The 144,179-nt window shown below is 34.3% G+C and overlaps 1 protein-coding gene across 9 annotated transcripts; it reads left to right on the top strand.

The window, feature by feature from the left end:
- Positions 1 to 39,304: 39,304 nt before the first annotated feature.
- TRIQK (triple QxxK/R motif containing) lies at positions 39,305 to 118,366 on the top strand. 9 transcript variants are annotated; one of them, XM_063668965.1, is made up of 7 exons: positions 39,338 to 39,458; positions 41,696 to 41,914; positions 47,763 to 47,921; positions 80,473 to 80,630; positions 85,135 to 85,213; positions 109,838 to 109,923; positions 115,157 to 118,366. In XM_063668965.1, exons 5-7 carry the CDS (start codon positions 85,153 to 85,155, stop codon positions 115,268 to 115,270), a joined length of 261 nt encoding a protein of 86 aa, XP_063525035.1. In that variant the 5' UTR covers positions 39,338 to 39,458; positions 41,696 to 41,914; positions 47,763 to 47,921; positions 80,473 to 80,630; positions 85,135 to 85,152; the 3' UTR covers positions 115,271 to 118,366. The 9 variants fall into 9 exon arrangements, with proteins under 9 accessions (XP_054355139.1, XP_054355141.1, XP_054355142.1 ...); XM_063668964.1 differs by having other exon boundaries at positions 85,132 to 85,213; XM_054499166.2 differs by lacking the exon at positions 41,696 to 41,914 and having other exon boundaries at positions 39,321 to 39,458.
- Positions 118,367 to 144,179: the final 25,813 nt, after the last annotated feature.

Genomic DNA, 144,179 nt, shown 5'->3' with positions numbered 1-144,179 from the left:
TAGAAACAAATAGGGATTTTTCCTGTTACCATTGTTTTCAGCCCACCCACAACATTGTCCATGCCTCTCCATGTTTTATTTTTATTGTTAACCCTTAAAAATATGTAACAGTGTATATATGACTTATTTTTCTGGGTTCTTATCTGTGTCATATCAATCTACAGAGTGTAACCTCTACAAGCAGAGAGGTTTTTGTTTTGTTCTCTGCTATTTCCTCCCAGCTTTGAACAGTGCCTGGCATAAGAATTAAGAAAGTAGAATTAAATAAATGAAGAATTAAGCAATTTATTCTGTATAATTTTGAGGTAATAACTAATGCAATAAGATAAGAAAATTGGGTTAGAAGGGATAAAATTACTTTTTAATCTTACTGAATACATATATCAAGAAAACCTAAGGTTTAAAATATAAAAATAAATAAAACTCCTAGAAATAATGAGCAATTTGGTAAGGAGTTAGATTCTTCCTCCCAGGAATTTAAATCTAGAGGGGAACTTAAATCTCCACAGAGTAAGAGGCAACTGTAATTGATTCATAGGCCCTTCCTCCTGAGATCCCTGGAGCTCCCCTAATTCATGTTTCTCAAGTATAAGAAATCAGCAGCAAATTTATGTTTCTCTGGCTTAAGTTAATCGAGGTCAGGTTTTGTCAATTGATATTAATACATTCTACCTGGTGCAATAGCTAAAACTTGTTTTTTATGCTTTTCATTAATTAATTTACTGATTTTTTAAAATTATACTTTAAGTTCTGGGATACATGTGTAGAACATTCAGGTTTGTTACACGGGTATACATGTGCCATGGTGGTTTGCTGCACCCATCAACCTGTCATCTACATTAGATATTTCTCCTAATGCTATCCCTCCCCTAGCACCCTACCCCCTGACAGGCCCCAGTGTATGATGTTCCCCTACCTGTGCATGTTTTCTCATTGTTCAACACCCACTTACGAGGGAGAACGTGCTGTGTTTCGTTTTGTGTTCTTGTGTTAATTTGCTGAGAATGATGGTTTCCAGGTTCATCCATGTCTCTGCAAAGGACATGAACATCCTTTTTTATGGTTGCGTAGTATTCCATGGTGTATATGTGCCACATTTTCTTTATCCAGTCTATCACTGATGGACATTTGGGTTGGTTCCAAGTCTTTGCTATTGTGAACAGTGCTGCAATAAACATACGTGTGCATGTGTCTTTATAGTAGAATGATTTGTAATCCTTTGGGTATATACCCAGTAATGGGATTGCTGGGTCAAATGGTATTTCTGGTTCTAGATCCTTGAGGAATCACCACACTGTCTTCCACAATGGTTGAACTAATTGACACTCCCATCGACAGTGTAAAACAGTTCCTATTTCTCCACATCCTCTCTAGCATCTGTTGTTTCCTTGCTTTTTAATGATTGCCATTCTAACTGGTGTGAGATGGTATCTCATTGTAGTTTTGATTTGCATTTCTCTAATAACCTGTGATGATGAGCATTTTTTTCATATGTTTGTTGGCCACATAAATTTCTTCTTTGGAGAAGCGTCTGTTCATATCCTTCACTCACTTTTTGATGGGGTTGTTTGTTTTTTTCTTGTGATTTTTGTTTAGCTATTTGTAGATTCTGGATATTATCCCTTTGTCAGATGGACAGATTGCAAAATTTTTCTCCCATTCTGTAAGTTGCCTGTTCTCTGATGATATCACTCTCATGATAGTTTATTTTGCTTTGCAGAAGCTCTTTAGTTTAATTAGATTCCACTTGTCAATTTTGGCTTCTGTTGCCCTTGCTTTTGGTGATTTAGTCATGAAGTCTTTGCCCATGCCTATGTCCTAAATGGTATTGCCTAGGTTTTCTTCTAGGGTTTTTATGGCTTTACATCTAACGTTTAAGTCTTTAATCCATCTTTAGTTAATATTTGTATAAAGTGTAAGGAAGGGGTCCAGTTTCAGTTTTCTGCATATGGCTAGCCAGTTTTCCCAACACCATTTATTAAATAGGGAATCCTTAATAAATGGTGCTGGGAAAACTGGCTAGCCATATGTAGAAAGCTGAAATTGGATCCCTTTCTTACATCTTATACAAAAATTAATTCAAGATGAATTAAAGACTTAAATGTTAGACCTAAAACCATAAAAACCCTAGAAGAAAACCTAGGCAATACCCTTCAGGACATAGGCATGGGCAAGGACTTCATGACTAAAACACCAAAAGCAATGGCAACAAAAGCCAAAATTGACAAATGCGATCTAATTAAACTAAAGAGCTTCTGCACAGCAAAAGAAACTACCATCAGAGTGAACAGGCAACCTACAGAATGGGAGAAAATTTTTACAATCTACCCATCTGACAAAGGGCTAACATCCAGAATCTACAAAGAACTTAAACAAATTTACAAGAAAAAATCAAACAACCCCATCAACAAGTGGGCAAAGGATATGAACAGACACTTCTTTTTTATTATTATTATACTTTAAGTTCTAGGGTACATGTGTACAACGTGCAGGTTTGTTACATATGTATACCTGTGCCATGTTGCTGTGTTGCACCCATTAACTCATCATTTACATTAGGTATATCTCCTAATGCTATCCCCGCACCCCCCAACCCCACAACAGGCCCCGGTGTATGATGTTCCCCTTCCTGTGTCCAAGTGTCCTCATTGTTCAATTCCCACCTATGAGTGAGAACATGCAGTGTTTGGTTTTCTGTCCTTGCAATAGTTTGCTCAGAATGATGGTTTCCAGCTTCATCCATGTCCCTACAAAGGACATGAACTCATCATTTTTTATGTCTGCATAGTATTCCATGGTGTATATGTGCCACATTTTCTTAATCCAATCTATCATTGATGGACATTTGGGTTGGTTTCAAGTCTTTGCTATTGTGAATAGTGCCGCAATAAACATATGTGGGCATGTGTCTTTATGGCAGCATGATTTGTAATCTTTTGGGTATCTGCCCAGTAATGGGATGGCAGGGTCAAATGGTATTTCTAGTTCTAGATCCTTGAGGAATCGCCACACTGTCTTCCACAATGGTTGAACTAGTTTACAGTTCCACCAACAATGTAAAAGCATTCCTATTTCTCCACATCCTCTCCAGCACCTGTTGTTTCCTGACTTTTTAATGATCGCCATTCTAACTGGTGTGAGATGGTATCTCATTGTGGTTTTGATTTGCATTTCTCTGATGGCCAGTGATGATGAGCATTTTCTCATGTGTCTGTTGGCTGCATAAATGTCTTCTTTTGAGAAGTATCTTTTCATATCCTTTGCCCACATTTTGATGGGGTTGTTTGTTTTTTTCTTGTAAATTTGTTTGTGTTTTTTGTAGAGTCTGGATATTCGCCCTTTGTCAGATGGGTAGATTGCAAAAATTTTCTCCCATTCTGTAGGTTGCCTGTTCACTCCGATGGTAGTTTCCTTTGCTGTGCAGAAGCTCTTTAGTTTAATCAGACCCCATTTGTCAATTTTGGCTTTTGTTACCATTGCTTTTGGTGTTTTAGACATGAAGTCCTTGCCCATGCCTATTGGCATGCCCTGAGTGGTATTGCCTAGATTTTCTTCTAGGGTTTTTATGGTTTTAGATCTAACATTTAAGTCTTCAATCCATCTTGAATTAATTTTTGTATAAGGTGTAAGGAAGGAATCCAGTTACAGCTTTCTACATATGGCTAGCCAGTTTTCCCAACACCATTTATTAAATAGGGAATCCTTTCCCCATTGCTTGTTTTTGTCAGGTTTGTGAAAGATCAGATGGTTGTAGATGTGTGGTATTATTTCTGAGGGTTCTTTTCTGTTCCATTGGGCTATATCTCTGTTTTGGTACCAGTGCCATGTTGTTTTGGTTACTGTAGCCTTGTAGTACAGTTTGAAGTCAGGTAGCGTGATGCCTCCAGCTTTGTTCTTTTGGCTTACTATTGTCTTGGCAATGCAGGCTCTTTTTTGGTTCCATATGAACTTTAAAGTAGTTTTTTCCAATTCTGTGAAGAAAGTCATTGGTAGCTTGATGGGGATGGCATTGAATCTATAAATTACCTTGGGCAGTATGGCCATTTTCATGATATTGGTTCTTCCTATCTGTGAGCATGCAATGTTCTTCCATTTGTTTGTGTCCTCTTTTATTTTGTTGAGCAGTGGTTTGTAGTTCTCTTTGAAGAGGTCCTTCACATCCCTTGTAAGTTGGATTCCTAGGTATTTTATTCTCTTTGAAGCAATTGTGAATGGGAGTTCACTCATGATTTGGCTCTCTTTTTGTCTGTTATTGGTGCATAAGAATGCTTGTGATTTTTGCACATTGATTTTGTATCCTGAGACTTTGCTGAAGTTGCTTATCAGCTTAAGGAGATTTTGGGCTGAGATGATGGGGTTTTCTAAATATGCAATCATATCATCTGCAAACAGGGACAATTTGACTTCCTTTTTTCCTAATTGAATACCCTTTATTTCTTTCTCCTGTCTGATTGCCCTGGCCAGAACTTCCAACACTATGTTGAATAGGAGTGGTGAGAGAGGGCATCCCTGTCTTGTGCCAGTTTTCAAAGGGAATGCTTCCAGTTTTTGCCCATTCAGTGGGTTTGTCATAAATTGCTCTTATTATTTTGCGATATGTCCCATCAATACCGAATTTATTGACAGTTTTTAGCATGAAGGGCTGTTGAATTTTGTCAAAGGCCTTTTCTGCATCTATTGAGATAATCATGTGGTTTTTGTCTTTGGTTCTGTTTATTGATGATGTTTATTGATTTGCTGGATGACGTTTATTGATTTGCATATGTCGAACCAGCCTTGCATCCCAGGGATGAAGCCCACTTGATCATGGTAGATAAGCTTTTTGATGTGCTGCTGGATTCGGTTTGCCACTACGTTATTGAGGATTTTTGCAGCGATGTTGATCAGGGATATTGGTCTAAAATTCTGTTTTTTTGTTGTGTCTCTGCCAGGATTTGGTATCAGGATGATGTCGGCCTCATAAAATGAGTTAGGGAGGATTCCCTCTTTTTCTATTGATTTGAATAGTTTCAGAAGGAATGGTACCAGTTCCTCCTTGTACCTCTGGTAGAATTTGGCTGTGAATCCATCTGGTCCTTGACTTTTTTTGGTTGGTAGGCTTTTAATTATTGCCTCAATTTCAGAGCCTGTTATTGGTCAATTCAGGGATTCAACTTCTTCCTGGTTTAGTCTTGGGAGGGTGTATGTGTCCAGGAATTTATCCATTTCTTCTAGGTTTTCTAGTTTATTTGTGTAGAGATGTTTATAGTATTCTCTGATGGTAGTTTGCATTTCTGTGGGATCAGTGGTGATATCCCCTTTATCATTTTTTATTCTGTCTATTTGATTCTTCTCTCTTTCTTCTTTATTAGTCTTGCTAGCAGTCTATCAATTTTGTTGTTCTTTTCAGAAAACCAGCTCCTGGATTCATTGATTTTTTTGAAGGGTTTTCTGTGTCTCTGTTTCCTTCAGTTCTGCTCTGATCTTAGTTATTTCTTGCCTTCTGCTAGCTTTTGAATGTGTTTGCTCTTGCTTCTCTAGTTCTTTTAATTGTGATGTTAGGTGTCAATTTTAGATCTTTCCTGCTTTCTCTTGTGGGCATTTAGTGCTATAAATTTCCCTCTACACACTGCTTTAAATGTGTCCCAGAGATTCTGGTATGTTGTGTCTTTGTTCTCATTGGTTTCAAAGAACATCTTTATTTCTGCCTTCATTTCGTTATGAACCCAGTAGTTATTCAGGAGCAGGTTGTTCAGTTTCCATGTAGTTGAGCTGTTTTGAGTGAGTTTCTTAATCCTGAGTTCTAGTTTGATTGCACTGTGGTCTGAGAGACAGTTTGTTATAATTTCTATTTTTTACATTTGCTGAGGAGTGCTTTACTTCCAACTATGTGATCAATTTAAGTGCGATGTGGTGCTGAGAAGAATGTACATTGTGTTGATTTGGGGTGGAGAGTTCTGTAGATGTAGAGGTCTGCTTGGTGCAGAGCTGAATTCAATTCCTGGATATCCTTGTTAACTTTCTCTCTCATTGATCTGTCTAATGTTGACAGTAGGGTGTTAAAGTCTCCGATTATTATTGTGTGGGAGTCTAAGTCTCTTTGTAAGTCTCTAAGGACTTGCTTTATGAATCTGGGTGCTCCTGTATTGGGTGCATATATATTTAGGATAGTTAGCTCTTCTTGTTGAATTGATCCCTTTACCATTATGTAATGGCCTTCTTTGTCTCTTTTGACCTTTGTTGGTTTAAAGTCTGTTTTTCAGAGACTAGGGTTGCAATCCCTGCCTTTTTTTGTTTTCCATTTGCTTGGTAGATCTTCCTCCACCCCTTTATTTTGAGCCTATGTGTGTCTCTGCATGTGAGATGGGTCTCCTGAATACAGCACACTGATGAGTCTTGACTCTTTATCCAATTTGCCAGTCTGCATCTTTTAATTGGAGCATTTAGCCCATTTACCTTTAAGGTTAATATAGTTATGTTTGAATTTGATCCTGTCATTATGATGTTAGCTGGTTATTTTGCTCATTAGTTGATGTAGTTTGTTCCTAGCATCGATGGTGAACAGACACTTCTCAAAAGAAGACATTTATGCAGCCAACAGACACATGAAAAAATGCTCATCATTACTGGCCATCAGAGAAATGAAAATCAAAACCACAGTGAGATACCATCTCACAGCAGTTAGAATGGTGATCATTGAAAAGTCAGGAAAGAGCAAGTGCTGGAGAGGATGCGGAACACTTTTACACTGTTGGTGGGATTGTAAACTAGTTCAACCATTGTGGAAGACAGTGTGGCGATTCTTCAAGGATCTAGAACTAGAAATACCATTTGACCCAGCCATCCCATTACTGGGCATATACCCAAAAGATTATAAATCATGCTGCCATAAAGACACATGCACACATATGTTTATTGTGGCACTATTCACAATAGCAAAGACTTGAAACCAACCCAAATGTCCATCAATGATAGATTGGATTAAGAAAATGTGGCACATATACACCATGGAATACTATGCAGCCATAAAAAATGATGAGTTCTTGTCCTTTGTAGGGACATGGATGAAGCTGGAAACCATCATTCTGAGCAAACTATCACAAGGACAGAAAACCAAACACTGCATGTTCTCACTCATAGGTGGGAATTGAACAATGAGAACAATTGGACACAGGGTGGGGGACATCACACACTGGGGCGTGTTTTGGGGTGGGGGGGATGGAGGAGGGATAGCATTAGGAGATATACCTAATGTAAATGATGAGTTAATGGGTGCAGCACACCAACATGGCACATGTATACATATGTAACAAACCTGCACATTGTGCACATGCACCCTAGAACTTAAAATGTAATAATAAAAAACAATAAAAATAAATAGGGAATTCTTTCCCCATTGCCTGTTTTTGCCAGGTTTCTCAAAGATCAGGTGGTTGTAGATGTGTGGTGTTATTTCAGAGGCCTCTGTTCTGTTCCATTGGTCTATATATCTGTTTTGCTACCATTACCATGCTGTTTTGGTTACTGTAGCCTTGTAGTATAGTTTGACATCAGGTAGTGTGATGCCTCTAGCTTCGTTCTTTTGGCTTAGGATTGTGTTGGCTATATAGGCTCTTTTTTGGTTCCATATAAACTTTACAGTAGTTTTCTCTAATTCTGTGAAGAAAGTCAATGCTAGCTTGATGGGAATAGCATTGAATTTATAAATTACTTTGGGCAGTATGGCCATTTTCACAATATCGATTCTTCCTATCCATGAGCTTGAAATGTTTTTCCATTTGTTTATGTCCTCTCTTATTTCCTTGAGCAGTGGTTTGTAGTTTTCTTTGAAGAGGTCCTTCACATCCCTTGTAAGTTGCATTCCTAGGTATTTTATTCTCTTTGTAGCAATTGCGAATGGGATTTCACTCATGATTTGGCTCTCTGTTTGTCTATCATTAGTGTATAGGAATGTGTGTGATTTTTGCACACTGATTTTGTATCCTGAGTCTTTGCTAAAGTTGCTTATCAGCTTAAGGAGAATGTGGGCTGAGACGATGGGGTTTTCTAAATATACAATCATGTCATCTGCAAACAGAGACAATTTGACTTCCTCTTTTCCCATTTGAATACCCTTTATTTCTTTCTCTTGCCTGATTGCCCTGGCCAGAACTTCCAATACTATGTTGAATAGGAGTGGTGAGAGAGGGCATACTTGTCTTGTATGTTTTCAAGGGGAATGCTGTCAGCTTTTGGCCATTCAGTATGATATTGTCTGTGGGTTTGTCATTAATAGCTCTTATTTTGAGACACGTTCCATCATTATCTACTTCATTGAGTTTTTAGCATGAAGGGGTGTTGACTTTTATTGAAGGTCTTTTCTGCATCTATTGAGATAATCATGTGATTTTTGTCGTTAGTTCTGTTTATGTGATGGATTGTTTATTGATTTGCATGTGTTGAATCAGCCTTGAACCCCAGGGATGAAGCCGACTTAGTCATGGTAGATAAGCTTTTTGATGTGCTTCTGGACTCAGTTTACCAGTATTTTACTGAGAATTTTCCCATCTATGTCCATCAGGGATATTGGCCTGAAATTTTCTTTTTTGTTGTTGTTGTATCTCTGCACGTTTTGGTATCAGGATGATGCGGGCCTCATAAAATGAATTAGGGAGGAGTTCCTTTTATTCTATTGTTTGGAATAGTTTCTGAAGGAATGGTACCAGCTCCTCTTTGTACCTCTGGTAGAATTCGGTTGTGAATCCATCTGATCCTGGGTTTTTTTTTTTTTTTTTGGTTGGTAGGCTATTAATTACTGCCTTAGTTTCAGAACTTGTTATTGATCTATTCAGGGATTTCACTTCTTCCTGGTTTAGTCTTGGGAGGGTGTATGTGTCCAGGAATTTATCCATTTCTTCTAGATTTTCTAGTTTATTTGTGTAGAGGTGTTTACAGTATTCTCTGATGGTAGTTTGTATTTCTGTGGGATCAGTGGTGATATCCCCTTTATCATTTTTTATTGTGTCTATTTGATTCTTCTCTTTCTTCTTTATTAGTCTGACTAGTGGTCTATCTATTTTGTTCATTTTTTTTCAAAAAATCATCTCCTGGATTTATTGATTTTTTAAGGGTTTTTTTTTGTCTCCTTCAGTTCTGCTCTGATATTAGTTATTTCTTGTCTTCTGCTAGCTTTTGAATTTGTTTGGTCTTTTAATTGTGATGTTAGAGTGTTGATTTTAGATCTTTCCTGCTTTCTCCTGTGGGCATTTACTGCTGTAAATTTCCCTCTGAACACTTCTTTAGCTGTGTCCTAGAGATTCTAGTATGTTGTGTCTTTGTTCTCATTGGTTTCAAATAACTTATTTATTTCTGCCTTAATTTTGTTTTTTACCCAGTAGTCATTCAGGAGCAGGTTATTCAGTTTCTATGTAGTTGTGCAGTTTCGAGTGAGTTTCTTAATCCTGAGTTCTAATTTGATTGCACTGTGGTCTGAGAGACTGTTTGTTATGATTTCTGTTCTTTCACATTTGCTGAGGAGTGTTTTACTTCTAATTATGTGGTCGGTTTTAGAATAAGTTTGATGTGGTGCTGAAAAGAATGTATATTCTGTTGATTTGGGGTGGAGAGTTTTGTAGATATCTATTAGATCTGCTTGGTCCAGATGTTCAAGTCCTGAATATCCTTGTTACTTTTCTGTCTCGTTGATCTGTTTAATATTCACAGGGGGGTGTTAGTCTCCCACTATTATTGTGTGGGAGTCTAAGTCTCTTTGTAGGTCTCTAACAACTTGCTTTATGAATCTGTGTCCTCCTGTATTGGGTATATATATTTAGGATAGTTGGCTCTTCTTGTTGCATTGATCCCTTTACCTTTATGTACTGTGGTTCTTTGTGTTTTTTGATCTTTGTTGGTTTAAAGTCTGTTTTATCAGAGACTAGGATTGCAATCCCTGCTTTTTTTTTTTTTTTTTTTTTTGCTATTTATTTGCGTGGTAAATATTCCTCTCTCCCTTTATTTTGAGCCTATGTGTGTCTTTGCATTTGAGATGCGTCTCCTGAATACAGCACACTGATGAGTCTTGACTCTTTATCCAATTTGCCAGTCTGTGTATTTTAATTGGGGTATTTAGCCTGTTTACATTTAAGGTTAATATTGTTATGTAAATTTGATCCTGCCCTTACAATGCAAGCTGGTTGTTTTGCCCATTAGTTGATGCAGATCCTTTGTAGTGTCAATGGTCTTTACAATTTGGTTTGTTTTTGCAGTGGCTGGTACCAGTTTTTCCTTTCTGTATTTAGTGCTTCCTTCAGGAGCTCTTGTAAGGAAGGCCTGGTGGTGACAAAATCTCTAAGCGTTTGTTGTCTGTAAAGGTTTTTATTTCTCCTTCCTTTAAGAAGCTTAGTTTGGCTGGACATGAAATTCTGGGTTGAAAATTCTTTTCTTTAACAACGTTGAATATTGGCCCCCACTCTCTTCTGGCTTGTAGGGTTTCCTGAAGAGGGATCCGCTGTTGATCTGATGGGCTTCCCTTTGTGGGTAACTCAACCTTTCTTTCTGGCTGCCCTTAACATTTTTTTCTTCATTTCAACCTTGGTGAATCTGATGATTATGTGTCTTGGGGTTGCTCTTCTCAAGTAGTATCTTTGTGGGTGTTCTCTGTGTTTCCTGAATTTGAATGTTGGCCTGTCTTGCTAGGTTAGAGAAGTTCTCCTGGATAATATCCGGAGGAGTGTTTTGCAACTTGGTTCCATTCTCCCCATCATTTTCAGGTACACCAATGAAATGTATGTTTGGTCTTTTCACATAGTCCCATATTTCTTGAAGGCTTTGTTTGTTCCTTTTCATTATTTTTTCTCTAATTTTGTCTTCATGCTTTATTTCATTAAGATGATTTTTAATCTCTGATATCCTTTCTTCCACTTGATCGATTCAGCTATTGATACTTGTGTATGCTTCAGGAAGTTCTCATGCTGTGTTTTTCAGCTCCATCAGGTCATTTATATTCTTCTCTAAACCGGTTATTCTAGTTAGCAATTCCTCTAACTTTTTTTCAAGGTTCTTAGCTTCCTTGCATTGGGTTAGAACATGCTTCTTTAGCTTGGAGGAGTTTGTTATTACCCACCTTATGAAGCCTACTTCTGTCAATTCATCAAACTCATTCTCTGTCCAGTTTTGTTCCCTTGCTGGTGAAGATTTGTGATCCTTTGGAGGAGAAGAGGTGTTCTGGTTTTTGGAATTTTCATCCTTTTTGCACTGTTTTATCCTTATTGTCTTGGTTTTATCCACCTTTGGTCTTCAATGTTGGTGACCTTTGGATGGGGTTTCTGTGTGGACGTCCTTTTTGTTGATGTTGATGATATTGCTTTCTGTTTGTTTGTTTTCTTTCTAGCAGTCAGGCTATTCTGCTACAGGTCTGCTGCAGTTTGCTGGAGGTCCCCTGCAGACCCTGTTTGCCTTCTTATCATCAGTGGAAGCTGCAGAACAGGAAAGATTGCTGCCTGTTCTTTCCTCTGGAAGTTTCTTCCCAGAGGGGCACAGCCAGATGCCAGCTGGAGCTCTCTTGTATGAGTGGTCTGTCGACCCCTGCTGGAAGGTGTCTCCCAGTCAGGAGGCATGGGGGTCAGGGACCCACTTGAAGAGGCAGTCTGTCCCTTAGCAGAGCTCAAGTGCTGTACTAGGAGATCCACTGCTCTCTTCAGAACTGGCAGGCAGGAACGTTTAAGTTTGCTGAAGTTGCTCTCACAGCCGCCCCCTCCCCCAGGTGCTCTGTCTCAGGGAGATGGGAGCTATATCTATAAGCCCCTGACTGGGGCTGCTGCCATTTATTCAGAGATGCCCTGCCTAGAAAGGAGGAATCTAGAGTGGCAGTCTGGCTACAGTGGCTTTGTGGAGCCGCGGTGGGCTCCGCCCAGTTGAACTTCCCAGTGGCTTTGTTTACACTGCAAGGGGAAAACTGCCTACTCAAGCCTTAGTAATGGTGGACCTCCCTCCCCCCACCAAGCCAGAGTGTTCCTCGTCAACTTCTGACTGCTGTGCTGGAAGTGAGAATTTCAAGCCAGTGGGTTTTAGCTTGCTGGGCTCCATGAGGGTGGGATCCACTGAACTAGACCACTTGGCTCCCTGGCTTCAGCCCCCTTTCCAGGGGAGTGAGTGGTTCTGTCTCGCTGTCATTCCAGATGCCACTGGGGTATGAAAAAAAAGCTCCTGCAGCTAGCTTGGTGTCTGCCCAAATGACCGCCCAGTTTTGTGCTTGAAATCCAGGGCCCTGGCCTAGGCACCCAAGGGAATCTCTTGGTCTGCGGGTTGCAATGACCATGGGAAAAGCATACTATCTGGGGCCGGAGTGCACCATCCTTCATGGCACAGTCCCTCAAGGATTTCCTTGGCTAGGGGAGGGAGTTCCCTGACCCTTTGCACTTCCCGGATGAAGCAACATCCCACGCTGCTTCAGCTTGCCCTCTGTGGGCTGAACCCACTGTCTAACCAGTTCCAACGAGATGAGCTGGGTACCTCAGTTGGAAATGCAGAAATCAGCTGCCTTCTGTGTTCATCTTGCTGGGAGGTGCAGACTGGAGCTGTTCCTATTCGGCCATCTTGCCAGTGACAACTACATGATCTTCTTTAATTTAAAAACCAGTAATATAGACACGTTTGGCAAGTGTAACCAAAAAAATACAAAGAAAGCACAAAAATAAAACATAGGAAATGAAAAAGGAGCATCACAGCAAAAATAGCATCCACATTAGTATCATAATTGACTGGAATTCTTAGAAAAGCAGATGTTCTGGTTAATTTAATTTTCTTATTAACTGACAAAAAGAAGCTCCCAACTCTTGAGAAAATCTTTATAACAAGCATTTCTTCATGTGTTGTTTTAATAACCAATGTGAAGGGCATAATATACTGTTTCTTTGGTGATTCCAGCTTTATATTTCCATCTTACCTCATTCTGACCATTACTGAATGTTGTTATAACAATATTCTATTTTTAATCTATGTTTTTATAAATTGCCTTTTTATGTTATTAAGTTATTGAAGTTTTAGTATTTTTTTAAATCACTTATTAGTAACTATTAAAGTAATTAATCTTTGTAGCAATCTTCTACTACTTGTTATTTGTCTTTTAATTCTCTGATTTTTTTTTTAAACAAATGAGGTTTCTGTAAAAAAATCTTTTATGTAGTCAAACACGTCAATACATTCTTTCATGATGTCTTCACCTACTTTTATGCTTAAATGCAGCAGTCCCAATCTTTTTGGCACCAGGGACCAGTTTTGTGGAAGATAATTTTTCCATGGACCGGGCTGAGGAATGGTTTCAGGATGATTCAAACACATTACATTTATTGTATACTTTATTTCTATTATTATTACATTGTAATATATAATGAAATAATTATGTTACTCACCATAATGTAGAATCAGTGGGAGCCCTGAGCTTGTTTTCCTGCAACTACTTGGTCCCACCTGGGGGTGATGGGAGACAGTGACAGATCATCAGGTATTAGATTCTCATAAGGAGTGTGCAACCTATATCCCTCACATGGGGGGTTTACAACACGTTCGAGCTCCTATGAAAATCTAATGCTGCAACTGATCTGACAGGAGGGCAGAGCCCAGGCAGTAATGCAAATGATAGGGAACAGCTGTAAATAGAGATGAAGCTTCACTCACTTGCACATTGCTCACCTCCTGCTGTGCAGCCTGCTTCCTAAAAGACCACGGACTGGTACTAGTCCATGGCCTGAGGGATGAGAACCCCTGCTTAAATGGTTTTGATTATTCAGGTATTCTGACGTATTTTATTCTAGCCCTAATTTCTTCTATGTTTTAGTGTTAACGTTTGATACACCAAAATTTATTTTGATTTTGGGAATGAGCTGTGGTTCTAAGTTGATTATTTTAAAATAAAACATATTTTATAGATTAACTCCTCCATTCCTGATATGTAGTATTATCTTTATCACATATTAAATTCTCATGTCTACAGGGTTTGTCAATGGCTATCTGATTTATCCATGTATTCTTGCATCTGTAACACACTAATTTTCTTATCTTTTCTTGTTCATTTACTTTTCTGAATAAAATTTAGAATAGTTTTTGTATACCTGCTATCAAAAATAAATAAATCACTGCCATGTTTTAGTTGGAATGAAACTAAAACAACAAAAAGGGAGGAAGGGGTGAACATTTTTATGATATGCCGTTCAATATATATTTATTATATAATATTTCAAGGTCTGAGAAGTTGAATAAGATATAATCCCTGATATCGAGAAACTTATGTTCAACAAAATTTGCTAATTGTTAAGAGAGATAAGTATCCTTTGATGTAATGAGATAACAAAACTGATATGTTGGCCAAACAAAGGATCTTGGAAATCTTCTGCAATCTTCTGAGTTGACCAATTTTTTAAGTAAAAATGTTATGCAAGTACGTGTTGATGATTAAGTAGAGCAGAGATAATTTCATATCAAATAATTTAGGAGATGAGTTGAATCACTGATCAAGTTGTAACACTTGAGAATGAAATCGAGTTTATGTTTTCTAGCATGAGAGTAGAAAATAAATTTAGCAAACTGATATAGTACCCTACCACATTTAAATGTCAGAAAAAGTGGCATAAAATGTAAACACACACATACATACACAAACATACATACTTTTCTTTCTTTATCCATCCTTTTTCGACGATAAATATTATGAGTTAACTTTTTGGGTATAATAATTTAAGAAAGTATAGGCCGGGTGCAGTGGCTCACGCCTGTAATCCCAGCACTTTGGGAGGTCGAGGCAGGTGGAGCACGAGATCAGGAGATCGAGACCATCCTGGCTAACATGGTGAAACCCCGTCTCTACTAAAAATACAAAAAAAAATTTAGCCGGGCGTGGTGGTGGGTGCCTGTAGTCCCAGCTACTCAGGAGGCTGAGGCAGGAGAATGGCGTGAACCTGGGAGGCAGAGCTTGCTTGCATTGAGCCCAAATCGCGCCACTGCCCTCCGGCCTGGGCGACAGAGCAAGACTCCGTCTCAAAAAAAAAAAAAAAAAAAAGAAAAGAAAGTATAAACAAGTATGAACTAAAAGTGAAAACGATGATTATGTCATCTAAAGATGATACAACCATGTACCCTATCTGCATCTGTATCTGTGTCTTTTGTATCTATATGTGTATTTCTATCTATCTCTTCATCAATATCAATATTGAGATCTTAGTAAATATTCTGTTTATTAGCTTGAATTTTTACTTGAGAAACTATCCCCATGTTTTCAAATATTCTTCAAAAACAAGATTTTAATACGTACATAGTATCCTAGAATATGAATGTATTGTGAAGGTCTTTGCATTAAAATTAGTATAAATAATTTTTCTAATAATTGTTTTGAGAAAATTATAATTTTCTTTATTTTGATGAATCATATATTCACCCACTATAATTTTGATTATTATTTACTATGCTAAGCAATTACTTCTAGTAATAGCTCACCAATAAACTAAGCTGCTTCTTAAGACTGCTGGTATTCAAAGACAATAATAGTATCCATTCATTCTATGTTTGTGCTAATTATGTAGGAGAAACCCAAATACTTATCATGTAAAACCAAATGACATACACACACATATAAGCCTATACATTAAATAACTCTCTGTAGAGTTCCCATTCTCTGGAGGAAATCTAGTTCTCCTTTTAGTTGGTTTTTAAGAAACTGATGAATAAATTCTTTGGAGAATCTAGAAAGCTTCTGACATCTGCTCATAATTTTAGATTTACAGAGCCATCTCTTGAAAGCATCAGTCACTGTACTACAAGGTAGAGGCAGAAGTGGACTTTCTGATAGAAAGTCACTGAAGTAAGCCAGTGGCTGATGCTTCAATGGCCTATGTGATGGCATTATTTTCTTGAAAAAGAAAACACTTTAATTAGTATTCCAGACTTGATTAGATTCAGGGATGGTGACTGTGTTATGTTAAATTATAAGAAATGAAAAATTCTGAAACACAATTCACATTTCAAAATTAAAATGAGAAATAAAACTTTATAGCTGACCATTTCATTTATTCCTCTTAGGAAAACATCTAGGGAAACAGGTCTATTACTTGGGTAGCTTGTCATATGTCATGTCCTGATTTATAATACTTTCAAGATATGATTTCATTTCTTTTATTTCTAGATTATTAGAGGAAAACCATCTTAACTATCATCCTTAGATGGCACCCAGCTATTTCCCTTTACAGATGTATACGTCTCTGCACATTCACCCTCAGCCTCCAATCTCTGTATTTGGGAATGAATCATTATAGAACATTGATTTTGCCTTCTTTAGCATGACTACAATGAAACAAATTTTATCCCTACTCTTTTATTCTGCATGTAGAAAATAAGAAAGTAGAACTAAATGGGAGATTTGGCCCCAAGAAAGTATTTCACTAAGAGTAACTGAAAAGACTTCTAGTCTTCACATGTTCTGTATTATAGAATTATTTAGAAAGTTGTGTGACTCTGGCACATGTATACATATGTGACTTACCTGCACGTTACGCACATGTACCATAGAGCCTAAAGTATAATAATAATAATAATAATAATAATAATAATAATAAAAAGAAAAAAAATTAGCAAACCAAATCTTGAAAAAAAAAAAAAAAAGAAAGTTGTGTGACTCACAGAACATGAGTTATAAAGGTGTATTCTCATTAAATCAGTGTAAAATTCTCATGGTAAATTAAGTTGTGATTATTAGTAGCTAAAGATCTGATGAAAAAGATATTCTTGTTTATTTCTATAAATACATTTGCTAATTGTACTAATTTCTGGGTTCAAATATTTTCCCCAAATGGTTGTATTTTGTCTGTAGAAGAAAAATCTTTAAAGTTAAAGGCTTTTATGTGAATTTCAGATAAAGCATATATCTATTTGTTAGTCACAAAACAATATGAAACAAGATAATATTGCATTAATGCTTGGCAAAATAATGTAGTGCCTTTCAAGAACTTGCAAAAAAAAGTTTCTTTAGTAGGTTATCCTGTATAATACATGTTAATATACATGAAGTTATACTCGATTCTGTCAGAGATATGTAAAATCATCTTAATAGATCCAAAATAATCACAGCCAAATGCTGCTATACATTCAAATCATTCAACTTGTGCCTCCCTGTGATTGAAGGCCACAAACACCTTTCTGGTAATTGACATTGCATGTAATTAATATATAGGGAGAAAATGTGCTAGTCAAATAGAGGAAAGTATCTGGTACCCTTAACAACTTTAATTAGTCGTTGTAAATTATTAAGTTCATGCTTTGGCTTTATACATCAGTGTTTATGAACTCTGGCAGTGTGTGACAATATTGGATTCTTATTAATTTTGGTAAACTGACACATCAAGCTTCCTGGCCTGTAAATATGAAGGGTTAGGATCCATCTATCATATCTGATCTTATTGACAAGATCCTGGGCACAAAATATATAATACAGTTTTTTAACAACAATTACATCGGCAACAAAAACTCATTTTACAAACATTTTACTAGCAAAAAGCATGCTTCGGTCAAATTTACCAGAGGTTTTATGACAACTTGACCTGGTAAAACCTTGAAGGATTTAAGACATGTCAGCTATGTACAAACAATAAGTATATGAGATTGTTTGACTTTGGCTTCTCACAGCAGATGGCAACTGAAAATACAGTGAAGCTAAATCTCCTCTGATGTCTCTACACTAAGCTGTCCCCCAATTTTTTGCACCAGGAATAGATATGTTCATTAATTTCACCTACACCATAGTATATGATGGTAGTTACTAGGAAATCAAAAAGTAGAAGAAGAAACAGCGGGTGGAATCCAGGAGCTAGGAGGAATGGAGTTCATGAGGAATGGAGAAGTTTTCATGGCCACTAACTAAATAATGAGCAATTATTTTACAGACATTCCCTCTCTTCTCTCTCTCTTTTGTGCATGTGCATGCGCGCACGCGCGAGCACACACACACACACACACACACACACACACACACAGAGATAATCTCACATATAAGCCAAAAAAACTATGTGTTCAAGAAATGGTCTTTAACTTTGAAGCACGATATGGTCATTCAAAATCAATCACAGTGTCATTTGACTTTGAAAGAAAGAAAACAAATGAAACAAAGGTATAATAGTATCAGATTTTAGTCTAGGAAAAAAATTAGGACAGTAAGTTTATTAGCTTTAGAAACATCAAAGGCTAAGATAAATTTTTCATTAAAATTGCAAGAATAAGGAATTTATTCTTAAATTTATCTCAGAAGTAACAAGTGCTGCATTATACATAACAGTTGAGTATTCTTTTTTGTAGTTTCCAGATATTATGGAATATAAAAACACACAAAATGTCTATACAGTCAAGATAACCTGTGGAAAAATAATGAAGACAGCGGAGGAAAAGGCAAAATGTCAAAGAAGAGAAGAGAGAGAAACAAAATAATCATTTTCCAGGCTACCTAAAATAATAACTTGGACTTTCATAAAACTGGCATGTCTTCTGCTTTACATGGAAATTATTTTATCTTAAGTTTCCATTTAGATAATTAAAAATAGGGTTATGAATGTTAAGTAAGTGATGATTTATTGCAAAGGAAATATATTTTGAAAGGTCGAAAAATGTCTGTAACAATAAAAGGCAAACTAAATGATTTTCTCTTTTAAATCCTTTGATGAATAGTTAGATTAAGTAAGACCTATATTATGCTTTCTTTTTTATACTCATATCTAAATAATGCTTATGACCAACTGAACTCACACTTTTCAGATCCCTGCCCAACTTGACCTCTAGAAACACTTTTTTTCCCCTTGACATAATCTGAATCTTTGCCTTTCAAATCCTTGGCTCATGTGTAATGGTAGGATCTGGTTCACTGTGATGACTTCATACTGTTTTTATATCATAACCTATTTGGACTCTGTCAGTATAAGAAAGTGTTAAATAAACATAGATTCCAGCTGTATAACACATGTGAAATTCAAATATATGCCTGACATTTAAGCAGCATTATTTGCACAGGGATGCTAATAGACTTGATGAAGACAGGGCAGAGTGGTAATGGAATGCCAAGTCAGTATTATAGTATATTTTCAACTATCTTTCATTAGCAAAAATAATGCCTCTTGCTTCCTAATTTATAAATACATTTTCATGTATTATATCAATTTAGCATTCCATTTCTGTGATTTAGACAAATAGATATTTTTCACGTAACCGAAACTTGGAGAGGCTGGAGTGACTTGACCAAATTTACAGAGTTAGGCATAGGAATACAGCACTGAACTAAAACCTGTTGAGCTGAACTGATTAGCAAATCCCAAACCATTCTCATGTTTATTTTTCAGTTTAAGCAATAATTGTATGTTTATTTTGAAGACCATAAGAAAAGAGTGTGAAAAAACTTAAGTGAGGAAATTGAAAAGTTCAGTGGACTCACACCCCTTATCCTGGCACCTGATCAAACCACATCTGTGGCAGAAACGACACTATGTGTTTACCAGTTTCTTTCCACCTTAAACACACAGATTACATCTGCAAGCCTCCCCTCTCCCAGTAAGTGAGAACATGTGACTGAGTTCTGGCAAATACAATATGAGAAATTCAGAAATTATACATACTATTTGTTTGTATGGTCCCTAAAAATACACCCATGTGATTCTTTATTCTTACATTCTTTTACTTCTTGCTTGCCAGATGTAATAAATTAACCCGCGATCTTCAAGACACTAGGAATAATGAAACCTCTAGGTTAAGGAAGACTGACTCCATGAATTACTGCATGGTGCAGAGGCTTCACTGCCTACTTGCATTCTACTAAGGAGTCAGCAGGAAATAAATCTTTACTATGCTAAACCACTGAAATTTGACTGTTGTTTCTTATAGCAGTTAATCTAGTTTGTGTATAAGAACAGTCACAAAATCTTTTGTTTTGACTTGAATTGAGATTTTTCTCTCCTCTGTCTGCCTCTGCCTTGTGTCTTCTGTGACATTATTTCTATTTCAGCAGTCTGACAAAACTAGTAGTGTCCCAGAGCATGGGTAGCAATCCTGCTGTCTCCTTAGTCCAGCACTTCTAGAGTAAATAAAAATAATTTAGAATCAGTTTTAATTTTTTGACATATACAATTTCTACCATGGCGTCATTGTATTTGTAATTTTTAAAACATTATCTTATTTGATTTTTACAGCAGCCATATGAACTGGATATTGTTATCCTAATTTCATAAATGAGAACATTAAGGCACAGATACATTAAATAATCTACCCAATGTGTCACTTATAGATTGGATAGACCCAGCATTTAAATTCAGTTGAGTAAGGACCCGACACTCTTCAAAATGGATTGCAGTGGGTTCCAGCTTTCTTTAAGCACCACCCTCCCTTACCTAGGAGGAGGAAGAAGTCTTAGTATCAGGTTACAACTTCATCCTACTTCTGGAGTTATAATGTGACCCTTTTTGGAATGCATAAAAGCAGAAGATGGTTGCATATGAAAAGAATATAATCTCTCACATTGATATTTGCAGCATCTGATTCTATGGGAACACTTAAAAGACCAATGTATTCTTAATCTATTCAACTATTTAACAATAGCAAAATATTTTCTGATTTTTGCATGACGTCTGGTCGATGTTCCAGGACAAGAAAATTGGAAAGCAATCAGTCATAACCTCTCCTTCATCCTGGACATTCCCTACCACTAAACAAGATAGAGTTAATTCAGTAAATGTCAGGTTACTGAAGAAATGTTGTCTTGTTCTGTACACATGCATTTTGTTGACTGACAAAATACTTTATTGAGTTTTCAGAGTACAGTTATATTTTAATATTCATAAGAAATACATAATACATAATCTTTATTTCTATTGAAATTCAAGGAATATACACTACTAAAATTAACAATAGGCTGTCTAGTTTTCTCTTCTTTAACTGAATCTCCAAATTATGTATTCCATAGAAAAATATCCAGGTGATGTAGTATTGAAAATTATGCAACTGCTAATTTACCAGATTTCAAATAAAAAATTGCCAAAAAGATGTCCAATTTACAAAACTGATAATTCTTTTTCAATAATTATTGATAATTTTAAATATTTATTTTTCTAAGGAAAAACAGAAAACCTTATGTAAACTTCTTTTTAGATATCTTGAAAATAAGGCTTTATTGAATTGTTCATAATATATAATAAAAGTTGTTATTTTCATATAAAAAAAATACCCTTGAGATGTCATAGTAAGCTGTAAGTCTAAAAATGCTACAATGGCACACTAGGTAAATGCTCCACCCTCTCTTTCTATTTCAATTTCCTGGAGTTGATAGTTAAAATATTTTTAAAATATACATGATTACACTCAAAAATGAGAAAGATATCTCTTTTTAGTATGGCAACTATGAGAAAATTTGGAAGACTCAATTCAGACTGCATTCGTTGGCAATAGAAAAGCTTATTCAAAGCAAAATGACACAGAAATATTGGAGTAATAAAAAAATGAAAACAAATAAGCCAGTAAATTGTTAAAAAGTATAGTAATGTTAATATTAGACCATTTAGAATTTACAGTAAACAGCCTTAAAGGGACAGAAATAGATATTTTATATTGACTTAATATAACGTAGGAATTTTAACAGTATATTGCAGTAATGGTTCTTTATGTACCAATCAACATAGTTACAAAATACATAAGGTGAAACTAAGGAATATAAAAAAGAAGGATAAATCCACAATCATAGTGAGAAACTTTAAAACTTACTATTAGAAACTATTGATTTCATGAGTTTGAAATAGAAATACATAATAAATAATGATATAAACCATTTGTGTAACACAAGGAGCTTGATCTAATAGATATACATAGAATTTTTTAGAAGTTTATTTTCAACAGAGGATTTAGCACAAAAGAGAGATCAAAAGAAATGAGAAACAAATGACCATGTACTAATAAACTACAAAGAGACCTCAAAAAAGCCACCGAAAACAGACCTCACGAACAGGCTTTATTCACTGAAGGTATTGCAAGAAAACAAGAAATTAATCACAAAAAATAGCTCTGCTTTAGGTTCCCTTCAAATCTATAAAACTACCAAGTAAAGTAAATAATAATTTATTAAGAAGAAAAGATACACTAATTATAAGCTATTTTCAAAGGATATTTATCAAAATGTATACTCCATGCTCATAATAGAATTCAGAGAAAAATTTATGCACCTAAAGGCATTATTATAAAATAATAAAGATAAAATTAAATTAAAGCATAGAACTTAGAAAAACCAGGAAGAAATTAATAAAAATGAAACATATATTAATAAAATGAAAATGAAACAGCAAAAATATTTCTAAAGTTATTTAACAGAAATCAAAAGCTAGCTTTTTAGAGATATTAATAATAAAAAAACTGGAAAATATGATTATGAAAAAAGGTAAAGGAGAAACGCATTATGAATTCCAAAATTGACAATGGAACTGAGTAACATTTAAAATATAAGAGAATGAGTAATTATATGCCATCAATTTTAAAACCTACATAAAACCTACATAAAATGTATACACTTCTAGGAAAGTATGCATTTCTAAGTCTGTTCATGTGATAGTAGAATAACTGAATTTAACATTTAACCCTAGAAGAAATTGAAGCAGTACCAGGTCCAGATACTTTTTACCCAGATAGTGAGTTCTGCCTACTCTTTACAAAATAAACAATTTCCCATCTTGTACAAAGATTTTCATAACAAAGAAAATGAGATGAAGCTACCTAACTCATTTTATGAAGCTAGTGTATTCAACAGGTACCAAAATGAACACACACGCGCGTGCATGCAGACACACACACACACACCCCAATATGCCAATTATAAAATAAATGCAAAAACATAAAGTATTAACAAGTCAAATTTGAGTAGCGTATTTTTAAAAGGAATAATTAAATAGCATTTCTCTGGAAAAAATAAATTCCCATATTAGAATACCTATTAATATCTATTAACAATGAAACATTGTTTGTTCATTTCAATGAGTAGTGACAAACATTTGCTGGAAATAAATACTCATTAGTAATAAAGACATTTAGTAAAAGAAGTCCAAAATAGAGTGTTCTTAACTCAATAAAGTACCAGAAATTTAAGTGAACATCAGATCTAATGGTGAAACATTATAAATCCTTCTAATTTGAGTTGATATTGAGATGAAGATACCCTCTATTGTTGCTATTCTTCAATATTATGCTAGAAGTCCAACTAATGAAATAATGAAAATAAAATGATATATACAGTTAAAGGGAAGAAGCAACTCTATCTTTCATATATAATTTCAAGACAGTCTGTCATTATTGCTACATGATTTCAAATTTTATGACAATCAGCAAACAAACTTTTAAAACAACTAAGAAATTAAAGTAAGTTGAATGGGAAAATACAAGATGAATATGCAAGCTTTTTCACAAATGAGGGACCATTAACAACCAATTAGAAAATATAGTAAAATGTAGTAGTTGCCATTAAGAAAACTACAAAACTATAATATTCAAGTAATAAACAGGAAGAAATACATGACCTGAACGTAGAAAATTGTGAAGCTTTAATAAGATATTAAAAAAAGTAAGTTCAAGAATAAGGACAACTGTTATTGCAAAAAAACATTTAAAAGTTAATAGCAAAGTCTTTGCAATACCCATCCATATACCACTAAGATTTTTTGTGGAACCTGAAACATTGATTCTAAAATATATATGAAAGTTGAGACTTCCATATCTGGTGATATACTTAGGCTTAAATGTTCAGATTGACCTCTGGCATTCTGGAATTCTTCACAGTGAAAACAACTAAAAACATTGGATATATACGAAAAAATTTGAAAGGATATTGCAAATTGCATCTTCCAGAGAGTGACAATGGTATCTTTCATCCTACAGATCTTCTATAACGTGATCTGACATTGCTGTGAGAATTCCAAAACATTCTGAGAGGTTAAACACAGGTCCTCCTGTCAACAGTTCCACCTAAATACAACTAAGCTTTCATCTTATCATAACCCAGGTAGCAGACAGTTATGCAGAAAAGCTTAAAGATGATTCCAACTGCCAGCCATTTAAGTCATTCCCCAGCATTTAGGGTGTCCCAGCTGAGACCCCAGATATTATGGAACAAATACTTTCTGCTGAATCCTGTCCAGATTCTTGACCCACAAGATTTTTGACATGAGAAAATTATTGTTGTTTTATACCACTGATTCATGGTGGTGTGTTATGCAATAAGTGTTCATTGGATCAGTTGTATTTCCACTAGTAGCAGGAACAGTAAACTTGTTTATGTCCTGAGGGTGTATGTCACAGCTGAAAACTTCAGTGATTTTCACAGCCTTCAGTGCTTTTCACAACCAGAGCTCACTCAAGTTGGAAAACACAGTAAGAATCTCTCAAACATTGAGTTGGAAACCTTAATATAAGGAGGAAGCAAAAATGCAAAAATAAATATGTTCATTCCTGTCATCAAAGGACTATGGTTGCCCTGACTCTGAGCAGAGAAAGGAAAAAAAATAATCCCTGAGAAGTGGTACCCATAAGCAAGTTTTCAAATGTTTGCAGTTCAAAACTTGAGGTCCATACACTTCAATTAAGTTTAAAGTGGACTTTATTCTTACTGCTGTCACATGCTTATAGTGGCAGTACAAATCCTCTGGTTACAAATGAAACATCCTCCTAGATCCCCCAAATTATGATAAATAATTTTCAAATACAAATTGAGCAGCTCAAAACTTCTGCTCCCAGCCATGATGAACTAACAGAAATTGGATTTAAACTTCAGCTGAAATCACTAAAAATTTGGACAACATCTATTAAACAATGGTTTTCAGGCACTGGGCATCAAGTATCATGGGACAAAAATCCCAAAGGGGGAGTAAACAAATGCATAAGGGCTATGAATGCCTGTGATTAGAGCCAAAGTTTCCAGGCCACAGCACATGGAGAGGAGACCCAGGTAAAGCCTGGTGGTATGTCTGAGTTAAGAAGATGTAGTTGGGAGTCTGGCAAAGTCAAAGCAGCTACAATTCACAGGGAAAGGTGTCAGACAGGAGACAACTACAGAGTAAGAGCTCTGGATAGATAGAATGCATTCCTCTCGAAAATTCAACTGAGTACTGATTGATGAATGAATATGAGGAAATAATCTGCATTTGAGAAATGAATCACCTGGAAAAGCAGAGAGAAAATTCCATAAGACTAACACATAGTCAGAAATAGTTTGTATTTATTCCAGCAAAAATGGAAATACAACATAGTTCCAAGAGCAATGGCTAGAACTAGGTCAATAGTAAGAAAAAATTCAGAGACTAAATGCCGCTCTGTTTCTGCCTAACAAAACTTAAATCTCAAAAGGATTACACTGTTTCTACATGACAATTGTACTTCAAAAGAAAGCTCAAGAATATTTGTAGGAACACACAAAAATATCCAGAACCCAACAAGGTAAAATTAAAAATGTCTAGCATTCAATAAAAAAAGTCCAGGTATGAAAACAAATAAGAAAATATGCTCCACATAATGAAAACAAAGTTCAATCAATAGTAATAGACTAAGAAGTAATATAGATAATATAGTTAGTAGAAAAGGATGATAAGCAGTTATAACTATCTTCCCAATGATCAGGAGGGTAGAGAAAAGGATAAGTATGTTAAGGAAAGATATAGATGGTATTAAAAAGTACCAATTTAAACTTCTAAATAGAGGGAAAAATGTCTGATTAAAAATGTACTAGATGGAATTAATATTGGAAATTATGAGTGAACTTGAATATATAGCTATGAAGCAAAAAAATCGATTTGAAATTATATACAGAGAGAAAAAAAGAGAAAAGTATGAACATACCAAGTAGCCTAATGCATATGTATTTGAAGTCCCTTTAAAGTAGTGAACATCATTAAAGTACTGAAATGAAAAATGTTGACTTAGAATTCTATACCCAGCAACAATATCATTCAAAAATAAATGAAACATAAAGACTTATTTAGACATACAAAAGGTGAAAGACTTCATTACCAGAAAGCACACTTCATACAAAATGCTCAAGAAAGTTTTTTAAGTAAAGAGAAAATAATACCAGATGGCAACATGGATCCACACAAACGAACAAAGAGCACTGGAAATGGTAAATATGTGGGTAAATATAAATTTTTTCACATTTTAAAAATCTCTTTAAGAGAATATTGAATTGTTACAGCAAAAATAATCACATGTATTGTTGGGTTTATAATATATAGAGAGATAAAATACATGACAATAGCACAAAGACTGTAGAAATGGAAATATACTGCATCAAGCTTCTTTAACTATATGTGAAATAACATAATATTTCTTAAAGATAGATGGTGGTAAGTTAAACAGTTATATTATAAGCCACAAAAAAACATTAAAAAGTTACAGCTATGAAGTCAGCAAAGGAAATTAAACGGAATCATAAAAGTATTCTATAATTCCAAAATAGAAAGCAAAAGAAAAGAGAACAAAGAAGGGATTGAACGTATAGAAAATAAACAGCAAGATGGTGCATTTAAACCGAATTATATCAGCAATCACAGTAACATAAATTGTCTAACACCTCAATTACAAGGCAGATGTTGTCAAATTAGATTTTAAAAAACAAGACTCAACTACATGTTGTCTACAAAAAAGAGAACACTTGAAAATATAAAGACACAAATTGGTTAAAAGACTGGAAAATAAAACCATGTTAACACTGACCAAAAGAAAGCTGACATGATTATATTAATATCACACAAAGTAGATTTCAGAGCAAAGAACATTACCAGGGATGAAAAATGTCATTTCATAACGACGAAGGAGTCAGTTAATCTTAGAGGACATAACATATGCACATAATGACAAAGCTTTAAAATACATGAAAACTGATAAAACTTCAAGGAGAAATGCACAAATTCATAATTATAGTAGGAGAGTTAAACACCTTTCTCAAGTAATTATTAAAACAAGTAGACATAATCAGTAGAGATATACAAAATCTGAACAACTCTATTAACCAACTAGAAATAACTGAAATTTATAGAATGCTATTGAAGTAAAGCAGAATGTGCATTCTTTTCAAGTGTACATGGAATATTTACCAAGAAAACCTATATAATAAAATAAGTTTCTATACATCTTAAGTAATGAAAGTCATAGAAAGTATATTCTCTAACCGCAACAGAATTAAATAGTAAATTACTGACAGGAAATTATCTGGATAATCTCCAAATATTTGGAAAGTAAATAACATATTCTAAGTAACCCATTAGTCATATCAGAAATCAAAATTAAATGAGAAGTTTTTTTTAAATAAATGAAAATTTAAAAATTTTAAAATTCATGGGATGAAGCTTAAGTATGGATTAGAGGGGAATTTATATCATTTATCTCCTATATTAGAAAAGACAGAAAATTCTCTAATCAATGGCTTCAATGTCTACCTAAAGTAACTAAAACAAGAAGAGCAAATTAAATCCAAAGTTAGCAGAAAAATGAAATAAAGATAAAAATAGAAATCAATGAAATAAGAATCTGAAAAACAGTAGAAAAAAATAAAAATAAAAGCTGGTTCTTTAAGAAAGGTAATAAAATTAAAGCTCTAGCCAAGGAGATCAGAAAAATAAGACAAACTGCCCCTACCAGAAATATGAGACGTGAGGTCACCACAATTCTCCAGAAATAAAAATGAATATAAGCAATATTATGAACAAGTTTATCTCAATAAATTTGCCAGTATATATAATGTGTTCAAATTCTTTGCAGTATACAAACTACTAATGGTCACTAAAGAAGTAGAGAGTTTGAATAGTCCCACATCTACTTTAAAAATTGTATTTGTATTAAAAATTATCCGACAAAAAATCTAGGCTTTGGTGGCTTCCTCAGAGATTTCTACACAAAAATTAAGAAAGTAACACTGGCAATTCACACAAATTCTTCTAGACAATGAAGAGAAGTGAATACTTTCAAACTCTTTCTATGAGGCCAGCATATCTCTGGGACCAAAATTAAATCCTGGCTCCTCCAGCCTGTGGAAACTGGGGAGGCCATGAGAGCAGGCCCCCTGGGGGCAATACACCTTAAGCAACCAGGTATCCTTGATTGTGGGAGTTCCTTGGAACATGAGCAGAAGGTGAGCATCCCTAAGAGCCAGGCCTGCCAGAAATAGGACAGTAGAGGCAGATTCAGAGGAGAATGGAACCCTGAAACCAAAGCTGTCTTTCAGTTCTCTCCTCAGCTTCTGTGGAAAAAAATAGCTAGTTATTTCTGTCTTCTTTCTCTTTTTGATTCAAATCCAATTCTTGGTCCCAGCAAGGCCCTGCAGAAGACATAAGGCTGAAACTGGTAAGGTGCCCATGGATTCCATGGAACCTCCACATCCATTTACAAATCCCTCTAGGAAGACTGGGCTAGTTGCTTTCTTCAGCCTCAGTATTATGGGTCAAGTGGGTGAATGAGTCAGGGCCACTGGCCAGCATCAAGGTTGGGCTCAGGAAAGCCTGGATTACAGCCTGCAATAGATGAGATTCCCGGATGTGATGGAGCTCCTTCAACTCTTCTACCTTATGGTTCAGTCTTTGAGATCTATATCTAGATACTATCAGTCAATTAAGAACCTCTCCTGAGAAGAACTTCAGCAACAACCAAGCTTGAGTCTCCATACACCATCTATAGAATAATGAATTTCTTGTTTCAGGACTTATAGTCAAGATATCTTCCCTAAAAAAGGAGGTCATAAATCGTGGTTATGTGTTGGTGTGGCCCTTTTGGAATGAGATGAGCTCATTGAAAAAGATTCAGACTGAAGAGCTTGGACTTCATTTTCTGTTAGATTGGTTTGAGGTGGGAGCTGTTGGATAAGGTACAAGGCTCACTCCGGAAGACTTTGTGCTGTCGTAGTTGGATGGTATAGAAGTTCTGGCCCTGCAGCTGGAAGCTGAGCCCATAGTCCAGGATGTCCAACAGCTGGTAGATGTAGAAGTGCTGTTTGTTACTGGGTGTGTCCTTGCTGTCAGGGAAGTGCGCCTGTTTCAGGCTTTCCTGGCCAAAGAGCTCCATTTCTCTGATGTGGCCTCCAGCTAACTGTTGACAAGATGACAACCACGTGGGTTGCTGCTGTTGATGGCACAGGGATACCAGCCTGAAATGTAACTTGATCTTCAAGCACTTGATGTGGAGCTATTGAGCAGATCAGGCAGAAGAAACGGGTTGTCTGCACAGGGCAGGTTTGCAGCCAACAGCATGATATGGAGGAAGCGGTTACCCAAAGCTAGTGATGTCACAAGGTAAATATACCAAAGTGGTACAGTTTCAGAAAAGGGGTCCCAGACTCACGTACAGTGGTGATCATTTCAACTCCTCCTTCAGTAAAGAACAGAGTACTATAGGGAACGAGAATGTACTAGACCGGAATGTACTGTGCAGCTCAAATTTGGTAGCATCCTTCTGAGCTATTCCTTCTCCTTCTCCCACTTTGCAACAAAAATGTTATCCTTACTAGTGTTTTCCTTACTCCCACTTTGCACCAAAAATTGTATCCTTACTAATCTTGACTCTGCAGAAGCTGGATCACCAAAGTCAACCTTTGTATATCTTCTAGTAGTGAAATGATATAAGCGCAAGCTGAATAATTTGTGCAGCCCAAGACAAAATGAAAGTGTATGGCCCATTGTTTAAAAAATAAAAAAATAAAAAAAGTAAAATGTGCCATCAAAGGCATAAGATAGAAAACGTTTTATTGCTTTCTTCCAAAGTCTCTCTCAAGTTATCATGGTGTTTTATACTTGCTATTTAACGCTGCTCTAAGTAGAGAAATTAAAATTTTTCATCATGTGTGATTGTTACTGTTCACCTTCATTTTGTGCAATTGCAGTTCTAAATGAAAATATAAGAACATTTACTGATATCCAGAATCACTGAAATTACGTAGTTCATATTTCATAGCTCATATATGCATATGTATATTGTTGTTACTGAACCAGTAGAAACTGCAAAAAATACCAGCTCAAAATTGTTCTTATTTCACTTCTTGATATGCACACATTCTACCAATACTCAATGGAAACGAATGACTTTGATAACAGGCTTACCTCACATTTGCTTTGAGTCTCGCTGAACTCTTACCTATGATGGGTCCATCAGAATTCTGTGCTCACGAGGCACCATTAACTCTATGTGCAAGTGAGATCACAAGAAATGGTAGAGAACTTACTGTGAATATCTCTTCTGCTCATGCACACGCTTCATTATCCCATTAGACTGAACTTACAAAAAATAAGTTCAAAGATAAAATTATTAAAAATTTCAGGACAGCAATAGTAGATCATTAAACAAACAGGGGAACCTTCTGACCATGGGTGCTGTGGGCCTGTACGGTTCTCATACCATGAAGCTGGCCCTGAGTGACAGGTCTTGAAACACAGTAAAGATCAGCTGGAAGTTGTGGCTTTTGTTAAGGGCTCAGCACTGCTTAGCCTTCTACTTAGTGGGATTGGCCTTATCCACTCTTCTACTCCACTTTCCTGTGTTCTTGGCCCGGGTATGAAAGATAGTGTTGCTACCCTCCTGGATGGGGCCATGCCAAATGGCATAATGCCAAAGCAAGTAGCAAGTTGGAGCTGGGGAGAAAACTGGGGGGTGGTGTGAAGAAGGAGCATAGGGCATTACTCTTAGAACATAATATTAAATGGATGCAACATTGATGATTCTCAGCATAACAATATAAATTGCTAACTCTAGAATAACCACAAATAAAATAATAAAACAAATATAGCTAAAGAACCATTAGAAGCACAAACTGGAAGTCTAAACATTTTTGACTAAAGCTAATAAAAAAAGGAAAGTATAAATGGAGGAGAAAAGTAAAAATGAAAAATAAAAAATACAAAGAAAAATGATACACTTATACCCTCCATATTAATAACTATATTACATGGAAATTGAATAAATATTTTTTATAACAAATCAAAGATTGTCAGACTGGAAAAAATGCAAATTCAACAATATGTTGTATACAAGAGATAGAGCTATAAAGGCATAGATAGCTTAAATGTAAAGGCACGGAAATGGATCTAGTAGAAACAATAGGCATAATACATCTAATCTAAGATTATTAACATCAGGCAAATATTCTTCATGACCAAGTATAACCAGAGATAAAAAGATCAACATTGCATAATGACAAAAGGGTTGATTCATCAAGAAATCATAATAATTCTAGATGTGTATGAGCCTAGTAACAGAACTTCAAAATATATAATGAAAAAATTAATATATAATGAAAGAAAATATAGTTTGAAGTTGGATACCGTGATGCCTCTAGCTCTGTTCTCTTTGTTTAGGATTGTCTTGGCTGTATGAGCTCTTTTTTGGTTCCATATAAACTTTACAGTCGTTTTCTCTAATTCTGTGAAGACTGTCAATGGTAGTTTAATAGGAATACCATTGAATTTATAAATTACTTTGGGCAATATGGCCATTTTCAGGATATTGATTTTTCCTATTCATGAGCATGGAGATTGTTTTTCCATTTGTTTGTGTCCTCTCTGATTTCCTTGAGCAGTGGTTTGTAGTTCTCTTTGAAAAGGTCCTTCACATCCCTTGTTAGCTGTATATCTAGGTATTTTATTCTCTTCGTAGCAATTGTGAATGGAAGTTCATTCATGATTTAGCTTTCTGCTTGTCTATTGTTGGTGTATAAAATTGCATGTGATTTTTGCACATTGATGTTGTATCCTGAGACTTTGCTGATATTGTTTAGCAGCTTAAGAAGCTTTTGGGCTGAGACAATGGGGTTTTCTAGCTACAGGATCATGTTGTCTGCAAACAGAGACAGTTTGACTTCTCTCTTCCTATTTGAATACCCTTTATTTTTTTCTTTTGCCTGATTGCCCAGGCCATATCTTCCAATACCATGCTGAACAGGAGTGGTGAGAGAGGGCATCCGTGTCTTGTTCCCTTGTGTGTGTAACTTTAAACTATACTACAAGGCTACAGTAACCAAAGAAGCATGGTGTTGGTACAAAAACAGACACATAGACCAATGGAACAGATAGAGAACTCAGAAATAAGACCACACATCTACAACCATCTGATTTTTGACAAACATGAAAAAAACAAGCAATGGGGAAAGGATTCCCTATTTAATAAACAGTGCTGGAAAAACTGACTAGCCGTATGCAGAAAACTGAAACTAGACCCCGACCTTATACCTTACACAAAAAATAATTCAAGATGCATTAAAGACTTAAATGTAAAACCCAAAACTATAAAAACCCTGGAAGAAAATCTAGGCAGTACCATTCAGGACATAGACATGGGCAAAGGTTTCATGACAAAACATCAAAAGCAATTGCAACAAAAGCAAAAATTGAAAAATGAGACCTAATTAAACTAAAGAGCTTCTGCATAGCAAAAGGAACTATCATGAGTGAAAAGACAGCCTACAGAATGGGAGACAATTTTTGCAGTCTGTCCATCTGACAAAGGTCTAATATCTAGAATCTACAGGGAACTTAAACAAATTTACAAGAGAAAAACAACCCCATTGAAAAGTGGGCAAAAGACATGAACAGGTACATCTTAAAAGAAGACATCTATGTGGCCAAGAAACATATGAAAAAAAGTTCAACATCACTGATCATTAGAGAAATGCAAATAAAAGCCATAATGAGATACCATCTCACACCAGTCAGAATGGCGATTATTAAAAAGTCAAGAAACAACAGATGCTGGTGAGGCTGTGGAGAAATAGGAACACTTTTACACTGTTGGTGGAAAGGAAAATTAGTTCAACCATTGTGGAAGACAGTGTGGCAATTCCTTAAAGACCTAGAAGCAGAACTACCATTCCACTCAGCAATCTCATTGCTTGGTATATACCCAAAGGAATACAAATCATTCTATTAAAGATACATGCATGCGCATGTTCATTGCAGCACTATGCACCATAGCAAAGACATAGAATCAACACAAATGCCCATCAATGATAGACTGGATAAAGAAAATGTGGTACATATACACCATGGAATACTATGCAGCCATAAAAAGGAATTAGATCATGTCCTTTGCAGGAACATGAATGGAGCTGGAAGCCATTACCCTCAGCAAACTAATGTAAGAACAGAAAACCAAACACCAAATATTCTCACTTATAAGTGGGAGCTGAACAATGAGAACACATGGACACAGGGAGGGGAACAACATACACAGGGACCTGCTAGGGGAGGATTCGGAGAGGGAGAGCATCAGGATAAATAAGTAATGCGTGCTGGGCTTAATATCTAAGGGATGGGTTGATAGGTGCAGCAAACCACCATGGCACATGTTTACCTGTGTAACAAACCCACACATCCTGCAAATGTATCCTGGAACCTAAAATTTAAAAAAATTAATTTTTTAAAAAAGAAAATATAAACAAATGCACAAGCATAGTTGGAGATTTAACACCTTTCTTTCAGTAAGTGATAGAACATGCTTAAAAATGTTGGTAAGGATCACTACGGCATATGTATACCTAAGTAACAAATCTGCACATTCTGCACGTGTATCCCAGAACTTAAAGTAAAATGAAAAAATAAAATAAATAAATAAATAAAATGTTTTTAAAAGCAAAAAAAAAAACTGTCATAAGATATAGACTATAATAGACATTTAGAGAATACTGCATTCCACAATTTCAGAATACACATTTTTTTTCCAAATACACTGAGAACAGTCATAAAGATAAACCATATGTTGGGTTATAATATATGTGTCAATAATTTTCAAAAATTTGAAATCTTACAATATACATTTTTCTAACTACAATGGGATTAAAAGTTAATAACCGTAAGATATTAGACAACTCTCAAATACTTGGAAACACAGAAACACAATTCTAAATATGTAACCGAAAAAGAGCCCGTATAGCCAAGAAAATCCTAAGCAAAAAGAACAAAGAGGGGCATCATGTTACCTGACTTCATTCTATAGTACAGTAACCAAAACAGCATGGTACTGGTACCAAAACAGATATATAGACCAGTGGAACAGAACAGAGGCCTCACAAATAACACCACACATCTATAACCATCTGATCTTTGACAAACCTGACAAAAACAAGCAATGGGGAAAGGATTCCCTATTTAATAAATGGTGTTGGGAAAACTGGCTAGCTATATGCAGAAAACTGAAACTGGACCCCTTCCTTACACCTTATACAAATATTAACTCAAGATGAATGAAAGACTTAAACATAAGACCTAAAAGCATAAAATCCCTAGAAGAAAACCTAGGCAATATCATTCGGGACATAAGCATGGGCAAAGACTTATAACTAAAATTCCAAAAGCAGTTGCAACAAAAGCCAAAATTGACAAATGGGATCTAATTAAACTGAAGAGCTCCAGTATAGCTAATGAAATTATCATCAGAGTAAACAGGCAACCTACAGAATGGGAGAAACCTTTTGCAATCTATCCATCTGACAAAGGGCTAATATCCATAATCTACAAGGAACTTAAACAAATTTACAAGAAAAAAACAAACAACCGCATCAAAAAGTAGGTGAAGGATATGAACAGACACTTTTCAAAAGAACACATTTATGTGGCCAATAAGCATATAAAAAAAGCTCATTATCACTGGTCATTACAGAAATGCAAATGAAAACCACAATGAGATACCATTTCATGCCAGCTAGAATGGTGATCATCAAAACGGCAGGAAACAACAGATGCTGGAGAGGATGTGGAGAAATAGGAATGCATTTACACTGTTGGTGGGAGTGTCAATTAGTTCAACCATTGTAGAAGACAGTGTGGTGATACCTCAAGGATCTAGAACCAGAAATGCCATTTGACCCAGGAATCCCATTACTGGGTATATGCCCAAAGGATTATAAATCATGCTCCAATAAAGACACATGCAAAGTATGTTTATTGCAGCACTATTCACAATAGCAAAGACTTGGAACCAACCCAAATGCCCATCAATAATAGACTGGATAAAGAAAATGTGGCACATATATACCATAGAATACTATGCAGCCATAAAAAAGGATGAGTTCATGTTCGTTGCAGGGACATGGATGAAGCTGGAAACCATCATTCTCAGCAAACTAACACAGGAACAGAAAACCAAACATCCCATGTTCTCCCTCATAATTGGGAGTTGGACAATTAGAACACATGGACACAGGGAGGGGAACATCACACAGAAGGTCCTGTCAGGGGTGGGGGGCTAGGGGAGGGATAGCATTAAGAGAAATACCTGATGTAGATGATGGGTTGATGGGTGCAGCAAACCACCATGGCATGTGTATACCTACGTAACAAATCTACATGTTCTGCACATGTATCCCAGAACTTAAAGTATAATTAAAAAAAAAAGAAAGAGAAATGGCTGGCAGTTACACATTTGAAATTATATCAATATATTTGCATATATGACTGACTCCATCTTTCTTCCACTTATGAAATAATTATCTACATAAGTTCTTATATCTGAAGAATATTTTGAGATAATATTTTTCTAGATTTCAGAGATAATCTTGAATTCAAATCTTCAAAAGGCAAACAAGCATTGAACTATGCATTTTATAATGTAGGTCCATTCTGTCTGAGGTAGGAGGCTGCACTAAACTCTGTAGGCGGTACTTCGAAACCAGACCAATCTGAGGACTAGCTAAAACAGTTTTAGGGCAGAAGCACCTCCCCATAAGACATGCACACCTGTGTGCCATGTGAGTTTACCATTGCCATAGCTACACCCAGAAGCTACTGCCCCTTTCCATGGCAATGAACCTACAACCTGGAAGTTATCACCCTCATCCTAGAAATTTCTGCATAAACTACCACTTAATTTGCATATAATTAAAAGTGGGTATACATATGAGTGCAGAACTGCCTCTGAGGTGCTACTCCGAGCACACTGCCAAGCTGTACCTCTACTACCGATGTATACTCTTAGTTTAATAAGAGTTGCTATCACCATCAGCTAGCCCTTGAATTCTTTCTTGGCAAAGCCAAGAACATGCCCAGCCTAAGCCTCAATTTTGAGCTTGCTTGTCCTGCATCCTTTCCATGGAGTTCATTCTACATAAGTGCTATGTAACTATAAATTCAAATAATATACAAGTCAGTGAAAATGTTTTTATGTTTTATTACTTTTCTGAGTTTTCGAAAGGAAATTTTTCTATAAGAAAAGCAAACCCATTTTCTGGTTTTTATTAAGTGGTTTAAAATATAGTACTATAAGTTAAAACCAAAACTTTCAAGCATAGACTTTGGGGATCACAGGGCTTCCTTAAATGAACTTACACAAGAAATCATTGCTTAAAGTGTTTTAATCAAAATTTGCCCTAACTGCCTCCCTGATATTGTCCTAGGATGATTGAAAGGAAATAACAATATGTGTGTTTGATCTATTAAGCAATCCAAACTACTCAGAGAGTTAGATTGGATTATTTTGTCTTACAATTTAGGGTTTAGGGCAAAGGACTGCTGAATAAGATTAAATAATATGTGTCATTCACTTTTAACAGAATCATAATTTTGTTAAGATATTTGAGCTTCATGTTTCTAAAACAAATTTTTGCAAATGATTCAAATAGATTTTTGTTTCAAATTTCAAGCGATATGCATATTCATCTAGGACAAAGGTTTTAGCACATACAATTATTAGATTCTAGTTTATATTTCAACTTGCTAGAAATGTAAGTCAATAATATATGTCTTTATATGGTAAAGAAATAAGCATATAACATACATCTGGAGGTTTTAATTTTACATTAAGCTATTTACTTCTTGTTCAGTTTCCCTAAGATATAACTATTTATTGTATAAATTATGTTTGTTCTTCATACATTCTTCTAATACACATTTGGGCCTATGGAAGGATTTCAAATTAAACATGTTCCAAGGTTTATAGTAGAACATGAGGTAAAAAATAAATAATTGAAGTTTGAATAGCATGAGACTCTTCTACTCCAAAATTTACAATATATCTCTTCTATCTACATATCATTTGTAAAAGAAATAGCTGGCACTACACACTTGAAATTATGTTCTACTTGGGGGTATTAATTAGAAATATTTAGGAGTTTAATTATTTTGAAAAACACTTGAAAGACAACTTTACAATAGTTAAATTCATATAGAGTAAGTTGGCTAGTGCCCATTTTATAGATTAGTAAACTGTTTGTAGAACAATTAGCTAGGACAAATTCATCTCATAAAAATATGTTCACAAAAGAAATGCATTGGTAGAGACTCATTATTTGCTGTTCCATTCTTACTTCGAAACAATACATACAGTTTTAAAATGTATTCCTATGCATATGTAGAACATATTTTCTACTGGATGTTTAATTAGACACCAAGGTGTAAAGTTCCAGAAATTTGAGTGCATGCTTCAAACATCTGGAGCTATACATATGGGGAGTATACAGCTGTGTTTGTTTCAATTATTACACATTTACATGCATATAATACATTTATTTAAATGTATAATATCTTACACATGTGAGAATATTCAAACAAATGCATTTGCTGTACATCTTTAAATATGTAATGAAAATGCACTCAAGTACATTCACTTTTATTTAAATCTTACAGCATTTATTTATATACTTATTAATATATAATCATAACTCTTTCTTTTTAGTCTAAAACCAATTTTTTTTTTTTTTGAGATGGAGTCCCACTCAGTCACCCAGGCTGGAGTGCAATGATGCAATCTCGGCTCACTGCAACCTCTGCCTCCCGGGCTCAAGCCATTCTCCTGCCTCAACCTCCTGAGTAGCAGGGATTACAGGTGCCCACCACCATGCCTGCCTAATTTTTGTATTTTTAGTAGAGACGGGTTTCACCATGTTGGCCAGGCTGGTCTGGAACTCCTGACCTCAGGCAATCTGTCCACCTCAGCCTCCCAAAGTGCTGGGATTACAGGCATGAACCACTACACCTGGCCAAACCAAATATTTTTAAAAGATTAAAGAAAATGGGGACTCTGAGTCATACAAATCAAGAAAGTTTTATAGAGAGTTATTCACATTTAGCGAGCTTTCAGAAGAATTTGGATATTCAGCAGGTCAAGAGTGTAAAATTATTTGTAATTGGAATGGGTTTCTTTTATTCCAACAATTGCATCACAGTATGATGAACATTTTAATTGAATCTCAAGGCATTTGTCCAGAGGTACTTTTTTTTTTCTTTTTTCTTACTACAACCGTATCAGACAAGATAAACCCTTCTGGGTTTTGGTTTAATATGGAAGGAAAAAGAGTTTCACTATTTTAAAGCCACACAGATAAGTAATCTGGTTAAGTGTATTAGTATAATCTCATTTAACTCTACCTTTATTTCTGGGAGAGGAACTGGAGACCAGAAAATGATTTAGGAGGACAGAAAATAAAATTACATTTTGGATTCAATTCCTGGCCATAATATCCTGTGAGATTTCAGAAAGCCTTCTGGTTAGTCTATTTATACTTGTCTCATTTTTTTTTTTTTTTTTGTATGCTACTTTCTTTCTCAAGGGCTTTTGGAAAAAGATATGATGGGGCTGGCCTAGAGGAAGGTGACTTTTATGTGAGCAAGAGAAAAATTAAATTGGAGGTTGCATAATTTTTTGAAGGAATTTTAGATTTAGTTTATCACAATATTAAAAAATGATGGCTGCAGGCACTTAGATTTGTTGAATGATTGAATAAATCTAGCCTTTCCTAGACTGTGTTTCATTGTCCATAGGCTGTGGATAATACTCTTAGTGGGTTTTGTAAGGATTACATGAGTATAATTTATAAAGCATTCAATATTAGTACTTTTCCAATAACTAATATCTTAATATTTCATTCCCATTTTGTAGATGTGAAAATTGAGTACCTGAACATAGGCTCCTAAATCCTAATTGTCGGTCATGTTTTTGCCATCTTTCCTAAATTTATTAATCTCTGGTTAATGTTAATATAAAACGATTTTTTTTCTTTTTTGCTGTTTGAATGGGCAATGAATTGATTGTTTACACAGACAGTGCACCCTTCCACTTAGGGATGCTCCTTAGGGATGATCTTGTGAATTGGGGAGTGTGTGTCTGTGAGATGGGAGGGTTCAATAATCAAAATAACATATTTTTCCGTTTTATATTTGCTAAACAAGTCACAGTCTTTATTTTTAATTTCTACAGTCACCTCGTGAGACAGGTGTCAGAACTCCGGAGTGGCATCAAAATGAGGGAAAGGCCTCAGGGCCAGCCCCTTTGCGTCCTGGACAGGCGTAGAGGCGGGAGAAAGGCCGACCAATCCGAGAGCAGGCTGAGGCCTGGTCCCGCCCCTGGGGGCAGAGCCCCGCCTCTTTTCCGCCTCACCCTTTGGGAGTAGGGGTGTGCGGCTGGCTCGTCCCGCCCCTGCCCCTGAGTGACAGGACCGTGGACAGCAACATTTCCCACAGGACACGAAGTTTGTCGGCCCTTGCCTTGGCAGAGCTGAGGTGTGTGTCCGGCGAGTGCGAGGGGATTGGGGAGACCCTGCCCGGGAAGCTCGGGGTCCGGGAATGAAAACGGGCGCATCTCCTTAGAGAGCCCTAAAGCATTTAGGAGACGATCGTTCCGTCCCTGGGAGCGGCACTTGGGCGGGCTGGGCGGAGGGAGGCTCTGCAAGAGAAACCCGGAGTCCGGGAAACCCAGTAGGTACGGTGATCACTGAAGGACCCGTTCCCGTTGAGCAGGGCGCTGGCTGCGGGGTGGGGGATGGAGGGTGCTGGATTCGGTGGGCGTGGCCATTGCGGTTGCTAAGGAACGCGCGGTTCCCGCCCTGCCAGCGTGTCTGGCGCCAGCCGCTGGGCCCTGGACACGTTAGTCCCGCCCACCTCCCAAGGTCTTCCACGCGGCTCGGGATTGGCTCCTTTGTGCTGTCCGATTACTCGCGGCCGCTTACTTCTCTGTGCAGCTCTCTGGGTTCTGCAGTTCCCTTTTGGGGCCCCCTTTCCCATGGTACTCCTCTTCACTCTTTCTCGTGCTTCCTCTTACTAATGAACGAGTATTTGCATACCAAAACATTTGCAGAGAAGAGATTCAGACGGGACTAGGTGGCTTTATTGGTGGTGGTGAGGTTGTGGGGTGGGGGTATTTTTCTTGGAGCTTGGTGTATTCCTGAATCCATCAGATGTTGGTGTCCGCGTGGATGACTAGGAAAAGGGGATTGGAGATTAGGTTTCTTCTATTTGGAGTTCTCTGCTGCTTGTTTGAGCTTAATAAGCCTCCTGAAGAAGTTGAAACAATTTATTGCTAGAGGAGCCCCAATGTATAATCTCCCTTTCATTCTCTACTGTGGAGAGGTGTGCTAAACCTGTAGAGCTCTCTAATGAACTATATGGATACCTGTGGCAAAGTCCTAGTTGTGGATTATAGTTTATTACCTATCCAGGTCCGTTTTGGACAAAGAAAAGCTGATTACTTTTAGTACATGTCACTGGAATATCATTACTTGATACTTAGAACTTTTTTTTTTATACTTAAGTGAATAATCTTTTATAACATTTTAATTTGTGGCTAAAAAGAATTGTGGTTGTTTTCACTGTGGCTCTTTTCCTGATTTCTATATTCATGTAGAAATCTGTAAATAGAGTTCATTATTTTCTTTGGTCTGATTCCCTATCTAGCTTTATCAATAAAAGTGGATATCAGTAGTAGATATAAAAAGTTGTTATTGGATAAGGAAAAACTTGAAGAGGTAAAGAGCTATTGCTTTTGTAAAATGCATAAATGTATATAGGAGTACCTGTTATTTCGTTAGTACTTGTAATTTTATTTGAACTGTTTGGTACTTGACTCTTTCTTTCTTTACTCAACTCTGTTCATTTCTGGTAGAGAAACAGGGATAAAGACAAATGGCTTAGAGAGAGCAAACTTTCCAGTCAAGTTAATTATCTATGTGGAAAAGGTTGAAGATTTTCCCTTTTTTTGAACAATATACTTGAGCATTATAATACATTGCCATCATTCACAGTGACTCAGTATAATATAGTACTGAATCTCTCTGGGCAGAGGAGGTATATCAGATTTTTTTTTCGGGATGGGAAGGTACAGTTTTAAAAAGAACCTCCCAGTTTCCGATTCTGCTTTGTCTGCGTTCCTAGGGAGTTCATTTTCTGCCTCCCCTCAACACCGTCCCCTTTATCGATAAATGGAAAACACTGGCTTATGTAGAAATTATCTGTACAGTTTTTTCAGTGCTAAAATATTCTGGATAAATTAACATTTGAAAATAAATCAAGTGAAACAAGACATCTCACAAAATCAAGGCAGAGGATATCAGTAGAAGACTCAGAGGCATACCTATGAATCTCTAAAAATAATTTTAAGCTAAGGAAGGAAGAACACTTCAGGGAGATATTTGCTGTCCAACACATTCAAGAATACATGGCTTCTATGGATAGGAGAACTTCGTGTAAAAATAACAGACAGTGATGAAGTGTCAGAGAGAAGATAGTAAGAGAAAACAAAATGATGAGAAACTGAAAATATGAGAGCCGTATCAGTTTTCTGTTCCTCTTATAACACATTACCCCACATTTAGTGACTTAAAACAACACAAATTTAGTATCTGACAGTTCCGTGGTTCAGAAGTCTGATATAGGTCACTTTGGGCTGAAATCAAGGTCGAGACAGGGCTGCATTCCTTTCTGGAGGCTCTAGGAGAGATGGTTGGTTTCCTTGTCTTTTGTAGTTTCTGGAGGCTGCCCACATTCCTTGGCTTATGGCCCCCTTCTTCCAACGTCAAAGCCAGCAACATTGCAGCAATCTGACTTATTTTGTTGTCACATCTCCTGACCACACCTGGAAGGGTTATCTACTTTTGAAGACACATCCAGATAATTCAGGACAGTCTCTCCATTTTGAGGTTCTTCATTGAATCATGTCTGCAAAGTCCCTTCTGCAATCTAAGGTAACATATTTGTAGGTTATGGGAATTAGGACTTGGACATTTTTGGATTGGGGGAACATTATCTTGCCTATCAAAAAAGCATTACAAAATCTATATTTGAGGCAGTAACAAATAGAATTGATGTCGTTGTACAAAGTTTAGTCAGTGTAGAGAATAGATTTGAGAGGTTATTTTAGTTAAAAAATTGGAAATCATAAAAGGATGATATATGGAGAATAAATAATAGAGTCCACTGTGTGGGTATTTGGAGTCTCTGAAAAAGAGACAAGAAGATAGATAGATAGATAGATAGATAGATAGATAGATAGATAGACAAATAGTTGTTCCTGAAGAAGAGAACAGAGCATTTGAAAGAAAAATAATTTTAAAAATAAATAGGAGAGAAAACTTTCCTGAGCTGAAAAAGACCTATGAAGGAAGAAAGGGCCTTTTTTATGTAAGGCATGACAACTTAAAGAGATACAAAAATCACAAAATTGTCAAATTATGATGATAAAGAAAATAAATGTTTTCCATATCAAGAAAGAAAAGAAAAAAGCATGTTATTAGGCTGGCCTCAGACTTCTTTTCTGTAGTACGAAATGCCAGAAAACAACAGAGCAACATGTTTATAGTTAAAAAACATTCCCAGGCAGTTTGTAATTCTTGTGTGATGGCAACAGAAAACCACTCTTACGTATACAGTCCGTCCTTGATTTACGATGGTTTGACTTATGGTTTTTCAACTTCATGATGGGTTTATTGGTATGTAACCCTATCATAAGTTGAAAAGCATCTGGACTTAAGATGGTTTGATTCACAATATTTCAATTTTACTATGGGTTTATTGGTGTATTAAATGCATTTTCCATTTAAGATATTTTTGACCCACGGTAAGTTGAGGAGCATCTGTATAAAGGAATCTAAACTACTTCATGTTTCCTTTTGAGGAAAAGACCCTAAGATACCAGCTTATTATGAGATAATGCAATATCAACACAAAAGCCATTTTGTGTGTGTGTGTGTGTGTGTGTGTGTGTATGCATGTATATAACTGATGGTATACCCCAGGCTTTAAATAATTTTGTTAAATATAGCTAAAAATTGACTGCTAATATAAAACATTGTTTGCATGAGAAGATATATACTACACAATTAATTCAATAAGAACGACCTAGATTTAAATAAAATTTTGTGAACTTCTGACTCATTTATGCCAGAGAGGAAACCTGATAATCCAAGAGTATGAATAGATTAAAAAGTATCCCCAAACCATTGATTAGCAAACTATGACCAGCAAGCCAGATCTGGCTCACCTTGTGTATCCTATGATCCGTGAACTTGTAATGGTTTGTACGTATTTCAAAGGTTGAAAAAAATCAAAAGGATAATGTGGACATGTGGAAATTATGTAAAATTCAAATGTAATTGTTTATAAAGTTTTATTAGAAAACAATCACACTAATTTGTTTACATGTTGTCTATGGCTGCTTTTACAGTACAATACAATACAGCAGAGTTGTATAATTGCCACAGAGGTGCACATGAGGCACTTTCATTGCCTTGCTCTGCATCTCAGCACACTAAAATCATAGTCACATTGTTATAATTTGATTTTCCCTCTTGACATCCAAAACCTATAATATTTGTATCTAGAAAGCAGAAGAAGTTTTCCAACTCCTGACCTGAATTGTAAGCCATAGTGTACTTTCCTTTTCAGTTCAAGGGACTCAGATTTATTCAATTTTTGCCCTTCAGTGTTCGACTTACCCCAGCGTCTCTTTGGTCTTATATGGGTTAAGGTTAACCTCAGGAATCTATTATTATTTGCATTTTATAATCTACATCTTCTCTTTTCCATCTCTATTCCATAAATGAAACAAAATTCATGTAAATATTTTACAGTTTTATTTCCAAAGATGAAAATCAGGTAATATCTCAATATTGTAATAAGAAATAATGGATACTATTATATGCCAAAATTCTAGATGTTTATAGAGATAAGTATGTACAATATTTAATAAGTGAGTTACATATCAATCAGATAACCAAAGATTTGTCCAGCAGGCATAGGTGAATTGTACAGAGAAAGTACGTAATTGATTGAAATGGGGTCTTGAAGGGTGCCTATGAATTCAAGTTAGACAAGGCTAGGGCTGAGCAACATTGAAATAAGTATAACAAGATTTGTAAAGCTATTAAGCTGTCAATGGGTTCTTGTGATTGGAAAATCAAAAGAAGTTTAGTGATTGGGGCCTAATCTAGAGAAAAGTGGCTAGAGTTGAGGCAGTATGAACCTGCTGGCAAAGGCTGAGGAAGCTCTTATATGACATGCAAAACTATCTGCATCTTGGAGGCAATGAGGATCCATTTCAGGTTTTCAAATGGAGAGCAACATGATCAAATTGGTATTTTGAAATGGTTCTGAAGCTTTTTCAAATACTGTACCACACTTTCTAAAATTCTTTAATTCTATGATTATACTTTCATGGAATAAAAGTTGTATTGAGGTATACATAGGTTTTCCTTTAAGGGGGAATATATAAACAATCCCCTAGTTACCCTAGGAACTTACGTGGTAGGTAAACTTATGTGAGCAGGCTGTTAAATAAATGTAAATAATTAAACATTTTTAGAATATTAAGAAGTTACTTATAAAGTAAAAATGTAATCTGTTCTGGCTTCTCCTGAGTAGATAGAACTGCTTAAAGACAAAACATAATGTATATGCTTGCATACTGCACCACTTTTATATATGGCTTATAAAAACTTTATGAAAGTTTGAGATGATAGAAGTTTAGTTATAGACCACTTGAATATATTTAGATTTTCTTTGCTTAGATATTTAAAACCAATGTTTAAATTAATGCTTTGCATTTCTTCTAATAAAATTAATATGTTTGTTTGGAATGCCTTTGTAAAATTTAACTGAAAACATATCCCCTTTGAACCTTGATTTAGATATATAATGAAAATAGTTACTCAGATGATATTGTCTCATATTTACGTAGACCTTTATATTTGACACATTTTCATAAAAATACTTCATTTCATTCTTACTTCACATATATATGTGTATATATGTGTATCTGTGTGTGTATGTATACATAAATATACATATATTTTATGTACATACATTAATTTTATGTATACATACATGCATATGTATATTTATATACATACTTACATAATGTATATATGCTTATGTATACATGTATGTATACGTAAAAAGGCTCTTACTCCATTTTACAGAGGTAGAGTCTGTAGTTCTGGTGAATGGTCTGAACATACTCTAATACATAGAGGAAAGAGAGTAAGCTCTATAATCAGATAGATTTGAGTTCTAATCTCTGCTCCTTTCCCTGTGAACTTTGCATGCTTGGGCAAGTCAGTTAATCATTAGGAAACTCAATTTCCTCAGTTGGGAAATTGTACCTGTCATACAGAAATGTTATGAAAATTTGTGATATGTGATGTGCTTACTGCAGTGTTTGCCACAGTAGTTGCCAGTCAACAAATGCATAGCTGCTATTATTACTAATATTAACAATCATCATTAATAAGGCTCCCAACACCCATCACTTGCATTTTCAAAATCCAAAAGTTCTTGAAAATTAAACTTTGTCAAGTTTTTTACAAACTTAATTGAGACAAAAAACAGACTTGAAATGACATGGGACTATTTAGGTAATTAATTGGCATAAGATTTTTCTATGAAGTATTAATGTGCCTCCCCCACATCCTTTGAGGAGTGGTAATTATGGTAGATGAGATTTATTACATTTTTATAATCTAAAATCATTCAAGACATATCTGGCCCAAACATTTTAGATAAGGACTGTAGAGTTGTATTTTTATGACACTTGTATTTTAATAACAGCTTTATTGAGCTATATTTCACAATCATAAAGTTTATCATTTTAAAGTGTATAACTCAGGAGTTTTTAGAATATTCCCAATATTGTGCAACTATCTAATTTCAGAATATTTTCATTATCTCAAATAGAAATTCTGTACCCATTATGTCAGTTCCCATCCCTTCTGCCTCTGCCCCCTTAAGCAACCACTAATCTATTTTCTTTCTCTATTGACCTTCTCATTCTGGACATTTCATATAAAGGGAACAATAGAAGTTATGTATTAAGTGGACTTTTGTGACTGACTTCTTTCACTTAGATACATGTTTACAAGTTCATCCATGTTGCAGCATTATCAATATTTCATTCTTTTTAATATTCCACCATATAGATATATACCACATTTATATACCTGTTCATCATGAGTTATTTCTACTTTTTGTCTGTTAGAATAATGCTGCTATGAACATTCGTATATAAGTTTCTGTGTGGAGATGTTTTCATTTTTCTTGGATATATACCTAAGAGTAAAATTGCTGGTCACGTGGTAACTCTGTGTTTGGATTTTTGAGGAGCTGCCAAACTTTTCAAAGTGTGGCTGTATCATTTTACATTTCTACCAGCAATGTATGAAGATTCCAATTTCTCCACATTCCTTATCTCCACTTGCATTTTTTTAAAATAGCCATCCTACTAGGAGTAAAATGGTATCTCATTGTGGTTTTTATTTGGATTTTCCTAATGACTAATGATGTTGAGCATCTTTTCATGTGCTTTTTGGCAATTTGTATGTCTTCTCTGGAAAATTGTTCAAATACTTTGCCCATTTAAAAATTGTATTATTTGATCTTTTATGTTGAGTTGTGAGAGTTCTTTATATATTCTGGATCTAAGACTTTTATTATATATATGGTGTGCAAGTATTTTCTTCTATTCTGTGGACTGTCTGCACTTTTTTGGTCATGTTCTTTAAAGCATAAAATTTTTATTTTAATGGAGTTCAATTTGTCTGTTTTTTATTTTGTTGCTTGTGCTTTTCGTGTTGTATCTAAGAGACTATTTTCAAACTCAAAGTAATAAAGTTTTATTCCTACGTTTTCCTTTAAATGTTTTATAGTTTTAGTCTTTGCATTTAGTTCTGTGTTTCATCTTGAATTAAATTTTGTGTTTGGTGTGAGGAAGGGTCCAACTGTATTATTTTGTAGCACCTTTGTTAAAAAGGATTATTCTTTCATATTATTACTCTTGACTTGTATTGTTAACACTATTTAAAAGTAACCCAAAAATTGCTATTTTTAATTATCTCATTAGAATTAGTAAAGTAAAGCTTGTGTTCCCAAATAGTTGGGGTTAAATTTTGAGTTGGTATTATTACTAGACCCCAGTTTCGAAATATTTAAATTTTATACTCTTATCCATATGAGAGCAATTGCAGTGTAAAACTGACATAAGTTCATTGCCTGGCATTTAATAGGTATTCGGTAAGTATTCACTGAACAAAAATGAATAAATCATGCATTACCTGCTTATTATTCCATGTTGTTTTTAAAATGTGCATTTAGAAAGTAACATACACTTAAACATTTATGACTGAATAAATATAATTGTTTTTAAAGTCAACCTTGTGCAAATTAAAATAACAGAAAATAATTTTATATCAGTATCTTACATTTATGCTTGACTTTAGAAAACAGTGGAAGCATCTCCTGCTACTTTTCAAATAATTGTTTAAGACACACTGGGTCACATAAATTTAAATAGATTCTTCTGTTACAGTACTTCTCAGAGACTTCATAATAATATGAAAATGTGCCTTGTTAAAATGGGGCATAATATGCAACATTTTCCAATTATATTTGGCATAGAAATGTATTCAGATTGAATAAATAACAGAGTTAGCAAACCAAGAAACACCTTTTGGAAATGATTTCCCTGTGATTTAAATTTGTGGACAATTAGGGAACTGGAGATCATCCATTTACTATTTCTATATACTTTGTTTTGAATTTCAGTAAGAAAAATCACCAAGAATATTATTTTTGGTATTTGGAATTGAATTTGCCAGGAATGCAAGCACTGCTACCTAACTAAAGACCTTGGCTTTGGAAACATCTTACCCCTTGGCAGCTCTCCAGAGTTTAGACTTGGCAGCATCAAAGACACAACTCAAGGTGTGTTTATTTGATTTAACATTTTGCAAAAGGTGTTTTGATTTGTGGTTTGTTTTCTTTCACTTTGTACTTATTGCTTTGGGTTGTTTTCTTCTGGCAATGAACCTGGGTTCCAAGCATAGGTTTTTCTTATGGAAGGCAGTATTACAATAAGGAAATGTTTTTACTTGTATTTATTTTGTGATATTTCAGCAAATCCAAATAAATGAAGTAACATTTATAAAGGTATACATTTATAACTGATTTATTTGTTAAATGTTTAGTATTATCAATTGTCTATTAAAGATTTGTTGCTACATTAAATGCTTGGTCTGTCTTGATGTTCAGTATATTATTATACTTTGGTATATTGCAATATTTTGGTAATTATTTATTGGTTTTAGTCACTGTTCCTGCATATTAAGTAATAAACAGATTAATATCATCATAAAATATCATTTACTCAGCAATATTTCTTAGTAAATTGATACATCCATTTTTCTCATGTATTGTGGAGAGAGGAAATATGACATAAGATGGAAGAATATGGGCCTGTGTTTATCTCTGACCTCATCGCTTACTGTTCTTTCCCACTCCTCACTCTACTCAAAGCCTTTGAATAGCTCTCCATTTTACTCAACATCAAATCTAAATAAAGCTTTTAAACTGTTCTAAATGTCTCTACAGTACTTGAACCTTTGTTACTTCTCTAATTTCATGTCTAACTCTGCTCATCGTCATTCTCTTGCCCTGGGCATACTGCCTCCCTTTTTGTTCTCTGAACATGCCAGGCATTTTCTCATCTCAGAATTTTTGCACTTGCTATTTTTTCTACTGAATTGCTCTTCATCCATATATAGCAATTGTATGACCAATTTCCTTACTTTTCTTTTGGTCGTTATTAAAAGTTCACCTTCTAAATAGAGTCTTACCTGATGACCATCCAAAGCTTTATATTCTTTCTTTGCTCTATAATTTTTATCACTCTCTATTAAACTATATGTTTACACTTATTTGTCTTGCTTATTATCATTATCCTTCATAAGAATATAAGGCATATGAAGGCAGGAATTTTGGTTTGCTCTGTTTTCACTCTATCTCTGGTAACCGGAGTGGCCCCTGGCCCTTGATGAGTGAATGTATGAATGATCAATGAATCCAGTAAATGTGTTTTAACTACTTACTATGAGCTAGGCATTAACAGTTCCTACCTTCAGGAGTATAGTTTAACAAAGGAAATGGATAATTCCAGCAGCCATTTTACCATAGTATTGTGTTATAATAAAAGTGTGAATAGAATGCTGTCATCACTTGGAGAAGTAGCATTTAAATCAGACTATGTTGTACTTATGAAAGGCTTCTGGGGAAAAGTAACCCTTTGTATCAGTCAGAGGAGCTCAGGTTATGCTGTAGAAACAAGCAAGCCCAAATTTCAATGTCTTAACACAACACACAGACTGCATATCCAAAATGAGTTGGTAGGATGGTTCTGGACCCAAGATATTGAAGATTTTATCCAAATATACTTTCATGATCACTGCAGCAGTGGGAAGGGAGTGTGGCTTGTTATGCAATGGCATTTAGAGTTTCGTTGGTCAAAGCAAATTGCTAAATTTTGAATGGGGAACTATGAAGTGCAGTATTGCTTTCTATCCAGAGGGAAAGGGGAATTGTAAGATTAATGAGTTGATTTAATGACTGTCATACCTTTGTACTGATTTGAAGGAGTGTAAGATGTCCAGACAAAAGATATTTAAAAGCATTTTCAGATGATACACCTAGGTATAGTTTTTTTTGACATTTATCCTTTTTGGTGTTCTTTGAGCTTCTTGGATTTATGGTTTGGTGTCTGACATTTATTCTCAGTCATTATTGTTTCAAATATTTCTTCTGTTCTTATCTCTTTTTCTTCATCTTCTGATATTCCCACTATGCATATGTTATACCTTTTAGAGTTGTACCACAATCTTTGGGTATTCTGTTCTCTCTCTCTCTCTGTGTGTGTGTGTGTGTGTGTGTGTGTGTGTGTGTGTGTGTGTTTTATCTTTGTTTTCTGGTTTTGGCGGTTTCTATTGATTTACCTCAAGCTTAGAGATCTTTCCTCAGCTAGTGTTCAATCTATGAATAAGCTCATCAAAGGCACTCTTCATTTCTGCTATTGTGATTTTGATCACCAGCATTTCTTTTGGTTCCTTCTTAAGATTTCCATCTCTTTGCTTACATTCTCCATCTGTTATTGCATGGTGTCTACTTTATCCATTAGAGCCCTTGGCATATTAATCATATTTATTTTAAGTTTCCAGTTTGATAATTTCAACATCCCTGCCATATCTGGTTCTGATGCTTGCGTATCTCTTCAGATTGTGTTTTTTTTTTCCCCTTTTAGTATGCCTTGTAATTTTTTCTTGATAGCCAGATACGATGTACTGGGTAAAAGGAACTGCTGTAAATAGGCCTCTAGCAACATGGTGGTAAAGTATGGAGCTATGTGGTACACTCTGTAGTCCTATTATTAGGTCTTAGTCATTTAGTGAGCATTGGCTTTTGGACTGTGAACTTCACATGTGTTTCTCAGTTTTTCCCCACCTTTAGTGAAGACGGGACGCCTGGAGTTGAGTATTTCTCTTCCTCCACATGGAAAGCTAGAGTCGGCTAGAGTTGGGGGTTTTCCTTTCCCCAGATCAGTTAGGCTCTGACAGTACCCAGGAAGTTAGCCTTGGATTAACTAGTTTCTCCTGAGGACAGATCTTGTTAAGAATGACAGAGTGCTTTAGTGTATTTCAAAATGGTTCCTTTTCCCCTCCCACTGGGATTTTTCTCAGGTATTTACTGTGAGAAGCTAGTCGAGCTCCTGGGGGTAAAACTCTCAGAGTGTGGGAGTCCTTCTCTGTCTTGATTCCCCTAGAGTTTTTCATGCAGACTTTTTCATCCTGAGCCTCTAGCAATTTGTCAATTACAGTTCAGGTTTTTACCACAGCACTGGTTCCTGTGATGCTTTCCTCTCACGGGTTTCTGTCTGGTAAGCTGTGACTCTCTGCATTTGCCTATTTCTCCAACCTTGAGAGTCAGAATTGTGCTCTGTGTCCTCATTTTTCTTAAGAATCCAAAAAGGGTGCTGATTTTTCAGTCTGTTTAACTTTTTACTTGGAAAAGGGATGGAGTGGTGACTTCTAAGCTCCTTACATACAGAAATGGAAACTGGAAGCCTATGATAGATTTTTTGGATGATTGATTTTTTAGTAAAAATTTTCAGTTGACCCTCCATATCAAGGGGTTTTGCATCCATGAATTCAGGCAATTGCAGATCAAAAATACTCAGGATAAAAAAAAAAACAATAAAATTAGCCATACAACAATAAAAAATAACAGAAAAATACAGTAAAACAATTGTCTACATAGCTTTTACATTGTGTTAAAAGTTATACATAATCTAAAGATGATTTAAGAATACAGGAGAATGTACAACATAGGTTAATGCAAATGCTACACCATTTTATGTAAAGGATTCCAGCACCTGTGGATTTTGGTTTCCACAGGAGTCCTGGAACCAATCCCTGATGGCTATAGAGGGAGACCTATATAATGTTATACTAAAGTTTAATATTCAAAAAGAAAATAGAAAAGTAGAATATTTATGGAAATTTTCTTAAAGGTTTTGGAAGATATTCATTGGAATGTACTATAAGGGCTTTTCTAAAATTGTGTTTCTTGTTTGCTATTATGTGTTAGACCTAGGGTTACTTTAAATATTTGAGATGCTAAACTTATCATGGGAAATTAAAGGTTTGAGACTTTTACGGCAGAACCAGTTTTATCTGAAGTCAGGCTATTGCTCTAGTAAGAGGAACAGTATTAACCTGCACAATGCATGTAGTGGATATATGAAAGGAATTGTGACTTACAGACTTAGTAGAAAAAACATCAAGAAGTTTACAACTCCTGAAGAGAATACAGAATAAAGAATTGTGGAAGTGTTTACCTGAGAAATTTTTTCTTAGACTGAAGGATAATTTGCAAATTTCTACAACGATTAGAGATTAAGTTGCCAGCTTTAAAAATGGGGACTAGTGTGTAAGCCTTTTGTATGTACATACGTACATGCACTAAGTATGTAAATACATACATATTGTGAGGCTAGGTTCTCACAGTAAATATCTGACAAAAATCCCTGGGGGAGGGGAAAAAGAACCATTTTGAAATACACCACAGCACTCTGTTCTTAAAAAGGTCTCTCCTCAGGAGAAACTAGTGTATATAAAAAATTTACTTTCTAAATGTAACTGTTACTCTACTAATCCAGAGTTTCAAACATGTGTGAACAATAAGATAGCATACATAATTTGGCATTTTAAAAGTTATCCAAAGATACTTTTGTAGAAGCCACTTAGCTGATGATAGAAGATATTTAAAAGATCAAATAATACCAGAAATTGTACATTGTATATGTAATTAAGTTGATACAGGCTTAGTGTATTCTGAAAGCATTCTTATATCCTAAGAATCTTAAATAAATGGAGCTCAAAAATGAATGTGAGATCATCAAGTTTATATTTTTTTCTTTTTTCTTTCCTTCCTTCCTTCTTTCCTTCCTTCCTTCATTCCTTCATTCCTCCCTCCCTCCCTCCCTCCCTCCCTTCCTTCCTTCCTTCCTCCTTTCTTTCTTTCTTTCCTTCCCTTTCCTTCCTTTCTTTCTTCCTTCTTTCTTTCTTTTTCTTCCTTGACTGCATACTACCTCAATAGTAATTGATTACATCAGCATCATGTAATGATGATGATAACATTTATTGAGCACTTACTGGGAAGCACTTAATATAAATTAACTATTTAATTTAACCATTACAACATAGCCATGTGAGATAGGTATTCTTACTGTACCTATTTTGAAAATGGAAAATAAGCCTATCTTAGTTAATCACCAAAAAGGATCAAAATCAGAAAGGAAACAAGTAGGGAAGAGTTAACCTACCCTTTATCAGGCTCAGATTCTCATAAAATATAGCATTAAAAGAAAAAACTTAGACAAATTAAATTTAACAAGTTTAATTGAGCAAAGAATAATTCTCTAATCAGGAAGCCTCCCAGGCCAGAATAGGCTCAGAGAGAGATTAGCATAACCACGTGGTGGAAGATTTATGGACAGAAAAAGGAAAGTTATGTAACAGGAAACAGAAATTAGGTTCAGAAACAGCCAGATTGGTTACAGCTTGGTGTTTGCCTCATTTGAGCCTGGTTTGAACAGTTGGCCACCTTTGGCCAAAACTCAGTGATTGGCACAAAAGTCGGTTGCAGTCTGTTTACACATGGAAAGGTTACAGTTTACTGTGCACAGAGAAACCATTAGGTCAAATTTAGAATATATAAGGAGGCAGCATTGGGCTAAACTTAACAATTGCTTATATTTGAAAACTCAAAGCATTTTCAATTAAGTTTACAATAATTAAACATCAAATATGTAAGTTTCAAATTAACATAATTGTCTTTTGGAGAATATTTACTCAAAAATGTCTATTGAGTATATACTATGTGCAGACATTGTCCTTATTGTTTGAGATTCTTCAGTGTACAAAACAAAGATCCCTGCATTCTTGTTCAGGGAAGTGAGGAAATAAACAGTGGACTAAATTTAATATGAAAAAAACTTTTAAATATTTTAAACTAGCTGATAGGTATAAGGTAAAACAACTTTTCTGTTGCAATGATATGATATTGATAATCATATTGTTGCAATGAATTCATTGTTGCAATGAAATGATAATCTCATTGTTCATTTCATTTCATAATATCTACATTAATCATGAAAAGGAAGAAATATTGATTGCTGTAAAATGATCATTTGTTTTAAATACTTAGAGATTAAATGTTGTTGACCATTACTGTGGCGAAATTTCTCTCTCTCCTTCCTGTTTACTGAAGATGCAGCATTCCAAGTAAGCAATTAAATGTCAGTTGCCATTTGTAGAGCAACTTTGTTTTCTGTAATTACAGACCTAGGTGGTCCATAGCTAAAACAGAATAAAAGTGAATTAAAAAATAAAAAAGTGGTCCTAGGATGTATTTTTCCTATGAAGGACAAATTTAAGCATAATCTTTGTGCCTTTATTACAAATGCTCATGATTAAAAATTCAGTTTTGTTCTTTTTGTCTGCAGTATATGGGTGTGTTTTTATGTGTATGAGAAAAAGAATAAGGGAGAGAATGAATATGAAAAGGAGAATTAATTATGTCAGGGCTCCCTATGTGCATTTGTTTCAGTAGCCTTTTAGAATCCTATCATTGTAATTCAGGGAATTGACTAAACACATATATTTTTAAAATAGAAGACGCCATTTTTTTCCTGTCTTATTTTTCTTCTACCGTCCCTCAAGTCATCTCAGTGTTATTATACTTAATATTCCTTTACGTTAGATGTAACCATTATAACCCTCTGGACTGCTCTATTTGGTAAACCATCTTGTATTAATTCTTTCTTGTGAATATTTTAAAGAATTAAGTAATGGATGTAGTTTATGGGCTTCATTATTGAAATAGTAATGATGTGGTACAGTGAAAAAATTAAATGTTCAATCACAAGGATTAAAGAATGAAAAATAGTGAAGGGCAAAAGAAAAAAGAAGGCTTTTTTTTTTTTTTTTTTTTTCTGAGGCGGAGTTTCACTCTTACTGCCTGGGCTAGAATCCAATGGCGCAATCTCAGCTCACTGCAACCTCTGCCTCCTGTGTTCAAGTGATTCTCCTGCCTCAGCCTCCCGAGTAGCTGGGATTACAGGCGTCCACCACCCTGCCTAGCTAATTTTTTGTATTTTTAGTAGAGACAGGGTTTCCCCATATTGGCCAGGTTGGTCTCGAATTCCTGACCTCAGGTGATCCACTCACCTCAGCCTCCCAAACTGCTGGGATTACAGGCGTGAGCCACCGCGCCCGGCCACGAAAGAAGGCTTTAAGATAAAGTCCAAACTTAAGTGTACATATATATATAAACACTGTTGAGAGAGGCATAGGAAGGATTTTTGCAGAGGATAGAATCTGTATTAAAAGAAAAGTCCAGTCTCTTAATAACTAGATTTTTGTACTGTCAGAGATAACATGGAGGTCTTTAGAATAGGCTCTAAAAACCTTTTAGAAAAAGTAGAGGTGACACATGTAGTTAAAAAATAAATGAGCCGGGGGCGGTGGCTCACGCCTGTAATCCCAGCACTTTGGGAGGCCAAGGCGAGCGGATCACGAAGTCAGGAGATCGAGACCATCCTGGCTAACATGGTGCAACCCCGTCTCTACTAAAAATACAAAAACAAAAAATTAGCCGGGCGTGGTGGCGGGCGCCTGCGGTCCCAGCTACTCTGAGGCTGAGGCAGGAGAATGGCGTGAACCCGGGAGGCGGAGCTTGCAGTGAGCCGAGATTGCACCACTGTACTCCAGCCTGGGCGACAGAGCGAGACTCCGTCTCAAAAAAAAAGTAAAATAAAATAAAAAATGAAAAAAAATGGTAGAGAGTATGACACATAAAGGAAAAATATGGTTCAATCAGAGATTATTATTATGGCTAGTAATGTGAAAAAATTAGAAAACAACACTTAAAAATATTAATTGCTTTAGGCAGTTTATTCATTGAATAAAAGTTGTTTGCTTTCAAAAAATCCCGTTTACTGATCTGAGCTAAATGGGGCAATTTTAAAGATAGGGGTTCAGAGTAGTTCATAGCCTTTTTATTACATTCATTTTTAAATGCCTTATTTGAAAGGGAATGTCCTGGTTTATGATTTTCATACTTTTTCCCTTTTAGAAAGAGGCAGATGGTATGAAAACTGGACTCCCTTATTTAAAGGGAATGTTGATATTTATAACCAAGCTTATCTCCAGCAAGATTTGTTTTTTGCAGCTGTTCCAGGTTGGAAAAAAATATTATATTAAAGCTCTGGCTTGTTTTTCTTTCCATATTTAGGGGGGGAAATCTTCAAAATGTGAAAAAATGATGTTTGATTTTAAACATGAATGCAATGTAAACTGTGATTTTTTCCGTCTATATGTGAATTTTCTGTTTGTATGCTGTGATATTACTCTTTTTGTTTCACTGATCTATTTCCTAGATATATCACACTTGAGAAATAATTTGCTCATTATTTTCTATATATCATCAAAGTATCCTAGGAAATGTAGTAGACTTTCATTAAGGCTTAGCCTTTGTTATTAAATAGACCACTTTCTAATTTTCCATTTTGATATTTTAGTCATTTTTTTTCTGCCCAGAGCATATTTTCACTGGGAAAGTAACTTTATTTTTAGTTCTTAGTTATATTATTTAAGATATATATTTTTCTTTTTATTTTCTATTCTTTGCTTCTATTTTTAATTAGAAATGCTGCTTTTTTTCTGGACATGTTTTAGTACTTTTTAAAATAACTTAATTGATAATTAACTGTATTTTATATCCTAAATTGAATACATATAGCTACCTCTTGGGGCACATGCTAAAACTAGAATGAATATCCATGCCTGCACGTGCATATGATCTTTGAACAAATATGTATCTATATACATACCTATATGGTACATAAGGAGGAAAAAACAAATGTAAGTTGGTCACTAAGCTGTCCACGGCTGCACGAGCAAACACATCGACTCTTGCTTAGTCTTGTGAAGCATCTCCAGACAGGCTATACAGGACAAGTCAGTTAGATTGAGGAAGAAAAATAATTTATCTGCCAACATCTTCCTATCTCTCATTTCACATTGGTCAAAGCTCACCTTATGGTATGTTACTGTCCCTATACTTTCAGATTATGTCCCCTGACCCCAGTAGGCGGTTGTTGGGGAAGTTAGATCCTACACCATATGCTTTGTGGCTTCACTGGAATCTGGAGGTGGCAGGAGGAACTGAGTTTCCATGCGTCAGGGTGTAGATACTGCTGTAGCTGTGAAAGTGGTGATAGGGCTGTGCCTTCATCTTCACTACAGAGGAAGCCACATCAATCAGTGGTATTGGAAAATGAGTTGAAGGTAATGGCCAGTGCTGTCCATTGGGCAAGTGACTGAAAGTCCAGTATGTAGTGAGTTGGGTGAGATACATAAATTGGGCCCAACATAGGATAATGGGTAATGATTGCATCTGGCCAGCTTCTTTAAAAATTATTTATCATATGTAAATATGCCTTTGACAGTACCTACACCACAGTTAGCACTCATTATCTATTTAATTTTTTTATTAACTTTGTTTTATTAAGATATAATAAATATACATATTTATAGGGTACAGTAAGATGTTTTAATACATGTATACATTGTGCAAAATCAAATCAGGGCATTTAGCCAGCATATCCATCACCTTATATATTTATCATTTCTTTGTGGTGAAAACATTCAAAATTCTCTTGTCTATCTATTTTAAAATATGCAATACAATATTGTTAACCTTAGTTATCCTAATCTACAATAGAACACCAGAATTTATTCCTTCTAACTGTAACTGTGTACTGTTAACCAAAATTTACCTGTACCCTCCTCCTTTTCCCTTGCTAGCCTCCGTTGACCACTGTTCTGCCTTCTACTTTTATGAGATCAACTTCTTTAGATTCCACATGTAAGTGAGATCATGCTGTAGCTGTCTTCCTGTGCCTGGCTTATTTCTCATAGCATAGTGTCCTCAAGATTTATCTATGTTGCCATGAGTGCCAGGATTTCATTCTTTTTTATGGCTGGATAGTATTTCATTCTATATATATGCTTCATTTTATTTATCCACTTATTTGTTTATAGACACTTTGGTTGATTTCATCTCTTGGCTATTGTGAATAGTACTGTTATAAACATTGGAGTGCTGATACCTCTTTGACAAACTGATTTTATTTGTTTTTGAATATATAAACAACAGTAGGATTGCTGGATCATATAGTAGTTCTATTTTTTTTTTTTTTGAGGAACCTTCATACTCTTTTCCATAATGGCTGTACTAATTTACATTCTCACGACAGTGTGTAAGAGTTTTCCTTTTCTCCACATGCACACCATTTGTTACTTTTTAATTATCTTTTTGATAATAGCCATTTTAACAGGTGTAAGTTGCTGTCTTGTTGTTTTGATTTGCATTTTCCTAATGATTAATGACATTTTCATATAACTGTTGGCCATTTGTATGTCTTCCTTTGAGAAATGCCTATTCAGGTCTTTTGCACATTTTCAAAATGGGATTATTTGGGGTTTTTTTTGTATTGAGTTGATCAACTTCCTAATATAGTCTGGATATTAACAGATGCGTAGTTTACAAATATTTTCTTCCGTTCTGTAGGTTCTCTCTTTACTCTACTGCTTGTTTCCTCTGCTTTTTCTTCTTCTAAAAAACTTCTAGCAGAATCCCATTCGTCTATTTTTTGCTTTTGTTGCCTGCACTTTTGGGATCTTACCCAAAAAAATCCTTGCTCATTCCAATGTGTGTCCAATATAGTGTTTTCCCTGTTTTCTCCCAGCAGTTTTATTGTTTCGGGTCTTACATTTAAGCCTTTAATTCATTTTGATTTAATTTTTGTATATGGCAAGAGATATACAAAAATATACATTTTTGTATATGGCAAGAGATAGGAATCTAGCTTCATTCTTCTGTATGTGGATGTCCACTTTTCCCAGAACCATTTATTGAAGAGACTGCCCTTTTTCTATTCTGTGTTCTTGGCACCTTTGTTGAACATCAGTTGGCTGTAAGTGTATGGATTTATTTTAGGGTTCACTATTCTGTTTCATTGTCTCTCTGTCTGTTTTTATGCCAATGCCATGCTGTTTTGGTTACTGTAGCTTCATAGTGTATTTGAAAGTCAGGTAATGTGAGGCCTCTAGCTTTGTTCTTTTTTTACTCAAAATTGCTTTGGCTATTCAGGGTGTTTTCTGGGTCCATATGAATTTTAAGACAGTTTTTTTCTACTTCTATGAAGAATGTCATCAGGATTTTGACAGGAATTGCATTGAATCTGTAGATGATTTTGAGTAATATAGACTTTTTACAATAGTGATTCTTTCAATTAATAAACATGGAATACTTTTCCATTTATGTATGTCTTCAATTTTTTAATCAGTTTTTAAAAATAGTTTTCACTGCAGTGTTTTCACCTCCTTGGTTAAATTTATTACTAAGTGTCCCATTTTTTTTTTTTAGCTATTGTAAATAGGATTGTTGTCCTTATTTCATTTTTAGATAGTTTGCTTTTAGTATATATAAATACCACTGATTTTTGTCAGCCAAGCATAGTGGCTTGTGCTTGTAATCCTAGCACTTTGGAAGGCTGAGGCAAGCAGACTGCCTGACCTCAGGAGTTCAACCAGCCTGAGCAACATGGTGAAGCTCTGTCTTTACTAAAATACAAAAAATTAGCTTGGCGTGGTGGCAGGCACCTTTAATCCCAGCTACTTGAGAGGCTGAGGTAGGAGAACTGCTCAAACCCCAGAGGCAGAGGTTGTAGTGAGCCAAGATTGTGCCACTGAACTCCAGCATGGGCAACAGCGCTATACTCTGTCTAAAAAAAAGAAGAAATACTACTGACTTCTGTATGTTGAATTCAAATCCTGCAGCTCTAGTGGAATCTTTAGTATATTCTCCATATAGGATAATGACATCTGCAAATGGGCACAATTTAAATTATTCCTTTCCAAGTTGGAGGCCTTTTAATTCTTTCTCTTGCCCAATTTCTCTGGCTAGGACTTCCAGTACAATGTTGAATAGAAGTGGTAAAAGTGAGCATCCTTGTCTTATTCCAGATCTTATAGGAAAGCTTTCAACTTTTCCACATTCAGTATATTAGCTGTGGGTTTGTCACATACGGCCTTGATTGTGTTGAGGTGCATACCTTCTATATCTAATTTGTTGAGAGTTTTTATCATAAGGGGATGTTGAATTTTGTCAAATGCTTTTTCTGCATCTGTTGAAAAGATCATGTGGATTTTGTCATTCATTCTGTTAATGTGATGTATAATATTTATTGATTTGCATACGTTGAACCATCCTTGCATCCTGGGGTGAATCTCACTTGATCATAATTAATGATATGGGCTCTTCCTAGTATTTTGTTGAGGATTTTTGCATCTATAATCATCAGAGTAGTTTTGTTTTTTTGTTCCATCCTTGTCTGATTGCATTATCAGAGTAATTATGGCCTCGTGGAATGAGTTTGGAAGTATTCCCTCCTCTTCAATTGTTTGGAATAATTTTAGTAAAATTAGTATTAGTTCTTTATTAAATGTTTGGTAGAATTCAACAGGGAAGCTATCATGCCCTGGGATTTTCATTGATGAGAGGCTCTATTACTAATTTAAGCTGGTTAATTATTATTGTTCTGTTCAGATTTTCTATTTCTTCATGATTCAATCTTGGTAGGTTGCATGTTTCTAGGAGCTTATCCATTTCTTCTACATTATCCAATTTGTTGTCATACACTTGTTCATAATTATCTCTTGTGACCTTTTGCATTTTTGTGATTTCAGTGCAATGCCTTCTTTTCCATCATTAATTTATTTGAGTCTTTTCTCTTTTTTTAAAATGTAGTTTGGCTAAGAGTTTGTTAATTTTGTTTCTCTTTGCAAAAAACAACTAACTCTTCATTTGTTGACTTTTTGTATTTTTTTAGTTTCTGTTTTATTTATTTCTGCTCTGATTTTTATTTCCTTCTTTCTATTGATATAAGTTTCATTTTTTCATTTTTCTAGTTCCTTGAGGTGCAATGTTATGTTGTTTATTTGAGATCTACTTTTTTGATGCTGGCATTTATTGCTCTAAACTTGTCTCTTAGAACTGCTTTTGCTGTATCTCATAGGTTTCGATGTGTTGTGTTTTTATTTGTCTCAATAAATTTTTAAATTTCCCTTTTGGCTGGGTGCAGTGGCTCATGCCTGTAATCCCAGAGCTTTGGGAAGCCAAGGTGGGCAGATCACCTGAGGTCAGAAGTTCAAGACCAGCCTGGCCAACAGGGAGGCTAAAATACAAAATAAATACTCCACTAAAATACAAAAATTAGCTGGGTATGGTGGCAGGCACCTGTCATCTCAGCTACTTAGGAGGCTGAGCCAGGAAAATTGCTTGAACCTAGGAGGCGGAGGTTGCAGTCAGCCAAGATCACACCACGGGACTTCAGCCTGGGTGACAGAATGAGACTCTGTCTCAAAATAAATAAATAAATAATAAATAAATTTCCCTTTTAATTTCTTCATTGACCCATTCATTTTTCAGAAGGATGTTGTTCAATTTCTATGTATTTGTAAAGTTTCTAAAGTTCTTCTTGTTATTGATTTCTAGTTTTATACCATTGTGGTCAGAAAGATACTTGATATTATTTTAGTTTTCTTAAATTTATTAAGACTAGTTTTGTGGTCTAACATGTGATCTATCCTGGGAAATGTTCCATGTGCAGTTGAGTAGAATGTATATTCTTCAGCAGTTGGTTGGAATATTCTGTAAACATCTGTTAGGTTCTTTTGGCCTAGAGTGCAGCTTAAATTCAATGTTTCTTTGTTAGTTTTCTGTCTGCATAATCTGTCCATCACTGTAAGTGGTGTGTTGAAGTCCTGTGCTATTATTGTGTTGGAGTCAATTTCTCTCTTTATATCTACTAATATTTGCTTTATTTATTTGGGTGCTCCAATGTTTGGTGCATATATATTTACAAACATTACATCCTTTTGCTGGAAAAGCCCATTTATTATTATATAATGACCTTCTTTGTCTCTTTTATGGTTTTAAAATTTAAAGTCTATTTTATTTGATATAAGCATAGCTACTCCACTCTCGTTTGCTTTCCATTTGCATGCAATATCTTTTTGTGTTACTTCACTATCAGTTTGTTTGTGTCCCTGACAGTGAAGTGATTCTCTTGCAGACAGTATGCAGTTGGGTCTTTTTTTTTTTTTTTTTTTTTTTGATTAAATCTATTCAGCAACTCTAAGTCTTTTAATGGGAGAATTTAATCCATTTACATTTAAGGTGATTATTGATAGGTCTGTACATTTGAGAAGACAGCCCTCGCTTCTCACATTTACAGGAGTTCTTTGACAAGGATAGAATTTCATTATTTTGTCTAGCCTGTGATTCATGAAGGGTCAGCTGGTGATGACCCTGAAGAGAATTTATGTATTCTCTAGTTGGCTGGGCCACTACCTTTGCTGTAATGTCAGATAATGCTACTCTCTGGGTTCTGCTGACTGGTGAGACCACTGACCAGGCTCTCCTATTAGGTGGAGCTGCTGGCTGGGTACTGCAGCGGCTTCTGGTCAGCCCAGATATAAGACATATTCGTTGGCTGGGTAATTCTGCTATTTGGGATCTGCAGTTGGGCAAGGGTGCAGGCTGCAAGGTTAGGTGGAGTTGCTGCTCTGGACAGGTGGGACCTGAGGCTATGCTCCTTAGAAATGCATGATAAGGGTTTGCTTCCCTCTGGGTGTGGTACACTGGGATGGGCATTAGGCTGAATTGAGTGGCTGTTTGACCTCTCGGATCAAGCAGGACTAGTGCCTACATTTCTCCCGAATGCATAGAGGTGGGAATCTCTCTGCCTGAGTAGGGTTGTAGGGTGGGTTTGTTGGCTGCGTTGAGCCACACTGCTTGCCTTCCCAGGTCAAATAGGTATAGCCCCTTTGCTTCTCTGAGATCTGTGGAGGAGGGCATCTCTTTGCCTGGGGAGGTTATAGGGTGAGCTTTTTGTTTGTGTGGAGCCATTGCTTACCTTCCTGGGCAAAGCCACCGTGGCTTCTTTCCTTCTCTGATATCCCTTCATGTCTCTGACATCCATGAAGCTGGGAGTCTTCCTGCCTTATGGAGTCATTGGGTAGGCATTTTGGCTGTGTGGAGCTGCTGTTTACCCTGCTGGCTCAAGCCATTCTATCCCCTTTGCTTCTCTCAAATTCACAAATAAAACAATTCTGTGAGCTCACACAGAGTGGGGAGATATTAAGGTTTGGACCACTCAGAATGGCATGTCTTCATAATCAACCAGGGCATTTAGTTGAGACCCCATTGGGGATAATGTTTTAGAAGTAGGCTGATCTATCCCTAGATTAAAGGTTGCTTAGATGCAACCTAGAAAAAACTTAAATAAAACCTGAGCATACTGATTTTAACTCTCTTTCTCCTCTCAACAAAAAGCCCCAAATGTTTTAAAAGAATAAAATAACATTTAGACATTAAACAATGTAACAGTTGCAGTTCCATTATCTGGTAAAAATTACTAGTCATGCCACAGAGCAGGAAAGTGTGATTTATAACCAAGAGAAAAACAGTCAATAGAAATAGATGTATAAATGATAGATTTGGTAGAACTACCAGCAAAAAATGTAATCAGTTATTATATTTTTAAATATTTAAAGAAAAACCTTAACATAAGAGGAAAATAGAAGATATTAGAAAGAATCAAAGGAACTTCTAGTGGTGAAAAGTATAATTTTTGAGTTACAAATTTCACTTTATGGTATTAACAGCAGATAGGACACTGCAGAAGACAAGTTCAGTGTGCTTGAAGATATTGCAGTAACATTGACCCAAAATGAAAGGCAGAGTAAATAATTGCCCCTCTCAACAAAAATTAACAGTGCCTCCATTAGTTATGAGACAATACATGGTCTCATATATGTGTAGATGTAGTCTCAGAATAGTGGCAGGGGCAGGGGAAGAAAGAAAAAGTATTTCAAGAAATCATGTCAGAAGTTTTTCCAAATTTGATGAAAATTACAAAACGATACATCTAAGAAGCTCAGAGAAGCCTGACCAGTATAAAAGTAGACAGACAGACACCAAAGCACATCAAAATTAAATTGGTGGAAACAATAATGCAAAAATCATTGAAAGTAGCAAGTATGGGTGAGGAATATAAACTAAAGACAAATTTAAAATGGTTGGTGATGGATGTGTTGATAATTTGATTGTAATAATCATTACAAATTGTGTACATATATCCAATCATGTTGTACACCTCGAATATATATATATATCTCAATTAAAAATTTTAAAATATAAAAAGGTAAACCTAAAGATAAGTTTGAAGACTGTTCCACAAAACTATCCCAGTCGGTAGTTTTGTGACCCTAGAACCCTAGAATTCTATTTGAGGAAAAATATTCTTCAAAAATTAAAGACAAAATAAAAGTTTTTGTCTCTAAACAAAAGCTGAGAGAATTTGTTGCCCAAAGACTTGCACTGCAAGTAATGTTAATGGACTTCTTCAGAAAAAAGGAAAATGAAACATCACACAAGGAACAAAGAATATTGGAAATAGTAAATATGTAGGTAAATACAAAAGGCATTTTTATCATTTTTAAGGTTTTGAAAAAGATATGTTGACTCTTTACTGCAAAAATATTATCAATGGTTTATATTGATAAAAACCTAGATGTGAAATATATGACAATAATATCCCAAAGGATAGAGGATTGAGATTGGAAGTTTACTGTTGCAAGATCTTATATAATATGTAGAGTAGTATAATATTATTTGAAGATAGATTATGAAAGATTACATAATATGTATTATAAATTCTAGTAACTGCTAAAAATGTAAAACAGAGGAATGACTAATAAAAGTGAAGATGGAATAAAATACTAAAAATTGCTCAATTAATCCCAAAGAAGCAAGTAAAAAAGAACAAAGAAGATGAGGTAAGAGCAGATGGGACAAATAGAAAATAAATTGTAGGATGATGGATATAAATGCAAACATATCGATAATTACATTAAATAAAATGATTTTAATTGTACATTTAAAACACATATTTTCAACTGGGTAAAACAAGCAAGACCCAGCAATATACTGTCAAGAAATGTGATTAAATAAATAACCCTGTGCAAGCGATCTTAATTGTACTTCCTCATTCCTGCTATATAACCACAGAATTTGGCATTTATCATTTGGGTGCGTGTGTGTGTGTGTGTTGGTATAGGTATATTTTTCCCTAAATAATATTGACTATTGATTTTCATGTTTTAAGTTGTTTTGTAAGTGTATAAATACATGTGTCTTTGTTCACACATTTTAACTGCTTTATATTTCACTTATAATAAATTATGTAGAAATACAGTGTTTTATTTTTCTTTTTTGCTGTTATTAAAAACATTTTCAGTGAGTGTACTTACTAGTGTTTTTGCGCACATATAGAATTGTTTCCCTAGTTCATATAACTAGCAGTTGATTAATGGTTCTTGTATGTACATAATCTTTAATTTTACTGGATATTGCCACATCGCTCCCTCAAATATTTTATTAATTACTATTGTAATTATCTTACCTTATTGTAATAATCTTACCTTATTGTAATAATCTGAGCTCCTATAACAGTTCAATAAGTAGTCATGCATCTACTTTTAGAGGTATTCCATAGTATTTATAGCTGCTTTATAGATTTTGTTGCTACACTAAATTAGAATTTTATATATAAACTTTATATATCATAACCTGGCTGAGCTCTTATAAATAATTTTACACAGATTCAAATATTTGTCTGTAGTTTCTCTCCACTTTGCCACCTGGGAGTCATATTATTTGTGAATCATAATGTTTTCTTTTTGCTTTCCAATCCCCTATGCTCTTTCCCCTTTTGTCTCACTGTGCTATCTGGATGTCTCACTACAATGTCTTTGTCTTGCTTATGATCTTTAAAAGAGAACTTTTAATTTTTCTCTATTAAGGATAATCTTTGCTTTGTCTGTTTGCCTATGTATCAACAGGGTAAAAGGTTCTTTTCTATTTCTATTTACTAAATTCCTTTGCTTTCTCCTTCCTGCCTCCCTCTGTTCATCCTCTATCTTTCTTCCTTCTCTCTCCCCCTGTAATAATGAATGGGTATTGAATGTAACTTTTATTTTTCTGTATTGATTGAGGTCTGTCAGTATTTTCCTCCTTTAATCAGTTAACAAGAATACTATTAAGATAATATCTAATGTTAAATTGTCCTTTCATTTTTGTGATTAGCCCAGCTTCATCATGGAAAATTTTATCATTATGACTATACATACTGGATTTGGTTGTCTAATATTATGTTCAGGATTTTTATATCTTTGTTCATAAATAAGATTGGCTTGTAATTTTTCATTCTCATAATGATCTTGCCTTGTTCTCATTTCAAGATTCTATTAGCCTTATGAAATGAGTTGAGAAGTGTGCCAATTTTTAGGCTTCAAAATAGTTTAATATTTTATATACCTGATAAAGCTTGTCGTAGGGATTATGTGTTCCTTGAATGGTTAATAAAACTTCCTTGTTGACCATTTAATCTTACCTGTTTTGTGTGTGTGTGTCTTATTTTTTAAGGGTAGATTTTTAAACAGTGATTGACTTAAAAAAATATAGTTCCATTGAATTTTATTCTATTTGATCTCTACCTTCTTCAGCTGCTATTGGTAAGTCTGTTTTTTAAGAAATGTGTTTTAATTTTTAAATTTATTGATATGGCATTTTTAATAGAATCTTCTTGTTATATAATGTTAATCTCTGCTGAATATTGAGTCTTTTTTTAAATATCTAATACTGTTTTTGTATTTTTTCTTATTCCGTCAGGACAAGAGTTTGTTCCCATGTTATTATTTTTCAAAGGCTCAGTTTTTGTCTATGTTGATCATCCCTTTTGACTCTTTTTTTTAATTTAATTATTTATTGCTTTTAGTTTATGACTTTTTGTGTTTGAAGGACTTTATTCTTTTTCTATTATTTCCTTTTTGGTTCATTATTTTTCAATCTTTTGTCTTTTCTAATTTGTGCTTACTTATCACTTTAGCTACATTACTAATTTTTCAAAACTTTCTGTTGATGCTTAATACTGTACATAAAGGAACGTGCACAAAACAGAATATGTAGATGGTGAATTTTCACAGAATGGACACGCTTTTAACCAAAACCCTGATTATTTTATTTTAGCAATAATTTCTAAACATTTGCTGTTGAAGTGTTTTAATATTTGTAGTTCACAACATTGATCAAGTTGGAATCTTTTATTACTCTTGAACAGTTTATTTAAAAGTACATTTTTCGTATTTTCATTTGCTAGCTTTCCTTTGTTTATTATTTTTTGTGAGACTGAATACTCTTAAAAAGGCCAACAATTAACTATCAAGCAGAATTTTGACATCTTTTCAAATGAAATACCTTATGAAAGGCATTATAGATTTGATAGAGTGGGAATTAGGGAATAGGAGATGGAAGATAAAAAGCTGGCACAAAGTAGAACTTCTGGTCTTTTGTTTGTATTTCAGTTTAACTTGGGAAATTCTTTTCTCCATCAATCCATTGTAACAGGAAATCTACTTATGCTTTTTCGTATTGTACTATTCCGTCTATTTTTACTTATTTATTTGTTTCTACATAGTAGAGTTATATTAGCTAATAGCCTAGTGCTTATTTCCATTAACCTTTTTCCACGTTGTTTTCTCAATTTTTTAAGCTCAAAATTCTTTATTGTATTTCTCTAGTGGAAAAATTCAGTGGTATTTTAAAAGCATAATTTGCATCATAGTTGATAAATATACGTTATAATACCACAATCTGTTTGAAAACTAGCAGTCCGCAAATACTAACAAAGTGCTAATGCTATAATCACCTGGGACTTCAATATAATGAATGCGTTTAGTACAACCTCTATGAAATTGGATCTATAACAGTTGTTTTTATACTTTTGACATTTAATTACTAATAAAACTCTTTTAAATAAGTCATACAGCATTTTGAAACTATTACATTAGAAGCAAAATTTCCATAAAGGGCCTTCTTATTGTTGCCTTGAGCTCTTTGTTTCCTCTGATATACTTAAGCTTATTTCAGTGCACATAATTTCCATTAGTTTTAAGATATATATGCTTAAAAGTTATGTACTTATTGTTAGTTCTGTCTTAATATTTAAGGATGTGTTTCTCGGCATGAAAATAATTACCCTTAGCCTGATACATGTGCTTATGTATTCTATGTTTTTTAAACTGGAAGAGAATTTAGCAATTGTGTAAGAAAGGAAACTGATTGACTTTGTCAATGTCATCTAGTCTTTCATTGAAAAGACATGGCTAAGGTCTTATGTCTTCTTGTCTGATATATTTCCCTACTATTCTTTATTTTGTCAAGGGATAAACATTGAACGTCTTTTGGAAACTATCCATGTACCAAACTAGAACTTGATTTTTCAGTTCACCATTGAAATAGCCACCATTACAAAAATAATGGAGGAGGTTTTTATTTCTTTCACACTTTCTCTCCTGCTCTCTCTGTGTGGACCTGAGTGACTTTCCCTAGTCACTTAAGGATTTTTTTGTTGAATTTGGAAACCTAATTACTTGAAATTGATAATACACATAGAAATGACTAAAAATTAGCATAAGCGATGCTTGCCGCTAAAATAGATCAAGGAGGTTCAGTGAGTGATATGTTATCTGTGTATTTTATAGTCAGAAGTGTGAGAATCATTGTGTTTAAACCTTAGACTAAGTGATGAATCAATATACAGAAACGTGATTTCACGATATATATCTTGAATGTTAGCAATCTGATATAGACAAGCTATATTTTTAAATGTATAAATACCTATGTAAACATACAGTATGTGGCTACACATAGGAATGATGCTTTTAGTTTTCTATCTAGAATCTTTATGCCTTATCTTCAAAGAACACTGGTTTTATTCTTTTATCTACCTGTTTTGCAGACAGTCATATGTTTAGGAGAAACAGACCCCATGGCCAGCTTCAGCAGTAGGTGTGGTTGGTTTAAGCACAGTCTCATTTTCCTTGCCATAGTGTGGAGCATATGTCTGTAAGGTATAAAATAAGGTGATAGATCTCTATGGGGTATTTAATATTTGATATTACCATTATCACCAAGTTGGTCTATATGAGCACAGGTTATTTATTCTGTAGATTTAATTCAAATCGGTTCTTATCCTTTGTTTCATAGGTGACTCACAAATTTTAGAAATATTAGGTATTAATTGTTTTATAAAATATACAAAAAATTAAACATGAAAACTTTACATTGATAATAATGTCTGACAGGTTTCCTAATGTTAGGGAGGAAAGCTACAAATATAAATGTGGAAAAGGCATCGTAGAATGAGAGCTGTGTGATGTTGGACTGGAAATTGGAAGTATTGAGCTCACACCAATACATGTATTTCCTAGCTCTCTCTCCTTAGAAGGCCTGTGAACAGTATCAGTTTATTAGAAATGAGCATATCTTGTCCCCAGATCTTGCTTTCTAAAAAACATTCTCTACTAAAGGGGAACTGGGCCCCTTAGAGAAATGGCAGGTTCCAGGGCAGGAGCAGGGAAAACACACGCTAAACCGTAAATATCTTATGTGTCAGAAAATAAAGAGGTTCTTAAAAAAGGACGGTGATATGCCAAAAGGACACAAACCACCTTGAATGAAATTTCACTGGCCAAATCCAGGACAATTTGGGAATCAAAATTTTAAAAATGTTATACATTAATTCTAACTAATTGAATAAAAAAATCTATGAGTACATGCTGCTATAAACACATATATGAATAAATAAATGGAGAGAAGGAAATGCTTTTTAATAAAGTAGGATACTAACTAATAAATATGGAAGAAATGAGGAAATTATAAAATCGTCACATGGCACCTGTCACAATATAATTAATTCTACCAAGAAACATCAATAAATGCTAACCAAGTCATGGCAAATTTGATGAATAGTATATTTACATAGTTTCAAAGCACCTCCACACCAAATACTTGTTAATTACAAAGGGGAAAAGACTAAATTCTCTCTCAGTGGAGAAATTAGGCAGGTACCACCTTAATCAAGGGATCCAAGTTAACACTGTCAGAAGAGGATAGCGTGCAATGAGAACACTGTATTGGTCAGTTTAGTTAAAACAAACAAAAAAGGTAGAAAACAGGAGAAACTTGCTAGTTAAAAGAAAAATGAGAAATTCACATTGATTATGCTTTGTTAGACTGATGCTAGATGTATGATTGAAGAAGTTAGGGGTAGGTATATAGGCCCTTGGAATATATTTGAGGGAATGAGGTACCCAAGGAGGGCATAATATATAAAGTGAATGAATTATGGGGAACACGGGAACACAAACGCCATAGTTTCATAGGCAGCTAGAGGAAGAATGCTAGTGAAAGAGGTAAAGAAGAAATTGAAATGTAGAAGGAGAATCAGGAAAGTGCTGACTTGGAAGCCTACGGCTTGAAGTTTGACGACAGAGTATTCAGTAGTGCCATGTGCCAGAGGATGATTTTGTAAATAGGGACAGTCTATCTCAGCATAACCTACTATTGTGATATTCTCATATCTATTTCAGGTATTGCCTAAAATATTAATCTGTTTTCTGAAATGCAGTATTTTAAAAGAAGACTTGCCATTCTTTCCTTGTACTGCAACACCTTATGGGTGATAAAACTAACTGAGCTATGGTGTATGGTAAACTGTCCTTGTGTGCTTCATAGTTGGGGCAAGGGCTGTCCTGGATGGTCCTGGTTTAAGTTTATCTTGATGTAATGAGTGGGGCCCTCTTTCACTCTCAAAAGTGTTCTGGCTTGGATGGTAAGTTATATGGTCATCCTATTATAGGTCTCTGATGACAGGATATTCCTTTATCACAAGCTGGGGAAATGATTGATAAGCATGTCTCTTAGCCAATTCTTGATATCTTTTATTCGTTAACCAAAATGCTTATTTCATTCTGTTATAATCCATTTTAATTAACTTTCCAATAATCTAGGCCTCTATTTCCCAAACTTTACATGAAACAGAGGCTTCATGGGATGATAATGTGCATTGTTTGAGAAATCGGGCAAATAACATTGGGTTATGTGACTTATGTAAGCCCCCTCTTAGATTGACAGAGCACATGTAGAGACTCAGAAAAGTTTTTCAGTAGACTTCTCAAACTTATTAATAGTAGTTTTATCCTAAAACTACCAAATTTTGGGAACTTGGTTCACATATTGTTTCAATGTAAAATGCATGTAATTTAAGAAAAATAAAAATTTTAACATTGGATAAAACAAACTTGGTTATTAGTAGTGATTTTGATAAGACTTAAAGTGTATCAGAACATTTCATTTACACTAAACACAGATATATTACTCAGAAATTCTTAGTCAAATGCAATTAACATTTGGGCTAAACATAAAGGCAGTGTCTTTTTTGCTAGTAAATTTTTGTTTCAGAAAAATTTATTGAAAATTCTGAATCATAAGAATTCACTAATATTCCATTAGAGCCAAGAAAAGGCCATTCATATAGAGGATTTATGATAAAAGAAATTACATCCATTTAGTCAGGAATTACAGAGATAAAAGTAGATGCCATCTGAGATGTTTATGTCTAGAGCTTATTGTTTTCCTTCATTTTTTAGCCCAGTTTTTGGTACCAGCTGGATGAAATAAAGTTTTTTTATTCATGTGATAATTCAAACAATCTTGAGTTTTATTTAATTTTCTTAAAATAATCCAATTTAGAGGGATTGTAAGCATTGAAAACTCAAGGTTTGTGACCTTTAGATCATAACCCCGTTTTCAATTACTCTTTGTCTCATCAGGAAAAGCAGTCTGAAGGTTTGTTGGGTAATAGTCAAGTGGATATGAAACTGCCCTTTGTGAACCTCAGAATCCCTGAAGCTAATGATACCCTTGCTTCTTCTCATTCCTTTTGTCTGATTAAGCTCTTAGCGTGCAGTGGTATAAGCTGCTTGCCTTACTGGCTTTACATCAGAATTGTATATGTTTGTTCTTTTTACATGTTTGGATATGTGTCTCTTCTTGTATCAGTACTTTGTAATCCTGAAAACAGGGTCTGCAGTTTCATTTGTTTGGTACCATATTATTGTAATCTTTTTTTTTTTTTTTTTTTTTGGAGACCTAGTCTCGCTCTGTTGCCTAGGCTGGAGCTCAGTGGCTCAATTCTGGCTCACTGCAACCTCCACCTCCCGGGTTCAAGCGATTCTCCTGCCTCAGCCTCCTGAGTAACTGGAATTACAAGCGGGCACCACCACGACCAGTTAATTTTTTGTATATTTAGTAGAGACGTGGGTCGGGGGGGGTTTACCATGTTAGCCAGGCTGATACCAAACTCCCGACCTCTGGTGATCCGCCCGCCTTGGCCTCCCAAAGTGCTGGGATTACAGGCGTAAGCCACTGTGCCTGGCCCATTGTAATCTTTTTAAAATTTATTTATTTATTTATTTTTATTTTTTATTGTAGTTTAAGTTCTAGGGTACATGTGCACAACTTTTAGAAAGCTTTTAAAACTTTTAGAAAGAGCAGTTTACATAAAAAAATCTTTATTTAAAGGATAGTGTAATTTATGCGATTAATTACTTTTTAGTTTGACTACTAAGAGTTACATTATAGACCAATCCTAGCTTAACTAACCTATCTTCTTTTACAAATATAATCCAGAAGATTAACTCAAGTACATTTCCCATACTGTTGAAGTCAAACCCTGGTCAATCATAACAATCATTTTCGTACTTGAAAAAATTGCTATTTAATAGAAGTTATCTCCCTCATGTGGCCTTTCAGATTTGAAGTGCCTATCGCTTTTATATTTGTGAAAAGTTTAGAATTTAAAAATATAATTCCATCGGACCCAGCTAACGCAGCACACCCCTCCCCCAATGATGAGCATTGTTGATGATGCTTACAAGGCAGCTTTTTGTCTATTCCGGGCAGTATAAATTTAATGTGTTGTTTTCAAGTGTGTCATGTGTCCAGATGCCACAACAATCTGTGCATTAAAAAAGCATTAAAATAAAAGTAAGTAAAATATTTGTGGGTATTTTTTGGTGGGGGCTGGGTTATTTGTGACATAATTATGTTTAGATTAATTAATTCTATTAGGTTTTAGGAAAAACAAGTGCTTTGTTTTCTTATTTCTTGTTTTAAACATTTTGCAATGTAGATTTCTAATGCTTCTCCACCCTTGTCAGCCACCCCATACCTACTTCTAGATTACCTATTTTTGTTAATGACATTACCATCTGTCTAACACAATATTTGCCAAGTATGGTCCACTAGCCACCTGAATTTGAAAACTGGCAGGGAGTAAGTGCTTATTCAAAATGCTGCTTCCTTGACCACTCCCCAACATTATTGACTGGGTATTTTTGAAGGGTGAGGCCTGGACTTTGTATTTTAGCTAACTATCACTAAAATTGAAAAACATTGTCATATTCAGTTTTTCCTCTGCCTCATTGCCCCCATCCAAGCTGTTCCTATATTCTAAAAAGTAAAACACCAAATAGAACTTCCTTTCTACTTGTTGCATTGATTTATCGCTTGGTAGATTACTTTTGGAACTTAGCTGCATTTTTTTTTTTCTAGCCTATTTAGTTAACTTCAAACCTCCTAGTCTTTCTAATCTTATTAAAAAGTATCTGATTTGGTTACCTCACTGCACTAAATCCTTTTATGTTTTCCTACTGAATTCAGAAAAAGTCTAAAGTTTCAGGGGATCATTAGAAACGTCCACAATTTGATCATGCCACCACAACCAGGCCTTGCTGGTCCACCAGAGAGGCTGAAGGGCTTCACAGTCCCTGCTCAGGCCTCCCATCTACTTGCAGCTGTGTTTCTCAAATGCTAATATGCAAAAGAATTGCCTGTGACCTTGTTAAAAAGATAATCAATGGTTCTCAAACTTTAATGGTGACAGTAATCACACGGGAAATTTAAAAACAAAACAAAACAGGAGATCCATATACTTTAGCCCCTAAGATTCTGATTGAGTAGGACTGTGATGGGGCCCAGGAATATGCATTTTCATGAGTATCCCAGACAACTCTAATGGTGATTTTGGACCATACTTTGACAAATGCTGATCTGGACCCTCCAGTTGCTCCCAGTGAATAGGTGGTACTAACTAGACTCTTGAGATCTGAGGCTTTCTTCTGTGGTGCTGAATTCTAGCCAGCTGAACTTTCCTGGAGGGATTGGGACTCCTCCATTTACCAAAGCTACAGCTGACTCCTGGAGAGGCCTGAGTACTCATTGCAGTTTTGAGATAAAGGTAGTTCAAGATACTACACATTCCTGTTAACTTTTTTCACTGCCCTACCTGACCCATTTGGTTATAGGTCCTCCACTAAATACTTATGCCCATATTATTCTGTATTATCTTTGGTTTTTCATGGACTAATCTCCTGCTATTTCCTTCCCTCTCTATTTTTTTATATCCCCCTTGAACCCAGTTAATCCCAAACACTTTATTAATTTTACCTCTTGACATTAATTGGAACTTGATTCTTCTTATAAACACCACTTTCCTGAAGCCATCTTAAATGGAAACTGTTCTTCCATTGTTCACATACCTGTGGATCAAGAGGTTGATTTTTATCATTTTATTTTTTTATTGCCACTTCCAGAACATTTACATTTCCTGCATATAAAAGCAAACAAGACAAATCAAACAAGAAGCCCAGCTCCTTAGTGATGCATTCCATTTGACTGTAGGGTCCTCTACCTCTCTCTTTTGCTGTTTATCTATGGACATCCAGGTCCCTTCTCAGTCTTTCTAACTCTGAGTCTTTCTTTGCTTCCTCACCCATATCCTGCTACTATCCTGGGTACTCTCATTATTCACATGTATGACATATGCATTATCCTGGTCTTTCAGTTCCTTAACGTATCTGCCATAATGTTTTCCTACCACTTCAGTCCTTCTGGACCAAAACTTACCCCATCTCAATAATAATATTAATCGCCTCACACTCACACTGACTAGTGACCTTTAATAACCTTTCTTCTCTAGTAAAATAACTAATTTTTCACTCCTAGTATTTGGTTTTTGGTTATTTTTTTACTCCCAAATCTTGTTATTTGGTTATTTTTTACTTTCAAATTTGGTTATTTAACTTTATTAAGTCCAAAGATTGTTCCACTTTCTGCTTCACTCTAAACCACTACTGTCTTCACTTCCTTTTCTACCTTTAGATGCCGTGGAACATCAAGTCACCCACTTTTTACAGTATCCTAAAGTTTTCTGTCATGCCTATCTGGGAAAACTTAAATTCTGCTTACTCTAGCAGACTACCCTTCTGTATGTCAGCACTAAGTAGCTAAGCACTCAGAAAGAAAAATATTATTTGCAATCAGATAGTCCAGTGCTATAATAGATTCATGGTTACAATTTTTTTTTGGTCTCTTAGTGTTGCCCGTAAATCCTGTTTTCATTTTTTATTTTTATATTTTTTAGAGATGGGGCCTCAACTCTGTTGCCCAAGCTGGAGTGCAGTGGCATGATCAGAGCTCACTGCCGTCTTAAACTCCTGGCCTCTAGAGATCTTCCCACTTCAGCTTCCAGAGTAGCTGGTATTACAGGCACAAGTGACTGCACCCAGTTAATCCTGTTTTCTTTAGACAACTCTTTCCATTCCTCCACAGCATTAATTCCAGCTCTGCAATTGCAAACCTCCAAACTTCCCACCTTTCATTTCTCTCATAAGGAGATAATCTTGCCTTCTACTTCATAGTGAAAACAGAGCTACTGCATAGATATCCCTTTACTTTTGGTTACCAGACCTCAAGTCTTATGTGTAATTTTGCCTGTTATTTTCTCTTTTTCTGTTAAAGTGACTCAGGGACGTAGTGTGCTATGATTATTACTTGAAATGAATACTGGATTCTATGCTTTCTTACTTTTTTTTTTCTGTATTTTCACCCTCTCACTTTCTGGTTGTTCCTCCCAATTATTATTTAGACCAACTCAAATTTTCATCTTTAATCCGAAACAAGCCCTAAAGAGTAAAAACAAAGCATAACAAAAAAAATCTCTTCCTCAACCTCAGTTCCTTTCTACTTGCTATGCTATCTGTCTCCTTCCTTGTATTTATTTTATAATGGATTGGTCTGTAATTTTCATTTCTGCTTTCTCACCTCTCACTTATTCTTTAGCCCATAGGAAGTATTTTTTCAAGTATTTTCAAGGGAGTAGAAGTCACCATTGTCAAGTGATGCTACAAAACAAATAACACTGATGAATGACCATTTAAGTACAGAGACATCATTGTTTCTTTTTCTCTGCATAATATTGTTGAGATTTATCTCTATTGCCTATGTTCAGTGTTTTTTTTTTTTTTTTTTTTTTTTTTGCTGGGTAGTATTACACTGTATGAATAAACCACAGTTTATCAACTCTTCTGTTGATCAATATTGGGGCTGCTTCCAATTTTTTTTTTTTTTTTTTTTTTTTTTGTGAGATGGAGTCTCGCTCTGTTCCCCAGGCTGTAGTGCAGTGGTGTGATCTTGGCTCACTGCAAGCTCCGCCTCCCGGGTTCACTCCATTCTCCTGCCTCATCCTCCCTAGTAGCTGGGACCACAGGCACCCGCCACCATGCCCCCAATTTTCAACTATTACGAACAAAGCAGCCATGACCATTTTTGTAGAAAGTATTTTTGTAACCGTATACATTTATCTCTCTTACATAAATATCTAGGAATAGAAGTGCAAAAATTGCTGGTAGTTAACTTTGTAGGAACAGTCAATTTTATAAAGAAGTTGTACCAGAAATTTCAGTTGCTCCACATTCTCTTCAATATTTTGTATATGAAATATTTTTTATTTGAACCATTCTAGTAGATATGTAGTAGAATCTCAGTTCTAATTTTAATTTGCACTTTGCTGAGTACTACTGGTGTTAAGAACTTTTTCATGTGCTTGTCATCTATATATCTTATTTGCTGAAGTTTCTAGTTCCTGTTCAAGTTTTTGGCCCCTTTTTAAATTATTAGGTTGTATACCTTATATTATTAAATAGTTTTTTAATGCATTCTGGACGCAAATTATTTTGTCAGATACATATGTTATGAATACTATCTATCTGTAATAACCTATTTTCTTATTGGTGTCTTTTGATAAGCAAATATTAATTTTGATGTAATCCAGTTCATCCTTTTTTTCTCTTTTATGATATATCCTACTGTTTTCTTCAATAAATATTTGCCTCTACAAAGTCATGAATATAATATTTTCCCTAGTAACTTTGTTGTCTTAGCTACTTTGTTCAGTTGTATGATCTATCTTCAATTAATTTTTGTGTATGATATGAGATGGGGTTAAATATTTTTGGTTGTTTGTTTTGTTTTTCATGAGGAAATATATTTGTTCTAGCACTATTTCCTAATACTGTGTTTTAGTTCCATAGTTTGGCTGGAAGGTGAGTCCCAACAACTAAGATTTCTTTTCTAGAACATGACTTTTTAGGTTTACACAGATAAGTGTCCTGTACTTACTTTTTGTATAAATTTTCATATCAATGTTGGCAAGTGATCAGGATTTTAGAAATCATCTTTTCGCATATTTCAGTTTTTAGATATAAAGGAAATTAGTTTGTCAAAGTGTAGGTGAACTGGGCACTTTGATCTCTGAAAACTGTAGAATAACAACTGTTTAGCTCTCCAGTTTTATACAGTAAGAATTTGTTCCTCAATGTAATAACTTGTCTCAATGACAATATGATAATACTATTAATATGAGTAATACATATAATTAATTGAAATAGTTAATATGACTTATAATATTGAAATAATTAATATTACTTATAATACTGCATTTTAATATTATAATTGTGTGTACCTTGTCCACTTCACACTTGATAGTCTTTCAAAAGACCTTTTTTTTTTTTCATTTCCTTAAGTGTGGAGAACTATATCTGAAGATCTGAATCATCAATGATGCCTCTTAGGCAAGATCTGAATGATTACTCAGAGATGACGCTTGTGTGCAATATTAACAATATATAGGTTTCACAAGTAGGGATGTATTGAAAGGACATTTAAAGCAAATTGCAGAACATAGTAAATTCCTGGAAACATGAATGAGCTTGTCAAAGTCAAGAAACTAAAAGCTGAATTTCCTAGTGCACTGGAACATGAGAAAGGAACACATGACAAATTCAGATCATTAATGGTTCTTAATATTAAGGATTTTTGCTTTATCTAGGAAATGTGTCATCATTTCAATGACTTAAATATGTTAAGTGAATGAACAAGTTTAAATTTGTAATACTCTGGAAATGGTTAATGTGCGATAAGATCAGGGACAAATATCTTCTGTGTTTATGATATCCTCAGCATCTAGCATGAGGTTGTATTTTCATGATTGATTCTCAACTTTGATCCAGCCATAACCAAATACCTTTTCTGCCTAACTATAGCTTCATGTTTAACGAAGAATTTCCTTAGTAAGTGTATTTCTTTCAGCCTTAAAAACTAAGATAATTATTTTTTCTGTGGACATGGGTTGAACTTTTTTTAATAACCTGTGTTTTGATGTGTATTTAAATGTCACAGTCTGGATTTAATGCTTTTTCTGGAAGCAGAGACATATGTGAAGGCTTCAGATTTCTTACTTTTTTACTTGTTCTTTCTGGATTTCATAAAAAAGGTATAAATGAACAATAAAATAACTTGGTCGGAAGGTGATTGAATATAATACTACCTTTGTTTTTAAAGGTCACATATTATGCTTTAAAATACAGTTTGCAAAATTGCTCTGGAAAATTCAGGTTAAGAAAGCATACTAAAAACAAAAATGCTATGTTTAATCTTAAAAGTCCTAATGAGTGTAAAGTTTAATTAGATAAAAATTAACTGAATTATTTTAATATCCAATTTATGTATTAAATAAAATCAGCATTTTTCTTCTTTAAATATGTGTTATCAAGTTTCAAGAATGTTGGAAACTTCTGTGATGATTTAATCTGAAATCATTCCTACAGCAAAATTCATAAATAATAAATATTATCTTATTAATCCATATTTCAGTTTAGCTAGGCCTCAGAGCAAGTTAGTTCCTCAGGGAATGCAGTGTTCTTTACAAAAGAAGGTGATGAGACATAATCTCCAAGGAATTAAATTGTGAAAACAATCTTGGTATTGTACATGCTAATATAAGTCTGTTATTCCCTTTCCGCATCTATCACAACACATTTTAAATTGTGGCTGATCTTGTATGCAAATAGCTGTCTTATTAGAAATTGCGGCTGTATGTGCTAATGTCTCCCTGGATTTCTTGGGAGTTTGCTATCTAACCATCAAAGCAATAGAAATGAATGATGATTACTGCAAGGCTTTGAAGAACAAAGAAAAGTCAGAACATTTTAAAGATTCTACATGTCTGAGTCATTGACAGTTTGTACCATACAGATGAATAGGTACCTCTTTGGGTCATTTAAAATAGCCTCAATGTGTTTATTAGTAAGGCAAAATGCTTTCTATTTTTTTGTGTGTTTCTTGCAGCTAATAAAATGTAAGTAATTTATGTAAGAATGTGTTCTATAAGCATTTTTTGTTTTATCATTTGGCAAAACGTTATTTTACTTACTATATAGAATATAATTATTTCAAAGACAATGAGAAAGTTTAAATTTTGAAATTTTGATTAAATATTACCAAACCACTAAAAATAGCTAGAACAAAAATTTTAAACCAGTTTTTCTCTAATGTATCTTGGTTGAAATTCTTTTATAGCTTTTATATTCAGTGATTATTATACATATAAAATGTCCGTTCATAGAGCATAGGCCCCTCTAAAAATTGATTCTTTAGATTTTTCCGTGGCATAATTTTTAATGTAAAGTTTATTAACATATAAGTAAAATTCAGCTACTTTGGTGAAAATATATTTCTGATAAACCTCTTACTTTTTTATTTTCTGTAGGTAGTGAATGAATAAAGTATTGACCTCTGAAGTGTTATCTCTGCTGGGATGTTGGCTTAAATGACTAGAAAGGAATTGGGGGAAGCATAATGAGTAACCATTTTGGCAGATATAGCCTCAGTGATTTGCTTTAAAAAAAAATTAAGCATAGTCTGTAAAGGCAAAGAACAAAAACTAAATTGAAAAGGGAATAATATCTTGAGTGTTTATTCATTTAATCCAACTTCTCTCCTAAAATGGAGTGGTATCTTCCCTAGCTACACACAATTAAGATTAAAATAACTTGATTCCTATTTACAATTAATAAATGCAAAATACTATGCAAATAGGATTGCTATATGAATAAATTATAATATATCTATTGACAATTTTTATGGTGCTTGTCTTGACAGAATTATTTTTAATGTTTTGAATTATAAGAAGTAAGACTATAGAATTAGGTGCTGTCTTGGTTTTATTGCTAGAATTTTAAAATGTTTTCTTAGATGTAATAACTACATGGTTTATCAGAGATGAAAATTTAACTTATTTGACTTTGTCATAATTTGAATATTCCTAGATATTGCAATAATACCATAAATATGAAGATTATTATGATTAGAAGAATAGGTTTTTAGCTGAACTTATAACCTTATTACATATGGATAAAAATTATTAAGTTGGAGATGGCTTTCACTGTATTGGGTGGGATCATTGTTAACTATCTGTATGACAATATATATAGATAAACAATACAATTTTGTCAGGACAGATTTCAAATGCATTTAGTGTTTTAGAACCTTAATAAAGCTCTTTAGAAAAATTACAGTTTGATAATTGCATCAGTTTATATGGAAACATCTGTACTTGTTTGTTTTAGTTTCAGTGATGACAACTATTGTAACAAATAAATGCAAAAAATATATAGTACTGCAAATGCTGCAAATTTATTTTTTCTTATCACAGCAATATGAAACAGAAAAACAAGCTGGTTGGATAGCTGTCCTCCATGCAGTCATTCATGATCCAGGCTGTCATCATCTTCATCACATCATGTTCAGAGTTACCCTGGAGGTCATCTCCATTTCATCCAGATAAATGAGTATGCAAGGAAAGTTTTATAGGTCAGTTCTAGAAGTAGGAAACATTAATTTACTCACATTCTGTTGGTTGAAATAAGTGATGTGCCCACAACTAACATCAAAGGAGGCCGGGAAATTAGTCAAGTGTACGCGGAGGAAAAGAAAAAGGAGAACATGTATTTTAGTGAGTAGCCAACAGTTTTTTTAATAGTTTATCTTTCTGGCATGGAAATAACTATGCACATTATTTTTTTCTGTCTCCCCAATAGAGAGAACCTAAACATCTAGCATTTATTGCTTCTAGCTCCAAGCCAAGGATCTCAGGCTAACACACAGTCCTCTCTCAGTTTGCCTGTGACATTTTTCTACTACTCCCCAGCATCACAAAACCCCCAAGAAATAATGATTAAGCAGTGGATAACTGCTTTATACCTGCAATAATCATTCCCATTTATAAAGGGAAGAATGGAAAACAGCCACAGGAGTCATTGGTCCAATGTGGTGATAAAACCTCTGCTCACGAGACCACTGAGAAGATCCACTGTACTGATGTAGAAGTTTCAGTTTATGGTCTTTTTGTCCATTCTTCATGGCTCTCCCCTCTGGATGGTTCTTCCTTTCTAGTTGTGTGTGAAGTGGATGTTATAAACTCTATAGAGTTTGCCTTCCTTGGGTACTGCTGTTTACTGGTTTAAATGTAGAGGCCCAAAAGTTGGCTTTCATTCAAAGACTTTTTTAGATTATGTTTCTGGTTTCTTAGTAAATATAGTTCCCTCACATTTTAGTAACCTTCTTACCATTTCTACTCAGTTGCATGTGCCAATAAACACAGTGCAATTTCTTTCCTAGACCTAATTCTCATGTCCACTGTCTTTCTGTGCTTTAGAACTCCTAGGCTTCTCTTTTTCTACCCAATAGTGTCTACTTTGAAGTGATCTGAAATAATAGGCTCAGGTGAGACAGTGAAAACCCCTAGTCTGCTCTTTGTCTCTCTCTCTCTCTTTTTTTTTTCTTTTTTTTAAGCTGATAAGTTTTAATGGGTCTTTGTTCTTCAAAGCCTGTTTTCGTTTTTTTCCTGTTAGTTCTCAGAAGAAGTTGGCTTTTCCAACATTTTTAGCCCCAAATTACTGGACTTTCTATTCTCTATGTTTTTTCTTGTGACATGACCAGTTCTTGTCTGACTTCATCTTCATCTTGTAATGCCTTACTAGAAGGAATGAGGAAAAACTTGCAGACACCAGTTTGAAGAATACTTATGACTAACACTTATATTCTATAAATAATGACATATTGTAATTGAGGCTAGGAAATATAGTCTGTGCTAGGAAGAAAAGGAGAATATGAATGTGGTAATCAGGTTGTACTCTCTGCTGCAATATTTAAATTCAATAAAAATCATAAAACTTACAGAGCAGAAATAAATTTTAATTGTGACCAAAAATACAAAAAAAATCAACAAAACAAAAAGTTGTTTTTTGAAAAGATAAGTAGAATTAACAAACCTTTGCTTGCCCAAAGAAAAAAAGGAGAAAACTCAAATAAAATGGGAAACAAAAAAGAAACATTACAACTGATACCACAGAAATACAAAAGATCGTTAGCGACTACTAAGAACAACTATATACCAACAAATTGAAAAATCTAGAAGAAAAGAATACATTCCTGGGCATATAAAACCTACCAAGATTAAACATGACAAGACAGAATAGTTGAACAAAACAAAAATGAATCATGAGTTTGAAGCAGTAATAAAAAATCTTCCATCAAAGAAAAGCCCAGGACCTGATAGATTCATTGCTGACTTCTACCAAACAGTTAAAGAAGAACTAATGCCGTTTCTACTCAAACTATTCCAAAACATTGAAGAGGAGGGAATACTGCCAAACTCATTTTACAAGGCTGGCATTACTCTGATACCAAAACCAGACAAGAACACAATAAAAAAAAGGAATACTACAAGGTAATATCCCTGATGAACATAGATGTAAAAATCTCAACAAAACACTACAAACCAAATTCAGCAACACGTTCAAAAGGTAATGCATCATGATCAAGTTGGATCACCCCAGTGATGCAGGGATGGTTCAACATACACATATCAATAAACGTGATGTATCACAACAACAGAATCAAGAATAAACACCATACGATTATTTCAGTAGGTGCTGAAAAAGTATTCAACAAAATTTAACATTCCTTCATGATAAAATTAATCTTGTTAAAATTTCTCTACTACCCAAAGTGATCTACTGATTTAATGCAATCTCTATCAAAATACCAATGACATTCTCCACAAAAATCCTAAAGAACAATCCTAAAATTCACATGGAACCCCAAAAGATCCCCAATAGCTAAAGCAGTTCTGAGCAAAAAGAACAAAGCCAGAGAATCACACTATCTGATTTCAAATTATACTACAAATTTATAGTAATGAAACAATTCGATACTGGCATAAAAATAGACACATAGATCAATAGAACAGAACAGAGAACCCAGAACTAAATCCACACACTTAGAGTGTACTCATTTTTTATAAAAGTACCATGAAGTTACAATGTGGGAAAGGATTGTCTCTTTAATAAATGGTCCTGGGAAAACTGATTTCTAAATGCAGAAGAATGAAAGTAGATTCTCTATCTTTCATCATATACAAAAATCAACTCAAAATGGATTAAAGACTTAAATGTAAGACATAAAACTATGAAATGACTGGAAAAAACATTGGGAAAACACTATAGGACATTGGTCTGGCAAAAATTGTGGGAGGGTAAGATCTCAAAAGCCCAGGCAACAAAATCAAAAATAGACACGTAGGATTACATCAAGCTAGAAAGCTTCTTCACAGCAAAGAAAACAATCAACACAGTGAAGAGACAACTTACAAAATATGAGAAAGTATTTGCAAAATATTCATCCAACAAAGGATTGATACCCAGAATATATAAGAAGCTCAAACAACTCAATAACAAAACACAATTCAATTAAAAATGGGCCAAAGATCTGAATAGACATTTCTCAAAAGAAGATACAAATGGCCAACAGGTATATGAAAAACATTCTCAACATCACTAATCATTAGGGAAATCCAAATTGAAAGCACAGTGAGATATCATCTCATCCTAGTTACAGTGGCTACTACCAGAAAGACAAAAAATAACAAGTGTTGGTGGGGATGTGGAGAAAAAAGGGAATGGTCATACACTGTGGGTGAAAATGTAAATTGGTACAACATTATGGAAAACAATATGGAGGTTCCTCAATAAACTAAAAATAGAACTACCATATGATCCAGATATCCTACTCCTGGGTATATATCCAAAAGAAAGGAAATCAGTATATGGAAGACATATCTGAACTCTCACGTTTATTGCAGCATTATTCACAATAACCAAGATATGGAATCAACCTTAGCATCCATCAGTAGACAAATGGATAGCAAAAATGTTGTCTCTATACACAATGGAATATTATTCAGCCTTAAAAATGAAACGCTGCCATTTGCAGCAACATGGATGGAACTGAAGGTCATTATGTTAAGAGAAATAAGCCAGGCACAGAAAGACAAATATTGCTTGTTCTCACTCATTTGTGAGAGCTGAAAAAGGGGATCTCATGGAGGTAGAGAGTAGAATAATGGCTACCAGAGCCAGGGATGGGAAGTGGGTAGAAGGGTAGAGAAGTTGGTTAAGGGATACAAAAATACAGTTAGATTAGAAGGAATAATTTCTAGTATTCAATAGTACAGTAGGAAAATTATGATTAACAATAATTTGTTATATATTTCTAAATACTTAGAAGAGAAGAATTGTTTTGCTCCCAACACAAAGAACGTGTAAATGAGGTGATGGATATCCCAATTATTCTGAACTGGTCATTACTCATTGTATACAGGTATCAAAATATTACATATATCCACCCAAAGTAGGTACAACTATTGTATATCAATAAAAATAGGTAGATTAAATCGAACAGTGCATATAATGTAATAAGCATGAAAATATTAATAAATGGTAGTAGTTTTTATTGTTTACATTAAGAGGGGCAGAACTAGAACTGAAATTCATCTGCTTTGTATGTATATGTCAAGCTTTTTAAAGTAAAATAAAAAATACTTGAGATTCAAACTTTAGCCTTACTTTTAATGTAACGTAGTAAGTATATATCCAAACTATATATACTTGGAAATAAACATGTTGCCAAAAGCATGCCAAAAGCATGCCAAAAGCCCCAACCTAAGTAAATACTACATGATTTTCATATTTACAGATAATGTTATTTAACAATATGGTTTAATGGAACACTGATAGTACTTGATAAGATGAATGTTATCAAAAACAAATGATTGAGAAATTTAATTACCAGCAATTGTATCATTGATAATTTATTTAAAAGAATTTTGTTTTCTTTATGAATATTTAATGAAAATAAGTCAAAGGTATTTGTACCCATTGCTTTAAAAATGAATTTTATGGAATAAACTATTTCTGGATTTTATAGATACTCCTTTTAAAAAAAATTTTCATTATAATTGTTTTCTTTTCAGCAGGCATTTTGGAGATCAAAGATGGGTAGAAAAGATGCTGCTACTATAAAACTTCCTGTTGATCAGTACAGAAAACAAATTGGTAAGCAATGAATTATCTTTGATACACTCCTATTAAGATAAAAACACAATTATGCATATTAGGAAAATAAATTTTCTCTAATACATATGATACACAGAAATATATGAGTGAAAAAGGACTTTATAGAGTTTTATGGAAGCAAAATTAAATGCAGTCCTGCTTACCAGTAAAGATACGAACTTCATGTACTTACGATTTTTCAGTGCTCTTATAATTTTAATTAATTTAATAAAACAAAAAATAAATATTATTCTTTAGGCTGAATGCTTTTATATAATCAGCATTTTTGATTTTATAATCCATTAAATCATTCCTTTGTATACATATTATAACTTTTAATTCTGTTGACTATTATTGGCAATAATTTGATAACTTCAAAATTCTCCTGTAAAATATGCTAAATAAAGTAGAACAAATGTTCTTTTATATGGAAACCTGAGTTCAGAAAAAAAGAAAGAGAATTCTCCAGGGGTCATATGTGAAAGAAGGATTAAGGAAGACTGGAAATAAGGATTTGTAGATGGAATTGAGACTCCTCAGATATACTTGGACCCTCAAAGAGATACTACCCTAGTAGAACGGTGGACTAGAAAAGCTCACTTAGCACAGGAAGATAACAGGAAGCTTATCTATTTTAAATTAGGCTCTAGGTGCAGGATTTTCTTTTCAAGGGTACATGGAGTATTTCTAAAAAATTACCTACCTACATACTAAGTCACAAAGAAAGTATCCCAAGTTATAAAGAATCAATATCCTATAACTGCATTTTTTAATCAAATGTAGTAAATTAGAAATTAGCTAGAAGCAAAAGGTAACTTCCCCTTCTTCACCCAACCCTCTCCTTTAGTGCACTTTTTTTCCATCTCTACCATTGCTTTGGAAATACAAAATAAATTAATAAAAATAACACTTCTAAATAACTAAAGGATAAACAAAGAAGTTACATTAGAAGTCAGAAAATAAATATAAATAATTGATACCAAAATATCGTATATATCTATTTCGTAAATAAGACACAAAAAGTACGCTCTGTAAAGCAAAATATATTTCTGAAAAACAAAAGACATGCAAACAAAGTAAAAAATATTTGGAATACATATAGCCAATTAAGAATTTTTATAGTACAGGCCGGGCGTGCTGACTTACGCCAGTAATCCCAGCACTTTGGGAGGCCGAGGCAGGTGGATCACAAGGTCAGGAGATCGAGACCATCCTGGCTAACACGGTGAAACCCCGTCTCTACTAAAAATACAAAAAAAAAAAAAAAATAAGCCGGGCATCATTGTGGGCACCTGTAGTCCCAGCTACCTGGGAGGCTGAGCCAGGAGAATGGCGTGAACCTGGGAGGCAGAGCTTGCAGTGGGCAGAGATCATGTTACTGCATTACAGCCTGGGTGACAGAGTGGGACTCCATCTCAAAAAAAAAAAAAAAAGAATTTTTATAGTACATATTTAAGGTGTACAACATCACGTTTTGCTATACACACACATATACACATACACACACACACAGTAAATGATTACTACAGTCAAACCAATTAAAATATGCATCATCTCACATAGTACCTTTTCTGTGTGTGGTAAGAGTCCTAAAATCTACTCTCAGCAAATATCCAGTGTACAATACAATATTATTAACTGTAGTTCTCATGTGGTATATTAGATCTATAGTTTATTCATCCTACATAATTGCAACTTTATACCCTTGACCTACATCTCTGCATTTCCCCTTCCCTCCAACTCTGCTAATACCATTCCACTCTCTTTTTCTACATATTTGACATCCGTTTTTTAAGATTGAAAACATAAGAGAGATCATGCAGTATTTTTCTTTCTTTGTCTGGCCTACTTCACTTAGCATAATGTCCTCCAATTTCATCCATGTTTTCCCAAATGGCAAGACCTCGTTTTTAAAGGGTGAAATATATTTTTATATATGTATAAAATAATTTCTTGATCCCATCATCTGTCTGTGGACACTTAAATTGTTTCCATATCTTGGCTATTGTGAATAATGCTGCAGTGAACATGGTATCTCTAAAATGTGGAGATTTTATTTTTTTTGGGTATATGCCTAGGAGAGAGATTGCTGGGTCATATAGTAGTTATATTTCTAATTTTTAGAGGAATCTCCATACTATTTTTTTCCATTTCTACTAAGAATATACAAGGATTCTGTCTTTTCTATATCCTCACTAACATTTATTATGTTTTTTTTTAACATAGTCATCCTAACAGGTGTGAGACATTATCTTATTGTGGTTGGATTAGCACTTCTCTGATAATTAGGGAGGTTGAGGACTTTTCCATATACCTGTTTGTCATTTTCTCCATTTTCTTTGGAGAAATGTCTGTTCAGATATTTTGACCATTTTCTAGTCAAGTATGTTCAATCAAGTTGTCTTTTTTACTATTGTAAAATATAAGTTCCTTATATAATTTGACTTAACTGTTTCTCAAATACATGGTGTACAAATATTTTCTCCCATTTTGTAGATTACCTTTTTATTTTGTTCATTGCTCCTTATGCCATGCAGAAGATTTTTAGTTTAATTTAGTCTCACTTGTTTGTTTTTGCTTCAGTTGCCTATTCTTTAGTGTTACTTCCAAGAAATCATTGCCAATACCAACGTCAAGAAATAAAAATGAATTAAAGGCAAATATAAGACATAAAACTACTAGAAAAAAAGAAGGAGGACATTCATTCTATACCTAATTTATTGAGAATTTTTATCATGAAATGGTGCTGAATTTTATTTTTTGTTATACCTTAAGTTCTAGGATACACGTGCAGAACGTGCGGGTTTGTTACATAAGTATACATGTGCCATGGTGGTTTGCTGCACCCATCAACCCGTCATCTATATTAGGTATTTCTCCTAATGCTATCCTTTCCCTTACACCCCACCCCCTGACAGGTCCTGTTGTGTGATGTTCCCCTCCCTGTGCCCATATGTTCTCAATGTTCAACGCCCGCTTATGCGTGAGAACATGTGGTGTTTGGTTTTCTGTTCCTGTGTTAGTTTGCTGAGAAAGATGGTTTCCAGCTTCATCCATGTCCCTGCAAAGGACATGAACTCATTCCTTTTTATGGCTGCATAGTATTCCATGGTGTATGTGTGCCACATTTTCATTATCCAGTCTATCATTGATTGGCATTGGAGTTGGTTCCAAGTCTTTGCTATTTTGAATAGTGCTTCAATAAACGTAAGTGTGGATGTGTCTTTATAGTAGAATGATTTATAATCCTTTGGGTATATACCCAGTAATGGAATTGCTTGGTCAAATGGTATTTTTGGTTCTAGATCCTTGAGGAATCACCACAATGTCTTCTATAATGGTTGAACTAATTGGCACTCCCACCAACAGTGTAAAAGTGTTCCTATTTCTCCACATCCTCTCCAGCATCTGTTGTTTCCTGACTTTTTAATGATTGCCATTCTAACTGGCATGAGATGGTGTCTCACTGTGGTTTTGATTTGCATTTCTGTAATGACCAGTGAGGCTGATCTTTTTTTCGTATGTTTGTTGGCCACATAAATGTCTTCTTTTGAGAAGTGTCTGTTCATATCCTTTGCCCACTTTTTGATGGGTTTTTTTTCTTGTAAATTTGTTAAAGTTCCTGGTGAACTTTTTGTTAAATGCTTCTTCTGCATTTGTTGAGATCATTATGTGATTTTTATTCTTCATTTTGTTAATGTACTTTATCATATGAATTGATTTTCATATGTTGAACCATCCTTATAGCCCAGGGATAAATCCCACTTGGTCATTGTGTATGATCTCTTTTATGTGCTGTTGAATTTTGTTTGCCAATATTTTCTTGAGGATTTTTGTTTTATGTTCATAAGAGAATAGTGGTCAGCAGTTTTCTTTTGTTGTGGTGTCTTTGGCTTTCAAATCAAGGTAATGCTGGCTAGCTTTATAAAATGAGTTTGAAGGTGTTCCCTCCTTTTCCGTATTTTGGGAGACTTTAAGAAGGATTTTTTTTAATGTTTCATAGAATCGAAGTCATCCAGTACTGGGCTTTTCTTTATTGGGAAGTTTCTGACTATTGATTCAGTCTCATTTGTTACTAGTTTTCAGGCTTTCTATTTCTTCTTGATTCATTCTTGCTTGGTTGCATATTTTTAGGAACTTACCCATTTCTTCTAGTTTATTCAGTTTGTCGGTGTATAATTGTTTCTAAATGCCCCTTATGATCTTTTTCATTTCTGTGGCATCAGTTGTAATGTCTGCTATTTCGTGTGTGATGAGTTTCATTGATTTTTTCCACATTGTTTTTCTATCCTCTATTTCATTTATTTCTGCCAGAATCTTTACTATTTTGCCTTTTCCTGGCAACTTTGTGCTTAGGGTTGTTCTTTTTCTGATTTTTTGAGGTATAAAGTTAGGTTGTTTGAGATATTTCTTTTTAAATGTAGTTGTTTATTGTTAATAAACTTTTTTCTCAGTACTACCTTTGCTGCATCCCATTAATTTTGTTATATTGTGTTTTCATTTTCATTCCTTTCAAAACGTTTTATTTTCCATTTGATTTCTTTTACTGAATGATTGTTCATGGGTTCCTTGTTTACTTTTCATGTATTTGTGAATTTCCTATTTTCCTTTTGTTATTGATTTCTAGTTTTATTCTATTGTGCTTATAAAAGATACTTGGAATGATTTCAGTCTTCTTAAATTTGTTAAAACTTACTTTGTGACCTAGCATGTGATTTATCCTGGAGAATGTTAGGGTGCACTTGAGAAGAATATGTATGCTGTTACTTTTGTTTGGAATGTTCCATATACATTTGTTAAGTCCATTTGTTCTGTAGTATTGTTTAAATCTGTGTTTTTTCTTGAGTTTTTTGTCTCAATAATCTATCCATTTTTGACTACTGTTATGGTATTGCTTTCTATTTCTTCAGTTCCATGGCTGTTTTGTGCATTTAGATTCTTTGATGTTGGGTGCATATATATATATGTCTACACACACATATACATATATATGTACACTCATATATACATATATACTTGTGTATGTAGATATGTATATATGCATATACATGTATGTACATATATACACACATATGTATGTATATATGTATGTACACGTATGCATATATGTGTATTTTTAAATTTATAATCGTTATATCTTCCTGTTAAGTTAATTCATTTATCATTATGCAATGACCTTCTTCATCTCTTGTAACAGTTTTTGGTTTAAATTCTACTTAGTCAGATATAAGTATAGCTACTCCTGCTCTTTTTGGGTTACTATTTGGATGGAATATCTTTTTCCATCTCTTTACTTTCAGCCTGTGTGTGTGTCATTAAATCTAAAGCTAGTCTTTTATAGACAGCATATAACTGAACCATTTTATCCATTGAGAGACTCCATATCTTTTGATTGGTGAGTTTAATATATTTACATTTAGAGTAATTTTTGATAGTAAGGGCTTTTTATTGTCATTTTTTGTTAATTGTTTCCTGTCTGTTTTGTATTTCTTTTGTTCCTCTCTTCCTTGCTTGGTATGGTCTTTGCAATTTGATAATTTTTGTTGTGATATACTTTGATACTTTCTACTTCTCTCTTCTGAATCTAATATTAGTTTTTTTGTTTATCTTTTCTGTATCTATTATTAGTTTTTTTCTTTGTGGTTATCATGAGGCTTCCATAAAATGTAACAGTCTATTTTAAGCTGATAATAGCTTAACTTTAATAACATTCAAAACTCCACTCTTACTTTTTCTCAAATTGATTTTTAGCCTTGTTTCTTGTACCGACAATGTTTTGTGTATATCAGTTTTTGATATTAGTATTTCCTGTCTGAATTAGTATGCAGTCAATTTTGTTAACATTCCCTGTGCTTGAAAGGAATAGGTATTCTCCAATATTAGGATTCAGTACTACTTATATTAATTATAGTTTTCAACTCTATTGTGTACTTTTTATATATTTTAGCTGTCATTTTGTGAAAAATGAGAATTAAAATACCCTAAGACTATAGTTTTCAATTCTTGTAATGCTATCAGTTTTTGCTTTATATATTTGAAGCTATGTTTTCATTGCTTAGCATTTGTAAATTGGTATATATTTATGATGATTTCCCCTTTTCTATTATATAATGACTTTTTTATTTATAAAGTACTTATGAAGTTTCTGTTTAGACTTCTTTTTGTTTTATATTAATATTGGTAAAATACTTTTTGTTATTTTGTTAAGTATTCTGGTATTTTTCTTATCCCTTTATTTTAATCTATAAATTAATGTTGTGATTGATTTTTTAATATAGCTGGAGAATCTTTGTTTTCAAGCAAGCAAATTTAATTCTATATAATTTACTATGAATTAAAAATCTTGATATATTTTCACATTTTCATTTATATTTTTCATTTGTAGTGATTTTTCCTTTGCTAATCTCCGCTCTAACCTTTTTTCTTGAAACTTTTTGACTATGTTTTCTTTTTCATTCTTCAAATTTTCAACATTTTCCATTCCTTTTTTTCTTTTCTTTTCTTTCCTTGTTTTGGGAAAGGGAGAGGAGATTCTCAAGTTTTCATAGTTGACTTAATAAAGTATATTAATATCCTTATTTAACCTAGACAATAAGGATTTTTAAACTTCTAAATGTGATTACTTTCTCCTATCTTTCCCATATTTTTTTAAATTGTACTTACTAGAATTTAAATATTCTTGAAGACAGAAGCTCCATCTAATTTTTTTTGGCATCTCTAATGATGTTCACAGAAGGTACTTAATAAATATTTAAATAATCAATAAAGCAACTGTCCTAATTCTTAGGTGATTACAATTTTATATACCCTTTGTTTAACCTAACCTGTTTACATTGAGTATTTTATCATTTTTTTTGAAATAGTAAGCCGTATGTTTAACTAAATTGAATACTTACTGAAATATGTTGTTGTTTAATTTTTCTTACTTTTGCGTTTCAGGTTCCCTGTTATTCTTTTTGTTGTTTGTCTTTCTTTTACTTCTCTACATCCCCATGGGTACCTTGGATACAACCACTTCTTAAATGTTTGTGGACTTTTTTGTGTACTAATTGCAAACTCAAGGCTGATATTATTTGTAATATCTTCTATTGAACTATAATTCCCCTCCATGTATAACTTTTTGCTTGGTTAGCGTTTTTAATATGAATTTTCTTGGAAATTAATTTATATTTTATGAGCAACTTGGTTTATCTTTAGCAGCTCTAAGCTTAGTGCTTGTTTCTTAGTACTTAATGTGGTGTTAAATGATGATGTGTTTTCTGTAATGGTATTGTATGACAAGCTGTTACGTCCAAGCATTGAAAAATTATCATTGGTTTGAATTGTTTCTATAACAAAATTAAAATGAAAAATTTGCACGAGATTTTTATTTTCAATGATGAATTTACCAGCCTGCTCTCCATGTTCTGGATATCTCCAAATAATTTTGAGAAAAGTTTTACTTTTTGCATAGTTTACTTTGTAGATAATACTTACTTTTTTTCTTTAAGGAAATTGTTATCCTTTGCACGATTTATTAAATGTAAAGGTACATTATGCTGATGGTAATCTACTGGATTATTTCTGGCTTTGTAGTTATTTTCATTTTATCAATTTGATTGGTTAATGTTTTACCTAGTTATTTTCCTTTGAGCATTTGTAATTTTATTCATCTTGAAGGTGTTAAAATGTAGGCCATTTGTTTACTGACATAGTTACGAGAGTTTTTTTTAACAAGATTCCATACAAAAGACTATTGACCCCTAGTCTTCTAATGAGTCTTCTTTAGATATTTGTAGTTTGCAATATAATAACTAAAAATTGTGTTTATATGGCAGTTGCAAATTTACTTTATATGACAAATTGTGTTACTTTTATATGTAACTTAGGTAATACAAGAAAAGTAAGATTCCAAGTAGTGTATTGCTCTTTGATGAAGGGAGGAGGGATTTGAAGCATTTGATGAGATTTATTCTAAAAATGTTGAAGGAAATATAAAAGTCTTTATTGTTGATTACCAAATATTATTTGCCAGTATTTTTGGCATGCTGTAAATAACTCATCTTCCAATAATTCATTTGAGTAATTAAATTTAGATTGCAAATTTTTCTTTTCAAATATTTTGACTCTTATCTCTCTGCTTTTCTATTGTATCTTAATTGGTGTGGTCTATATAAATGGACAATAAATTATATATCTTTGTTATAGAGATCAGACAGTGAATAGAACTTGGTATTCATCCCAGACAGAATTATGATTGAATGTATTTGCAAGATTAAAGCACTGAATTTACTTTTTTCTAATTAAAGGCAATTAAAGATTTCTAGACACAAATAAAAGACAATGAATTGAGGAATAAGTGCAGGAGCAAGTCCATTTGCAGGTGAAAAGATGTGCCTTTGAAGCAGAACCAGCTGTATTTTCATTGAAAGAATAACAGTTTAGGAAGCTTTTCTGCATGTACTTGCTTGATAGCATAATGTACTCATAAGCAGCTTATGCAGTATTCAGAAAATAACAGTGCATTAATTTTTAAAGCAGCAAAGGCAGAGGAAGAGCAGTACTGCCACATGATGATAATGAGTGTGGCTAGTGTAAAGTCGACTGTTGAGAAAGAAACAGTGAGCTTCTAGAAAATGAACATTTATAAAACAATAACCAGATATTCACGTGATAATGAGCTTGAGCAGCAATATCAACAAAGGGCAAAGATGTAGTCTTGTTTCTGGGCAAGGGTATGGAATTGAACAGCAAAAAGCCAAAAGCAGTAAAGTAATCTATTTTTTTTTAATTTAAACTAAGGAAGCTCCCATGAAAAACCATGTCAGAGTTAAAATGATTGCTTTAAATATGAAATAATTTCTGGCATAGATAACTTTTTAGAACATATAAATGACTGTATCCATCCCTAAAATAGTGTAATATGAGGAATGGTAAATGATAACAATAAGGTATTTAAATAGTTATTATTTTTATTAAATATGTTTTTATATCTATCAATATTAATATTTGTTTTAGTAGATATCTTTGTATGTACATAAATGTGTGTTTTTTTTATAGGGACAGCACTAATGCCAGAGTTAAACATGTTTTATTCATACTGAATTATAAGCAAAGGAGATTTTAACACAGATAATATCTACTAATTAGAAATTATAACTTAAAATGGCTTTTAAAGTATTTTGTTTAAAAAGCTGACACTACACAGATAGTCTGTATTGTATATGCAAGTAAAATTATGAATTTGTGTGCTACCATCTTTGCTATCAAAAACTCCAGAAATAATTTGAAAATTCTTTTATATTAATGTTTACTTTTTAATAACGACTTTGCTTTTAGTTAATACTCATAATCCCTGTTTAAGACTTGAAGCTGGAAATTCTGTTGATTATGTACCTTGAGTTTTCAAGTATATATTTTTAAACCATATTTAACAGGAGGACACAGAGAAGAACTAGTTTAATTTGTTAAATTTGCTTGAATTGGTAGCTATACACACATTGTTAAGTGAATCTTAGTCTTATGTAATTGGAAGAAACCATTCACAAATGTAATCTTTTAGGGCATGAGAACGATGTTTAAAATGATCCCAGGCAGAAGTATCCATTCCACTTTGGTCTTAGTTTTATAGGATGTGAGCCACAGATGGAAATAGCCATGATTCCAGAGAAAAACAAGAAATAGAAATGATGATAGAAAGAGAAAGTCCTTCAGTGTCAAAACTTCAACTTATGTCAATCCCTACAAAAATGTTTCCTTTTCCCTTATCTTTTGGAATCAATCAATCAATCTCAATCTCTTTCTCTCCCATTTTCATGTTATTTCAAGATGGATTTCTGTCACTGACAATGAAAATAATTCTGAAAATGATCTAAGGATATCTCCAGCATCCTCCACAGCTACCCAAACATATATCCCAATCAAGCTTGAGCTGCTGTTCACTAAGTCTAGGATTTTTTTTTTTTTTTTTCTTTTTGAGATGGAGTCTCGCTCTGTCTCCCAGGCTGGAGTGCAATGGTGTGATCTCAGCTCACTGCAAACTCCGCCTCCCAGGTTTACTCCATTCTTCTGCCTCAGTCTCCCGAGTAGCTGGGACCACAGGCGCCTGCCACCACGCCCGGCTAATTTTTTTTTTTTTTTTTTTTTTTTTTTAGTAGAGGTGGGGTTTCACTGTGTTAGTAGTCTTCCTTTTATTCTATTGTGATTTGGCCTAAAGGAAGAGGAAGAAATGTTTTTAAAATTTTGATAATGGTGACTTTACAGGGAAATTGTTTGTATGGGGGAGATGAGTGTTACATTCTAGGAGCAAGCAAAGAAATATAGGTTCAGGCTATCATTCTCAGTTCTCTAGTTGGTCATAGTAGTTGTAACTTATGACTTCCCTTCTTAATTCAAGAACCTTAGTTTGCTGAGGGTCTTTGCCTTTAAAAATTTAAAATTGTATTAAATTTTATGATTCGTCGAAGTAGTACTTGAGTTGTCCCAGGAATTTCCTTACCTCTTCCCATATTCCTTTTGGCACGCGCTGTGTATTAACAAACCATTTCAACGGACCTTGATAACCAGCATAAATTACCTCAGCCAACAATTTGATTGCCCATTTTACTAGTTTGCCTGTAGGTATGTAGAATTCAAACTGCCTAGGTGGCTGGCTCAGCTTTCAATTCAGGAGAACTAGTATCATATCTTTTCTTAGGTTACCTCTGTTTCCAGGTAAACTGAACAAAATATACTACTCAAATTTTGGCCACTGGGACAATTTCCCTTTTTCATTGTCCTTTGGGTTCCTCTTCAACGAGAGCTATAATACCATAGCAGTCTATTTCTAGCTGGTGTGAGAATATGATAAAGATCTATGTACAAATGTTTTTAATGCTAAAATACCTAATCTTATAGTTTATTGAACTAGATAACCTCCAGTTCATGACTGGGAGCTCAGGCCAGATGATCCCTGAGTCTCATGACAAGGTAGTCAGTTCTCCATCCATTTGGTAGCAATCCAGGAGTTGTTTCTTAGCAGATGCTACTTGCTGAAAGGGGTATGGCACTGTTCCAAAACCCTAGAGACTGACACTTTTCTTTTATTCATACCTGCTGAAGGGTTGCTTCTATGTCTCAGTTAGCTAACAGTACTTAAGATTCCATTGAATCTACCATGTCATAGACTCCAAGAGATAGAGTATCTGTCACAGCAATCTACTGGAGAAGCTTAGATTGTCCCATGCTCTACTCAACTCTAGGAACTTTTCAGGTCCCCTACATAGGTAAAATAAGTACTATAGGTTTAAAAAACAAGAACATGAACAACCATGTATCCATCATCCAAGTTAAAAATTGAAAATACACCAGTAGCTGAGAAGCCTTTTATATACTCCATCGCAATTGCAATGCCCTCCATCTTTCTGAGGGATAACCACAATATTAATTTTGTATTAATTCTCTTTAAGTATTTGCCACTTAAATTTGTGCCAATAATCTATCATTTAGTTTTGTCAGTTTATATAGGTGATCTTTATATAAATGAAATCATGTTGTATATATTGTTATAAAATTTGCTTCTACTGAACATCATGTTTTAGAGTTTTATTTTTGTTCATGGCTGTTGATATAGTTCATTCATTTTCTATGCTTTATGGCATTCCATTATTTCCATATACTGGTATTTTTCTTCTAGTCTCCTGATTTTGGACAGTTATAGATTATTCTCAGTTTTTTTTCTATGAATGCTATTATGAATGACGCTTCCATGAATATTTTTAGACATGTCTGTTCATCGGTTTACATGTATAAGTTTCCCTGCAACATATACCTAGTAGAAAAGTGTTGTATCATAAGCATGGATGTGTAACATAATCAAGTTGTGAGTGTTGTTTTTATTTTTTAAGAAATTGAGCCTATGCATCATGCTTGCTGGTGATGGTAATGGTAAATAGGGTGTGGCAAGTTAACCTTTAATTCTGGGAGACAATTGCAACATGCAGACCTCCATAAATTAGATTTAGGTAGTAAACCTCTTTTAAAAGAATGTTTATTATTGTCTCTCTTATGTATATATCTGAATGAGATGTCTCAGACACCTTCCACGGCTTCTCCAAGACTTACATCATATCATTGTCATTGTGATATACTGTGGGGTTGTGAAGCAGTTAAAATCTCTGGGAATCATATTTTTAACACTGAGATGTGGAGTTTATCTACTCCTGCAGTAGGACTGTAAGTATACTGCTGTCTTTTCCAGTAAGGACAGACAGCCTCTTGCAGTATCTGTGATCAGGCCTGAGAAAAATGCATTGGCTTGGTTAATTAGCTAGTTATGACCAGGTGCTAAGGACTTCATTATTCTGCTACAGTAAGAAAATTCTACTATAATTTTAAATTTTCAGTAGTATTCAGTTGGTTTCCATGATATAATTAATCACAGTGAGGAAATAAAGAGGCCAGTGAAAATAATCAGTATGACTGCACATATAAAGTTTTTCATCATATAGTCAACCTCTGAAATTCCCCCAGGAGTATACATTTCCTTTTCTTTACCATTTTAGTAAAGAAAGGGAGTAATAGTTCTACTTCACACTCATTAACAAAAGAGCTATTAGATCACATATTGGGGAACCATGCTGGAGATCCTGTCTATTTCCATTATCATTTGAGCCCATGTATTCAAAAATTGGAAAATGAACATAGGGTCTGTTCTGCATCACGGAGTCTGCCATTAGGAATTGATTTTTTTTTAATCAACTTATCTGTTAAACTCCCTCTAGGAGTTAGTGTTTTTTGAATCTTTGCACTTCGATATTTCCAATATTTGAAATTGCTTCTATCATCTACCCACATGGCTTCTTTCCTAACTTCATTTGAGTATAAGCTCAAATGAAATCTTATTAAGGAGGACTTCTTTGACTGCCATATCTAAAACAATACGTATCTCGCTTTCATTGTCTACCCATTGCCAACTGTATTCTTTTTAGTGCTTTTTATCACCTGATAAATTGAACAATTTTTGTTTGTTTATTATTTGTCTTTTATACAAGGTTTGGGATAACAGACACTTGACCTGTTTCTTTTACACATTAGTTATCACCCTGAACGTAATACTCATTTCTGTACTTTGTTTTGATCACATACTATTGAGAAAAATTTATTGATACAAATAAATAGTTAAATATGATAACTATGTTATTAATAGTATAGATCTAGCAATTTCAGGATACTCTTCAATTAAACTGATCACAACATGAGAAAAGAGTAATAGGAAATTTTATTCTGCAACAGAATCACAGGCACATATAGCCTGCAGTTTTTATTATTAGTATAAAATGTCAGCAACCAGAGTATAATAATCCTCCTAACTATGCATGTACCTTTCACATTTTATTGCAAAACTATTAGGCTATAATAAGAACATGCAGCAAGCAGGGACACCAATATCTTGCCTGGCATTTAATTATCAAAAACACCTGTACGACAATAGTATATTCACTTGTATAATTCTTTATATGTAGACATTTAAGTGCCTGAATTATTTAAAAAATCTACTGTCTGCATAAAACTTCCATAACCAATGACAAATGTCAAAGCTACTCTTAAATGAGCACAGCAAAGTCAAGTGACATAAACAATAATTAGCAAAGTCAACACTAAAAATAAATACACTTCTTATTTCCATTACATTAAAATGTGAAATGTATTGGATTACTAATGTTTTAAAAATGTTAAAATTTTAAACATAATTTAGAATATATTTAAAAATAGGAAATTGAATAAAAATTGATTTGAGTTAGTCTGGAAAGTTAGGTATATATTTTATAATTTCTAGAGCAACCATTAAAACATTAATCTAGAGTCAAAATCACAATACATAATTTAAATGTAATACTAAAAAGTGTTCAAGTAATACAATAAGAAGGAAAATTAAAGAGCAACAAAAATCAAAGGGAACAAAGAGAAACAAAAAAAGTTAGACCTTAATGAAAACATATCAATAGTTTTATTAAATGTAAACATCTAAACATACTAATTAAAGGACAGATTTCACATTGAGATAAATATAGGCTATATATAAGAAATTAACCTCATGAGCAAAATGGCTGAACAGAATCCTCTAGCCATCATCCCCTCACAGGAACACCAAACTGAACAACTATTCACACAAAAAAAGCACCTTCATAAAAAGCAAAAAACAGGTGAACCGGTACCTGGCTTTAACATCGTATTAAAGAAAGAGGCACTGAAGAGGACTTAAAAGACAATCTTGAGTCAGCTACACCACCCCTTTCCCGTACTTCACCATTGGCCATGTGGTGTTAAGAGAGAATCTGTGCACTTGCATGAGGGAGAGTGCAGTGATTGTGGGAATTTGCATTGGAACTCAGTGCTGCCCTGTCACAGTGGAAAGCCACACAGGGAAGAACTTAGCTGGTGCCCACAGAGGGAGCATTTAGACTAGTCCTAGCCAGAGGCAAGTCTTCTATCCTGGTGGTACGAACCTGAGTTTCACCAAGCCCCATCACCACGGACTAAAAGACTCTGGGATCCTAGATAAACGTGAAAGGCAGTCTAGGCCACAAGGACTGCAATTCCTTGGCAAGTCCTGGTACTCTGCTGGGCTCAGAACCAGTGGACTTGGGGTGCATGTCATCAGAGATGAAAAAGGAGGCATTACAAGTGATATTTCAGAAATAAAAAATACAAGCTACTTTGGGTAACTGAATGCCAATAAATTAGTTAACCTAGAGGAAATGGATAAATTCCTAGACTCATACAACTCACTAAGATTGAACCATGAAGAAATCCAAAACCTGAACAGAACAATAACAAATAATGAGATCAAATCTATAATACATCTTTCAACAAGGAAAAGCCCAGAACCCGATGGCTTCACTGCTAGATTCTACCAAACATTTGAAGAAGAAATAATACCAATCCTGCTCAAACTTCCAAAAAATAGGGGAGAAAGGAATACTTTCAAACTCATTTTACAAGGCCAGTATTACTGTAATACCAAAAACAGACAAGAACACATTAAAAAAAAAGAAAACTACAGGCCACTCCTGATGAACATTGATGCAAAAATCCTCAACCAAATTCTGGTAAACCAAAGTCCAACAACACATTAAAATATTATTCATCATGAGCAAGTGGGATTTATCCCAGGGGTGCAAGGATGATTCAACATACACAAATCAAACAATGTGATACATCATATTAATAGAATGAAGGACAAAAACCCTATGATCATTTCAATTAATGGTATAAAAGCATTTGATAAAATTTAACATCCTTCATGATAAAAACCCCTCAAAAAAACGGTGTATAGAAAGAACATACCTCAACATAATAAAAGCCACATATGACAGACCCACAGCTAGTATCATACTGAATGGGGAAAAAGTGAAAGCCGTTTCTCTAAGATCTGGAACAAGACAAGACTGCTCACTTTCCACCCCTGTTATTCAACATGGTACTGGAAGTCATAGCTCGAGCAATCAGACAAAAGAAAGAAAGAAAGGACATCCAAATTGGAAAGGAAGAAGTCAAATTATCCTGGTTTGCAGATGATATGGTCTTATATTTGGAAAAAACAAAAGACTTTATGAGAAACTATTAAAACTAATAAGCAATTTCAGTATAGTTGCTGGAGTTGATTTTTGTACAAAATCAACATACAAAAATCAGTAGGATTTCCATATGACAATAGCAAAGAGTCTGAAAAGAAAATTGAGAAAGTAAGCCCATTTGCAATAGCTGCAAATAAAACAAAATACCTAGGAATAAACTTAAGCAAATAAGTTAAAGATTTCTGTAATGAAAACTATAAAACAATGATAAAAATTTGAAGAGAACACAAAAAAAGGGAAAATATTCCATGTTCATGGATTGCAAAAATCAATATTGCTAAATTATTTATACTACCCAAAGCAAACTACAAATTCAATGCAATCTCTATCAAAATACCAATGAAATTCTTTACAGAAATAGAAAAAATAATCCTAACATTTATATTAAACCAAAAAAGCCTCAGAATTGCCAAAGCCATCCTGAGCAAAAAGAACAAAACTGAAATAATCACATTAACTGACTTCAAATTATACTGCAGAACTGTAGTAACCAAAACAGCATGGTACTCCTATAAAACCAGACACATACACCAATGGAACAGAATAGAGAATCCAGAAACAAATTCTTACATCTACAGTGAGCTCATTTTTGACAAAGGTGCTAAGAACATACATTAAGGTATGGACAGTCTCTTCAAAAAATGGTGCTGTGGAAACTGGATATCTATATTCAGAAGACTGCAACTAGAACCCTATCTTTTACCATATACAAACATCAAATCAAAATGCATTAAAGACTTAAACCTCAAACTATGAAACTACTAAAGGAAATCATTGGGGAAACTCTCCAGGAAATTGGATTGGGTAAAGATTTCTTGAAGCATAGTTCACAAGCTCAGACAACCAAAGCAAAAATGGAGAAGGGGGATTACATCATATTAAAAAACTTCTGAACAGCAAAGGAAACCATCAATAAAGTGAAAGGGACAACCCACAGAATGGGAGAAAATATTTGCAAACTATCTAACAGAGGATTAATAACTGGAATACATGAAGAGCTCAAACAACCCAATAGGAAAAAATTTAATAATCTGAGTTTTGAATGGGCAAAACATCTGAATAGGCATTTCTCAAAAGGAGCATACAAGTAGCAAACAGGTATATGAAAACGTGCTCAAAATCATTAATCATTAGAGAAATGCAAATCAAAAATACAATGAAATATCATCTCACCTCAGTTAAAATGGCTTTTATCCAAAAGGTGCAAGAACGAATGCTGGTGAGGATGTGGAGGAAAGGAAACCCTCATACACTGTTGGTGGGAATGTAAATTAGTACAACCACTATCGAAAACGGTTTGGAGGTTCCCCCAAAAACCTAAAAATAGGGCTACCAGATGATCCAGCAACCCTACTGCTAAGTATATACACAAAAGAAAGGAAATCAGGATACCAAAAAGATATCTACACTCCTATGTTTATTGCAGCACTATTCACAATAGCCAAGATTCAGAAGCAACCTAAGTGTCCATCAATAGATGAATGGCTATAGAAAATGTGTTACTTATACACAATGAAGTACTGTTCATCCATGAAAAAAGAATGAGATCCTGTCATCTGCAACAACATGGATGTAACTGGAGGTCATTATGTCAAGTGAAATAAGCCAGGTACAGAAAGAAAAAGTTGGCATCTTCTCACTTATTTGTGGGAGCTAAAAAAATTTAAACAATTGAACTCATGGAAATAGAGAATAAAAGGATGGTTACCAGAGACTGGGAAGAGTAGTGGGGAGGGGGTGGAAGGAGTGGTAATGGTTAATGGGTACAAAAATATAGTTAGTAAGAATGAATAAGATCTAGTATTTGATAAAACTTATTGTACATTTAAAAATAATGAAAAAGGCCAAGTGCAGTGGCTCATGCCTGTAATCCTGTGTAATGCCTGTGATTTGGGAGGCTAAGGTGGGCGGATCACGAGGTCAAGAGATTGAGACCATCCTGGCTAACATGGTGAAACCCCATCTCTACTAAAAATACAAAAATTAGCTGGCCATGGTGTCATGTGCCTGTAAACCCAGTTACTCAGGAGGCTGAGGCAGGAGAATCACTTGAACCTGGGAGTCAGAGGTTGCAGTGAGACGAGGTTGTGCCACTGCACTCCGGCCTGATGACAGAGTGAGACTCTGGAAAAAAAAAAAAAAAAAAAGTAGTATAATTGGATTGTTTGTAACACAAAGAAAGGAAAATTCTGGAGGAGATGGATACCCCATTTACCCTGATGTGATTATCATGCATTATATGCCTGTACCAAAATAGCTCATGTACCCCCATCAATATATATATATACCTATTATGTACCTGCAAAAATTAAGTAAAAAACAAAAAAAGAATTTGAAACATTCAGCCTGAAATAACTGATAGATTACCAACACTGAGCTTTTAAGCAGCAACATCTGTTTGACTCAGCCATTGTATCCTATTTTATGGTTATAAAAATTGTAAATGAATGAAAATTAATGTAAAAATCCAACATACTAACTTTAAATGTGATGATAGTAAAAGTAAAGCTATGGAGGAGAAGTACTTCTTGAATGGAAAGTAAAAACCTCTGAAAATCTGCTTTTATATAAAGCCAATGAGAACACTGGTGAAAACTATCAAAATCAATGTTTTCCAGAAATCTGAAAATTAACTAAAATCTTAAAACCATCCAAGGAGTGTTTATTCAAGAAAAACAGGTGAATCTCAGTAATATCTGCAATCTTTGTGGTGTTTTAACTTGCCTTAATGCCATCTTCTTTTCTTCAGCCTTGCAACTACAGTAGTTATGGAAAACGTTAGTGTAGTAGCCACTGGAGAAGGCAAAATGCATTTGGAGATATGCAAAGCCCCCATCCTCAAGACTTGTCACAATTTGACCAGTCTGGACACTCACTGAAAATCTTCTTTCTCAAAACTTGTCTTTATTTGACTTTACTTAGAGCTAACTCTGTGTGAAGAGCCCTTTTTCTGTGGCATTTGACAAAAACAATGAACAAGTGTTTAACGTTGTAGCTGCCTGAAGCATCATTACTAGTTGGGGTTAAACATGAGACTGACCAAAGAACTTAAAAGCAAAAACAGGGGAATGACATGCCCATAGAATTTTTTAAAAGGTCTGACAGATTCCTGAGAATCTAGAAGGTCATGTGCATGAGCAGGGCTATATCATGCCCATTAAAGATGTGAGGAGCCTATAATCTTTTACCTCTTGGTGGACTTAAGGCTCTTCACAAGCAGAAGTGAAGGCTAAGGCATGACTATAAACTTATGTTGTAGCACGGAGATGTACCCCAACGCAAAAACATACACATATACCTGCATGTACATATACAGACACACACACAAATAGTCACATAGCTCCTCAGCAAAATTAAGAGACTTAGTGGTTCAAAGCATTTAAGGAAATATCTGTCCAGTCATTACATGATGTCTTAGTCCATTTTGTGCTGCTATAACAGAATACCTGAGACTGGGTAATTTATAAAGAAAATAAATCTGTTTTTTAAAGTTCTGGAGTCTGGAAAGTCAAAGGTCAATGCATCATCCTAATGGGGAAGAATAAAGGACAAAAGAGCACATACAAGAGAGCAAGAGGAAAGGGACCAAGCTCATTCTTTTATCATAAGCCCACTCCTGTGATAACTAATTCATTCATGAGGGCAGAGCCCTTATGACCTAATAATCTCTTAAAGGTCCCACCTCTCAATGTTGTTGAATTGGAAATTAAGTTTCTAAAACATGAACTTTTCAGGACACATTCAAATTATAGCATTCTAGCCCTGGCCTTCAAAGTTCATGTCCTTCTTACAATGCAAAATACATTCATTCCATCCAATAGTCCCAAAAGTCTTACCTCTTTCTAGTATCGACTCAAAATTTCAAAATCCAAAGTCTCATTTAAAATCACACATGGGTAAGACTCAAGGCATCATTCTTCTCAAGGCAAATTCCTCTCCATCTGCGAGCCTATGAAATTAATCAAATGATCTACTTCCAAAGTACAATGCTGGGGCCGGGCGTGGTGGCTCATGCCTGTAATCCCAGCACTTTGGGACACCGAGGTGGGTGGATCACCTGAGGTTAGGAGTTCAAGACCAGCCTGGCCAGTATGGCAAAACCCCATCTCTACTAAAAATACAAAAATTAACCAGGCGTGGTGGTGCATGCCTGTAATCCCAGCTACTCGGGAGGCTGAGGCAGGAGAATCGCTTGAACCTGGGAGGCAGAGGTTGCAGTGAGCCAGGATCGTGCCATTGCACTCCAGCCTGGGAGACAGGAGTGAAACAACATCTGAAAAAAAAAAAAAAACAGTGCAATGTTGGCACAAGCATACCACAGACATTCCCATTCCAAAAGGGAAAATTAGGCAAGAAAAAAGGAGTAACAGATTCCAAGCAAGTCCAAAACCCAACAGGGAAAACAACATTAAATCTTAAAGCTGGACATAATATCCTTTGACTCCATGTCCCACATCCTGGTCACATTGGGGCAGGCATTGGGCCCTCAAGGCCTCAGGCAACCCTCCCCATATGGCTTTACTGGGCTCAAACCACCCAGCAGCTCTCACAGGTTGGAGTCTCTTGCCTGGTTCTTTCCCAGACTGTAATTGCACACTGGTAGCTCTATAATTCTTGAGTCTCTGAGGTGGCATTTCTCCTGTGGCTTCACTAGGCATTGCCCTAGTCAGGGCTCTCTGCAGTGGCTTCATCCCTGCAACAAGTTTCTGCCTGGGTCCCCAGGCTGTCCAGAACATCTTTTGAAGTCTAGTTGGAGGCCTCCACGGCCCCACAGCTCATGAAATCAGTAAGTCTGCAGAATCAGCCCTACATGAACCCTGCTAAGACTTACCCCTTGTGTCCCCTGGAGCTGCAGCACAAACTTCACCTGGGCCTGCTTAAGCCACAGCTGGCATGGCTGAGGGGTGCTGTGCTGGAATGTGAGAAACAGAGTCCCAAGGCAACTCCAGGTAGTGAATACAGAGGTCCCCTGGAAGCCTCTCTGGAGACCTTGCCCTTAAGATCTTCTGGATCTATTTTGGGAGGGGTATTCTCAGAGGTCTCTGAAATGCCTTTGAGGTCTTTCTCTCATTGTCCTGATGAATAGCACCTGGTCCCCTTCTCACCCTAGTAATCTCTTTAGCAAAGGGTTGCTTGGTCACACCTTTAGTATTCTCTCCTCAGCACACTTTTTTTTATTCTTTACATGGCCAGGCTGAGAGTTTTATAAATCTTTTCCTCCTATTTCTCTTTTAATTGTAAATTTTACCTTTTAATCGTTTCTTTTTTTGCACATCTCACTATATGAGGTTAAAGGCAGTCATACAACTCCTTCAGTAATTTGCTTAGAAATTTATTCTGGCAGATACTTTAGTCCATTGCTCGTACATTCTGTCTTCCATATAAAGTATTTGACATGGAAGCAATTCAGCCATGTTCTTTGCCAATTTATAACAAGGATAGCCTTTACTCCAGGTCCCAATAAGATGTCTCCCATTTCCATCTGAGACCTCATCGAAATGGCCTTTACTTTTCATGTTTCTATGAACATTCTGATTATGACCACTTAAATAATCAGTAAGAAGATTCAGACTTTCCTTACAGCTCACCATTTTTTTGAGCACCCCCAGATCACCTTTAATGCTTCCTTCATAGCAACACAGGGTTTTTCTAGCCTGCTCTTTCAAATTCATCCAGCCCCTCCCCATTGCACATTTCCAAAGCCACTTCCATATTTCCAGGTGTTTGTTATAGCAGCACCCCTACTTCTTGGTACCAGTTTTCTGTCTTAGTCTATTTGGTGCTGCTATAACAAAACCTTTGAGATTAGAAAATGTGTAAAGAACAGATATTTATTTCTTACAATTGTGGAGACTGGGAAGTCTAAGCTTGAGGGGCTTGCATCTGGCAAGGGCCTTGTGAATGCATTATCCCATGGTGGAAGGCAGAAGAACAAAAGAGCATGCACAAGAGAGAATGAGGAAGTAAACTGAATTTATCTTTGTATTATGAACTAACTTCCATGATAACTAACCCACTCTCACAATAATGGCATTAATTTATTCATGAGGGCATAGTCCTCATGATTCACTCTCCTCTTACAGATCCCACCTCTCAAAACTGTTGCACTGGAAATTAAGTTTCCAACATGAATTTTGGGGGACACATTAAACCACAGCAGATGACCACTCAGGTAACTGTGCAGAGATGTCAGTGACCATATACTATTGAATACAGTCTCTATAGAATTAGTTTAGTAAAGTTACTAAACAAACGGATTCTAACAACAACAACAAAGAGCAAATAACAGTAACAACAAACCTCAGGGGCAATCTAGTTTGCAGAGTTTCCACATTACATTATCAAATATGTTTGATTTTCAATTTAAAATTATGAAACACATAAAGAACTAATAGGGTAGTTCATACACAGAAAAATGCAGTAGAACCTGTTCCTAAAGAAGCTCAGACATTGGACTTGATTGAGGTCCCAGATTGGCTTCATAGGCTTGAATTACCAAGTTTTTCTCTCCACATACGATTTAATGAGCAACTGTCAAATAGCTACTTTGGTTATTGCATCACTGATACAACCAAAATCGGAATCACTTGTGTCCAAGAAACAGTCTACATATAAAATCTAGATTATGTAACTGTTTTTTTTTTCCCCTAGGTGTAAGTACTCAGAAGTCAGGGACTTCTATATTTTATATTTTTTACAATCATGTGGGCATAGGTATCTTTCTTGAAGCCATAAATATTTAAATGTTGAAAACCTCTTTGGGTACAATGGAATGATCTGGCTTTAGTTATAAAGAACTTAGCAGACACTCCTGTAAATGTTTTCACTTAGCAAACTAAAGCCAGATTTTGCAATATACACTTTTGGATATCATAGTTGACAAGGAGAATGCTAAATTTATGACAGATGCACTGCTTGGAAAAGTACCAGGTATACAATAACTTTTAATACAGTCTTTTTATTATAAATATATTTTCAAATGGTAATATCAACTTGAATACAAATCTGGAAGTATTATTCTCTAAGAATATGAGAGTTGAATTGAAATAGAATACATTATTTAACCAAAGGTTATATGGCAGTTGAAGTAGAGTGAAAAATTCTCATTTTAGTATTGACTCTTAGATATTTGAGTGTGTTTTATGACAGATACATTATCCAAAATATTTCATATCTGTATAAAAAGTATGAATTAAGATAATCCTCTTGCATCTGTTTATTCCTGCTGCTCACCCTCCCCCGACCCCCCGCCATAGCATCAAGAGATTATTATAGGGCATATACAGGATAAAACAAGAAGTTACTTTGTAATAAGTCTACAATCTTCAAATATCTTTTAGAATTCTTGTTAGAAACTTGCTTGCTAACCCTGACCGGAGACCTTTGATGTGTCACCATTTTCATTGTTCTGAACTGTTTATAGCTCAGCAGGAATAATGACATGAATAGTTTGACTGTACAGATGTGAAATTAGAGTGAACACTTGTCAAGATTTTTTTCATCAAAATTAAATATTGCTAATTTAAAATGGGTCAGAGTAACATTTTTCTCTTGTATTTTGTTCATTCCATTATTTGAATTTAGATCATTTGATAGATATTATGACAACTGGCTCATTTCTAGATCATCAGACCCCATCATCAAATAATATTTATTAAGCTTTTGCATGCTCATTGATCCAGAGATATTGCTATACAATAGCAGTTAAGGAAAGAGAATACAATCCTTTAAAAACAAAATACCTTGCTTTCCAGCCAAACAAACACTTTTATGTGTCTAATGGACACAAATATAGTGTTTCTTCACTACGCCCATCCATTTGACTCTCATTTGACTACCATTTCTAGTTCTAAAACTCTGTATGAAATTTTAAAGATACTTTTGAATCATTAGCAGACACATTAAGATATATTGCACATTAAATTTTTATGATATACTTGAGTTTAGACCAACTGCTTTTCAATTTATTTCAATGTGAAGAAGGTGTGGAAATTAAAGTTAGAATTTGTATTATTTAGATGAAGGGAATGTAGCGATGAGTTTTGTAAAGGAACTGGTCATCGAAAGGAAGGGGAAAAGATGAAAATAAAGCATAAAAATAAGAATATAAAATAGCCAGAGCGATTATACAATCATGTATTAACTCCTCCTAAGAATAACATTATATTTTTATGTTTGAGGCTCATTTTGACTCAGTTCCTAGTTAAGAGTTGGCTAACAAGAAGTATATCATTGTAATGAATGCTTTTACTGTTCTTGTTCTTGTTGTTAAACCTATATTCTCCCCAGGCTGTGTAATCCACTTTTGTTACTCTGCTGGAGTCACTAGATGATACACAAAGGAAATTTTGCGGCACTAACTCAGTTTCGCACATTTTTGGCTATGAAATGTGGAAGAGGTTATTGAAACTAATATCTAAATGTAGCTATCCTATAACTTCTATCTAGCCATATTAATTTTGTTCTCTATTAAGAGGAAATAAAAGTTAAATATATATTTTTCTAATGAATTCAGGGTGGGGCTAAACGTTAAGTATTTATAGATTTCTTCTTTAGTCTTTTACTTAAAGGAAACTTGGGGATATTTCTCACTTATGTTTTGAATGCTTAACGTATCCATAATAAAATACATTTATAATGAGCTGTTACTCTTAGGAAGACAAAATTAACTTTACCTGTTAATGGGATCTTACATATACTCATTTACTTATGCATCTGTTTCCAAATGCTTCCAAAAGGTTTATTTTCTTTACTTTAAATTTTGTGTTCTCTAAAACAAGTTTTTATCTTTTTTGACATTCACTATACAGCAAATCGAAGATGTCCATCAGTATCTTCTTCCTGAAAAAGTAAGAGAGAAGGAAAAGTTGACCTTTTGGTGACAAGTTTACGGTTACCACAACTGGGAACTACTTTGCAACTCCGTGTCCCTGTTTCACTGTATTTAAACATTCTTTGACATTTCAAATGATTGTTAAACTTAATTATATATAAGCATAACTCATTGTCTGAAACTATTTCTTTCTAGGTAAACAGGATTATAAAAAAACTAAACCTATTTTACGAGCAACCAAATTAAAAGCAGAAGCAAAGAAAACAGCAATAGGCATAAAGGTAAACCTCTATTTGATAATTTTAAAATTTGATATGTGCATGCCATTTCATTTTCTAAAACTGGATTGCATAAATGTTGAATCCTAAATGTTTTATGACATTTCACAATCTAAATAGAATGACAGACTTGAAGGTTTTTGTAAAGAATTTACTTAATGGAAAACATCCTTCCTATTCTGATATTTTGAAGGGTCTTAAAACAGTGTCACTTAAGAGAATCAGTTATACTTAAAGGTGCAATTTATTTTCTCTCTAGCTACTGTGTGTATTATTCAGACAGTTCAGTGATGTATGTGGCCTTCATCAGAAATTTCTTTCGTTTTTCAATAAATTTCATTTTATCATTGTTTAAATTATAGTTGTAATTATATATACTGAGATCATTAATCATGTAATTTTACTCTACTTATCTTATTGTTGTCAGTACTCTCTGATGAAATTATAATGACATTCCTAAACTTGTTCTTTCAGAATACCAGTGTTTTATCTGCTTAAGAGGGATAAATGCAACTGAGAATGATGTTAGCAGATATTAATTTAATGTGCTAACACAATGAAGCTCAACAAATTGCATTTACATTATTGCCCATGTCAATCTTTTGCCAGGTATTTAGAGTTGAATTAAACTATTAATAGAAGAATTAATTTGGCAACTCTACTATCAAAGGTGTAAAATAAAAATGACCAGTACATATATTTTATTTAAATATTAACATGTTAAAAGGAGATTTTGGGTTTTATCTGGCAGATGAAAAATCAATTTTTCTAAGTTATAGCTTACAGCAAATGCCAAGGTATTACTACCAAGCTGTAACAGCTGTTGAACTGCCAGATGATATATTTGGTTGTCTTCCAGAATTTGCTATTATGATCATGAAACACTGCCTTCTTTTCGCTCCTGATTGCTGATTTTGATCAAGCATTGCCGTGTGATGCAGTATGTTTGCACAACACCATCTCTTCCATGCTGTGTGTCAGTTTTTATTGAAAAAAAACTAAATTGCCTTTTTGTTTAAAAGAGAGAAGATTCATCTTTTGAAGTATTTTTCTAATTTCATGTGAAATTTCATTCACTAAAAAATTCTTTATGATGTGACTTTTAAAAAGCAGTGTTGAGTTTTTTTAAATTTTACATTTGGCTACTTGATGATCATTCTTGAAGCGAGAACATTGTCTGTCATTACCCTCAAAGGCAATATATCATTTACTTTTATCTTTCACAATACAGTGGGATTTTTGTTGTTTTAATTAGTTTGTTTCTTAGAAAAATATGGGGTAACAAAATCCTCTTGTGGTACAATATGATCAGAAGTTAAATATCAGGATTTGAGAAATAGTGCAGCTATTTATTTATTTATATGCCACCTTTATACGGACACATCTTTTTTATACATTTGCTCCTATAATTGTTGTTATTCTTTAAATTTGAAGAAATAATAATGTTCCCAGTATGAGATAAGGTCTACCTTATAGTGCAGTTATCTAGTGTCTTTTTAAAAACACTGTAGAATTTGCCAATCTTTCTATGAGAAAACGTTTTTCTTAGATTTTATTTAATATTTAAAGTATCAACAGAAAACTTTCAAACTGACAGCAGAACATAGCTCCTTTTTAATAAGCTAGCACATCATTTTGATTTTTAAACCTGTGGAAAACAAAAACTTTAACCTTAAATATTACTTACTTTGCTTGACAATTTATGTGGAGAGCCTATTAAGATGATATGAAACTTTTTAGAATCAGAACCTTGAAGGTGTTTTACATTTCAAATCTGGCATGCTAATTAGTTTGCCCTGTCAAACTTTGATTGCCTTGTCATTTTGGCATAGGATTTTAAATAACAAAGTTTCTTTCAGCAATTGCCATTTAATGCTTTTTAATTTCCCCAGTGAGTGATTTTATCCAAATTGATAATGTCAGAGAAGCAACTAAGGACTAATGAACATCAAGCATATTGTACTCTTACCTAGTTGATATAGAATGACCATAATATTGTAATATCTTATCATTTTACTACATAGTCTTTTGAATGAATCGTAGATATACTCTTCATTTAATTCAAATCTATAGAAAATATGAACAGATGCATGGATAGAAAAATAATAGCAATGAGAATAGCACTGAGCTCAGGATAAGGAGGCCTAGAATCCTATCCCCTTTGCCTCTTCCTTTTGCCATGATCCAGCTAAGTCTAAGTTGGCACGTTTATAAAATGGAAATTTTGCCATGTACCTCATAATGTTGTCAGGAGAGTTCAATAATACACTAGAAACATTGAACATTGAATTGAATGCATAGAAGTCACTTATGAATTATTAGCTGATTGAGAAAACATTTGTTTGAATTAGCCATTCCCAGTTTGCGTAAGTAAGTCTCTCCTTCAGTGTTTGTCATCAGCCTTAAGATACCCTCCTAAAGTGTGCATCGTGTTGCCGTATTATATATTACAAAATGTTCTTAGATTGGCTTTGGAGGTAGTATTATGGATATTAGTGTTATAAAGTTTTAAAAACATTACTAATTTTGATATCCCTGTATAAAGATTATATAAAGTTTACTCAATCTTTCATTATTTATAAATTACGATAAATATTATAATAGTATAGCACCTGTGAAAAGAAAGATGAATAAGACATGATCATCTTATACAAGAAATCATTTATAGATTTAATTACCATATCAAATCAACAGTACTGATTGAGAAATCATGGGCTAGAGATATGCAGAATTATACAATAGGGGCTTAACCCTCAGAGGCTTCTAGTGCTTTTTGTAAATGTATGTTTAGTAATAGCGTTTTGAGGGAACAGTTAGCAATTTCCATATAAGATATTAATATATTGTTCTGAAATCTAGACTTGATTTCTATTGAGAAGGTACTTTTTACTTTTTGTGTTTTAGAAATACAAAGAAAATGCCATAATTTATGGCCCAGTAATGCAATGAGTGCCGCCTAAAAAATGTTTGCACAACTAAGTTTGCTATTTAGTTGCTGCTCAATTAAAAGATTATTTTTTCAAGAATTACAGCATCACTAACTTTTTTTCAGAATGCAAATACCGATTTTCTAGCATTTAGAAGGAAAGGATTTACATTTGTTAATGAGTTTTTTTTTATTTAAAAGGTTTATATGAAAAGCATAATTATAATGAAAGAATAAGCATCACAAGTTTAGTTTTGTTACATAAATAAAATATTCAAGTGCCAACCAGATCCTGCCCACAACCCCTTGGGATGAGCCAGCTTGAAATGTTATGTTTGTTCTTTTTTGTTCTTTTTGATTTAAAGCTAAAAATAGCCAAAGGGGGCAAGGGAGTCATAAATGCCTATAGGTCTCTAAGTTATGGTTAGTGTCACCAGCATCCTGCAAGCATTATTTTCAAATTTTACCATTGTTTCAACTTCCAGACATTCAGCCTCTACAATGCTTGTCTCCTCAATGAAGAGATAATTTTTGAAGAAAATTATTTCCTATACCTTTCCACCTAGTACCTTTAAGCCACGCCCACACTGTACATTGAACAGATGTAATGAATTAATGGGTCTTCTGAAGTTATGTTCTATGAATATTCTCTGCTTCCTATCCCTTAAATGCCTTTTCATGCCTCTGGATGTTCTGAAAATATATAGTGAAATGATACAGAGTTGTTTTAAGGACAAGGAGTTGAAAAGCAGCAATTAGAACTGATTATCAATAAGATATGAATCATGGCCTCCAATCAAGTGTACAAACTTAATTCTTGCATTAAGCTTGGGTGAATGGGGACTGCTGTTGAACAGTTTTGTTGTCCACTATACAGAACAGATGGAGTTTGCAGTTGTGTGTCACTTGTTTATTATATCCTCTTAAAATTAGTAGCTGTGCAACCAGATGGGTCTGGGAACACAGCTGTGGATATAAGAAAATAAATGAAACCTGTCTGGTGCTGCAATGCCCTTTTGAGATGCCAAAGTGTTTCAACTGCAACAAAGAAAAAATTCACTTTCCTTTGACATTATATTGGTATATTAGATTTAAAAAATGAAACCTTACAAAAATCTTTGACACTGAGTTTTTCAACCTCTTGGTTTTTATTAATATTTGTTTTCATAGTTTGGACATCTAAATAAATGTAATTATGAAGCTAAAAATCTATATAAAATATCTATTTATAAATTCAACATTCATGTAAAAATTCCATGTTGATTATAAGCCAAATTCATTTTAATGTTTTTAAAGTTTATTATCACTGACTTTACCTTCTTGTGAAATGTAAACTATATTCATGTAAATGCAAATGAATTGCTTCTCTGTAAATCAGTGCCAGGTAAAGGGCATAATATACAGTAGAAATTAGAGTATAGTGTTAAGCCCCTTAGGATACTGAACTGGCATTCTATTTGCTTTTTTTTCTTTTTTGATTTGGCCAAATGATATGTTAATGTTAAGAAAGTTCTGGAAGGTATACACACACAGAAATATACACATACACATACTTTTTGAGAGATAATATGATTTTTATCATAATATATGAGTAAATTTTTTATCATTATTCAATATAGTTGATTAATTTAATCCACATCACATCACAAATGAAAAATCTGGGCCCATCTTTCAAAGTTGTGATAAAGGTACTGTGTTATGCTTCATGAGTGAAGAGTACTTTGTTTTGTTCCTCTGCAATGTAAACTATAGACTTTAGAATTTAAAAATTAGAGTTTCAACAAAGTCACATTTAATGAGGATGTATACATCTAGATATAATCTAGAGACCAGTTACAACTGTTTCTTTACAATGAAAAGGAATGATAATTAAAAAAAAAAACTGTGCCCAAGTGCTATCATTAATATTGAATGTATTGAAGCCACAAATAAAGTTAAACACACTCAAATAGAAAACAGATCAACTGTGTAGAAACAAACTGCATTGCTTGTATCAAACATCCTGATATCCAAACTATAAAAATATATTAAAATGATACATTTTTAATATTACTATTAGGAAAAAACAAATTAGCTAGAAATAATAATACCAATGACTCACCCACTGGTGTATTTGCCATTTCATTGGGACTTGCCAAGTACAAAACAAGTTTCTTAATGGCAAAAAATGGTAAACAAAAAGGATATGATTATTAGGTTCAAATTATTCATTCTAGACTGTGGAATAATATGGTTATTTCATCTGGTGAAACTAATAACGTTAACCAATCTTTTTTCATCAATTTCAAGTCTACATTTTTTTCTTCCCAGGAAGTTGGCCTTGTACTTGCAGCCATATTGGCACTACTGCTGGCTTTCTATGCTTTCTTTTATCTCAGACTCACCACGGATGTTGACCCTGATCTGGACCAAGATGAAGATTAGCTAGGCAACAATCAATGCGTGAAAGAGAAATAACTTTACGAAAGCACCTTTTGGGACCAAAACTTTCAATACTGAAACTGTAACATCTTTAATTCTTTCTGCTAATATTTTCAGTTTGCAGACATATAATTTTTAATAGTTGCATAGGATGTCAAGAAAAGAACCTTACCTAGCAATGCAGTATAGTATGTGCTACTGGATACTTTTATATATCTTTCTGCTTTGACAGCCACCCTATACATGATACATTTAGATGAAATGGAAACGAGATCCTAAATTTTTCAAATGTCATTGCCAATTTATGTGTATAATTCCATCACTTCCCGATGACTAAGTCTATTTTTGTTCTATATACATCATAAGTTAGTATATATTCTTATTTACAGAAACATACTCAAATCACATTAAGAAAGAACAAAAAGTCCTGGGAAATTTTTTATTTTACAACAAAGCCCTGCTTTCTTTCTGGACGTATTTTATATCATTAGAGAGACTATCTGCACATACATCTACCGTAATCTTTTTCCTTCTTTGCCAACTGTTCAGTGCACATGTGCTCCATCAGAAATGGCACCTGGATGACAGAAGCTCAAAGAGTCACATATGTCTCTAAAATAGAGTTCTTTTCCTCTTGGGCTGTCTGAACTGGTGTAAATAGAAGTTCAGTTGATCTTGGTTTTAATTAACTTATTACTCTATTAATATAACCTTAGAATTCTATTTTAATTATGTTGTTCTGGCTGCTTGTAGTATCAGTTTTCCCCTCTTGTTAGGGAGATATGTAACAATCTGTCATTTAATTGTGCAGTCTTTTTCACATTACAGCAATAGCAAAAATCCTACCTACTCAGAATCATCTTCTTAGCTTGTCTCCTAAATCTGAACAATACAGTTGTTTTATAAAATTAAATTTTGCCTCTTGAGAGTTAATCAATTAGAACTCTTTAGGGAGAAAATAAATAATAGAAGAAAATATATGCCTCATATTTCATATGTAATTATCTATTGATATAATTTTTCAATGTATTTTGTATTTGTGGGAGCATAATGACCTGTACATTCAATATTTTTACTGGTAATTCAATTTTTAAATGTGTTTTTACAATGCTTGAACACATAAAGCTTAGAAAACTGGAAAATATGTGTCCGCAGAAAGAGTTATTAGCTACTACCTTATGTAAAGATACATAGAAAATGAAATTGTTAGAAACATGTGCACAAAGTGTTTTATATTATATACATTGTATTTATGAAGAATAAATAAAATATTAAGATTGTTTTCCTACTAGCCAAGAGAAGAAATCCTTGGGAAATATCTGAGGAGTATATGGGGCTTCATAAGCACTGTTTCTAAAAGATATTCTTTGGTACTTTTGCAAAAAGTCGAATGTGACTGCGTAGCACTATGTTCTGTAGAATTTTTTTCAAGTAGCATAATTTATTTCATTGGTGTGAAAACAGCCAAAGGTTCCAATATCCTCACAAATCATTTATGCCAAACATCTGAGGGCAAAATTTAGCCAGTGTTATTTACTAGATTCTTCCCTTTGAACTCACAAACTCAAGAGACAGACCAAGAGTTCTTATATACTCACCACAGCGGACCAATCCAAGTGGCATTTTTAGGAAAGGTTGCAGCATTTAATGCCATGTGGTAAGTCTGTTCGTCAAGTGGGTGGCAAGGGAATATCCAAGCTGGCATTTTGGATATGATGGGCCTTTTACTTTCCTGAGTGACATGCCACATGTCAAGAAATACTGCTCCCCACACCCCCCACTCCCATCACATTTACGTGAACAATTTTCATTTAGTTATTTCCCCTTCCATATGGTGTTAAAAACAGTCGTATTAAATAAAGATTATTTCTAGTTTTTAGTGGTAATTTAAATGAGAGGATATGTAATAATTGCTTATTAGATACTTATCCAAATGAAATATAACAGAGTTTACAGTACATAAAATAGCTGATTATGTTCTTGGAAATGTTTGAAAATTCATCATCCTGAAAAAAACTTTACCATTCTGTTTTACACTTGAGGTGTTTTTTGGGGAAAAATGTTTTTGATAACTATTAATCTAAATATAGTATAATTATAGGCAAATTTCACTGCCTAGTTTTATTGATATCCTGAGTCTACAGCTAGTCTGTTCGTATGACTGATTGATTTATGATAGCTCCAGAGAACCATAAATTTCAAAGGCTAAACTCTCTGATTTTAGTAAATAGCAGGTAAAGTGACACAATATATGTTTACACAACACTGTTTTCATGAAATGCAAATTTTGCAAAACTCACATTAACTGGGAAGCAGCCAACCCTCTGTAGAGAAATCCCAGATTGGAAGTCTGGTTTGAATCTTTGAAGACAGAAAGGTGATATCCGGCCTGCTGTTTTAAAGGGACCACACTTTTGAATACCTACTGGTGTTTGGCATAAATCTGAGACTGGCACCAGACACAAATTTTAGACATGGGTATTTTCCCTCCAATAATTCACTGCTCAGAGTAATTTAGAAGACAAAAACAGAAAAATCATAATGATTTTTTAAATGTTAGAATATGTTTGTTAACATACTCTGCAAAACAAATTTCAACTAATGCAATAGACTTAAAATATAGCCTATGGAATACTGTGATTGAAGTTTGAAGGCTTGCTGGTTCTTATTTTGCATGCAAGTTTAGACAGGGTAAAGAATGTATAAATTTATTTGAGACGAGATACAGTATTGTAAAAATATAACCTCATCTAGAATTTCTTTTAAAACAACCAAAAGCCTATTTTAGTACAAATGTAGGGTGGGTAGTTGTTTTAAGGTGGCAAAATACTTCAAGATTTTTTATCTTTTTAATTTTTCATGAAGACAGAAGAAATACTTTTACCCCAACCAATGACTGTAAGATCTTGAGCGTATGTTTTTACTCATTTCTGTAATTGCACTAGTGTAGTCATCTGCATATAAATTTAATAAATGCATGTTAAAATTTAAGTTGATGCCTTTTAGTCCTCTCAGAGTCTGTCACAGTTTCTTTGTGTAAAGTAAATGATCAAAAAATGTTTGAATTTAATAAATAAAACTTAAAAATCACAATATCAATCAACTCGGCATTTACCATTTATGGTCCTTGGTTGTACTGAGATATATATGTGTTTCATCCTGATTCTCTTTAAATCAAGACAACTAGCATTAAGGTCGCTATAAAATAGAAACATTGCTCTTTTCTAGGGAATCAAATATGCTATTTTTATCTTAGAATTTATTAAAAACTTTACTCAGTGTTTGAATTCAACTCAGCATGCATTTTCACTCCAAATGAAAATAGAACTCAATTTTCATTATAATGTTTATGTGACTACTAAAACACTATATTTTCCAGGTTCTAAAATTGTATAGTCAATGATAATTCAGTAGAGCAAATTGTGCTATACGTCAGCGTCAGAAATAAACTTCTAGAAATTAAACTCAGCCGATTTTAATGTATTTCATCCATAACATAAAGTTGTTGAGCCAGAGACTACCTAAGATAATTTTGTATTCTCTCCTCACCAACAATTAGACTTCTTTACACTTACCTGGGGCTTCTCTGGGAGATTCCTACCACTTCTCGCTTAGCAGCACTGCCTTCTTTTATTAGAATTGCTCCAGTGTAGCCTGGATAGAATGCTGTTTGCTAGATTTTGTTCCACTTAAACCATATTTAGAATCAGTGCAACCCACGGTTAAAAAAAAAAATGTAGCAGATGAATTCAAGCTACAGGAACATTCTTACCATTTTGTTGATATTTAAGCTATAAAGGTAAGTATAGAGGGAACTGGGAGAGTCATGTAAAGAACTATATCAGTATGGAAATATCCATAGTGGGTCAGTAATTGAGTTAAACAATTGAACTGTAGCCACATTCAGCACAGTGCCTCCTTGTTATACAGTTTTTCTATCCCTAGCAACAGATATGTGATTCTTATTTCAAGAAAAATAAGATACGTTACATGCCAGAAGATTTTTTGATGACAGTACTCCCTCCTATTCTTCATTTTTTAAAACAACAACCAAATTGGTGGGGAGGCAGCCAAAATTTGAGGTACCAATGCCTCTCGAACAGATGTCGCACCATTATTTTTTAGCTCGTTTAGATGAATAAACATGTTAAACTGTGAAGTATTACATTTTAGATTTTTTCATTAAAAAAAGAGACAATCTGTTTACTGTCCTAATTGAGACAACAATCCTTGTGGTTGCCAGTTTTGGCAGTCATAACAATGAACTATAAATATTTGGACCAATCAAGTAAATGGTGACTATAAAGGCTATAGCATGTGTAAAGTTCTGTTTTCATGGGCACCCATCTTAGTATGGCATTTTTTTCCCTGACTTCTTCAAATACAATTGTTTGTGTGAAACTGGAGTATCATGGTAAGCCTAAAAGAAATTGATTTCAATATCTAATTTCTTTCTAGCTTATCATCCTTTTTAGTGTTCAACTATCCATCTGCTTGTAACAAATTGCTTCTGCAATTACTCTGTTGAATGTGACAAAGCAGGTCTTCACTGGATTGCCTTCTAGGTATGTCCTAGGATAACACAAAATTCAGAGGGATTTTCTTTTCATGTTGATATAGTGAGATTGAAGATATCTTGAAAGTCTCTTAAATTGCAGCAATTTCTAAAATAAGATTTTATAAACAATGTTGGATATAATTCTTGCTGTAGTGGCCATGAGGTGGAGTTTATAATCTTAGTGCCTATTAGGATGCTTTACACTAAACAACAGTGTGGAAGTTGGTAAACTAAAGAGAAATACCCCATACATGAAAATCTTTTATGATGCTAGCTCCCAAACATTTGTGATCCAGATAGGGAGTGCCCTTCTAGGTAGCTTAAGAGTACTTTTGCTCCCTTTTCCAGTTCTTCAACTTCTACCCTATTTGCCTTAATTCTAAGTTCCAGGCAGTCTCTCTTCTCTCAGTCTTTTTTTTGAACCTCACTTCTACTTTAATAGGTTAGCACTCTCACGTACTTACTATGTACTTACTGCATTAACTACCTCTACCCTTTTATTTAGACTCATCATTGATCCTCACCTGCTTTTTCCACTCTCTCTTACGTCTTGCTTGCTTTTTTAATCACTAACCACATGTGTTACACAAAAGTAGAGAGAATAATGTAATAATCTCAATCTACCCATTACCTAGTTTCAATAATTATTAATATATCCCCACTCTTTTGCATATTTTTGCCATTTTTTTATACTGAGGTATTTTAAAGCAGACTTCAGATATGATGTCATTTTACTGTAAATATTTCAGTATGCATCTCTAACTGACAAGAATGTTGGGATTTTTGTTGGTGGGTTTTTTGTTTTGTTTTGTTTTTATATTACCAGAAAGCTATTAGTAGAATTAAATACTTATTTCCTAATATAATCTAATGCTGTCAATATTTAGATGTCCCTAATTATTTCCAAGATGGCTATTTACAAGAGATTTTAAAATTAAGTCCATGCTGAATTTGGTTGCGTGTCTCTTAAATTTCTTTTATTCTGTAAAAAAATAATCCAGGCCATTGAATTGCTGAAGAAAACAGCAATTTTGTTTGCTGTTTACTTGTCCTTTTGAATGTCCAGTGATCTAGATTTAGTACTTTTCATTGTGTTAGTCATTTTATTCCTATATTTTTCTTATTTTCTATAACCTGATAATGAGATATTAGGCTAGGTTAGGTCTAGGTTTTATGATTGTGGTTTGTTAGTTCTTAAGCTGAGAGTATTTCGTAGTACTTAGTGAGTTACATAATACTTGTTGGTCTCATTTGTGATGTTAGACTTATCAGTGAATTGGTGTGCTAGTAATGTGACTTCCTGCAAAATAAGGTTCTTTCATCAACATCACCTTTCTTGGATTCATTATCTCATTAGGCATTGCAAAATGGTGATTTTCTTTCATTCCTTCAGCATTTATTAAGTGGAATTATTATTTTTAAAAATAATCTTCTTTATCAACTATTTGATCATCTGAAAATACAGCTTATACAGGAGAGGAAGGATAAATACTTGAGTCTTTCCCTTTCTTAAATTTCAGATTAATGAATTAGCACTCTCTAATGGTGGCCAATGAAGATTTGCCATTGTTATTGCTGTTGCTGCTTTTATTATTATAATCTAGTTATATATTTTATATATATGATGTGTTTCAGCCCATTGCCATCATCATTCTTTTCAGTACTGAGATGAGAATTCAATTATCATGCTTAATGTTAGAAGTATTCTCATTAAAATCATGATAGTTTAATGCTTTTACATTGTTATACATTTTTCTGAAAGTGATAGCCAGTGTAATTCAGTTTTTAAGACAGCAGGAATAAATAATAAATATGGCAAAAAATGGAAAAAACTAAAATTTTAAGATTATGTGGTTGACTAGAAAACTAAGAAAATATTGTATAAGATTTATATAACATGTTTCTTTGGATAATAAGTATGTAATAATCAAGTTTTATTGTTCTGTATATAAACACAATAATTAGAATAATTAGTTAAATATCATAATAGAAAAACATGTTTCACCATTGCAATTAAAATTATGGACTATGTAGAAAAAATTAGCAGAAATGTATGAGTGTTTATTGAAAAAAAAGCTCTACAAGATAACACAATGAAGTTTTAATTAAAAAGACACCAACTGTCTCCATGGATAGGAAGGTTCAACATTGTAGAAATATAAATTTTCCTCTATTTTGTAAACAGAAAAGGGAAACTTGATCTTCAATATATTAAAGTATATTATAAAGTTATAGTAACTAAAATAATGTCATAGTCAATGAAAAGTAGACAGATCAACAGAAAAAAATGCAGTGTCCAGAAACAGATCTAAATATAAATATTCATTTAATGCATTATATATGTCATGCAGATGGAAAGACAGATTATTAATTAAATGTATTGGAACAATTTAGTATCCTTTTAGAAATTAAAAGATGCCTATATCATGACTTAAAACAAGATGAATTCTGGTGGAATTTATGATTTCTTTATAAAAAATGAAACCATAAAAAGTATTAGAAGAAATTGTAGGTAGATGTTTTTAGAATCTTTTTGTAGGGAAAATTATTTCTAGGTGTTGATTCATGAGTTAGAAATCATAAAGGAAATACTGTTAGATTATAACACATTAAATTAAAATCTATCATGCAGCCTGGTACTCAGTGTTAATTAAGGATGTGAAGAAACAATCTCTTTCATTCACTGCTTGAGGGAATGATAATCTCACACACTTTCTGGAATGCACTTATGTTTCAAAAGCTTTACATTTCATATATACTTTAGAAATTCGTCTATATGTGACAATGACAGTAGTATGCAAAAATGTGTTAACCGCATCACTGTTTATGACCAAAAAAGTGAAAGTGATGTAAATATCCAATTTAGGAGTAGGTGAAAACGCAGTTATAAAATATTAATGTGATGCAATTCTATTTTCTTTAAAGATACCGGTCTCTGTGTGTTTAACTTATGGGAGGACTAGAAGTAAAATGTTTTGTTGAGCTACAACTTGAGTCCATATAACTAGCAGATCTGCCTGCTAGTTTCCATTACATTCTATATTCATTTATTCAGTATTCACTCATTCATTCTATATTTATTTGTCCGATAACTCTTGCCCTTCTAGATGCTAATATGTCATCTGTCACAATTCCACAGCAAAAGCACTATGGAAAAAGATGGGTCTGCTTTATTCACTGAAAAATTAAAGAACACTTCAAAAAGGAACTGATACTTGAGTTTATTCATTGTTCATTCAAGAAATATACTGATTGAGCACTTGCTACATGCCAGTCACTGTCCTTTGTGCTTGCAACAAATCAGTGAACCTTAAAAACAAAAACACAACCTACTCCTGCTCTTATGATGTAATCTTGAGAGGTGATTGTTTCATCAAACAGAAAAAAAAAAAAGTATGAGACGATATTCCAAGTAGGGAAAGCCACACTTGACTTTATTTATTTCACAATAGTTATCAATTTGTTTGTGTGATTCTCCCACTGGACTCTAAGATCCTTAAGAAAGGAACTCTGGGGGTTTTACTGCTGTATCTCTGATGCCAAGCATTGTTCCAGACCCATAATAGGCACATAGTAAATATTTTTGAATAACTAATACTATACTTCATTCCCTAGAACAGAGTTTCTTGATGTTGGCATTATTGGCATTTGAGGCCAGGTAATTATTTGTTGTGGGTGTCTGCCCTGTGCATTGTAGAATGTTTAGCTGCATCACTGGATGCTAGTATGCAGCTAGATGCCAGCAGTACCTCTCCTGCCTGTTATCAAAACCAAAGATGTTTCCAGACATTTTCAAATGTCTGTGGGGTCGAGAATCACTCCTATCTGTACTGTTGAGAACCACTGCCCTAGCACTATGAAATTATGTGAAAACTATGGAACAATTCCAGTGAATATAATGTGGAAATCGGGAAGAGTAGAATGAGACTTTCTTTTCAGTTACTTTGAGTCTTTTATTAGAGGCATTGTATTTTATTTTTTGTTCAAGCACTCTTAATTCTATACTATTTGTTGATTCAATTCCTATGCTGACTACCGTGCTTGTGAGAGATGGGGGACATCACATGTAACGATGAGAGATGTCTGCATTTAACCCACCTTGCTGGTCACATCCTAGCGGTACTGCAACTTTGCTTTGTTTTCAAAAGAAAGGAGGAAAGACTTTAAGATGTTGCTTTCATCAAATAAGCTAGTGTTTTTTCAAGAAATTTTAGACACACTCTAAGACAAAACTCTTAATGCAGTTTTTTAAATACCTTTTATAATGTAGAATTTTTAATACCTAATATTTCATCTTGAATTGCAATCCCCAGATGTTGAGGGAGAGACCTGGTGGGAAGTGATTGCAGTTTTCCCCATGCTGCTCTCATGATAGTCAGTGACTTCTCGCGAGATCTGATGGTTTTATAAATGGAAGTTTTTCCTACGCTGACACATGCGTTTCCCTGCTGTTATGCAAAATGTGCCTCTTCTCCTTCCGCCATGATTGTAAGTTTCCTGAGGCCTCCTCAGCCATGCGGAACTGTGAGTCAATTAAACCTCGTTTCTTTATCAGTTACCCAGTCTCGGGATGTCTTTATAGCAGTGTGAGAATGGACTAATACAATAGCTAAATAATGTCTTACAATCGATATTTAATTCTTAGAGAGTTTTTGAAACTTTATAGTGTAACTTTTTCATGGATGCACTAATCATGTCTGATCTCCATTTTATCTTCATTTTGTAATCTGAAATGATTCATATATAAAAGATGCATATATTGTATATATATCTATATGTCAGTGAAATAATAAAATGAATACCCATGTATCCAGAGCCCAGCTTACCAACATTTGGTATTGCTTGGCTATTTTAATTTTTGCCATTTTGAAGTGTGTATAAAGATATTTCATTTTAAAATTTTTATTTTCTTTATTACTGTTGAAATTGAACATCTTTCAATATACTTTATCCATTTATATTTTCTCTCTGAAAGCTCTGTTCATATTTATTGCACATTTAAAAACTTTTTGAGTCTTAAAAATGAGTAAGAATTACTTATTCTAATACTAATCTGCATCAGTTTCGTGTGTGTATTTGTGTGTCACAAATATACTATTAGAGATTGTGTCTTCTATTTTCACTTTCTTTGTGGTATCTATTAATAAAGTTCCTAATTTTAATGTAATCAAACACATCAATGTTTGTCATTTTAAATAATTATTGAGATTTAAAGAAACGCTTCTAGCCCCAGAGTCATGAAAATATGTTTGTATTTTTTCTTACAGTGCTTTTGCTCTTACACTTAAGTCTTTAATCTCATCTGGCATTGATTTTGTACATGGTGTGAGGTTTAACTTTTTTCCATTGGCCTAATACTGGCTCAGTGAGGCCTACCCTAACTACCCAGAGTAAAATCATAACTTCTTCACCCACCCTGGGACATCCCCCTTTCTAGAACATAGAACTAACATTCACATTCATGTTAGTTCTATGTTTCTTGTCCCAGTACCATTTATTGAGTTGCCCCCTCCTCTCCATACTGACCCCCTTTCCCACCTCAGTCAAACATCAAGTATAGATGCTGTGATCTGGACTCTGTATTCTGGCTCATGATCCAAATATTTCATCGTTTATCTCTGTGTCATCACCACATTGTTGTAATAACTGCACTGTTATAATCGTCTTAATATTATAGGGCTAGTCCACCACCTAATTCTGCAGAAGTGACTTGGTTATTTGTGATTGTTTAAACTTCTATCAAATATTGGAAATAGTGTTTCTAGTTCCCTGACAAACCCTTTTAAAAAATTTTTACTGAAACTCCATTAAATCAACTTGGTGACAATTGTCACATTTAATATATTCAACCTCCAGCACAGTGAAAATGGTGTCTTTCCCTAATTAATTAGGTCTTTTTAAAAAAATTATTTAAGCAAAGCTTTAGAAGTTTCTTCATGAAAGTCTTGTAACTTTTTGTTAGGGTTATTCATAGATTACTTTTAATATTTATATATGGTAAATATTTATTTTTAAACTATATTACCTATTTGTTGCTAGTGTATGGAAATATAGAGGACTTCTAATTGTATAAAATAATATTATTAACTAAGTTATTAATTCTAATAATTAGCCAGAAGATTCTTTTGAATTTTGTATGAGGACATAACATTGCATTCAAGTAATGATAATTTTGTTTCTTACTTTCCATCTCTAGTATTGTTTATTTTCTTCCATCCTTAGAGTTTGATCTAATAAGTTCAGTACCTTACTGGACAGAAATGTTGATGGTGAGCATCTCAATCTTGTTCATGCCATATCCTGCAAGTCTTCATGCAAGTGTCATCTTCTTAGTGAGGCCTAACCTATTACCTGTTTAAAATTGCAAATTTCCAAACATTCTGGGCCTTCCCAGTCCTCTTAACTGTTTTATATTTCTCTGTAGCAGTATTACCATCTGACATAGTCATATTTTATGTGCTGGTTTATTATTTATCTACCACCATCATGAGGCATGGACTGACTTCCTACCTAAGTTATTTTGAGCAAATAATTGAATGAATAAAAATATATTTATACCTTACACTGCCAAATTCTTTATTGTTACGTGTAGTTTTTCCATTGATTCTCTATGGATTTCCAAATGTGCTATCCTGTCATCTGTAAATAAATAATGTAAGTTGTTCCTTTCCAATTTTTATGTCACTAATTGTTACCGCTTATCTAAGAACGTTGAGTAATTAGTGCCATCAACATAATGTTAAATGATTATGGAGATAGTGGCCATCATTACTCCTGACCTTACTAAGAATTACTGTGTTTTACTACTAAATAAAAATCTGGCTTTATTTTAGGACTGATTCTGTGTGTGCCTATGTGTGTGTGGGGTGGGGTGGGAGGGAATATATACATATATCTAGTCAAAGGTATATAATTAGTTATTTATCAATTATATAAAATACAAAATGGATTATAAGTTATCAAATTATCAAATCACATATATAATTTATCATATATAATTTATAAAATTATATACAATTATGTAATATACAAATAAGTGAATATATAATTGTATGTGAGTAATATAATTAATAAAATTTTACATACATAAATCTGTATTTATATATTTTATATAAATATGTAGTACATAATATATAAATACATAATTTACAGATAATTCATGAATATATAAAATAAAGGCATGAATATATATATCCAGTGTATGTTTACATTAAAGAAGTATCCATACATTTCTATTCTCTAAGTTTTACTGAAATAGTTGTTGAATGTTTTCATCATATATTTCAGCATCTATGGAGATAATCACATTATTTTTCTATGTGAAAGTCCCACTATAGGGATACATTTCATAATATTGTACTATCCTTGCATTACTGGTATCAATCTTACCTGCCTTCCTGTGTTACTTTTTTTATGACGAGGTGTGTCTGCTAATTATTTTTTATTTTTGCATCAAATTCATATATGATATTGTTCCTTAATTTTGTGTGATATATTTTTCAGAAGTGAGCACCAATGTTGGGCTTGTTTTATAAAAAGAATTTAGGAGTTTTTCTTCACTGTATACACTCTGAATCAATTTATGATGTGTTATTTTTACCTAGGAAAAGTCATCTATGTCTTGTTATTTTGTGAAGTGCTTCTTTGATATTTTCTCTCTTTCTTCCTTGGGAATTGGCCTATTTAAATTTGTATTTCTACTGAGGTTAATTTTGGTAAGTTGTATTTTCCGAAGAAATTATCTATTTCACTTAGGTCTTCAAGTTATCACTAAGAAAAGTAGCCTCTTACTAGCTTAGAAAAGTATTCTCTTTTTATTTAAAACATTTTATCTGTATCAATAGTTATTTCCCCTTGTCATTCTTATGTTGTATATTTGGATTTTCTAACCTTTTCTTGATTAATTTATCTAGTGGTTTTTGTTTATTATTTTCAAAGAATAAAGATTTTTAGTTTTCGATCTAATATTTTTATGGTTTTTAACCTACTGTGTGCTTTTCTTGGTTTTAGTATTTTGCTACATTTTTATTTTCTTAAGTTGAAAATGTAATTTACATTTTAAAATTATTTTATTTTACTGATCTAGATGTTTAAGATGTTAAATATCCTTTCATATATCTGTTTTAGTTTATTTCAGAAATTCATTAGTCAGAAATTCTGTAATTTCTGTTTGGATTTTCCCTTTTATCCAAGTGTCATTTAATAAGAAGTTACATATATATTTGTGCTATATATGTGTGTGTGTGTGTGTGTTTTATATACGTATGTGTTTTATCCAAGAGTTCTTTAATAGAAAGTTTTATATTATATAAAATATATTTTATTTTTATTTATACAAACACACATATACATCTACTTACAGGTAGAAGAGCTTTATGTTTAAAATTTAATTTTTAAGTTTAAATTTTACCATAGTGTAATTAAAGTTGCTTGCAATATTTCTGTTTTATGAGGTTTGCTGATGTTTTCTATTTGACCTAATATGTGATCAGTTTATGGGAATGATTCAAACTGAAGAAAGGGATACAGTCTATTATAAGGAATATTGTCCAGTTTTGATATAAAAAATCAGACTTATTAATTATGCTTTATAGATCTTCTATATCCTTACTTATTTTTTTCATTTGACTTGTTTCTACTGAGAGTCATATTTTAAAGTCTTCTTTTATTATGTTTTTTTCTCCTTGCATCTTCTGTAGTTTGTGCTTTTCGAAGGTGGTGACTCTGTTATTTGCTGTGTTGATATTCATAACTGTTACATCTTTGAATTGCAGCTTTAAGTGTTATAGAGTATCCTTAATGCCTTTGGCCTGAATTCTGCTTTTTCTTATATGAATATTGCAGTTCTTCCTGTTTTATTGTTTAATTTTCCTGCTATATCCTTTCCCATCCCTGTGATTTTGGCCTTTTTGAATCACTGTATATTGTCTGTCCTTCATATAGAAAATAAAGTTGGGATTTGCTCTATGAGCCAATTTGAAAATTTTCCTTGCAACAGATGAATTAAACCTATTCTTACCTTTTGATGTGGCTGATATGTTGGTATCAATTCTATACATAAATTTATGTTGCTGCTACTATGTGTATTTTGTTATATATACTGTGTTTCTCTGCTTAGTGCTTCGTTGCTATTTAAAAAACATTTTGGTGTTTTTGAAAGTGGGTAATTTTATTCTAATGGTTACTTTAGTATTTATACTTTTATTGCCCTTAATATACCTTTTTTTAAATAAATTACCTTTTACTATGTGGACTGTAAATCTTACATTATACCCTTTTACTTTCATCTATTAGTTATAAAACAGCCAATAATCTTATTCTGCTTTCTCTGCAGTTTAATTTTTCACCCTTGTAAGTAACTTGATCTTATTGCCTGTGTACCTTCAATGATTTTTTTTCTTTAAATTCTAGTTGTTTTCTAGGAGCCGTCTCAGACTTTCTTACTTTTGAGTTTTCCATGCATACAGTGGGGCCATAGAATACATAAAAATAAGTTTTTTTGGTCCTGATTTTAAGATTATAGTTTTATATATCAGTTATATTAGACTGTTTAATTTTTCTCCAGAGACTTCAATTATATGTGTGTTAAACATTTTTTGCATATCTTCCATTTCAAGCATCTTTTCTTTGACCCTTTTATTTATTTATCTCATTTTTATTCTCTTTGTTGTTTTTCTGCTTTTCTTCAAAGCCCCTTATTAAACTTTCAGTAGAATCTGTTATAAATCTGAGGTATCTTTTAATTTATTTTTTATTTCTGAAATGGACTTGTCTTTTCCTTCAATTTCTTTACTAAGATCAATCAACTTTTATTGCATTACTTCCTCTTTTTTTCCACTTATATTCTTTGTTTTAAATTTATGATTCTAGTTTATATTTATATCCATATTGACATCTACATATCTATATCTAATTTCCAAAAGCTTGTTTGAGATTTTCTTAATTAAACTTGAAATTAAACTGAACTAAAAAAAATTGTGTTAGGATTCGCTATTTAATAAATGGTGCTGGGAAAACTGGCTAGCCATATGTAGAAAGCTGAAACTGGATCCCTTCCTTACACCTTATACAAAAATTAAGTCAAGATGGATTAAAGACTTAAATGTTAGACCTAAAACCATAAAAACCCTAGAAGAAAACCTAGGCATTACCATTCAGGACATAGGCATGGGCAAGGATTTCATGTCTAAAACACCAAAAGCAATGGCAACAAAAGCCAAAATTGACAAATGGGATCTAATTAAACTAAAGTTCTGCACAGCAAAAGAAACTACCGCCAGAGTGAACAGGCAACCTACAAAATGGGAGAAAATTTTCGCAACCTACTCCTCTGACAAAGGGCTAATATCCAGAATCTACAATGAACTCCACAAATTTACAAGAAAAAAACAAACAACCCCATCAAAAAGTGGGTGAAGGATATGAACAGATACTTCTCAAAAGAAGACATTTATGCAGCCAACAGACACATGAAAAACATGCTCATCATCACTGGCCATCAGAGAAATGAAAATCAAAACCACAATGAGATACCATCTCACACCAGCTAGAATGGCGATCATTAAAAAGTCAGGAAACAACAGGTGCTGGAGAGGATGTGGAGAAATAGGAACACTTTTACACTGTTGGTGGGACTGTAAAGTAGTTCAACCATTGTGGAAAACAGTGTGGCGATTCCTCAAGGATCTAGAACTAGAAATACCATTTGACCCAGCCATCCCATTACTGGGCATATACCCAAAGGACTATAAATCATGCTGCTATGAAGACACATACACACATATGTTTATTGCAGAACTATTCACAATAGCAAAGACTTGGAACCAACTCAAATGTTCAACAATGATAGACTGGATTAAGAAAATGTGGCACATATACACCATGGAATACTATGCAGCCATAAAAAATGATGAGTTCATGTCCTTTGTAGGGACATGGATGAAATTGGAAATCATCATTCTCAGTAAACTGTCACAAGAACAAAAAAACCAAACACCGCATATTCTCACTCATAGGTGGGAATTGAACCATGAGAACACCTGGACACCGGAAGGGGAACATCACACTCTGGGGACTGTTGTGGGGTGGGAGGAGTGGGGAGGGATAGCATTAGGAGATACACCTAATGCTAAATGATGAGTTAATGGGTGCAGAACACCAGCATGGCACATGTATACATATGTAACTAACCTGCACATTGTGCACATGTACCCTAAAACTTAAAGTATAATAATAATAAAAATAAAATAAAATAAAAATTGTGTTAGACTATTCTTTGGTTTTGTGGCAGTTTTCTTCTTTTTTGATAACATTTCAGTGGCCGAAGTATTTTGACTTAAATTTTCTGTTTTCTTCTTCCATTAGCTCTGTATGTCATTGGCTTTTTTTTTCTTGTTTTCCTATTCCTGGGCATTTTGGGGGTAGGGGTAGGGTTCTCACCCCAGAAATCCCTGCTTCTGTCAGTATAGTGAGGTCATTTCTTTAATGAATGTCATTGTGGTAGGGGAGAAGCAAAGAGCTGGCATGACCTGTTACTGTTTAATTTCTGAAAGATCCTCAATTATCTCCTCTTCTTCTTTCTTATTTCTCCTACATCATCAGGACATAATTCTCTCTCTACTTTTATGATTCCTTCTAAGAAGGAATGCTTTACAAAGCTACTGGCTGCTTTAATACTACTCACTTTTAAACATCTTTCCTATACCAAGTGTTGTGAACTACAAGATACCATACCCAGAGTTTTTCCACTTAGTATTGTACTTTCGTTCTCTGGGGTCTGTGCCTTGTCTATGTGCTCTACATTTTTATGATGTGTCTTAAGTTTCTCTCTTTCTTTCTTCTTTCTTTCTTTCTTTTCTTTTTCTTTCTTCTCTTTCTCTCTTTCTTTCTCTCTCTCTTCTTCTTTCTTTCTTCTTCACCCACAGGCTGACAGTTATGTCAGGAGGTTTGTTGTGATGTGACATCTATATCTGTATTTATAGACAAACTGATGTTCATAGGATTTTCTATTTCCTGGTAATACTAAAGTCTTGAATCACTTGTAATTTCGTCTGCACTGTTTTTTGATATTATCATCTGCGGGGAGGACTTGAGGAGAGATTCAGGTTCAGGAGGGCACTGTTTTTCCCAGTCTCAGAATTTACTTGGAAAGAGAGTTTTTGAATCAATTGCTTTCCGGGTTGACTATATGCAGTAAAATCACCTTGGCATTGTTTTTTATATAATTTTTATGTTTTGCATTTAAAAAGTTTTTTGAGGCCTTAAGCTGTATATCCATAATTGAACTCAATACTTTATGTAAAGGGGGGGGTCTTATACTTTTGATTTTCACCATACTGTCTGGTATAATAACTTACACATGATAGTTTCTCAATAAATATTAATTACTTAATGTTAAGATTATTATTTATTGAAAGTATTTTATGTAAGAAACTGGAAGCAAAGCATTTGGGTTATTCATGTTCCTTAAAAGTTTCTTACATTGAAAATATTGAGAAATATCTTCTAAAACAAATAAAATATAGTTCTTTTTTAAAGCAGCCATATTTTGAGGAAAACATGCATCTCAGAACATATTCTCATGAAAAATCTGGAAATAATAGAGATTAATTTCTCCAATTCTTATTTTTGTCAATACCTACTCTATACAAAAAAAAACAAAAACAAATGAAGACCCATAAATTTTATTCTTTATTTAAGCATGTGTAAAAAATAAGGCAACAAACAATAAGAAAATATAACACATTATTTTAATCTCTGCTATTTATTAATTCATTTAATTTAAATGCAAATTATATGTTTTAATAATCATAAATTGCTTGGCATCAGGTTGCTCCTGGTAATGAGCAGTTTGAGAGATGGCACTTTTTTGAAATTCTAATAAAGCATTCCACGGAGCCTCCTTCCTTTGTGAACATGGCTGTCCCTTGAAACACTCGGAAATACAGAGCTGAAATGATTTAAAACCTCAGAAGAAGGTTTTTAAGGTTGGAATTGGAAACCACTCTTGGTTTCATGGCTAGATCTGAACATTGAAGTTAAGAAGCAATTTCAAATCAATCGGTAGAAAGATTTTACTTCTGATCATGAGCAAGAGGCCCTTTCTCTGGTAGGTGTCAGGAATCATGTGATGGACACTAATGATGTCTGCTGCCTTTTATCATCTGTCAGGGACAAGTCACATTTATTTCCACACAGACAGTAAGAACATTTAATGAAACAAAACAGCATTATTGAGCTCCAGGTTCCCAATTCTCTTTGATCCTAGAAATGAGGCTCCAGGTTCATTAAATTGTGGCTTGTGGAGGTACACCACAATTATAGTCTACTCAACCAAAAATTATAACAAGATCCCAAAGAAGGCTCACATACACTGACCCGCTTGTCTCTACTTTAAAAGTTCAAATCAATTCAGCAGATCACAAGTTTAGATCATATGTATATGCAGATAGATAGATAGATAAAATTATGTATAGTTTCGTTACTCTTTAACATACAATTATATGTTCATTATTCAAAAAATACAAAAGCTAATAAAAAATAAACCCAAATTATATTGCCCAGATATATCCTCTGTTAATATTTATATATTTGTGGTTTTGCTCTTTAGCCTTCCAGACTTTATGAAACCTTCATATTCATTTAAAAATATGTAAATTATTTGTTCCCTGTTTTCTGTCTGATTACAAGAACACCCAAATTTTGGCTTTCTTAGATCAAAAGATACATAAATATAGGCAGATGCAAGCGTAGTGTATTGCTAAATCATTTTTTTTTTTTTTTTTTGAGACAGAGTCTCGCTCTGTCGCCCAGGCTGGAGTGCAGTGGTGCAATATAGGCTCACTGTAAGCTCCGCCTCCCGGGTTCACGCCATTCTCCTGCCTCAGCCTCCCAAGTAGCTGGGACTACAGGCGCCCGCTACCACACCCGGCTAATTTTTTGTATTTTTAGTAGATGCTATATTCTTTTTAATATAGTCATTCACTCAACCAATATTTATTGCGTTTCTACTACATGCAAGATACTTTTTAGCCATTGGAAATACAGCAGCAAACTAAAACTGATAAATTTCTATTACAGGGCTCACGTTCTGGAGAAGTAGGTAAACAGAGATATAAAATTAAAAAATGAAAAAAAGTGCATTCAAATATAACACACATTTTATTCCAGGTGGTGAGAAATGCTATTTAGAAAAAGAAGACAGAGAAGGGGGAGATCAGCATTTCCATTTGCCCCACTTACTCTGCCACAGCCATAGTTCAGACTTCTCTTGATTTCTCCAGATACGCTTTGACCTCAGGGGCTTTACAATGACTCTTCTATACTACACACTCTTTCACCTCTTTCTAATCTTTCCTCAAATGTCACCTTCTTTATTGAGGTACCACCCTACCTACCCTATTTAAGATTTCAACCTGATGCCCCTGTCCTGTCAGAGCACTTCTAAGCCACTTGCCATAATATTACCTCTCTACTACTCAATGCTTATCACTTTTGAACATCCCATCTATTCTGCTTGGTTATTATGCATATTGTCTATTTTCAGTTTCCCTCCACTGGAATGAAAGACCCACAGGAGCAGAGATTGCTGTCTAGTTACTGTTGTTTTCAAAGTGCTAAAACTAGTGCCTGGCATACAGTAAGTGCTCAAAGAATACTTGTTAGTTGATTAAAGTAGAGATGTTGAGTAGATGGTTGAATATCTAAGACTTGAGTTTTGGGGAGGAGTCCAGGCTGGAAATGCAAATTTGGGAGTCATATAAGGCGACATTTTCAGCCATAAAATTTGAAGAAATCTGGGGAATGAGTAAAAATAGAGAAGTCCTATGAAAAAGTTTTAAAAATCAGCAAATTAAGCCCAGGACATCTCTTAAGTTTTATGTGACATCTCTTGTTTTACCACTCTTTTAAGTACTATATTACAAGATAACCTCTGTAATTCTGCATCATAAAAGGATTTTGATTATAACTCGTTTCATTAAAAGTATTATAAAGATTCTAATTTTTACAAAATTAGCCACATGCAATATTGTAGCACATAAACTGCACTGCAGAGCTGTCAATGAGCAGAGAATATATTGAATGCCTGAAGATGCATAATCTCTACTTTAGATACCATTGATCTAGAAAATAAGATTCAAAAGGACCTCAGATTGAGATCATCCAAAGAAGACTCCATTACTTTCTTTCTCTGTTCTCTTCGTCTTCTAACATTTTTTACTTCTATCAATGGCACATCTTTCTGTAAAAACCTACACAACTCCTCTTCCTTCTCTCTCAGCCAAATGCCAATCTGCGGTGGCTTCACGTCCTGTCCATTTCACATCTGTGCTCGCTTTTGAATCCTTCCCTATTCTTCCTTACTGTGAGCATCTTATTTCAGGCCTTGAATGCTACCATTTCTGTCTTCTCTTCTAACCAAATGTCACATTCTCTATTAAGTTTCAACTCCATTCACTATACCTCCTTTTCATCTTCCTTTCATTCCCGATCTAGTGTATTTATGCTTATATTCTTACATCTCCACCACATCTGCTCTAGCTGAGCTTACTAATAATCTCCTAAATGCCCAATTCAATGGACACTTTTCAGTTCTTACTTTGCTTCTCTGGCATTTGATACTGTTTGCAACTGCCTTCTGCTTGATATCTTTCCTTCGTGTGGCTTCTGTCATACCATGTTTTCCTACCTTTTCACTTTCCTTTCTGATTCTTTACATCCTCCTCTATGGCCTCCCTTTTTTTCTCTTTGGCCCTAAAATTCAGTGGTTCTTAGGGTTCAGTCTGAGGAACTCTTCTAGATCCTCAAAGTCTTATCTACATGAACCCCTAGTCCCAATCTAATTAGCCTCCTCTATTCCTTGATGCTCACCTATGATTCCCCTCTCTGCTCTTGGATCATTCTGTGCCTACTTTCTAGGTTCCTTCTCCATTGTCACTAGCTACTCAGTCACAGATCTCTAGTATTGGTGCTTCAAGACTCAACTGAAATTACATTTTCTCTTTCTCATCAGAGTATTTCAACTGTACCTTTCATAAGGCACTTTCCACAGCCCATTAAGCATTAGAATTATTTCTGTAGCCTGCTATCTTTCCATGGGCTGACTCCATGTCTAATTTTTTCTTTCCTAGATTGTCATTGTATTGTAGCTGGGACTCAGTCAGTGGACTGAATAAAGAATAAATAAATAGGAATGCGCCTCATATTACCATAGCACAGTACTAGTCACTAGGAAATGGTCATTTAGTTAGCAGCCTCCAGAACTGCCTAGCACACTCCCAAATTAAGGACTGAAAAACAAATTTCTTGTCTGGTTGGGTGCATGGTGCTTGACGAGGCATCTCAGTGAGTGGTGGGTACAGCACAGATTCATGGGGAAGTACTTTTCCACAGCTCTAACTGGGCACCAAAACATGCAAATTATAGTGGTCGTGTTTTCTTCATTATTTTCAGTGAGCCATTTATGTGTGCATCAATACTGTTTTTTCACATGATTTTATAATGTTTTAGGCATTCATTATGCATGACTTCACAGTTCTCTGACTACTTTGGCAGGGCTCACTCTGAAATAAAATTAACATTAATGATTATTAATATGATTTTAATGGAGCATTATATTAACATGTGAGAAGATTAGGGCTTATTACTAATATTCTTCGTATGATAATTTCTTTAACAGTTTTTAAATTTATTATGCTATTATATTGGCCCCTTTTCCTTGAGCATTGCTTAAGTTTACAACTACCAAAACAACTATGTTTAATTAGCAAGGAATAATAATAGCAACAAAAGCTATCATTTACTGAGCACTCTGTCACCCTAGGCCCACTGGTAAACACTTTAAGTGTATCATTTTCTTTGATCCTCACAGAACCACAGAAAATAGATAATATTGTTATACCCAATTTACTTTGAGGAACCTAAAGCTTAGATAATTTTTTTCAAAATCATATTCTAGAAGTAATGGATCTTGGTTGCCAAATAAAAATGTCTGACTCTAGAGCCAGATTTTTTTAACTACACTTATTTAGCTTCTAAATTGCTCTTTCAGTAAGAGATATATTTGAGTAGGTCATACTATTTCCATTTAGTTTGCCAGTTTTTATATTTAACGTCTAAGGTCATGCTGTACTATGCTCTAGAAAAAAAAATAAATGTTCCCAAGTAGAGAATTTGTTAAACACAGTGTGGTATGTAGTATAGTTTACTGCATTTCCATAATGTTTTATTTGAGAAACATTATCTCAAAAGAAAATGAGCCCAAGATAGGTTTTTGTTAAACAAAGTTGACTTCATTTTAAGTACTTACAAAATGTATTTTAAATAGTCCATTCTAGACTCTTGCCTGGAGTCAAGTTCTCTGACCTGCTTTTGTATGTCAAGACTAAGTTTACCTACCTCTAGTCTTCCAAAACTTGAATTATTCATGATTTCTTAAGAATACCACGGGTAGACGAATAAACTGATTAAGTTTCCTAAAGTTCTAAATAAGTAATATATAAACGCTAAGGGACAATTGAGGCAGACAAATTCTTACAGTTTTCTTATAAACTTAGGGCTTCAACTTCCTTTTACCAGCATTTGTCCTGCCTTTCCTATACGAAGATGATTCTCCTTGACAACGAAAGCAGAAAACTCAAGGAGCCTTATCAGATTGGTTTTCTACTTATTGTCTGTCAGTGTTATACAATTGGACCTCAGCAACAGGCAAACCTGGACCTTCCCTCCCTGACCTTTCTCTTATTTGGAACATAAACAACTAAAACTTTTTAATATTTGTCTTTAGGAATTTTCACCCACCTCAATACATTTGGGGGCTTAGAGTCACTGATGGTATTCTTTAGAAATCACTGCTACTTTCTTGGTATGTACTCTTCTTTAATATTCCCTTTTGCATTGAAATCTACTTGAAAGCTCCCTTTGGGGGGTATATATAACTTCTAAATTGGTGATTGTGGATACATTTTGAATTAACAAACCCGTTTGAAAATCTCATGAATACTCTGGGCTTTTCTTCCTGGAATAATGCACCTATACATTCATGTTTCACATAAGTCTTCACTATGAATATTTTGAAGACTACCTTCATCAGTTACTGCCTGAATTTCTACCATGTGCTTAGGATCTATCTCATTGTTGGTTTGCTTGTTTTATAATAGGTTTGATGATGGGTTTGATGATGAATTTTATAATGGGTTTATGATGAATTTGATGGGAATGTCAGCTCCCCTAGAGCAGGAATGTCGTTGGTTTTGTTAATGTTGTTCCTCACCACTTGACCAGGATAATGCCGGGCACATAGTAGGTACTTAATGAATATTTATTGAGTGAATCAATAACTTAAACAAAATTGTAGCAGGCTGTATGTCCTTAGTAATGATTCTTAATCACAGTTATTAAATTATCACTTCAGAAATGAAGCACAAGTAAAGAAAGCACAAGTCAAGTAAAACCAGCACAAGTCAAGTAAGGAATTTTCTGGAACGTGCCTTTTAGCTGATTGTCACTTGTAGCAGATATTTAGCTCATTGAAAATTCCCATTACTACCTAAGTTTTGTCATAACTTCCTCAGAGATGCCTTCCTTGACAAACCTAGCTAATGTTAACTGCTTCTGTCCTAAGCCAAGAACTCTGCTATATTAGTCTGAGTTTCTTCACAATCTAAAATGACTTTATTTATATGTTTAATTTGCTTTTCATCTCTTTCCCCCACTAGAGAATAAGTTTTCTGAGAGTAAGTACTTTGTCCTATTTAATACTCTATCTGTACTGCCAGGCACTAACAGGCACTCAACAAACATTTGTTAAAGAATGAATGATATGTGATGCTTCCTCCACCTAAGACCTCAGTTCTGCTCACACGTGCTAACACGTGCAGATCTTAGTATCACAGAACATGGAGCCCTACTTCCTTCCTCTCTAGAGGGTCCAACTTTAGTCATCTTATTTTCTGGGAACAATCTTGACAGTATTTTTCAGATTCTTCTCCCCTCTTTGTTTGCCATACCCTAAAAACTACTTATAATTCTGTAGCAGACACTTATAATCCTCCAGCAGGCATCTTCCCCTTTATCTTGCCAAACAGAACCCAAAGTTTATTCAGGTGTTTATCCATACTCCTCTCTGTAGCCATTGTTTCTGGGGAGGTCAGGCCAGTTCTAGCTCCAGTCTTCATTACTTTGAGTAAACTATATGGTCTCATTCCCCTTTCTGGTAATTGGCTTGAATGTGGGCATATGACTCAATGTTGTCCAGTGAAATGGTGGGGTGGGATTTCCTGAAGTTTCAATGAATTGATAACCATGTAGCTTTACCACCATATTCTAAGCTTCAGAGAACTCTAGAGAGCACTAGAATATGAGTGTAAGACAGCAAGAGTAAAAAGAAACAGTGAAAAAAACATGATATTGAGACAATATGAATTAATGAAGAGATGAGGCAGAATCTAAAAGAGAGACTATGAGAAAGAGAATATATGACAAAGAATAAGAGAAGAGTATTTTTCTACTTTCCGCTTACCATTAAATGACTATATGATAAAGTTTTATTCAATTTTTAAAATTATATTAGAGACTCTAAATAGTTCGTCAAACTATTTACTGATAGAATTTAACAAACAAGCTATCTCCTCAGTATCCAGAATCTTGGAGTTTCTATAGTAATATGTGTTGTTGTTTCTTGGTGATGCTCAGCATCTAGTTGCATGACATCATTATACACTCCCTGTGAAGAATGCCTAGGAATGGCCACAGGTGTCTGGCACATTCTGACTATGGCCAGGAGACCCATATCATTAAGACAATGACCAAGAGTCATCTTGCTTGACTGTGTGTTTGAAATTGAAACAAGAGGCAAAACCAACATAAGTGCGGTTAATTTAAGGCACTTTCTCTCTATTTATTAAAGCTAATTGCAAATCTGGCTTACAATTAACAATTGCCAAAAGGATTAAAATGTCCATGGCACTTGACCTACCGGAGTGTCCATGGCATTACCCCTAGATTTAATGTTTCCAGGAGTGGGTTTCATTGCCTGAGATGTTATGCCTAGAAATAGCCCTGCTGTAAAATAAGTATCGACAATACGGTGGCAATGCCAAAGCAATTTATGATTTTTATAACAGTCTATACTAGTGGCTAGCATTAAAACAATACAGCTGGAGACTAATTAATGGATGCAGGTAGGATCTTCCATTCTGTAAGAGGGAAGTTGCCTGTTCCCTTACCGGCTGCTGGCTGTAGCTCTCATACTGATAGCATGTTGTTGCCAGTGTTGCCACCTCATTAGAAAATTACCTTTTAATTAACTTTGGAAGCTGTTGCATGGGTTTCAATAGGAGGCATACATTTGTACACATCTTGTTGCAGAATTAAACTGCGCCTTCATGTTTCTAATGGGCCTCTCCTGCCTTGCGGAAAAGCAGCAGTCTAGCCGCTTGCAGGCAGCCACTCCGTGGGTAGCAGTGGCCACACAGCTCCAGCCTGCTCCCAATTACAATGAGATGTCCTTTAGTGCCCTCATGAGCAGCCCCTTACTCCAAGGCCACTTGAGATATTAAGCAGCAACAGAGAGGACCACAATCCCAGATGCTCCCCTTTTATTCTTCTGACCCCCAACCTGGCTTTAATAGCACATAGTCTGGAAAGAATGTGCATTACCTCATTTTTATATTTCAGCATCTCTGCCTTAGCACAGTGGTGATAAACCTACAGACAAGATAAATAGCTAGATTATCACTCTTCTCCCCAGGGTAATGTCGTGCTGTCAATTAGGCTAATGCTGGTTCGGGTTCAGCTTTGGCATGCCCTAACACCAGGGAAGGCTTTTTGCCCTGCATAGCTGCAAAGCCCAAAGACGGATTTGAAAAGTGGCTATGACCCTAGGGTGGCCAGCCAGCAAAGAGAGAAGTCGAGAAGCCTGATGATTAATCACCTGCCACAACAATGGGAGGGTGAGGAAGATGAGGCCTAGGAGACCAGATCTTTTGAGCTTTGTTATAATTACGCATTGCCTCTTTCAATTCTACTTGGTGGCTTGAGAGGAGATATGGGTGCTCACTGTTTAAGAAGTGAGTCTCCATTCTTTACTAAAAATAAGCGTTCTTTTGTCATACTTTTTCAAAGCACTTACTCTGACATCTCATTTGATTTTATTACCAGTCTCTGAGGGACTTAGGGCAGGTGGCATTTTTCTTGTTTTGCAGATGATGGAGTTGTATAACACAGCAAAGGTTAGTGATTTCCCTGTGATCACACAGCCAGCTGTGATGACACCAGAATAGAAGCCACATAATCCAGCTATTGTAAATCTTTACTTGTGGTTCTCCTCTGCCTTGTACTTGCACTTCCAACTACAGAAACTAAGTTATAACATCTTAACACAGTATTTTTATAATTTTAATAATTACGTAGGAGACAAACCTAAAAAGGAACTTTTCCTGGAAAATACAGCCTGCTAAACAACAAAGTAATTTATTGAACACCAATATAGAAAGCATAGTTATAGCTCTGATTTTTTCTACAGTTGGGGGCATATAGAGATGACCTTTACTTAGATGCCAGTAGAAAGTGACAGACTGTGCAATGTTGGTATTTTTCCATTTGAAGACAAGTTCTCTGCAGTGTGGCGGTCAGATTATGAATCAAGTGACACCATATTCTGTTTTGCCTGTGCAAATCCCAGATTTCAGCTATTCCAAGTATTCCATTGGTTTTAGCATTTATCCTGGATATAAATGGTGTAGTTGGATAGTAAATTTTATGGCACCCTAATTTTAAATCTAAGATTTATTTTCCAGCTGTCTTGTCCCACTGAGGAATCCACCATTCCACAGTTTAACTTTTTGGAGTTTTCAATAAATACTTTATTACTCATATACTTCCAGTGCTTTCCTGCAATCAAATGACAGTGGTGATAAAGATGGATGTTTAGCAGTCATTCACTCTGTGCCAAGTGCCAGGCTTTATAAAGTACCTGCATTATTATCTCTTTTAATCATTTCCAAATCCTCTGAGGTGTTTACCATTGTTACTCATATCTTACATAGGAGGAAACTGAGACTCACAATGAGTAAGTAACCTGCTCAAGATTCAATAGCAAGTAAGTGACAAAGCCAATATTTTGACTCAAGTGTTTCTAGCTTCAAAGCCCAGACTCTTAACAGCAATGATTTTTCAGTTGGCAAAGTCTCAAGCCAGATCCTCAGTCTATTCTCCCTTATGTTTGACTCCTACCAATGGTGAAAGATGAGGAGTCCCGTCTCAGACCTCCCAGGCAATTTTCCCTAGCTTTACACAAATAATTGCTTCTCATGAAATGCACATTCCTAAGCCCATCCTCAAAGACTCTAATTTAGTGGAACCTAGACATTTCCCTTTCAATAAGCTCCATAAGTGATTCTGATGCTAGTGGTTTCTCAACCATATTTTGAGAAACACTGATCTATATATTTCTAAGTATTTATTGTGTGTGAAAAATTGGGTCTGAATTGAGATTACCAGTGGCTGAAAAAGTAATGGATAGATCCTCTGTATCACTGAAAACTCCTGAAATGAAGAATAGTAAGGATGCATATTAGGCACCTACTTTGCACTAGACACTTTGCATATATTTTATTGCATTTAATCTTTATAGGAATCTTGTTAGAGGCATGTGTGTTTGTGCGTGTGTGTGTGTGTGTACATTTTACACTGCTAAGGGACCTCTGGAAGGCTATACAGAGCACTACTCAGGGTGATCCCACCTGAGCGTTGAGAATGTCAGAGTATTAATTCTATTTTCCTCCTCACCTATTTTCTTCCCAAGCTTTTCCAGCCTTCCTTGTCCATGAGATGAGAATGCCCTTGTGATCAGAGAAAGCCCTTGGGCAAAGGGCTTCTATATTAAAGGTAGGTTCTGGTTTATATTTGTATTATAGCCTACACATAGATTTATTTTTCTGTTTTTAAAATTTTAATTTCCACTGTTTTGTTGAAAACATATAGCTTTTTTGGTCATTTGTTTTGCTTTTTAGGAAAGTATCACCCTGTGTACATTGTGCTAGGTTTTTACCTTCAGTGTACAGGACAAACTTAAATTTGAAATCCTAGGTCTCTGAGGACCGTTGAGATAATGAAACAGGGGAATCTGGAATATTGAATATGGTGTTTCTTCTTCATGGAAAAGGGTGGGAGATCTGTGCTGCATCCACTGTCTTGGACACCCCAAAGGAAAGCCCAATCTTATTGATACAATGAACTGACAGGTGAGACCTCACAGTCTCCATCAATCATGCCTAAATCAGCTGAAATGCTGCTATTGCTCTTTGGGGAGCAGCAGTTCAGCAGAGGAGCTGCCTCCAATAGACAGTGAGGAAATCACCTTTGCTAATTGAGCCTTTCCTAAGAGAATTGACAAGTTTGTGCTAAAAGCAGATGGCCCTCTCCATCTCTCCAGGAAGGGACAAAATGGATGGACAAGAAGACCAATAGATATTGGATCACCATCATGTCCCTACCTGCATTTACTGCCCTCACAAATCCATATGAAAGTAGAGTAAACTTGCTGGGCATGGTAGCTCACGCCTGTAATCCCAGCACTTTGGGAGGCCAAGGCTGGTGGGTCACCTGGGGTCGGGAGTTCGAGACCAGCCTGACCAACATGGGGAAACCCCATCTCTACTAAAAATACAAAATTAGCTGGGCATGGTGGCACATGCCTGTAATCCCAGCTACTCGGGAGGCTGAGGCAGGAGAATTGCTTGAACCCGGGAGGTGGAGGTTGTGGTGAGCCGAGATCATGCCATTGCACTCCAGCCTGGACGGCAAGAGTGAAACGCCATTAAAAAAAAAAAAAAAAAAAAAAAAAGAGAGTAAATTCTGGGCTGCATAAGGGTTGCATAAAGAGAGGCAACTCCATCTCCTCACTGTTGCCAGAAATCCAAAGATAACCAAATGTTGAAAACTAACACTTTTTGAAAGTTTCTTTAATATGGAGAATTGAATGATGGTACCAAAAGAATGTGATGTAGGTGTTCTCAAAAGCATATAGTAGCTTGAGCTGCACAACAGGAAGTGTTTGCTTCTCTTTCTTCATTCTGTATTTTGGCTAAAGACATTACTGTATGAGAACAAGCCCTCTTTGTTAATATCAGACACATCTTTCCCTTGAGATCCTCAAGATCATGAATTAAAATATTTTCTTCCTGCAATACTTTCTCTTCTCCAAAATCTCTGGATTGATCTGCAGGGAGTAACAGTCACAGGCTCTAAAACTAGACCCTCAAGAGAATATAGATATAACAAATTATAAATATAAAGATTACATACCAATGCTTAAAATATAGTAAACTACAGGTGTGGAGGAGAAATCTGAAG

The sequence above is a fragment of the Pongo pygmaeus genome, chromosome 7 (assembly GCF_028885625.2).
Source record: "Pongo pygmaeus isolate AG05252 chromosome 7, NHGRI_mPonPyg2-v2.0_pri, whole genome shotgun sequence".
NCBI lineage: Eukaryota > Metazoa > Chordata > Mammalia > Primates > Hominidae > Pongo > Pongo pygmaeus.
Note: the sequence above shows the minus strand (reverse complement) of the source record. Positions and strands in the feature narration are given on the sequence as shown.

Coding starts and splice junctions, on each gene's coding strand:
- TRIQK (XM_054499164.2), top strand. CDS start 85,153: ATGGGTAGAAAAGATGCTGCTACTATAAAACTTCCTGTTGATCAGTAC. Junction 85,214..109,837: donor TCAGTACAGAAAACAAATTG/GTAAGCAATGAA, acceptor ATTTCTTTCTAG/GTAAACAGGATTATAAAAAA. Junction 109,924..115,156: donor AAACAGCAATAGGCATAAAG/GTAAACCTCTAT, acceptor TTTTCTTCCCAG/GAAGTTGGCCTTGTACTTGC.